This window comes from Canis lupus, chromosome 6 (genome assembly GCF_011100685.1).
Source record: "Canis lupus familiaris isolate Mischka breed German Shepherd chromosome 6, alternate assembly UU_Cfam_GSD_1.0, whole genome shotgun sequence".
In the NCBI taxonomy this organism is placed as follows: domain Eukaryota; kingdom Metazoa; phylum Chordata; class Mammalia; order Carnivora; family Canidae; genus Canis; species Canis lupus.
The window spans coordinates 4,774,418-4,918,596 of record NC_049227.1 but is presented as its reverse complement, the minus strand read 5'-3'; the positions used below and the strand labels follow the sequence as shown (position 1 = coordinate 4,918,596).

The 144,179-nt window shown below is 42.0% G+C and overlaps 3 long non-coding RNA genes across 8 annotated transcripts in view; 1 reads left to right on the top strand and 2 right to left on the bottom strand.

The window, feature by feature from the left end:
* The window catches only part of LOC111096483, a 2,104-nt gene extending 1,194 nt beyond the window's left edge, over positions 1 to 910 (bottom strand). Inside the window, exons 1-2 of the long non-coding RNA XR_005360318.1 lie at positions 789 to 910; positions 1 to 105 (exon numbers count right to left, since the gene is read on the bottom strand). This is a non-coding gene — a long non-coding RNA (uncharacterized LOC111096483). The remainder of the gene's footprint in view (positions 106 to 788) is intronic.
* Positions 911 to 44,879: 43,969 nt separating this feature from the next.
* Positions 44,880 to 99,152, top strand: LOC111096189. 5 transcript variants are annotated; one of them, XR_005360523.1, is made up of 8 exons: positions 46,078 to 46,665; positions 47,519 to 47,672; positions 48,122 to 48,176; positions 64,766 to 64,847; positions 77,398 to 77,576; positions 78,772 to 78,873; positions 97,399 to 97,598; positions 98,888 to 99,152. It is a non-coding gene; the product is annotated as an uncharacterized LOC111096189 (long non-coding RNA). The 5 variants fall into 5 exon arrangements; XR_005360525.1 differs by lacking the exons at positions 46,078 to 46,665; positions 64,766 to 64,847 and adding an exon at positions 44,880 to 45,300; XR_005360526.1 differs by lacking the exon at positions 48,122 to 48,176 and having other exon boundaries at positions 46,077 to 46,665.
* On the bottom strand, positions 79,830 to 139,335 carry LOC111096190. 2 transcript variants are annotated; one of them, XR_005360528.1, is made up of 4 exons: positions 139,136 to 139,335; positions 129,070 to 129,248; positions 84,115 to 84,335; positions 79,830 to 81,818 (listed from the first exon to the last, which is right to left on the bottom strand). It is a non-coding gene; the product is annotated as an uncharacterized LOC111096190 (long non-coding RNA). The 2 variants fall into 2 exon arrangements; XR_005360527.1 differs by lacking the exon at positions 129,070 to 129,248.
* Positions 139,336 to 144,179: the final 4,844 nt, after the last annotated feature.

Genomic DNA, 144,179 nt, shown 5'->3' with positions numbered 1-144,179 from the left:
CAACTGGTGGCTGGTGACGGCTGTGGGCTGAACACCTACATGTGGCCTCTGCATATGGCCCAAGCTTCCTCAAAACATGGTGGCTGGGTTTCAAGGATAAATATCCTGAAAGAAAGCAAGAAAGACAGGTGGAAACTATATCGGTTTTTTGAATCTAGCCTGGCAACTTCTTAGTGTCAATTGCATTTTCGATGCTGCACATATATACAGCCTGGATTCAGGGGGAGGGAAATCAGGAGACCATCAAAGCCTGCAGACTTATTTTTAAAACCACCACAAGCATCATCCATAGGAACTTGGTCAACATTTCTTCCTCTGATCTGAATCAGGGTAAAGATGTCACACCATCTGTTCCCATGCTTCCAAATGGCACCAGGTGATCTGAATGATTCCACAGAGAGTACAAGCTGGGCTGGTCGTGGTCTTTATTAGGTGACCCTGATGTGCTAAGGAGGCTCCAAATATTAAGGGAGGGAGCCCTGGTAGCTGTATGCTTATCTCTTGAGGCTCCTTCTCTCCAAGCATGGGCCCAGAGGGGAATCCAGCTTCTCCGGCCTGCCTTCTTTTTGGGACCTAAAAACAGGCTCTTTTTGATTCCATGGTTTATTTTATTTTTTTATATTTTATTTAAATTCAATTTTCCAACATATATATACAACACTCAGTGCTCATCTCTTGATGGTTTTGCAGTCAATAACTATGAGAATCGGAGGAGACATAAATGATACGTAGGCTCTAGACTATCCATGCACCCAGGCTTCTCCAGGCCCAGTCTCTCTGAGTCTCACCAGTTGCCCTTTAGAAACTAGTCTGCATTCAAATATGCTTGCTTGGAGCCTGAGTCATTTATCTGGCTCTTTTCTTTCCATTCACTCCAGAGTTTTTAGTCTTTGTCTCCTGTCACTGCCAGGCATTCCGCTTCAGAATCTGACTCCCCCCGCCTTCGCAACTCTTTGTAGTGTCAAAGCCTTAGAACTCCATTGTCGGCCCACTTGCTAAATTGGTGCCCCTTGGATCCCTGTGTGAGCTGAATGGTATTTGAATTCATTTGGATCCCTCCGTTTACACATCTGTAAAATGGGGAAATGATATATCTGCCTTATCAAATTGTGATAGGGATGAAATGACTTCATTCATGGAAAGTAGTTAAGACAGAAACAGACCATTTAGTCAGTATTCAATATTTTTATTACAATTATTGCTTAGATTGCTCACTCTCTCCGGATTCCTGCCCGACACTGCCAGCTCTCTGGAACCCCAGCCTACAATCCAAACTGATTCCCTCTGTTTCCAGCTTTGCCCTGTCTTGAGCTCCTCTTCCTCTTTCCTGGGTTCCTATTATTGGCTGGGTGGCTGTAGGTCTCAAGGCCATGCAGGCTTGCATTTCAACTAAACACGGGTTCTGTGTCTCCATGCTGTCTCCTCCTATCTCCTCTCCCTGCCACGAAGCTGGGGATGCTCTTGGAAGGGCAGCCCCGAGCTCATGTGAGGATGACAGACGACGCGAGATGATGGAAGTGACATCGCTAATGACTGAAATCAACTCCTCCAGCCAGAGCCAGAATCTGAAGGAGGAATTCAACAGTGAGGACCCTGAATATATGGTCCTGCCCAAAGTCCTGCCAGAAATCAGTCTCCGCCAGAAAATTGAGCTGTGATTATTACAAAGAGTCAGAATGATGGCTCTAGGCATGACACTTCGGGAGCTCCATAAAGAGCAGCCCAAACAATTTCGACATTAATTGTTTGGAGAAGAAGGATGGTTTGTGAAGGAGGATCTTGTTATTCCCTGAAAAGCTCCTATGAAGACGTCAGGCGTATGGAAATAACAGATGGGAAGGGCGTGCCGGGATCATTACTCTGAACTCGGAGCGCCGTTATTGACAAGCACAACCCACGTCACCAGGCAGATAGATGTGCCAGGATTGTGAGGGAGATGCACAGAGAAGGGAAAGCAGAAACCAAATATTTCCAAACATCAGGAGGTGGAGAGAATTGCATTCAGAGTATGGCATTCTTCAAAGTAAAATAAAGAAAAAGCATAAAGGTTTGGGAAAGAATGTGAGCAAGGAAGATCCCATTGAAGGTTAATTCACTGACAAATTTGTTTTCATTTGCCTGGAATGTGGTAGTTCCCAATGTTGGGGGGATCACACTGAGATTCTGATGATAACGGTGGCCTCTCTTTCTCAAAAATTCCCTTATGATGCACAGTTGTGACAAACAACGTGAGAAGCATCGATGGGGTGGGAGATGTAAGAGGTTCCCAAAAGGTGATTCAAGCAGTAGTCTTTCCTTCCATGGAAAGAGATGTAGAGGTGACCAGAATTCAGGGCCTGGGCTTGCTGCCCGGCAGATTTCCAGGGAGGACATCAACACAGGGCCCTCTGCTGTGGCCACCATGCTACAACCCCACAGTCTTGATAAGGCGCTGTCATGGGGTCAGAGGCTTCCTTGCATCCATCCGGCTTGAGCACTTGACTAGAATCAGGCTAAGTGGCCTCTAGCTCTTGTCCTGTCTCTGTGAATCAATGGGGGTACTATTAGAATTTAGGGAGGCATATTTTCTTGGGGTGAGACTGTTGCACACATTGTGTGATGCTTTGCCTCTCACCTCTGAGTACTAACACTAATAGGCACCCTTTTATGGTCATGGTGACTACCTCTCACCCATTTTTATTTTAATTTTTTTAATTTTTATTTTCTTTCTTTTTTTAAATTTAAATTTAATTTGCCAACATATAGTATAACACCAAGTGCTCATCCCTTCACATGCTCTCCCTAGTGCCCGTCACACATTTACCCCATCCCTCCACCCACCTCCCCTTCTGCAACCCTTTGTTCGTTTCCCAGAGTTAGGAGTCTCTCATGGTTTGTCTCCCTCTCTAATTTTTCCCATTCAATTCCCCTCCTTTCCCTTATAATCCCTTTCACTATTTTTTATATTCCTCCTATGAATGAAACCATATGATGATTGTCTTTCTCCAATTGACTTATTTCAGTCAGCATAATACCCTCCAGTTCCATCCATGTCAAAGCAAATGGTAAGTATTCATCCTTTCTGATGGCTGAGTAATATTCCCTTGTATATATAGACCACATCTTCTTTCCACCCATTTTTAAAGGCAATTTTAGAGTCTGTAGAATATGTAGTTGGTATGAAACCTCTGTTCTACAATCTTCCCCTTCTACTTTGTTTGTCAGGAGTTGACCATTGTAGCGGTGAGAATGGTCATGGGAAGAAGGGCCAAAGGACAAGCATTTGAGCCTGAAGGTGAAAATAGCAGGTCAACACCTTCTCCCTCACTCTCATGTCCTTGGCCTTTGCCCCACAGCCTGGTGCAGGCCCTGCTGGGCCTTCCAAGCTGGGAACCACCCCAGTGGCTCCAACAAAAGGCCACCTCTGGCTTTTGAATAATAGGAGCAAGAGAGTTTTAGGAGAAAGAAGCATGAAAAGGATACATAGTCCAAACAAGGCAGACCTCAGAGGAAACTCCTGTCATGGCCCCAAGACTTTCCAACTTCTCTGTTTCTCCTTCCAGAGTCTGTATTTCCTGATGCCAGCGCTCAGTTGAGGGTTACAAGCTTATGTCCATATTGCCTTTCTCAAGTAGGAGATGAGATAGGGAATCTCAAGTTCTAACCTGCCAAACACAACCCCCACTTTACCCTGTAGAGATGGGTGTCAGCACCTCAGTAAGTCCCAGGGGGACACACAAAACTGGAGCATGCTTGTTTGAACAAGATCATGCAGATTTCTTTGCTGAAGGCCTTCTTGAAGCTGATAATCATTCAGGGCCAGGTGCCTTGTTGAGAACTTCACGTCAGTGAGCATATTTGCCTGTCCATCCTGCTCTAGCAGGCACTGACTATAAATACCAGGAGTTTTCAGATGAGAAGACTAAAGTTTGGATATGTAACTGCCCAACGATGAACAGCTAGTTGGGGTCAGTGTCCAAGTTCAAAGCTAGCTCCACCTGTTGCTGGAGCTCACATGCTTTGTCAGCAACACATCCTTCTACTAAGCTATGTTAGGGAGATGCATCAGACAGTATATACCACATTTATTTGACCACATGTAACAGATAAAGCTCTTCTAGAAGCAGCCTCTGATGCTCTCAGATGTGTGTACATAAAATTCATTAGGGTTAAGGCTCTCTGGATCAATGCCTGTTGAGCAAAATAAGACTGGTTGCTGAAATTGAATTTGGCCAATCCTACAGGGAGCTCTGGAGGTGGAAATGCCCTTCAGATCTGTCTCAGAATAGGACAAGGCAACTGGGCCTTTATTAACACCACTTTCACCCACCAGAGCCACCCCATATTGCATATTAGTAGATACAGGATGCTTTCAATGGGAAGCATAGCCATGAGTGCGGCTTCTGTTGTCAGCTGAGGGCAAGTTCTGCAGAGGGTAAAGATGAGGGAGAAGCACTTCAGTTCATGAGTGGGGCATGTGGGCAGCTCATGAGAGCATCCACTACACCCCAGAGTCCTGCTTTGACATGTGGGACATCCTCTCAGGCAGCTCACGACACCCCAGAACTTTGCTTGGGAGGACCTGCCTGCAAACCTAGTGCCCCAGGGAACAAATGCACTTAGGGAAAGCTGTCCCAGAGACTGGAGCTGTAGAGATGAGCAATCACTGTTTGGAAGCCACAAGATCTTAGCACATTTCTTCACTCAGAGCTTTGAATAGGAACCCATGACTCTACATGAGTCTACTCAGTCTAGACACTTTCAGGCATGTTGAGGAGCAGGTGGGCATGGTCTCTGCAAGATCAGTAAGAAAATCTATGCATAGGATCTAAAGTAAATGATGTTGAGTGTATTACTACTGACATAAGCTAGTTGGTGGCAGAACTGAGACTAGTAGAGGCCTCCCTGCTCATAGTTAAGTATTCTTGCACTCATACCTGCCAGTCCTTGGTTCTAAGAGCAGAGAGGTAAAGAAATTACATTCCAAAATCCCTTGGCCAAATGGGCAGAGAACCTTATTATCTGAAAGTTTTATTTGGAGACCAATTAAAAGAGAGAAATTTCAGTTCATTGCTCATTTGTCATTCACCGGGACTGGGATGTCCCTGGACGATGCTAAGGTAACATTCAGCAGCATCTCCAAGATGACACACAAACCACTGAAAGGTAGCCTTTGACGGCATTAGAAGAGGGTAAGAGCCTCCCAGGAGTGATAAAAACAGAAACAAATGTGAACTGAAGATCAAACATCAGCCAGCTACACAAGACAAGACCGAGACGGGACACAGGGCAGCCTCAGAGGGGATGAGACAGTGCGCGGAATCAGTGCTCTGAAGCGGGAACATGAGTGATCTCCCAAATAAACAGATGGACAGATCACAGCCTCATTTAGATGCTACTTTGAGATGACTGCCCCTGGGGTTTTGGTTTCTCTGCTATAAGCGGTTCATCGGTTTGCCAGAATATAAATAGACTACATTGAAACTTACAGTTTGAAGGGGCCTAAAAGACTCTATTGCCCAATTTCATTTCTTTCTTTAGCAGAACACCAAAACCCAGAGAAGTCCATTGATTTGCCTGAGGTGACACAGGTAGTTAGTCACAGAATAGATGGGACGTCAGATTTTTTTTTCACTCTTCATTTATTTTCTAGACATGGAAAACTATGTGCGCACTGTCCTTGGGCTTGAACCCAATGGTATAGAGTTGAGTGGGGACACATTGCTTGTTTTCAAGAGGTTCTCAGTCAACCGGGCAGAGAGGCCCATGAACAATTAATGAGGGAACACAATAGTAAGATCATTATGGAAGCATTTCCACAATGCTAAATGACATGTACAAAATGCTGAGAGCCCCTCGCTACTTCTGGGGTGTTGAAGAACAGGTGGACACATGTCCTGTATGCCTGTATGCTGGTCCCACTCTGTACCAGACCATCCTTGAAGGAGAGGCAGTATCTTTAATTTTCAGCCTCAACCCTGTCCAGGTCCAGAGCCAGTCCTCATCGGGGCAGTGGGTGTATTAACTATTTTAGATCCAAAGCAATTAAAGTTTGGAATTGCTTATGTCAACATGGGTCCTATGTTCTGTGTACTTGAGTACCCACCTTTGGCACAATTTTAAATGACCCAAGTGCAAAGGAATATATTAGAAGAAGAGAAGGGAATCTCTCAGCACTCTCTGCAGGAAGTATTCCCAGATTTTGTCCTATGCCTCTGCTTTCTCCTTGTGTGCATTTCAGGCTATGATATGGGCTTGTCTTGGTGTATCTACTTCATTCTTCTGCTTTCTTTGGCTCCCTTCTTCTTCTTCTTCTTCTTCTTCTTCTTCTTCTTCTTCTTCTTCTTCTTCTTCTTCTTCTTCTTCTTCTTCTTCTTTCTTCTTCTTTTTTCTTTTTAGCTTATTTGTCATCATACATATGTTCTAGTTAAATCAGCATCTCTTCCTGAGACTATATGACCATAGAGCTTTAGTGCGTACTGCTGTTTGGTTTGCCTATAGGTTCTGTGCTCAAGAGAGAGTAAATCCAATGGGCTCAACTTGGACCAGCTGCCTACCACTCTTCCAGTCATCTGTGGTCAAGAGAATGTGTTCAATTCTAGTAGCCAAGACCCTTAGGCTTTATCCATCATTAACAGTTGTAGATCATCAATTAGCACTGAAGTGGCATGCTCTGGGTAGGCACTCCAAACATGTCTACTCGTCATTAACAGTACATCGTGGCCTTCTAGTGACACCTTCCAGATTGAGAAAACTTCTGCCTCAGATTTTTGTTTTCACTCAAGTGCTCCAATTGACTTCAGCTCCATTGATCATTCAATGTGATAGTCTGCTCGAGCTGCCATGACAGTACCACTTGGTGGATCAAACAACATTAATTTACATTATCATACTTCTGAAGGCTAAAAGTCTAAGATCAAGGTGCCAATAGGCTTGGTATCTGGCGAGAGCTCTCTTCTTGACTTAGAGATGTCTGTCTTATCATGTGCCCATGCATGGCGTTTCCTCCATACATGTTCACCAGGTGTCTTCCTCTTCTTATAAGAATTCTAGTCCTTTTGGATTAGGTATCCAACTCCCCCATGACCTCCTGTAGCCTTAGCTAGTCTGAAGGCTCTACCTTCAATTCTAAATACAGTCACCGTGGGGGTTAAGGCTTCAACATATGAATTAGGGAGTGGAGTGGAGGGTGGGACAGGATATGATTCCATCCATATCACCCAGCAGTCCCCTTCTAACTGGGATTCCTTCCTGTAGCTGGGTTTCCCTTTCCTGGAGTCTCAATTCATGTCCTATCTCACTTGCTCTTAATAGGTCACAAAAGTCATGTGAAAATCAACCAATCCTAAAACAGGCAAAAATTAATCCAAGCTGTAGGGATGGTGGTTATCTTTGGGAATTAGAGACCAGAAGAAGCAATGAAAAGGCATTTTGAGATGGTGTTTCTTGATCTGGGTCCTGGCTACATGGCTGTGTTCAGACTGAAAATTCATCAGCCTGTGTACTTTGGCATTGTATTTTTTCTCTGTTTTTGTTATAGGTATCTAGTGTTTTGTAACAAACCACCCCAAAATGTGGAGGTTTAAAGCAATTAGCAGCATTATTTTTTTGTCACTTATCTGTAATTTAGCCGAGTTTGATAAGCATAATGTAACTTTGCCAAAGTTGGTGTCAGCTAGGGCAGATCCAAGGCTGGGCATTAGCATCACCTGAAGCCTCACTCACTCCCATGTCTTACAATTCATTCTAGTTGTTGGGTGAAACCTTTACGGGGACTTGGCTGGAACATCCACATGGGGCCTCCCTAGGTCACAATATGGCGATCATGTTCCAAGGGTGAGCAGAGGCAAGTGGAAGCCACATTACCTTTCATAACCTGGTAATGTCAGTCACTCTGTGTTTTGATAATCAAAGCAGCCACAAAGGTTCAACCAGTTAAGGCATGGAGAAATAGACTCTATCTCTGGATGGGGAATGGCAATGTTCTGAAAGAGTATTCAGACCAGTTATTATGGCAAATTTTGAAGGAAAAAAATGCATCCCACTACAATGTTATTATACTTTAACAAAAAGTTAAAAGAAAAACTTTAAGTACAATTAAAATTAGGAAAAAATAAATCGTTTGGGAGAAACAGGTGGAGCAGGCTGTCACCATCAGGAAGTCTAAAGTCAAAAAAACAAAACAAAACAAAAAAAAACAAAAGGAGAAGTCTAAAGTTATGTCCCACATCTCAGCCCACTTTTGATCTTCCAAGAGCCTCTGTCGTTACAAAAACCTTTCACATATAACCATTGTACATGAAGAAAAGGAATAAACAACAACAAAAAAAAATCAGTGGCAACCCACATTGTAGAGGTAGGCAGGTTATTACACAGGGTTGGTTGAGGCTTGTGTATTTTTTTCCCAGTCATTTGTAATCATAATGGAAAAAAACATTATCTACAAAATAGGAGGTTGCAGTGTGCAGGAAATGGAGCATGAAAGAGATTTGTGCTGTGATGTAGAGATTAGAAAGAACAACCCGTGTGAATTAATAAATGGGATGCAAATATAGCACATTCAAGTGTAACTTCAGTGCAACTTCAAAGGTTTTTGTTATGTGAAGAAATACAAATTCTCTGAAGCAATATTAAGTACGGATCCCCTTCCCCGCCCCCAAGAATGGAGCACGATTGCATTGGGATGATTTCAAAAGCTTTTCAATTCCAAGGTGATGTCAGAGTTCATGCCCATTGAAACTCTCTGATGTTCTTTCTTCAACCATTACTTCCTCTTTGCTCTATCATGGGCCATACCCAAACATACATCTGTCCTTCCTTACCGCGTGGTATCACCCCAAACCAATCCATCTACCTATGTGTTTTAGCTTAAAACCTCTGGCCACTCCATCCCTATTCTCAGAAATTTTCTCAGACCCTCCCTGTTCCATTTCCAGCATACTTATGCTCCAGACATACATCACCTTATCTCCCGACGTTCATCCCATTGCTCATGTTCTGCTTCATCCATGCCCTTGAACTGGAGGGCAGGTTTCCTTTCCTCCATTTTGTCTGTCTGAGAAATGGGTCTTTTTTGCCCTTGGCTTCTGATCCCTGGGTATTTTAAATAATGCTTCCATGTATTCTAGGACTGGTATTTGGATCCCATCCTGACATTAGGCTGAGAAGGTCAGCAACACGAATATAGGAGATCAGGCACCATTTGGGATTACAGCTGCCAAGACTGATCATGGTGGGGGTGCGGGGCCTGGCTCAAACAGCATGGAAGCCACTCAAGATAAAAGCACCATGGGTACCTACAAAGGCGCTGCAGGACACTATTTAAGATAGAAAATTTGAAATTGAATTGTAATGATTTTAATAAAAGAGGGGGGTGCAGATTCCCAAGGGCATTGCATGATCCTTCAAGCTTCTTACCTAGTTGCTCTCTCAAGAGATAAAACTTCTTCTAACTCAACATAAGTGTTAAGTCAGATCTACCTTACTCAACATCCCAAGGCACAGTGTCTGGATTCTCAATTAACACTTACTAAGTTAATGAAAAATTGTCTATTTATCCCATTTATCATGAACTTACTCAGGCCGCAAAATTGGATACTCTCAGAAAAGTGTCCAAACAAATTTGTAGATTGAGTGTATTTCCTTTCTAGCGACGGCTCAAGACACCATTTGGCATTGTCAGCATGAATGAAAGTAGGGCAGGGCTTCTAATGGGCAGAATGATAAGGCACAGGAGCACGTTGTCCAGGATTATTCCATCTGGGTCTTTCACCCTCACCCCCTCCATAGCACCTCCTATTCTTAACCTCCTGCAAAAGGAGGCAGAAATAATTGTGGTTGAGGGAATGAAAGATATTTTCTCTTTTTGAAGCCAGCTGGTTCCTTAAGATTCAGAGACTGGTGAATTCTCATTGTGTCCTCATCCCAAGGCAAGTGCACTCAAGCTCAGGTCTGTTTTTTGTTTTTTGTTTTTTTCCTAGAGAAAAGCAAGCATTTGCCGCTTGACTTTCTCCTTTCTTCTCTTGGAGGAGGTCAAAATTGTCCATCAGTTGCTACCTGGCCAGCATTTCTCATTACTGTGTTGACCTCTCTTTAACAGTTTTTCCACTCCAAAAAACAGAGATATATTTGAGAAGGTTATGAGAGGTCCTTCAATGGATAGATAATAAAGCATCGTTAATAAATGTCAGCAGAAAATCCATCACTAAACATTTTTTTATCTTTGAGTCCTTGGGGGAACTTTGAGGAGCCTATCTGTCCAAAACCTTTGGAAATGATACAGTTTAATTAATTCCTCAGATATTTATTGAAATCATGGGAAAAGTAAGACACTTGGGGTCTTGATCCCATCTCACTCAGTTGCAAAAGGTGCATAATGACCACTACCTCATCAGGGTGAAGTCTAAACAGATGGAAGGAGACAGGACCAGGGACAGGATAGGTGCTTAGTAATAGCCCAGGTTTTCCTCTCCTGGAGGTTCAAGAAGATTCTAATCTAGCAAGGAGACTAAAAATCAACCTGTGGCATAAGATAAACATGGAAACTTCTGTAATAGGGGGCTAAATACTGCATTATGGGAGGTCAAAGATAAGGGGGAGCTCTCTGGGCATCAGAGACCCCTTCGTGGCTGTGGTAGTACTTGATCTGAGAGTTGAAGAAAGGACAGAGTTTCCATACTTGGGCAGGTACTTGGATCATATATGCAGGTTTCCAGACTGCACCCATGAAGCAGGGCTTTCCCCAGGAGCCCACTGATACCCCAAATGGCCTGGGCATGCCAGGACGTTGGAATCCAATGGACTTTAGGGACTGAGGAGTTCCTGGGTGATCTTTTATCCCATGAGTGGGAGGGTGGGGCATAGCAAGCCCTAACCACCCAAGTGGAGCAATGATGGGGTCACAATGTATGGTAAGAAAAATGAATCCGCAGCACCTGAAAGACGTATGGTGGAGGATGTAGATTGAGGGTTGTGAAGGCAATATAGAAGCAACTGAGGAAGTCCAGGTGAGGGGTAATGAGGACTTCAATTAGGGCTGTAGTTGAGGGACACAGAGGGAGAACATGAGTGGCTGCAGAAGTTTCAGATAGGAGGCATCTGGGTCTGGTAGTCAGCTCAAAGGGAAGGTCTAGGAGACTTAGCTGGAAATAAGTTTACATAGGTAGCTCAGAACTCTACCTCAGATAGTATCTTGTCTATTTCTAGCAGCTGGGTGAGTGTTGGGGACGCTGATGGAGAGTGAGGGGGGCATAAAGCATCCCGAAGTACACTTTAGCACTTTCACTAAAAGAGAGGATGGCTGTGTTTGAAACCAAAATTGTTATCACCTACAATCTGTCCTAAGTAGGTCTTAGGCTTCTCTTTCTTCCTCTTTAAATGACAATAATTGACCGGATGTTACCTAGGGTCACTTTCAACATTGTGATTCTATCAATCTTATGTTCCTTTGAAGAATCTTGCCAAGTTTTATGGTCTGTGTGGTTACTGCCAAAAGCTCCATATGGCACCTTTAAAGAAGAAGAAGAAGAAGAAGAAGAAGAAGAAGAAGAAGAAGAAGAAGAAGAAGAAGAAGAAGAAGAAGAAGAAGAAGACGACGGAGGAGGAGGAGAAACAGCTGCTGTTTCAGGAAGCCAAACGATGACTGTAGCTGTGGTCTTGAGATGGACTTTCCTGAGCATGCTTCACTGGCTGCAGTGCCATAACCTCTGCTCACTCAGAATTTCTCATATTTCCCTAAAATTTCTTCTATCTTCATGATACACACAATCTGTCAGGTATTCCAAGTTGAATTAGTGTTGTTTTGTCTTGGAATACCCATGGCCCATTGCAATTGTATTTAGCCCCTAATTTCCCCCTAATTAATAATGTACAAAAGACAAAGGAGGCATGTACTTTATGCTGACCCTCTAAAAATACCAGTGACAAATTCTCCATACCGGTTCCTATTGCTTTAGACATCTGCTTCTTTCCTCACCTGTCAAATTGTACCCTATTTGCCAAGGCAAGCAGCCTTTAAGCATCAGATGGAAGTTAAGAGGGGCTGTTGTAAGATTTCTTAATTCTTATTAGGAACCTGTTCAAGGCAAGTGCCAAGTTTTAGTCTTCTGTATGTCTAGTGGAGGTAGGGGAAAATGCCGAAATTTACTAATTTCCCCCAATATTTTATTATGAAAACACTCAAACATGTGGCCAACTGAAATCATTGTATAGTGAATACTCATATGCCTACCAGCTAGTCTGCTGTTAACCTTTTACTATATTTGCTTTATCATATCTCTATCCATTTGTCCATCATTCTATAAGGTTTTTCGATATAATATATAGTAAGCCACAGATATCCATAAACTGACCCTTAAATACTTCAAACTTTCTTGTTTAAATAATTTAATAATAACAATTAGCAGCATTTATTGAACATTTCCTGTATATCAGGCACTCAAGTAAACATGTAATCATTTCCTGTTCACAATGATCCATGAAGGTAGGATCATCTTCACTTACCTACTATCTGCACTTAACAGATAAGGCTTGAACTCAGATGTGTATGACTCAAAAGCACTTCAAGAAACAAACAAAAAAAATCATGCCAAAATATTGGACAGCATCACATGGCATAGTTAGATCATGAAACCCCAAATCAGGTATAAGATTATGCTTGATTCCAGGCTGGTAATAGGCTGATCACTAAGGTCTGGGATGGATACAGCCAAGACCTCAGTTGGAAATGAGATAATGAAGAAAGGGAGTGAAGACAGAGTAAGAGCCAGAGTCCCAGGGAAACTGAGGCTGTGGTAAGCAGACACTGAGGCAATTACATTGTATGTCTGAAGTATAGGTGAGGGACAGGCTCTTCCTGCTCTCTCCTCCACTCATCTCCAAGTTGCAATGATCTATGCCATAATTCTAAAACTGACATTCTTAAGTGGGACAAGTGACACCATCATTATGATCAATAGACATGTACCAAGTTCAAAATGCCAGATTAGAGAGGCATAGGCAAGCTATCTGCCCTTTGACACTGAATCTTCTATGGAAAGATAATTTCACATGGTCAGGAACTGTAACACAGTTATTTGCATAACCATAAGCTGCCACCAGAACCCCCTACATTTTCCTATTCTCCCTGTATTTTGGTGAATTTGTGCAGAACTGGTTTTGGGAAAATGGGCCATGAGTGGAAGTGATGTTGTCATTTGCAGGCTAAAGTGTTTAAGAGTTAGCACAAGACTAGCCATCAGACTCTACCCAGCCACATCTCTCATAGAAGTCCTGAGATGGCAGGCCATGGAAGGGAAAGAGCCAGAATCTCTGAGTCACTGTTTAAAACTGACTACCTAAATAATAATATAAAAAAAGAAATGAACCCTTACCTTAAAGCACTGTGATTTGGAAGGTTTGCTTGTTACTGCATCAAAGATGAGCTCATCCTAACTAATGCACTCTAACAGAACAACACACCTTGAAAGCCAAGAGGTGAGAGAGAGCTCTGGAGTAGAGAGGGAAACTTTATAATCAGCTAGAGCATTGAAAGGTAAGAAGGGTTTAGATAAATAGGTGGAAAGGAGAACATTTTGGCTAGGAGGGTGGCGGGAGAAAAGGCCCAGGGGCTATAACATTACTTGGTGTTTGCTGTGGGCCACCAAGCTGAAACTATAGTTGAGTATCGTGAGTAGTTATCTACTTGATAATAGTGCTTCTTTACAATGAAAAATCCAGAGAGTAACCCTGAGATCTGCCTAGGTACTGATCGGCTTGTCTTCAAACTTCAGCATCCAGAATTCTTACTTTAAATTCAATCCGTCTTGTTGCAACATAAGGTCGTCTTGTTCTTGGAATAAAAAACACAGTTGCTCGCTATCACCCATAAAATATTGCTTCATTAACTTGAAGACTGTAATTAACTACATATCAGCCTTCTGGCTCCAGGCAAATATCCATAATTCCTTTAGTCTTCCCTCACAGTCTGCTTCTAACCTGTTAATCATTTTCCCTGCCCTTTTGCCATCATCAGTAGAAGGGAAAAAAGCCCTTTAAACAGAAGCTAATCACCCACAGCACTCTGTTAGGCACTTTACAGATGCCCTCACATTAAACTACGCCAGAAAAAAAAAATAAAATAAACTACGCCAGATATGCACACAAACACATACACACTCTGTGTGTGTGTGTATGTGTGTGCACTTGGGTATATGAACAGATTATTTTTAAAAAATAGATTAATGGTCTAGAAGAGCAGGAAGAAGAGAAGATTATTTCACAAAAGATTTAACATGTGATCATTTTAAATAACAAACTCCCCTAGGTGCCTTTAAAAATGAGAGTTCATTTTTCCCCCTCTAAAAATGCTTACAGTTGTTTATTTTACCAAGGCGCTGGCTGCAAATGCAAGTCCATTTGTACATAGAGTTCTCTGCCTTCTCAAAGCACTTTTATGGAATATAATTATAGCCAAATGAACAAATACCAACACTGGAGAAGGTAAAAAGGAAGCCTAGGCTTCATTTTGCTCTGTGATGAGATTTGTCTAAGGACAGGAGGTGAAAGCCACCGCCAGAGAAAGGGTGGTGACCTGATGACTGCAGGGTGGAGGTTTACTCCTCTTAAGGAGAGGGGGATGAAGAAATAACTGAGATGGAGGCAGGTGGAGGGGAGAAAAGCACTCTATACTAGCATATGGCCATCACTATATATTGCCTGGTAGAGTGTGTTAGTCAGTACAAGCTAGTCAATGCTGCACTAACAAGCTCCTAGCAGAGAAGAGTCTACGTGCTGGATCCAGGGACTCTCAAATCTTAAAAATCAACTGGTTGACCCTCCGATAAGCAAGAATTAGAACCAACAATGGGACTGGGCTCATGGCTGCAGTATTTTTCCTGAGGATGAATGAAGGGCCTTCGTATCACTGGGAGCAATTGTACCTAGGAGGGCCATGGTGGTTCTAGCAGTGACAGTAATAAAGGAATGAAGTTTTAGGAGGCAGATGGAAGTAAAGCTTCCTGGAAATGGTACCCATATGGGGCAATGGCTCCCTTACAGATTATAAATTTCAGAGAAGTGAAAGATGAGACAGGCTTGGGTCACGATGATTTCTTAATATCTATCACACAGTAGTTGCTCAATAAACATTGCTGAACTTCAATTCAAAGTAGAAAATGACTTAGAGACCCGGAGGCTTGAGGCAAATGTGAGAACATAGGGGAAATGGTAGAAGGAATTTGCATGGGATTGATGTTCCAACCATTTTGTGAGTAGAACAAGCTGTTCTTTTGTTTTGTCTTTGCTTCTGTTAGTAAGCCTAGAATGGCCAAGAGAAACATTATTTCAAAAGGGCAAGATGGACCAGGTCATGTGCTGACTTCAGGGGAAAAGTTGAGAAGGTATGTTTTGCCATATTGCTTGAATGAATAATTCATCTGGCATAGACTTGATGTAAGTACCTTAACTCTCCTGGGTCCCAATCAACCCTGGGCTCTAAGGAAACTCACTCTCCAGGTAATCAGCAATTTGGCTCTACACTGGCCTTTTCTAATGGTTACTTGCACCAAAGAACTTGGCTGCCCATACCCCAAATGCTTGATGAGGAAGTGGGTAAATTGTAGTCCCCTATTGGCCAATACATAATTCCATTAGATTGGAACCAAAGAAACTCCAGAGCATGACTGTTTAACCCAAACATTCCACTTGTGGTTTTTTTATTTTATTTTATTTATTTATTTAAGATAGAGAATGAAAAAGAGAGCACAAGCTGCAGGGAGCAGCAAAGGGAGAAGCAGGCTCCCTGCTTAGCAGGGAGCCCCACATGGGGCTTGAGCCTAGGCCCTGAAATCATGACCTGAGCCCAAGGCAGATGTTAGCCAACTGAGCCAACTAGGTGCCCCTAAACATTCCACTTGTTATCTGGTGCATTGCTCTATGTACATGCAAGCCTGAGTATGTAGTGCTGAGCTTCTGTGACTGTCTTTGTTGGGACAATTTTTGCTTTTACGGCCCTGACATTTGTGAAAGTGGAGGTCATCCATTTTGCTGAATACATAATGTGTAGAAAATAGTAAGGTTGAATGCAAAAAGGCAAGGCCATCCACTCTTAAACCACACATAAATCTCAGCCTTAGGCTCACATGATTACTTATTCCTCTCATTTGAGCTTGTTAAGTAATTACTACGTAAATTATTAGGATAATGTAATATGCATGACTTTAAGGAATGACAAATTGTAGCTAACTTTCTTAATTTGTTGCCATAGCTACATTTCTAGAAATTCTAAATTGTTCCTCTTCTCATGTATAAATTACTGCCACCCCGCTATTTGTTTAGCTTTGACTAGCTAGACCACAAGTCCGTGCCAGTAAAATGACCCCATGTCCAGTCTTGAAAGCCTTGCCTTGGGTCCGAGTGGCCTCCTTCAGAGGGTGAGGACACCTTGAAATACGGTCCAGGATTGATATATGTGCTGCTGAAGCAAGCATATGACCCAGGATTGGGCAGCCCAACACTACCTTCTTCCTTTTTGACCTCTCAGTCGACATTTACTAACCAGAAGCGAGAGGCTAAAGTGGAAACTAATCATTATTTGTGCTCATAATAACTAAGGAAAGGCACATTCTGGCACACTGGCTTAGGTCTTAAGAAAAAGTGTTAACTATCCTTTCTCATTTTCAATAAAATATTAAAAGACACATTAGTCACATTTGTGCCTAGAAGGTAAAGGGGATGTTCTAGAATGGGGGTTTTCTGACTCTCCCACTGTGTGGCAAGACTAATTTTTGTCACCACACCTCTTTTAAAGGATGAGCAAAGGCACATTGGGTGGTATGGGTCAAATGCCAAGTAAATAAAAACAAAAGTGAGGAAAGTAATTGGAGATAGCAGAACTCAAAGAAAAAAGGCCCTGGAAACTGTAGCATTTAAGACAAAATACATTAAATAATGCAAATATTAAATTAAATAATATAAACAATAAAAATACACTAATAATATAAACCATTTTATTTTGGTAATAGGTATATTATAAAGTTTATTTTGGTAATAGGTATATTATAAAGTTTCACGAAAATGTATAAAATGTATACAAAAATGTAGAAAAAAGACAACTATTAGAAATAGAAAAGAATGAACCACAGAAAACAATTTGTGTGAAAGAAAACACAATTCCTTAAGCATCTGTGTGTTTTAATGGTTAAGCATCTGAATAGGAAAATAATTAAGATTGGATTCATGAATATCTATTCATCTATCTACTTCTATCACATCTCTGTGTATCTATAAAGCTCTTCAATCTACAGAGAATCTACCTCCTTATTAAACATTTATGAAAGAATTGGCCATATACCAGGTCTTGAGGAAAACTTAATAAATTTCAAAAAGCAGAAATTACAGGGTTTATATTTTCTGATCACAAAGCAAATAATAATAATGATAATTATAAATGCTTAAAATACCCACTTACTTGGAAACTAAAACAAAAACTATAATAAGTTGTTGAGTCGAAGAGGAAATCACAACCATAATTACAGCCCATTTAAAAAATAATGACAACAGAATAATGCCTATCAACTTTGACGGAAGGCAGTTAAAGTAGAAGTGAGAGATAAATGGGCACTTGCACATACTTCCATTTTTATACCAGGAAGGATGTACATAAACAAACTCATGTTTCAACTCAAGAAACGTTCAAATGTTCGAATCAAGAAATCAGAAACACCCCTCTAGGCAAAGAGGCTCGCAGGGGGTTTAGGGTGGGGAGAAACAAGGAAAGAGGTGGAGTGCTGAGCTATAATTCACCTGCTTCCCGTCATTAGCCTGCAGTGGCCACAAAGATGGGGGGTCAGGGGTAGAGTGGGGAATCACAAATCATTTATATAAACGATTTGTCTTTTATGTTTGCCCAACAGAACCATTGCTTTTCCTCTCTTCTTTGTTCATCTGGAACTTTCTACCTTTTTGCCTCCCTTCCTGCACACATTTGCACGTGACATGCCTGTCTAAGGTATGGTTATTCAGATGGAGCTCCCAAACTGACTTGCCGACCGGTGGGTGTGCACTTGCATTCTATAACAACCTATAAGTACGTTTTATAGCAGACACCAGTTCGAAGCACAATTAATTCAAACGAAGAGGCGCATCTAGCCGATGAGGCTTTATTAGGATGACAAATGGATTTAAATGAAATAATGCTTGTAGAGTGCACTGCCTAGCTGGCACATTCCAAATGCTCAATAAATATTAACTATTAGACCATTTTATTTCACTGTCTATATTTGTGTATATAGAAAAACTGTAAAGCTATTACTCTACTAATAATAGAGTTCAGAAAAGCTACTAAATAAAAGGCAAATAAAAATAAATATATTTACTATATTCTATCAACATGCTTAAAAACATACAGAGAAAATCCTTTTTTTTTTTTTAAGACTTTATTTATTTTATTCATGAGAGACACGGGCGGGGCGGGGGCGGGCAGTGGCAGGCAGAGACACAGGCAGAGGGAGAAGCAAGCTCCATGCAGGGAGCCTGACCTAGGACTCGATCCAGGGTCTCCAGGATCATGCCCTGGGCTGAAGGCGGCGCTAAACCGCTGAACCACCAGAGCTGCCCAGAGAAAGTCTTATCTGGGAAAGTTGCAAAATGAAAACAGAACAGATCGAACAAAGCAAAAGAAGGAAAATATACAATTTCACTGAGAAAAAATATTAATGAATAATGGAGAGAGATACCATATCCCTTGATTGGAAGACTGCATATTTTTAAAATGTAAGTTATTCTCAATTTAAGGTACATTTAAACATAATCCAAGAAAAATATTAATGGAATTGGAGGGGGGGAACTTTTCGCTCATGATTTTAAAGTTCATCTGGAAAAATGAAAAGGGTATTCAATGTTAGGAAGTGCAAATTAAAATCACAATGAATGATCTCTATACACCTATTAGAATAGCTAAAATAAAACGTAATCACAGTTAACTGCAGAGGTACTGGATGTCTCATACTTTGCTGGTGGTTATGCAAAGTGGAATAGCCACAGTGGGAAATTGTTTGGCAATTTTTAAATAAAACTTAATGTACACTTATCATATGACCTAGAAATTACACTCTGGGGCTTTATCCCAGATAAATAAAAGCTTCTGTTCACACAAAAGCCCGAACACAAATGTTTATAGCAGCTTTATTTGAAACAACCCTAAACTGGAAATAATCCAAATGTCCTTCAATGGGTGAATGGTTAAACCAGCCTGGCACAATGAAATACTACTCAGCAATAAAAAAAAGAATGAATTGTTGATATACACAAAATCCTGGATAGATCGTAAGGGCTTCGCGCTTAGTGAAAAAAATGCCAGCCTTAAAAGGTTATATACTGTATGCTTCCATTTATATAAAATTCTTCAAATGTCAAAACTATAGAGATGGAGAAAAGATTGGTGGTTGCTAAGGACAAGGATGCAGTTATAAAGAATGGGAAGATGTGAAGTAAGGGGGGGTACCATGTAGGAGCCCCCTGTTGGTGATGGAGCAGCCCCGTGTCTTGACTGCACTGCTGTTGGCACGAATCTATGCATGGGATAAAATTAGAGCTGTGTGTTGTGTTGTATGTAAAAATGTTTTTTTTTTTTTTACATCCATGATGCAAAAAATGTTGATAGTCTAGTTAACAGTACAAATGGTACAAATGTCAACTTACTGGTTTCAACATTGTACTATAGTTATGTAAAATGTCGCTGGTATGGAAACATGGGTGAAGGGTTCTTAGAACTCTATGTACTATATTTTGTGATTTTCTGGAAGTCTACAATTATTTCAAATAAAATGCTTTAAAACAATCGGGAAGAGGGGCACTTGGGTGGCTCTGTTGGTTAAGCGTCCGACTCTTGATTTTGGCTCCAGTCATGATCTCAGGGTGGTGGGACCTAGCCCCCTGTCCCACTCTGTGCTGAACGTGGAGACTGCTTGAGATTTTTCTCTCTCCCTTTCTCTCTTCTCTCTCTTAAAAAAAGAAAAGAAAAGAAAAGAAACACAAGAAGAAAACAGGTTAATAAATAATAAGAACTATGGAATTCATAAAAACTACAAAATTTTAAGTAAGAAGACTAGTGTGATGTGATTGCCCTGGCACATGCAGAACATACCATGAACCCTATATAATGAAAATGTGTTAGGACTCATGAGTCAACAGATCCATGAAACAGAAAACATAGCACTGAATCAGGAGCTGAAACGTGATAAAGAAAGAGCTGTGGTCAAAGTCAAGGGCTCACGACTCAACAACTCATGTTAAAAATTGAATGTAATTCCTTTGAAACAAAATTGTGTTAACGCCTCATCTTATATTACACTCCAAAATAAATTCCAGATGTATTAAAAAGCATCAAGAAGAAAATAAGTTAATTGTTTAATATATAGGGAAAAAACTTTCTAGTCATAAAAACCTATGGGTCAAATAAATCATAAATATCTCAAGCTTCTAGTCATCCAAAACATCATAAACCATGACAACAAGCAAAGAAATGTAAGGGGAAATGATCGTTATCATTACTTTACTGAAAAAGATCATTTGAACGTATAAAAACAGAGCATCTCAACGGAGAAATGTAAAAAGGACAGTAATAGACATTAACAAATACAAAAATATTAAAACTTTTTCAACCTAATGAATAATCAAAGGTAAGAAAAATTAAAGCCATAGTACAATTAGACAGTTTCTTAAAAAACTACACACTCAAATGCCATATGATCTGGCAATTGTACTCCTGAGAATTTATCTCAGAGAAATGAAAACTTCTGTTCACAGAAAAACCTGTACACAAATGTTTGTAGCAGCTCTATCCAAAGAGCTGAAACTGGAAACAACCCATATATCCTTCAATGGGTGGACAGTTTCACAAACTGGTATATCCATACCACAGACTACTACTCAGCAGTAAAAGGGAGAAAACTATTGATACAAACAATTTGAATAAATGTCTAGAGAATTAGGCTGAATGGAAAAGCCAAACCCCAAAAGGTTACATACTCTAGGCTTCCACTTACATAAAACATTTGAAATGACAAAATTAATGAAATAGAGAACATGTTAGTAGTTTCCAGGAATTGAGGACACAGAGGTGGAAGGGGTAGGCAGTGAATGTGGTAATACAAGGCCACATTAGGGATCTTTGTGGTGATGAAAACGTTGTGTGCCTTGACTATATCAATAGCAATGGTGATATTGAATTATAGCTTTATAAGATGTTACCACTGGCTAGCATGGTGGGGAGGGGTACAAGGGATCTCTATACTGTGTCTTTCAACTGCATGTAGAATCTACAGTGATTTTAAAATTAAAAAGTTAATGAAAAAAGAAAACAATAAAGCAACACAAAAGATCGTTCTCTTTGCCTATCAACGAATGAGGAAATAAATTATAGGTAAAAATGCTGGGCTGTATATGGTAAGATCAGGATTCTCCAAACAGCTGATGGGAATATAAATTGATAGTGATTCTGAAAAAAACTTTCTGACAATACATATGATGATCTTTTAAATTGTTTATGTCCGTGACACAGTGATTTAATATGGAGGGATCAGTCTTGAGAAAATAATCAGAGAGGTGGACAAAGATGTATGAGTAAGACTATTCACATTTCTGTATTATTCATAAACTAGTAGAGAAAATTCAAGGGAAACTAAATGTTCAACTGTAGAATAGTTGGTTAAATGGAGGCATGTTCGTATGCTAAAAATGAGATTTTTAAATGACTATTGGATGACATGGGAAGATGTAGACATTAACATATGTTAATGAAAATGCATGACAGAAATAAGATAAAATAGCAAATGTAGATACATACAGACATATGAACCCACACACAGTTATACATGCATACCTGTGCATCATTAAACACACACACACACACACACACACACACACACAAAGCTTGGAAAGGAAGACACCAGAATATTTATTTATTTATTTATTTATTTATTTATTTATTTATTTTTTAATTTATTTTTTATTGGTGTTCAATTTACTAACATACAGAATAACCCCCAGTGCCCGTCACCCATTCACTCCCACTCCCCGCCCTCCTCCCCTTCTACCACCCCTAGTTCGTTTCCCAGAGTTAGCAGTCTTTACGTTCTGTCTCCCTTTCTGATATTTCCCACACATTTCTTCCCCCTTCCCTTATATTCCCTTTCACTATTATTTATATTCCCCAAATGAATGAGAACATATAATGTTTGTCCTTCTCCGACTGACTTACTTCACTCAGCATAATACCCTCCAGTTCCATCCACGTTGAAGCAAATGGTGGGTATTTGTCATTTCTAATAGCTGAGTAATATTCCATTGTATACATAAACCACATCTTCTTATCCATTCATCTTTCGTTGGACACCGAGGCTCCTTCCACAGTTTGGCTATCGTGGCCATTGCTGCTATAAACATCGGGGTGCAGGTGTCCCGGCGTTTCATTGCATTTGTATCTTTGGGGTAAATCCCCAACAGTGCAATTGCTGGGTCGTAGGGCAGGTATATTTTTAACTGTTTGAGGAACCTCCACACAGTTTTCCAGAGTGGCTGCACCAGTTCACATTCCCACCAACAGTGTAAGAGGGTTCCCTTTTCTCCGCATCCTCTCCAACATTTGTTGTTTCCTGCCTTGTTAATTTTCCCCATTCTCACTGGTGTGAGGTGGTATCTCATTGTGGTTTGGATTTGTATTTCCCTGATGGCAAGTGATGCAGAGCATTTTCTCAGGTGCATGTTGGCCATGTCTATGTCTTCCTCTGTGAGATTTCTCTTCATGTCTTTTGCCCATTTCATGATTGGATTGTTTGTTTCTTTGCTGTTGAGTTTAATAAGTTCTTTATAGATCTTGGAAACTAGCCCTTTATCTGATATGTCATTTGCAAATATCTTCTCCCATTCTGTAGGTTGTCTTTGAGTTTTGTTGACTGTATCCTTTGCTGTGCAAAAGCTTCTTATCTTGATGAAGTCCCAATAGTTCATTTTTGCTTTTGTTTCTTTTGCCTTCATGGATGTATCTTGCAAGAAGTTACTATGGCCGAGTTCAAAAAGGGTGTTGCCTGTGTTCTTCTCTAGGATTTTGATGGAATCTTGTCTCACATTTAGATCTTTCATCCATTTTGAGTTTATCTTTGTGTATGGTGAAAGGGAGTGGTCTAGTTTCATTCTTCTGCATGTGGATGTCCAATTTTCCCAGCACCATTTATTGAAGAGACTGTCTTTCTTCCAATGGATAGTCTTTCCTCCTTTATCGAATATTAGTTGCCCATAAAGTTCAGGGTCCACTTCTGGATTCTCTATTCTGTTCCACTGATCTATGTGTCTGTTTTTGTGCCAGTACCACACTGTCTTGATGACCACAGCTTTGTAGTACAACCTGAAATCTGGCATTGTGATGCCCCCAGCTATGGTTTTCTTTTTTAAAATTCCCCTGGCTATTCGGGGTCTTTTCTGATTCCACACAAATCTTAAAATAATTTGTTCTAACTCTCTGAAGAAAGTCCATGGTATTTTGATAGGGATTGGATTAAACGTGTATATTGCCCTGGGTAACATTGACATTTTCACAATATTAATTCTGCCAATCCATGAGCATGGAATATTTTTCCATCTCTTTGTGTCTTCCTCAATTTCTTTCAGAAGTGTTCTATAGTTTTCAGGGTATAGATCCTTTACATCTTTGGTTAGGTTTATTCCTAGGTATCTTATGCTTTTGGGTGCAATTGTAAATGGGATTGACTCCTTAATTTCTCTTTCTTCAGTCTCACTGTTAGTGTATAGAAATGCCACTGACTTCTGGGCATTGATTTTGTATCCTGCCATGCTACCGAATTGCTGTATGAGTTCTAGCAATCTTGGGGTGGAGACTTTTGGGTTTTCTATGTAGAGTATCATGTCATCGGCGAAGAGGGAGAGTTTGACTTCCTCTTTGCCAATTTGAATCCCTTAATGTCTTTTTGTTGTCTGATTGCTGAGGCTAGGACTTAGAGTACTATGTTGAACAGCAGTGGTGAGAGTGGACATCCCTGTCTTGTTCCTGATCTTAGGGGAAAGGCTCCCAGTGCTTTCCCATTGAGAATGATATTTGCTGTGGGCTTTTCATAGATGGCTTTTAAGATGTCGAGGAATGTTCCCTCTATCCCTACACTCTGAAGAGTTTTGATCAGGAATGGATGCTGTATTTTGTCAAATGCTTTCTCTGCATCCAAAGAGAGGATCATATGGTTCTTGGTTTTTCTCTTGCTGATATGATGAATCACATTGATTGTTTTATGGGTGTTGAACCAGCCTTGTGTCCCAGGGATAAATCCTACTTGGTCATGGTGAATAATTTTCTTAATGTACTGTTGGATCCTATTGGCCAGTATCTTGTTGAGAATTTTTGCATCCATGTTCATCAGGGATATTGGTCTGTAATTCTCCTTTTTGGCGGGGTCTTTGTCTGGCTTTGGAATTAAGGTGATGCTGGCTTCATAGAACGAATTTGGAAGTACTCCATCTCTTTCTATCTTTCCAAACAGCTTTAGGAGAATAGGTATGATTTCTTCTTTAAACGTTTGAAAAAATTCCCCTGGGAAGCCATCTGGCCCTGGACTCTTGTGTCTTGGGAGGTTTTTGATGACTGCTTCAATTTCCTCCCTGGTTATTGGCCTGTTCAGGTTTTCTATTTCTTCCTGTTCCAGTTTTGGTAGTTTGTGGCTTTCCAGGAATGCGTCCATTTCTTCTAGATTGCCTAATTTATTGGCGTATAGCTGTTCATAATATGTTTTTAAAATCGTTTGTATTTCCTTGGTGTTGGTAGTGATCTCTCCTTTCTCATTCATGATTTTATTAATTTGAGTCTTCTCTCTCTTCTTTTTAATAAGGCTGGCTAATGGTTTATCTATCTTGTTAATTCTTTCAAAGAACCAACTCCCGGTTTTGTTGATCTGTTCCACAGTTCTTCTGGTCTCGATTTCGTTGAGTTCTGCTCAAATCTTTATTAACTCCCTTCTTCTCTTGGGTGTAGGATCTATTTGCTGTATTTTCTCTAGCTCCTTTATGTGTAAGGTTAGCTTTTGTATTTGAGTTCTTTCCAGTTTTTGAATGGATGCTTGTATTGCGATGTATTTCCCCCTTAGGACTGCTTTTGCTGCATCCCAAAGATTTTGAACGGTTGTATCTTCATTCTCATTAGTTTCCATGAATCTTTTTAATTCTTCCTTAATTTCCTGGTTGACCCTTTCATCTTTTAGCAGGATGGTCCTTACCTCCACGTGTTTGAGGTCCTTCCAAACTTCTTGTTGTGATTTAGTTCTAATTTCAAGGCATTATGGTCTGAGAATATGCAGGGGACAATCCCAATCTTTTGGTATCGGTTCAGACCCGATTTGTGACCCAATATGTGGTCTATTCTGGAGAAAGTTCCATGTGCACTTGAGAAGAATGTGTATTCAGTTGAGTTTGGATGTAAAGTTCTGTAGATATCTGTGAAATCCATCTGGTCCAGTGTATCATTTAAAGCTCTCGTTTCTTTGGAGATGTTGTGCTTAGAAGACCTATCGAGTATAGAAAGAGCTAGATTGAAGTCACCAAGTATAAGTGTATTATTATCTAAGTATTTCTTCCCTTTGGTTAATAATTGATTGATATATTTGGCAGCTCCCACATTCGGGGCATATATATTGAGGATTGTTAAGTCCTCTTGTTGAATAGATCCTTTAAGTATGATATAGTGTCCCTCTTCATCTCTCACTACAGTCTTTGGGGTAAATTTTAGTTTATCTGATATAAGGATGGCTACCCCTGCTTTCTTTTGAGGACCATTCGAATGGTAAATGGTTCTCCAGCCTTTTATTTTCAGGCTGTAGGTGTCCTTCTGTCTAAAATGAGTCTCTTGTAGACAGCAAATAGATGGGTCCTGCTTTTTTATCCAGTCTGAAACCCTGCGCCTTTTGATGGGGTCATTAAGCCCATTCACATTCAGAGTTACTATTGAGAGATATGAGTTTAGTGTCATCATGATATCTATTCAGTCCTTGTTTTTGTGGACTGTTCCACTGAACTTCTTCTTAAAGGGGAATTTTAAGAGTCCCCCTTAAAATTTCTTGCAGAGCTGGTTTGGAGGTCACATATTCTTTTAGTTGCTGCCTGTCTTGGAAGCTCTTTATCTCTCCTTCCATTTTGAATGAGAGCCTTGCTGGATAAAGTATTCTTGGTTGCATGTTCTTCTCATTTAGGACCCTGAATATATCCTGCCAGCCCTTTCTGGCCTGCCAGGTCTCTGTGGAGAGGTCTGCTGTTACCCTAATACTCCTCCCCATAAAAGTCAGGGATTTCTTGTCTCTTGCTGCTTTACGGATCTTCTCTTTATCTTTGGAATTTGTAAGCTTAACTATTAAATGTCGAGGTGTTGAACGGTTTTTATTGATTTTAGGGGCGGATCTCTCTATTTTCTGGATCTGAATGCCTGTTTCCCTTCCCAGATTAGGAAAGTTTTCAGCTAGAATTTGTTCAAATACATATTCTGGCCCTCTGTCCCTTTCGGCGCCCTCGGGAACCCCAATTAAACGTAGGTTTTTCTTTCTCAGGCTGTTGTTTATTTCCCTTAATCTATCCTCATGGTCTTTTAATTGTTTGTCTCTTTTTTCCTCAGTTTCCCTCTTTGCTATCAAGTTGTCTTCTATGTCACTCACTCGTTCTTCCACCTCGTTAACCCTCGTCGTTAGGACTTCTAGTTTGGATTGCATCTCATTCAATTGATTTTTAATTTCGGCCTGATTAGCTCTAAATTCTGCAGTCATGAAGTCTCTTGAGTCCTTTATACTTTTTTCTAGAGCCACCAGTAGCTGTATAATAGTGCTTCTGAATTGGCTTTCTGACATTGAATTGTAATCCAGATTTTGTAACTCTGTGGGAGAGAGGACTGTTTCTGATTCTTTCTTTTGAGGTGAGGTTTTCCTTCTAGTCATTTTGCTCAGTGCAGAGTGGCCAAAAGCAAGTTGTATTGGGAAAAAGAGAAAAAGAGAGGAGAGAAAGAAGGAAAGAAAAGAGAAAGAGAAAAAAAAAGGGAAGAAAAAAACGAAAAAAAAAAAAAGAAGAAAAAGAGAAAGAAAAAGAAAGGAGAAAAAAAGGGGGGTGGGGGAAGGAAACAAATCAAAGAGCAAAACAAAACAAAACAAAACAAAACAAAAAGGACCACGGGGGAGTATCTTCTGATTCTGTGTACTTTAAGTCTCTTGGCTTCTCCTGGAAGTTGTCAGTCAGTCTAGCTGGTCTTCTGGGGGAGGGGCCTGCTGTGCTGATTTTCAGGTGTTAGCAGTTGGGGGAGCTGCTGTGCCCCTGCCTGGTGCAGGGCTCAGTGGGGGTTGTTTACCCCGTGAGGCCGCAGGAGCAACAGCCCCAGGGGCGGGGCCGCTCTGGAAACCTGGATTCAGCCCCCGCAGGAACTCCATCTGCAGGGCCTGGAGGCTCCGGGCGGGGCCGCTGATCTGCTCAGCTGGGGCAGGAGCGTCCTTGCTGTCCTGGGCCCTCCCGGCCTCTGCCTGTCCCGGGGGAGGCGGGATCCTGGGCTGTGTCCCGGCGCCCTGTGCTCCGGAGCCTGCGCTGGTGGATTCGCGCTCCCGGGCCGCGCAACCCCCTCCGCGGAGCTGCCGCCCGAGCCCCTCCTGGAACCGCGCAGCCCCCTCCGCACGGAGCCTCTTCCTCTGCCCGAGCCCCTCCGACCTGCTCCCGGGGCCGCGCAGCCCCCTCCGCGGAGCCGCCCCCGAGCCCCCCAGCTGCTCCGGGTCCCTCCGGGTCCCCCGTGCGCGCTGCAGCCCTTAGGGAGCTCGGCGCACTCTCCTGGGGCGCAGGTGTCTGTTAGTGTCCCCGGGAGCCCAGGGCATCCCCGCCCTCCTGGGTCCTGCTCCAACTCCCCGCGAGCCCCTTTCCGCCCGGGAAGGTCGGTGCAGCTCCTGCTCCTCCGGGACGAGGCTCTCCTGTCCTGGGGACACTCGCCCCGGCCTCAGCCCGGCTCCTCGCGGGGCCCCTCCCCCTCGGAGGCCTTTGTGTCTTTACTTCTTTTTCCCTGTCTTCCTACCTTGATAGAAGCGCGAACTCTTCTCACTGTTGCATTCCAGGTGTTCTCTCTTTAATTCTCAGGCCGAATTGATAGATTTTCAGGATAATTTGAAGGTTTTCTAGGTAATTTGGTGGAGACAGGTGATTTGGGGACCCTACTCTCCCGCCATCTTGCCCCTCCCCGACACCAGAATATTTAGAGTGGGTGATGGCTCTGTGGCAGTGATTTTCCATTTCTTCTTTGCACTTTTAGTACTTTGCTAGTATCATATGCTTGAGAAGTGGCCAAGCGGATTGCAAGACTGAGAGGTCAGATTTAGCATAAAATTAATTAAAAATAGATTCAAACTGCATTTATTGATCACTTCCTGCATGTCAGCCTCTTAGCTAGGGATTCTTTTCTAAAGTGTCCATTTAACATTCTGGCCTCAAGGAGGGCATTTTCCCCATTTTAGGTCAGATAAGAACAGTTCAGAGAGGTTGAGTGGAGAGCTCAGAGACACCCAGTACACAGGCAGCAAAGCAGGAACCCCACCCTTCCATTCTGTTGCTCCTCCTGTTCTGGCAACACTCTTGACTTGGGTGTTTGTTCAGGTAGGTATGGTCAGGTTACAGTGCTTGTGACTCGGCTCAGAGGACAGGAGTGAAATTATTAGCTCAATTAAAAAGAAAAGATGGTTTGATGGAAACTTTATTACTAGAGATAAACAAAGTGTTCGGAGCCCAGTCTCACAGGCATACATGAACTTGGAGCTACCAGTGGCATCGATCCACTGCTGATTTGTGAAGGCAGCATCAGCTTCAGCCTCTACTGGACAGCTGCTTCGACCTGTGAAAACAAAGCCAAAGTTCTGAGCACGGCTTCCCAGGAGCCTGGAAGTGCGGTAGAGTCAGGCATAGCTACCAGACCCTGCCTTCCTCATCCTTTGGCAACTGGGAAACGCTGGTGCAGAGAGAGGAAAGAATGGAGGAGGGAAAGAGAGCATTTGCCATTTCTTCTTGTGCCCCATCAATCATCATTCTCTCCTGTTTTCTACCTCTACCCCAAACCCCAATGCCTTCCAGCTGCATTTCTTCCTCGTTCCACTCTGTCCTAAACCTGTCTCTTCTTGGCCTCCTAGGAGAGAGAGATGCACCCTAGTAAGAGCTTGGCTAATAGAATAACAAAGGTGCAACAAAGCATCAACAGGAACTTCTCCCAGGCATTAACACTTGGAGGGGATAACCCAGCAGAAAATCTTGATTTGTGGGATCAAAAGCTCTGGTGTGGTGATTTGAAAACACATTTGCGAATTCTGTGATATGCTCCCAATCAGGAGGGGGAGTTTGAATGCCCACCCCTTGAAACTAGGCCGGCTTTTGTGATTCTCTCTGGATAGAACATGGCAGAAAAGTTGTACTTGATTTAAAAGGCTGAGTTAGAGAAGGTCAAGATGGGGCAGCTTCTGCCCTGTTCTCCTATGATACTTGCTTTGAAAGCCTGAGCTGCTATGCAAGGGCTGGGCTACTCAGAAGCTTCCATGGTGGAGACACCATGCAAAATGACATGAGAAAAAGAGAGAGAGAGACAGAGAGAGAGAGAGAGAGAGAGAGAGAGAAACTCTGTCTTTTCCCAGCTCTGCATCTTTCCAAGCTTGTGCACCAGACATGTGAATGGGGCAGCCTTCAGCCCGGTCACAGTCTGATTGCAACCTTGGGAGAGACCCTGAGTGAGGACCACTTGGTTGAGACCGGCCAATCCCCAGAACAGGAGAGACAATAATAAACTAATTACCATTGTTTTATTTGGCTAAGGTTTGGGGCCACTTGTTAGGCAGCAAGAGATAATGGAAAACATCTGCATTTTGCCACCAACAGACACCAGGATGCCTGAGTCAGGCGGCCTCTTTGCCAGCTCATTTTCTTCATCTGCAAGATGCACATTGTGATGTTAGTTCTCACCAAACATTTTTCGGGGCTCGCATAGGAGATAACGTGCGTAAAATGTTCGGTACACTGTCAGAACATCTGCTAATGTTGACAGTTATCAGAGGCCACATCTGCACTTGTGGAAACAGACCCCCAGTGATGGAGTCCCATTGCCTCCCAAGGAACATAAACATTTGTGGACATTATTTGACATAGCAAACACTAAATGTATTCCAAGACTTTATAGAACAATAAAGTTTGTTCTTCTTTGCTTAGGACAGTGCTTGACCTAATATGGTTGCTCAAGTAAATATGTTGAACCCCTAGGGGACAGGAATTGGAGGTCAGACACGCTGGTTCTATCACCTACTAGCTGTGTGATCCTCAGCAAATTACTTAACCCCTTTGTGCTTCAGTTGTCTTATAAGTGAAAGGTGGGAAATAATAAATACATTAAAAGGTGTCATGAAAGTTAAAAGGATTCATATACATAAATGATGAAAGAAGTACAAACCCTACACATAAGGTAGTCCATTCAGTGGCTTCACCATGTCCTTGTCCACTTCCCCCGTAGGCTCTAGGTGTCCTTCCAGAGCTGACCTGACTGTCTTCCCTGCTCTTTCCTGAAAATCTCAGTTGTCAGAACAAACCCATTATGACTCACGGGGATTGATGTCTTAATCCCCAGCACCTCAGAACGTGACCTTACTTGGACACATGGCCATTGCTGCTGTACTGAGTTAAGATGACGCTGCAATAATCGGGCCCTTGATCCAATGACCGGCGTCCTTACAGGAGACAGGCGACAATGTTGTTGTAGACACACCAGGACAAGGCCATGTCACGTGAAGGTGAGTGCAGAGACGAGTGATGCCTTCAGGATCTGAGGATCATCTGGAGAAGGGGAGCCTCTGGAGGGAGCCCGGCCCCACTGACACTTGATTTTGGACTTTCAGCCTCTCGAACTGCGACAGGAATGAATTCTTGTTGTTCAAAAACAGGTGGTTCACGGTGCTTTTGTTAACAGCAGCCCCAGGAAATGAATCCACCCAGTCTGGTCGTCCCAACCATTATTTTCAGGGTGCTCTGAAACCCATCGGTGGGTGGAGGGTGTCTCCCAGCCAAGATGAGGGGATGGGAAAGGGCTGCAGAATGTGACCACGTGGCCATCCCAGCCTGGACCATTGGCCTGATTAGACAGTCCCACAGAAGAATGTCCGAGGGCATGGCTCTGTGTTTCCTGGGTTCTGGGAAAATCACAAGGGCATGAGTGTGGCCTCAAGGACATGTGCTTTCTCAGCCCTGCCGGGTTCAGTGTCGCAGTGTGGCCACCGGAGGTCATCCCTTATTTCCTCCTGCAGCCCGTGAGCCTTAGGAAGGGGAATCACAGCCGCTTCTTGGCCCCAGCAGGTGCTGTGAGGTCAGGGCTACAGGAACCGCTCTAACACCCGGCTCATTAGCGGGCTTAGAAGTCAGATCCAGCCTACTCGGAAGGCTGCTCCGTGGTCCACTTCTCACAGCGTGTTAGAAGCCAGAAATCAATAAATACCTTTCTATGGGGGGCAGACTGGCCGTGAAAATGATCTCCAAAGAGGTGGCTATGAAAGAGCTTGCTGCTTGGTCTGATGCTCTGTGAATAAGTGATCTTTGAACCTTCCAGCTCCTGCACCAATCAAAGGCAGGCTCATCCAGGGAGGAGGTGGGGGAGAAGGCACAGCCTGCTGGGCAGGGGGACGACCGAAGATCCCAGCCTTGGAATCGCTTGGGAGTTTGAAAGGAACTTGCTCGTTTCAAAGTAGCTGGGCTGGAGCTCCATGGTGCAGTTCATCCAGACAGCAAACCCAGCAAGTGCTGCTCCTCCTTCCTGCAGTACAAATATGCACCCTCCATCAGAGTATCTTGGGGGCAGGGGGTTCCTGGCCTCTCTATGTTTAGTAATCATGGCAAGTGATAGTTCTGAGGCCACGCCAGCATAACTCTGCAGTTATTTTAAAAAATGTGTCTGATAGGGTGTTTTCCTAAAAATGATCTGTTCTGAGAACATAAGGGAGGCATATGCACTGCATGGTATTCTTTAGAGGTGGGTTTTCTGGGCGCAGGTTAGGTCTGTGAGGAAGTGATGATGAGGAGATTTGGGGAAGGGGGAGAGGGAGAGGGGTGCTGGGGCAGAGATGGTGTAAGTGCAAAGAAACTGAGCTGAGGACGGGATTGAGTGACAGGTCATGGTCCAGTCACTGGAATCGCTTCAGCTCTGCTACTGGCACACTGGGTCCCCTTGAGCATATCCCCAAGCCACCTATGGCTGGCACACATACAGGGAGGCACTTCTGGATTGTTCTAGCATTGCCAGCTGAGCTCTGCCAGCAGGGCCGTGCTGGGTAGCATCCTTCTGGGTGGGCTCTGCTTCAGACTGCAATGTCCATGTTTAATTCATCCTTTTTAACTGTTTTACTTTTCTAATTCACAAAGCCGCTCCCAACCAAGTCTTCTGTGGGGTTAGTAGGTTTGCTGAATATTTGCACTCAGAAGGAAGGATCTCATCCTATACACATGGGCTCTTGATGTCTTCCTGGCTCTATGCAGCAAGAGCAAGGGGAAATCTCTCCTGGTCTTACCTAGAACAGTTTTGCCTCTTTTCCTGAAATCTGGGAGCTGGGTTGCATCCTCATCCTCCTGGGGATCCTAACTTTTACCCAAAGTGGGCATGTGTTCTGAGATACAACTTCCAGAACCTGGCATGAAGGACGTGGGAAGGAGACCAGCAGAGGCATGGTGCATCATAGGAGGATGGTCAGGGATAAAGATGGGAAGAGAATTGGGAGCAATTCCAGCTGGAGATTGTCATTTTTATGGGGGAACACAGGGCTAACTGAGGACAAGGCACAAGCCTGGGCAGCACATTGACAACACCTTGAAATAGGAAGAGGGACATTCCTCTACAGACTTAACTGCCTCAATGTCAATACTTTGCTAAAGGTAAAGGCAATCTTAGCCCGATCCCCAGGATCCTATAAGTCTACTTTAACACATAAAAACTCCTTTAGAAATTTCCGTTATCTCTAAACCCCCACGATACGTTTGGCAATCATCCTCCAAGTATATGGCCCATTGATATACATCGGAAGGGTCTCACGACTAAGGGTTTATTAGACGATAATAAGTGACCTTTTCTCAACAATAGCTAGTCCCCTCAAGGTCTTGGAAGCCTTGCTTCCAAACTTCCTTAGAGTAGGCTATCCTCAAACCCCTCCCAACTTCCAGGTATATAATCAGTCACCCCTCATAGGACTGGGGCAGGAGCTCATCTTGCCCATGGGTCCTGTCCCTGTGCTTTAATAAAACTATCATTTTGCACCAAAGACATCTCAAGAATTCTTTCATGGTCGTCGGCTCCAGACCTCACCTATATTTCAAAACTTCATCAATTTGACTTTATTTTTTTATTTTTTATTCTTTAAAAGATTTTATTTGTTCAGGAGAGACACATAGAGAGACACAGAGACACCGGCAGAGGGAGAAGCAGGCTCCATGCATGGAGCCGGATATAGGACTCCAGACTCTACCCAGGATCCTGGGATCACAACCTGAGCCAAAGGCCAATGCTCAACCACTGAGCCACTCAGGTGCCCCTTGTCATTTGGCTTTATTATTACTACTAATATTATTATTTTTAGCACTCTTCTGTTTAAAGAAGGACCACTCTTCTGTTTAAAGACGCCCAATTGTACCATCGCCAGAGATGAAACACAGAGATTAGGACCAGAGTGTTACAGCTGTGTTGAAAAAGAAACAAGCTCCAAAAGGAGTCATTTGCCTGCCATGATTTATTTCAGGAATGTGACCTTTTAAAAGTCAGTCTGAAATTTTCTGATCAGCACCAGTGAGGTCATTCACATGATAAAAAATCAAAACAAACTCTGCTGCTCCCTCCCTCCTGCCACCCCAAAGATATCCTGGCCAGAAAGGATTCTTTCTTTTGCTGGTGACCTTCTTGCCTCCTCCTCCTGCCTGTAATTTCCCTGTTGTGCACTCTTGGGAGCACCTCTCTACTTGTTAGATGGGGTGCTGTCTGATTGGGGAACCATTTAATAAAAAATTAAGTCTTTCTGTTGAATTTTGTAGTTTTTTTTTTTTTTTTTTTTTTTTAACAGCTGTTAGGAAGAGATGTCTGAAGTCCAAGGCTAAAGTATTTGCTTCCCTGTCCCTATTAGTTTTCTATGACTGCTGTAGCGGGATTGCCATCTTACTGAATTACAGCAACACAAATGTATTCTCTGACATTTCTGGAGGTCAGAAGTCGGCAGTAGGTCTCACTAAATACCAAGGTATGGGAAGGGCTGTGGTCCTTGTGAAGACTCTGCAGAGTATTCTGTTTTCTTAGGCTTTCCAGCTTCTAGAGACCACCCACATTCCTGGGCTAGTCATCCCTGCCCCCATCTTCAGAGCCAGCCATGGATGGTTGAGTCTTCCCACACTTGGGCACTCTGACACCGACCCTTCTGCCTCTCTCTTCCACATCCACTTGGATACTTCAGGATACTCTTAATTAGAAGCTATAACTCTATCTGCTTCCTTAATTTCCCTTTGCCATCTAATATACCATATTCACAGGTTCCAGGGATCAGGATGTGGGTATCTTTGGAAGGGGGGACATTATCCTGCCTCCCATGTGCCCTGTGCAGTAAGCTTCCTTCCGTTCCTCTAGAGTGCCTGGTCCAATATGGTGGCCACTAGTTACATGAAGTGTTGAATCCTAGAAATGGGGCTGGTCCAAATTGAGATGTCTCATCAATGCAAAATACACTGGATTTTAAAAGTTTAAGATGAACATGGAATGCATGTATCTCATTAATCATTTTTTAATAGTTGGTTACATGTTGCAATGATAGTGTCACTAGCTGGACCCCAAGACCTGACGTTCATTGACCCACCTACTTGGACTCACCAACCTTCGACCTTCATCCCACATTTTTCCTTAAACTCTTCTTCCCAATTTGTCTCTTAACTCAGGCAAATGGAAGCAAAACTATCCCTCAGGTGTTGGTGACTGCCCTGACAAGACTTGCAGCTGGCCCAGAGCACCCAGACCAGATTGAGATTAACCCTTGACTTGTACCTGCACAGATGGACCATGAGGTGACCTTTGGAATGACCTACAATCATCCTTTATCTCATTACAATACTAAAATCTATACCCAGGGAGGAGCCTTGGCCTCATTTACATGACGTACCATCTATATATCTATATCTATATCTATATCTATATCTATATCTATATCTATATCTATATCTATCTATATGTTTCCTTAAGGCACATGTCCCACCTTACCACTTGCCTTACGTAAGATGACAAGATAGGATTCCCTACCTAAATATTCATCCTAACCCTAACAAAAGGAACCCATGCACCCTCACACTGGGAGTCATGGCTTTGAAGCCATTCCCCATGATCTTTTTATTTGATGCAAAGAAAAGTTTTCTTGACCCAACAACTCAACCTGATGCAGTTTCTGGCTCCCCAACAAGCAACTCAGGCTGGTTTGGTTACAGAACCATCCCAGAGGTCACCTCTGAGTCTTCAGATCTGTCTCACCTTGACTGCTGCCCAGGCAAGCCTGGAATCCCACAGCCTGTCTCTTTTGACTCTAGTCAAATGCTGGTTTTGGCAAACACTTCCTGTGATCCTGAAGCCTTGGGCCAGGCCTATCAGGTTTTCCTTCAAGCCTATGACCAGGCCTTTGTCCAAGAACCTGCTTCTAACTTTCAGGGTCAATCCTCACCTGCCTTAGCTGTATGGACACTCTAGTGACTGGGTTCCTGCTCTGCTCCATTCCACATCTCAATGGATCCTGACATGTCCACGGGAGACTCTGGGGGGCCAATGTGGCTTGACTTAAACTTAGGCCTTGGCAAACTCTTAGCTTTGAAAGGTGAGACCCCAACCCATGGTTGTGGTGACAGGCCCAAGACTTTACAACCAACCTCTTTATCTTTACAAATCAGTGTGATATAAGGGCCTTATCACTCTGCATGGCTCCCCCATCCAGGCCCTGTCCTAAAAACCTGGCTGGCTTCAGATCAACTGGCTAATTACTTGTGCTGTAATGATCAACCTGCCTAATTTATCACTTCTTTGAACATTTAATTAGCCAGCAGTGCAAGACAATTAGGTTCTGAATTAGGATAAATTAAACTGCTAGCTTAGCAGCTCTAAGGACATGGAAACTATAACCAATTACATCTACAAAAAAGATTTGACAGGACCATCAAAGAGCACGAGCCTGTCATGGACTAACAGCCCAATGTGCCAAACATTCTGGAGAATCTAGGGGGGCCAGTTTTAGCTTGGAAAACAGAGCAGGGAGGTGTACACCTTTGAGAGAGCGAAACATTTGCCTGGCACAGGGTTTGGAGTCTTTACCCCCAGCTAGAAAGTGCTGATAGCATCTGTGACAATGGACCGTAGGATTATTTTAAAGATTTCATTTTTAAGTAATCTCTATACCCCCCCCATGGGGCTCAAACTCACAACCCCAAGATTAAGAGTCATATGCTCTATCGATTGAGCCAACCAGGTGCCCCTGTTTTAAAAGGTAAAGTAGAATTAGAAATTTGCATAGTTAGCAAGCTCAATGGTCATGCTTAGGATCATTGTTTTGCTAGTCCAAAAATTATGGATGGTACTCCAGTATAGCATATACAGTATAGATTCTTTACAGAAAGAAAGTCATCTCTTATCTATTTAAGCCTAGTTACTCTTGAATATTCACACTGTGATGCTGTTTGCACTCCCCAGGCAGATACTGAGCTTCATTATAGATGCCCTTCAAGCCTGAGGTTCATTCAACTTCTGCTTTCACTCTGAGGAAAAGTGATTGACATATACGGGGCTTCCCCTCCAGACAGGGTGATGAGAACCAAAGAGAAGGGTGTAGAAGAAGGCAGGAGGGCAGGAACCTTCTTGATCTTATTCTCTTTCTGGGATTTTCCAAGAATGCAGGAGGACCTCTCAGGCTTAGGGAGCAAATCATTTCACAAGGCAGGCTTTTAGGTTCATGTGATTCCATTCTATTCCTTCTTTTAAAAAAAATTATTTATTTATTCACCAGAGACACACAGAGAGAATGAGGCAGAGACACAGGCAGAGGGAGAAGCAGGCTCCATGCAGGGAACCCGACATGGGACTTGATCCCGGGTCTCCAGGATCACACCTTGTGCTAAAGGTGGCACTAAACCACTGAGCCACCCGGGCTGCTCCTATTCCTTCTTTGTGACTTAACACTTCCCGTGAAGCCTTGTATGCATGGTTTGAGTCTGGTTCACAGCTGTGCTATGGATTATTACTTACAGGGACTTTGTGCATGGGGTTGGATTTTGTATTCCAGGAGATGCCTGCATCCTCACTTTCCAAGCATGGTGCCACCAGTGATAACATGCAAGAGATCCACAGGGAAAAAGCGAACTTTAGCATAAAAAGAATCACCAAGTTCCATGGCTTGACTTGCAACCTCCCGCTCTTACCACCTTTCTTATCTAGAACTCGTGTCTACAGCCCAGTTATGAGTGTGACCACAGCAGACACCCAAGCCACACAGGCACACTGTGGCCAGCAGAAGGGGGAAAATGTACTGCATGGATGTGTGCATGATCGAAGGCAGCTTCCAGAGCCATGAGCCAAGTCATGGGCTGCAGGAAGGCATTGCCATGCTTCCAAACACCTAAGAAGAGGAGCGAGGCAGACACCAGAGGCATGATCAAAGGGCAGCTTGATCACTTCAGGAAGAGAAGTGGTTGGCACGCTGTGGATGTTTGGAGGTATGTAGTAAGTGCAAATACAGGAAAGCACCCAGTGGGGAAGAACTTCCTTTTAATCGAGAAACCTCTGAGCAGAGGCAGCTGACAACCAAGTCAGGATTGAGTGGCCCAGCCGACCAGTTCCCCAGGCCAGCTCTCCATATTTTTCCAGCTCTTAAGGTTTTGTTCGTTTGGCTTAATTAACAACAAGGAAATCAGCAAGGCTCCTTCGGGAACAGACTTCGGCATCTCAGTTTCTAGACTAAGGGTGTTTACTTCTCCTACATCTCTCAAATCCCATCTCAGACATTAAGCTAACTGCAGTCAAGCAACTTCCTAGATCCTTATTGTAAAAGAGGATCATAGTCATTTGAAATGTCTGGGAAATTAGGAGCAAATAGCAGATTTAGCCTTAGAAATTTTGCAGGGAGCATAGGTTCATACTAAAGCTCTGAAGCAAATGTCACAAACCCTCCACATCATCTTAGAGAATGTTTGCAGGTATGCATTTCATTGACATATTTAGAGCAAATTAGTCTATTTTGCATTGTTTCTCCAAATTGCATCATATCATCGCTTCATTAAAAATGCTCCAATTAAGGGAAAGAATGAAGTTCCTGTAGGGTAGCTCTCTGTACATATTAGTCTGAAGCTTTCAAATTAGAGACGAAATCACAGGTCTCTGTTACCATGAGAACCACAGCATTTCTCTGGCTGTTAAAATTATTAACTCAAAGAACATGCATCTTCTTAAACTCTGCCTGTTATTTATCTACTGTTCCATGGGCTTGTCTGTGCCTAGAGTGAACTCTATTAATCATCAGTGCAAGAGAGAACAGCCGCGACTTTCTTCCTGTCGGGAGTGGCAAGCAGTGGCAATTCATTTCCCCATGTCGCTCCATCCCTCTTGGAGGGTAGAGAAGAGGAAGGATGGAAGCACTCTGGAGTGAAGGCAGTCTTAAGGAGCCTGAAATGATGCACAGGGATGAGACAGACTGGCTGTCAATGGCTTTCAAACCCTCTGAGGGTGACCAGAAGACTAGAGGCTTCCTGGACCAACTGCCCATTTCTTTTCTTTTTTTTTTTTTTTAATTTATTTTTTATTGGTGTTCAATTTACTAACATACAGAATAACACCCAGTGCCCGTCACCCATTCACTCCCACTCCCCGCCCTCCTCCCCTTCTACCACCCCTAGTTCGTTTCCCAGAGTTAGCAGTCTTTACGTTCTGTCTCCCTTTCTGATATTTCCCACACATTTCTTCTCCCTTCCCTTATATTCCCTTTCACTATTATTTATATTCCCCAAATGAATGAGAACATATAATGTTTGTCCTTCTCCGACTGACTTACTTCACTCAGCATAATACCCTCCAGTTCCATCCACGTTGAAGCAAATGGTGGGTCCAACTGCCCATTTAAAAGCAAAGACTAGTAATTGTGCAGTACAGTACAGTACATACATCACTTTCTGCCGTACAGAATGTTTTCCAAGCCATTCACTCTTTTCATCTCTATTTTACAGAGAAAGAAACAGCCGCTAAGAGAAATTCCAAAACTTGCTCAAAACTTAGGAACCCTGGGTGGCGCAGCAGTTTAGCGCCTGCCTTTGGCCCAGGGCGCGATCCTGGAGACCCGGGATCGAATCCCACGTTGGACTCCCGGTGCATGGAGCCTGCTTCTCCCTCTGCCTGCGTCTCTGCCTCTCTCTCTCTCTCTCTCTCTGTGACTATCATAAATAAATAAAAAATTAAAAAAACAAAACAAAAAACAAAGTCAGTGAGATACTCCATTTTTAAATCCCACATCTGCCACACAAAAAATCTGCACAAGGGTGTTTACAGCAGCTGTATTTGTAATTGCTCAAACTTGGAAACAACCAAGATGTTCTGCAGCAGGTGAATGGATAAGCAAAACTGTGGCACATCCAGATAATGGAATATTATTCAGCGCTAAAAACAAATGAGCTGTTAAGGCACAAAGAGATATAGAGGAAGCTTAAATCCTTATTACTAAGCGAAAGTAGCCAATCTGAAAAGGCTACCTACTGTATGATTGCTACTATATGACATTCTAGAAAAGTCAAAACAGTGGAGATAGTAAGAAGATCAGTGGTTCCCAGGAATTCACAGGGAGGGAGGGATAACCACGCAGGACACTGAGGATTTTTAGGGCAGTGAATATACTCTGTATGACACGATTATGGTGGATACATGTCATTACACATTTATCCAAATCCATAGAATGCACAACTCCAAGAATGAAGTGTAATGTGAACTGTGGACTCTGGGTGATGACAGCGTGTCAGTGTAGGCTCATTGAGTGTACAAATGTATCACTCTGGCGGGGGAGGTTCATACTGGGGAAGGCTCCACATGCGTAACGACCACAGATACACAGGAGATCTCTACGCCTTCCTCTCAATTTTGCTGTGAACCTAAAACTGCTCTAAAAAAGAGAGGCTAAAAAAATTTCATGCCTTTTCCTTGTTATTCAGCAGGCAGGAGAAGGGAACTCTTGGCCATTTAAGAGATCAATAGAAGATGGACACTGTGATTGGACACTGATCGGACACTGTGATGAGAAAATGGGTCAGGAGAAATGAGTGTTGGCAATCGATGGGGCTCTACAGGAACCTGGGCCCAAAGCTGTAGGGGCACAGAGCCTCTTCAGCAAAGCCTTCTGGCTGAATTGCCACCCCCCTACCCAATGTGGTGACAATCATTCATTTCTCAAGTGCCACAGTGCCTAGTCACACACTCTGCCTGTGGCTGACTTGCTCTCTTAAGGACTGTAGAGAGATGAGCATGTGCAGTGTGATGTGATCTCACAAAGAAAACACACCAAGCTCCCCAATCAGAAAATCTTAATCCACATCCTCCAGGCTCTGTTGTATCTTTTCTTGGTCACTACTTTTACTCTCACTACTTTTATTCTCATTTCTCTTTATTTTTTGAATATTTTATTTATTTATTTGACAGACACAAAGAGACAGAGAGAGAATGAGAGAGAGAGAGCACGAGCAGGGGGAGCTGAAGGCAGAGCGAGAAACAGGCTTCCTGCCAAGTGGAGAGCCCAACACGGGGATCCATCCCAGGACCCTGGGATCATGACCTGAGCCAAATGCAGGCGCAAAACCGACAGAGCCACCCAGACATCCCTACTCTAATTTCTTTTTTTTTTTTTAAGATTTTAAAATTTATATTTCATGAGAGAGAGAGAGAGAGACAGGCAGAGACACAGGCAGAGGGAGAAGCAGGCTCCATGCAGAGAGCCCGACGCAGGACTCAATCCCAGGACTCCAAGATCATGCCCTGGGCCAAAGGCAGGCACTAAACTGCTGAGCCACTCAGGGATCCCCTTTCTTTATTTTTAAAAAAGATTTTGTCTTTTCTAAAAAAAAATCTTCTAAATTCAAATTCAAATCTTCTAAAAAAGATTTGAGAGAGAGAGAACAGAGTGAGAGAGAGAAAGCATGAGCAATGGGGAAAGGGCAGAGCTTGATCCCAGGATACTGGGATAGTGACCTGAGCCAAAGTCAGATGTTTAACAGACTGAGCCACCCAGGCATCTCCCCACATTCTCTGATTTCTAATACTATATATGAGTATTCCCTGTTCTGGGGCTTTATATAGATGAAATCCAATCATATATCCTTCTTTTGTTAAGCATTATGCTTGTTAGCTTCATCCATCTTGCATGTGGGTAATAGTTTGTCCATTTTCTCTGCTATATTGTACTCCTGTGGATTAATCAACCACGATGCACTTTTTTCTTCTGCTTTTGTTTATCTGAGTAGTTTCCAGTTTGGAACTATCATGAACTGTGTAGGTACATGCATTCTTCTGTGTGTTTTGGGGGAATATGTGCGTATTTCTTTGGAGTATATCCCAGGAGGGGAATTGCAGGATCATGGAAATGTATATGTTTAGTTTTAGTAGTTTATTGTTGAGTACTTGGGGCTGTGCCTTATATTTGTGTAAATTAGTAGACATTTGTAAATACTGGGCAGCCTGGGTGGCTCAGCGGTTTAGCGCCACCTCGGCCCAGGGCCTGATCCTGGAGTCACAGGATTGAGTCCCACGTCGGGCTCCCTGCATGGAGCCTGCTTCTCCCTCTGCCTGTGTCTCTGCCTCTCTCTCTCTCTCTCTCTCTCTGTCTCTCTTGAATAAATAAATAAAATCTTTAAAAAATTTGTAAATATTTCTGTGCTTTTGTAAATTATTCTGCGGTTTTATGTGTCACTGAGTATTAAAATGGGACTGTTTCAATTTTAGATGAAGGCCCAAAGATAGAAAGCATAACTATAGATGGCCAGCACTTTACATTCTCAAATGAGCATTTATACCATTTGGGAAAGGCTTAGAATTCCAAAGGTGGCAGACAACAGGCCCTGTGCCTCTTAGTGCAATGAAAGTGGGAGAGTTCAGGACAGAGTTGGTGTGTGTCTTGCTCCCAGTTTTAAAGGGCTTCAAAGGGGGGACCCAGGATGCTTCTATGGGTCTCCTGGAATGCAGTTTCTCAGATGGCTGAGTGTGGAGAGCAGTGAGCATGCTGGAAGCTGGCATACTGCTCTGATTGTGGGCAAGAATGCACATTTCCCTGGAATAGTGGGAGCACCATAGGAAGCAGAACTTCCTAAGGAAAGGGGGAATTTCAGAAGAAAGAAGCCAGAGTTGGGCTGGCTGTAATAGCCTGCCAAAAGGGGCCTTGCCTTGCTAAGGGAACAGAGTGAGGTGGCTTGCCAGTGGGGAGCTCCAAAGGACCCACAAAACAAGAGGCGGCAGTAAATTCCTGCTTATGGGCAAAGGAGACCACCAGGCCACCCAGGGGTTTCGGAGCAGTCCTGCCCCTTCCTCCTCCTGGTGTCTGACTCCTTTCCCCAAGAAGGAGGAGCCAAAGGCAGCCTTCACAAGGCAGATAGAGGATAGCAGCACTTGTCAGGGAAGTGGAGAATTCACCAGATGGTGCTTTGGTCCAGCCTTACTGCCTTTCCATCCTGCAGCAAGTACAGCTGACCTGGGAATGGTTTAACTTCATATGCAATTTGGAGTTTGGAGTTGATGTCCTTCAATCGTATTAGCTATTGAGATGAAATTACTCTGGGACTATCCTATCCTAGCTACAGGATCTTTAGTTTACAAGAGTGAGCTGAGCAGTTTGGGGCATCTTGCTCGGTGGGGCCGCTGAGATTGCACTTGGAGCTAGGGATGAGCTAGGGATAGGCCTGTAGAGGCAGATATGTCATGATGCAGGCAATGTCAGAGGCTTTGGATGGAAAGGAGTCATCAGTGGCCACAGACAGCCCTCACCCTCAAGTCAGGTGTAAAGTCTGGTTCATTCCAACGCTCTCATTCTCAACTTGGGAGGGAAGTATCTTTCCACACTGTGCAGGGCAAGCATGCCCTCACCAGTGGGGTTCTCAATACATCAGGACCCCTCGATTTAAACATTCTAGGGCTTTAGGGGAGAAAGTATAAATGACCCAGGAAGATCTGTTGTAGGCAAGAAGAAACTGACTCCCTGGCAATGAGGCATACTCAGGAAGCCCACTGTGGCTGAGTTCCTCAGGCTGTACCCAAAAGGGACACTAACTTATGAATCCTGAACTTCACAAAGATGATCAAGAGTAATGATTCCCAACCCGTGGTCCACAAACCCCTGGGATAGGGGACAGAGCTGGGGTAGGGCCGTGCTTAGAATTAGAGCAAGAAGTTCAACTATTTCTTACCATCTTGAGACCATGCACTGCTGGTAAACCAACGTAGTAAAATATGGTATCATGGATGGTATTCAACAAGTGTGTAATAAGGCACATATTCTTTAAATGCACTACTGGATTTTTCATGACACTGGGCCATTTGCAATTCTTCATCACAAATGTTATCATGGGAGGACCTGCCGCTTTCTTATTTTTTGTTCCCTTAAAGAGATGTCCTTACACCAGATGAGAGGAAAGAGATACACAGGACCGTGATGCCATTGCATTAACACTAAAATGCCATTTAGCCAGCATGCGGGCTGCCAGATAACACTGTGAGGTACTAGAGGGATGAATTGAAAATTGTCATTCCGTCAAACTTAGTGACAACATTATCTGCAGATCTTAGAAAAATCAGCTCAGAAAAATCCCTGGTTGGTAGTGATCCTCTCAGATAGATTGAAATCTTTCTAGGCTATTCCTCAGGGCTCATCAATCAAAGGTAGTTGTCATGGTGAACAGTTGAATGGATGGTTTCCATTTAATTATCTTCAGCCCTCTGGATATTGAAAACACTTGGGGACAGCAGGCTCTGCCGGCCCCTGTCTCATCAGCTCAAATAACTGTTGCTCTTTCCTCACCCACCTCACCTGGAGGCATTCATTCATTCATTTGTTCAATAATATGTACCAAGTGCCTACTATGTGTTAGGCAAGTGCTCCTGCCAAGGATTCCTCTGTGAAAATATCAGGTGCCATCTATGACTTTGCAAACTTCAAGCTGGATCCAGACAATCATGACAGTTGGGAATCAGAGGAAGGCACCGATGCCTGGGAAGGTACTACTAGGTATTGGCCAAATGGCCAGGAGCTAGGAGTTGGGTTCCAAAGAATCAATAGCGCAGATGAGAGTATTGACTGAGAGAGGAGATCCAGGTACAATTCTTTCCAGAGTGGGAGATAAAAGGGGGTAACAACAACATAGGGGAACTAAACAAAGCAAGAGGGAACCCAATGCCACCAAGAGGAAACTGATGATGAGGAATCAAAGGGTAAAAGGTGGGAACCAGAGAAGAATTAATAAGAAATTAAGAAGGGTCCTGGGCATTTCCTTGAAAAGCGTCATGATTTCTGTGTCTCCCATTCATTAGATGTGAAGTTTATGATATCAGAGACAAGGCTTATATTAAGGAAGCAAAGTTAAGTGAGATCACTCAGACAATCAACATGGCCATATATCCATCGATCCACCTATCCCCCACACATCCATCCATCCATCCATCCATCCACCCACCCATCCATCCATTTGCTCATCTGGCAAATGTTTTCTGAACGTCTACCATGCACCTGTCTTCTGGGAGTGAAAAACATAAAACAGATTATTACACATGTGTTTATTTAGTCACAAGTGTAAGTCATGCTGTGAAGTCCACAATCAGAGAGATGATCAGGGAGAGAACTGCAGGGTGAGGAGGAACTAGTGAGAAGAGGCCAGATATGGGGTAAATTTTCCAGGCAGGGGGAAAGCACAGTTGGGGACTTTACAGACATACAAGCACACAGTAAACAAATGTGGATGCTGGCCATGTCACAGAGGGCCACTGAGACTTGGCCCTATAAGCAACAGCATTTAAAGAGGTGGAGAGATATGAATGGGGCTGCCTTTTTCAAGACCCACTCTGTGCTGTGGGAAGAAGGTGTAGATGAGGGCGAAAGTGGAGGGATGTAAAGCTGTAAGGAAATGGATATGGCAGTCCGGGCAAGAGATGTCAGAGGCTGGGCCTTGAGTGGCATCAATGGAAATAGAGAGCAGTGGTCATCCTCACTCTGGTGTCAAGGTTTATAGCTCATCTATACATACCTCCTGCACTTGACGGTATGTACCTTCACTGGACATGCACACTTAGCAGAGGATCTGGCTCCAAACCACAGTAGACTCCCTTGGAAATCTTCACACCCACCCATAATGCTAATCAGTTCCATTAGGGAACACAGTTTGGCCTTAAATGAATGGAGTCTCTCTGAATTGGTGGCCTGACAATCACCTCAAATCCAGGACTAGGCTAGGGGGCTCAGGCTCCATGCTGTATCAGAAGGAAATAGTACTGACACCGAAAAAGAAATGTTTGAGTTATCTCAACATTTGGGGAACCAGCCCAGTGGTAGGGGTCTGAGCAACATCTGCTGCTGACCGGCTTTGTACCATATCAATGCTGCTTTCTTGGTTGATGAGAAAGAAAAAAACAAAATAAGCCTTTAAACATTCTTCCCTCCAAAGTGGTGGGGAAGTTCTGTCTGGCTTGTCATTACAGGGGAACAGGGAAGAGAGGAAGGAAAGAGAAGGGAGAGATTCGACTTTGTTCATTTTTGAAGGAAGATTTTTTTAAAGATTTTTATTTATTTTTTTGAAAGAGAGAGAAAGCAGAGCAGGGGAAGCGGTGGAGGGAGGAGCAGGGTCCCCGCTGAGCAGGGAGCTTGACATAGGGCTCCATCCCAGGACCCTGGGATATGACCTGAGCCGAAGGCAGATGCTTAATGAACTGAGCCATCTAGGTTCCCCAAATTTTGTTCATTTTTGAAGTTTATCTTTAATTTTTTCCCTTCTAGCAACAGGGCCAGTTTTCTATAATCTGTACAGGTGTGGAGACGGTTGGTAGAAACATATCAGGTGCTATATTGGCACCCAAGAGATGTAATGTTGGTGCGAATGGATGGCAGTGTAAGCAGCGCATCAAGTAGGGTGTTGACATTGACAGTGATGTGTCAATGTCAAAAGTAGGGTCTTTGGAAAACATATAATGAAGTTCCCAATTTTTACATTTAATGTGTTATCACCCAACTGAACTGACATTTGGAGATCAAGTGATGACTACTTCATCCTGGATTGCTCTTTTAGTTGAAAGTGGACATCTCCTCCTGTCCCTCACAGGCTTGGTTTCAGGACTCTCAGGAGCTGTGTTATGTGTATGTCTTGAGAAGCAGGATCTTGGGTCCCTTGTGTGGTTGGCATTTTACTCCTTGCTTGCTCTTGCTCGGAGCTTGCATGCTGCAAGGCAGGTTCATTCTTGTCAGTGCAACATGAAGGCTGCTATGTCACCAATGCCCAGTGTCGATGGCACACTGTTGTCCCAACTAGTTACCAGCACATCACCACCAATGTCAACACCTCCCACACACACTGCTGTGCCTCCATGATTGGCACCAACACTACATCTTTTGACGACCAGATGGCAGCTACGAGGTATTTTATCCCCTTGGGAAGTCACACACTATCAGTTCTGTGGACCCCTGGCTGTAAGATCAGCCTGTTGATGGGAGGAGTCTGCACGGGGTGGGAAGACCCTGTATTTCTTGAGGGCTCAATGGGGCTACCTTGGAGCCTAGCTACCACACCTCACAAGCAATGATGATCTGTTAGAGGAGCCCTTGGAGGGAAGAAATAGCCTGGTTCTAGAACACTTGCTGGGCTCAGCCATAGGATGGGAGAAGCAGGGAGCAAAATGTGACTTTCATGTGAATGCTGTGGAGACCCCATGGAGGATTCATGAAAGATGGGGAAGGGGGAGCTTCTGGGGGCTGACTGCTCACTACACTTCTCATGGTAAGTTTCCTCCAAGGGAGATCTGAGCTGTACACCCCCCACGGGTGCCCCATCCCCATTCCTTTATGAAACAGATCCTGAGAGCATCCATTTATCAGCCTCCTTGTTCCAGGATTTTCTGAGTTCAAGGTGTTCAATACACCTTCAGGTTGAGCTGGGAACACTGTCCCCTCCCCCCCCCCCCATTAAGAAAAGGAAGCATAGAGAAAGAGATACAATAACCCGAGGTCTTCCCCAAGATGACAGAAGCAAGACTCTAATGAAGGAGTCTCAATTCCAAGCCCAGTGCTCTTTGCTTGGTGCCATGAAAGGCCCATAAATTCTGCCCTATGTGAGGGATGGGCTTACAAGGACACTCCTGGCTGCTGAAGATGCCATTAGCTCTGAGGCACATTCCTATTTTTACTCTTCGTGCTGCTACGGCAACAGATTTGACTCCCTAATTATGTTTTGCTTGGGCTAATGTAAAAATTAATTTTTGTTCCCTGAACAGCCATCAACCGCTGGTAAGAAGAGATAACTGAGAAGATTATAAATTCACTCGACACCAGCACGATCCACCAGCAGGGGAAGGAGCTGTCACTTGTTACACGTGCGTTCTGTGCTCTACTCTATACAAGATGCCTCCTTTCTCCCGAACCTGTCAGGTAATTTTAATATTCCCATTTTAAAGTTGAAAAAATAGAGGGTAAGCATGTTGTTCAGAATTATATGCAGAATGAGTGGCAAGATGGAATTTAAGGAGTATCTGTCAGAGTCCAAATTTAGTTCTCTTTCGCCTAGGTGGGACTGCTTCCAGTTTTAATATTCACTTAGATGCCTAGTGGCAAGTAGGAGATGGGAACAAGAAGGGAAAGGCACACAACTGTTCAGAAGGGTCTGGGCAATGGTAGCATTTGTTGGGGTTACTGCTGTTCAGAGTATAGTTTTGAGTTTTGGTTCTGAGGCCTAATTATTTCAGGTCACAGGAGGATTTGTGAATCTTGGGGGGAATATATTCCTATTGATTAAATTCACAAGAGACTGATGTATAAATCTGAATGAAAATCCATTTCCTTGGAAGGGAATGACCAGAATTTCCATGTCCATCCTCCAGGACTTCCTCTTCCCAGAAGCTTCATAGGTTGGCTTACTGAGCATAAGGCTACTTGGTAAGTATAGAATCAGAACCACACTAACTGGGAGGTAGCTTTGAAGACCTCTATGGACATCTTGTGGATGACTCCTTCTTAGCCTCCTCTCTTATATGATGGGAATATTCTGGTGTCTCTCTCCTGTAAACACTCCTAAGGAAGTACCGTCATGTCTTGCTCATCACTTTTGTTTTACTAGACTTTCCTAACTTCCCTTTGAAGGAAAAAAAAAAAATATATATATATAGGAATATATATTCAATATATAGGAAATATATATTCAAATATTTTATTATAATTATAATGAATTATACTACAATTATCTTTGCTATGCAGCCATGTTTAATTTCAGGGCCTCTTCCTACTATTTTGGCTTGGAGATTCTCTGTCCTTTGCTAGATGGCTTCACAAATGTTTAACATTATACATTTTATCTTATTTTCCTTAAGATGGTACAAGATATGTCAATCTAGTGCCTAAGGGCCTGACCATCCTCCAGAGTTATAGCCTCAGCTTGAAACCCACTCTCAGCTAAAGGGATGTGCACTGTTTTAAATCAGAGCTGATGGAGCCAGGTGTGGGGCCCTTACCTGAAAGAGGCCCATCTGTAGACTCATCAGATATGAAAGAAAGACCTATACCAAATAGATCATTTCCCTAAAAAGTCTTAAGGGAGAAATAGAATTTTTAAAAAGGTTGTTAGCAGAGAGAGCTTGCCAGTGAGAGGTCATGAAGCAGAAGGATGCCTCTTGCGTCGCCTCCGAGGGCTGCCGAGTAAAGTACCACACCCTGGGCCACTTAAATGATAGGGATTTATGGCCTCACAGCTCTGGAGGCAGAAATCTGAAGTCAAGGTGCCATTAGGGTTGGTTCATCTGAGGACTGTGAGGGACGATCTGTCCAGGCTTCGCTCCCAGCATCTGGTAGCTCTAAGGTGTTTCCCGGCTTGTAGATGGCATCCTCTGTGTGTCTTTGCATCATCTCTTTCTGCCCGTGGCTTTTTCTCTTTCCAAATCATCCTTCTTTGTATTGGATTACAACACACCTACTGCCCTCATTTTAACTTGCTTACCTTTGCAGAGACCCTTTTTCCAAATATGGTTACATTCTTTTGGTATGAGGGTTAGGATATCAATGTATCTTTTTTTTTTTTAAAAGATTTTATTTGTTTATTCATGAGAGACACAGAGAGAGAGAGAGGCAGAGACATAGGCAGAGGGAGAAGTAGGCTCCTTGCAGGGAGCCTGATATGGGACTTGATCCCAGGACCCTGGGATCATGACGTGAGCCAAAGACAGACGCTCAATTGCTAAGCCGCCCTGGCAGCCCCTAAGTACCTTTTTTAGGGGAATACAATACAACCCGTAGAGCCATGCCCAGAAACAAGGCCAGGATGGAGCCAAGTGAAGTTCTTGTTAGAGCCATGTGCTTCAGTGAGGAGGTGTAAGTCTTGGGCTCAGGACTGGGCCGCAGCCGATGCCATGGGAGGTGCCTCAGCAGAGCCAACAGAAAGGACAGCAAGGCACAGCAGGGAGAGAGGACCTCTGGGGTCACCACAATGACCTCTAATGGTTTCCAAACACACTGTCCAGGCATCGAGGCGAGGAATATACATTCTGGGCAGGGAATCAGATTTCTGTCCCAGTGTACCCACAGCTGCACACTGGCTGTGGGACTCTGGGCTTTCATCCTCTTGTCACACCAAGGCTCTTCCTAGCTATAAAATTCTATGATTTTTATCATGATCAATCTATTAAACCCAAAGAGTCCTTCCAACAGAAAGCCTTAAAGATGCATTTTAGAAAATGCCCCGCATAGGTAAATCACAGGTCCGTAAGTGAGAGTTTATCACCCAACTTTCTGGGAAGCAAACCAGAATTTCTTCCCAAATGTGAGCTCTCGTTGAAGCTTAAGTTATTTTTAAAAGATAGGCAAAACCTATGATATCATCCCTCTGTTAATTTGTGGATGTGGAAGATTTCTACTTGTTCTGAGTCTTAGATAAATACACAAGAATAATAACAACCCTTGCAAAAAGGTATTGAACATCAGACAGTTACAGAAGGCGAATATCATTTGTTCCAAGGAACCCGTGCAATTGGGGCTTTTGATTCTGTGTGTAAGCTGCCAGGAGAGGCAATTACTGTTCTTTTTCTATTTTGGGTCTTGAAATACCTTAGAATTCTTTCCATTGTGGTCCAGCCGTCAGGAGGAGCAACTCGGCACCGTTGTAGGAAAGGCTTCATATCAGACTTCTTCAAAGAAATAAAAACTCGAGGTCTGTGTAAGGCGGCCCCTGGGAAGCAGAAGGAAACTGTGCATGCTTGCACCCTGCAGACCGTTAGCAGGTGCCTACTGTGCTGGGGGGCCTGGGATCCACCGCCCCTCCCCTCCAAGCCTTCACAGACTGAAGTCGGGACCCCCAGGTAGTCAAATATTCTGGTGCGGTTTATGGTTTCTGTGAAGTGCCCGTCGAACAACAGAGGAATGCCTGAGTCCATTACAGCACGACGGTAGAAGTGAGTGTTATGCAGCCATAGAACATTGCATTTAGGAAGAGTATTTAAAAGGGCTTGCTTTTTTATTCACCACTGAATAGGAAGTGGAAAGGGCAAGATACAAAGTTTTATAGGGTATGAACCCACTTCATTTTTTTGTTTTGTTTTGTTTTTCTCACTTCATTTTCTTAAAGATTTATTTATTTATTTGAGAGAGAGAGAGAGAGTGCGTGTGTGCACATAAGCAGGGGAAGGGTAGAGGAAGAGGGAGAGAATCTCAAGCAGACTCCCTGCTGAGCCTGGAGCCCAACTTGGGGCTCAATCCCATATTCCTGAGATCAGGACCTGAGCTGAAATCAGGAGTCAGAGCACATAACCGACTGTGCCACCCAGGCACCCCTGAATCCATTTTATATAAATGATACGGCTTGTATGATACGCTTTATTTGTGTTATATGCTATATATTACATACATATTGAAATATATATGTAGTATACACTTATACATAGTTTGTATATGTGCTATATATTACACATGTCATATATCATACATAAAGCCATAAAAAGAAATTAAACTTACCGAGAAGTGGTTGTTGAATTATTACTATGCAACTTAATACATTCTAGGTCCTGTGCTAAATTCGCCGTTTATCATGTCACTTAGATCTTAGATTTGTTGTTGTTGTTTTTTTTTTTTTTTTTTTTAAGACTTATTTATTTGAGAGAGAGAGAGTGGGGGTGGATTCAGGAGAGGGAGAGAAAGAGGGAATCTCAAGCAGACTCCCCACTGAGCATGGAGCTGGCAGTGGGACTTGATCCTGAGATTCTGAAATCAAGAGTTGGATGCTTAGCTGACCGTGCCATCCAAGTGCCCCAGCTCTTAAATTTGCTTTATGTGAAATAGATAACATATAAAAGAGTAGCTATATCATGTGCACAGTGTTAGCAATAAAAATGAACCTAATTTCTGTGAGCCCACCTCCCAGCTTATGCTGTAACACAGTGGGGATCTTTATGTTTTCCTCGATGGCAGGTCCTGCCCTACTCCTCAGAAGTAACTACTATCCTGACATTAGTATTAATAATTCTCTTGCTTATCTTTATTATTATTTTTATGTTAGTTTAAAAAAACACAAAACCGGAGCTCTATCCTCTTAAAAAAAATTTTAAATGTATAAGACAGTACTGTTAACTAAAAGGACAAAGTTGTATAGCAAATCTCTAGGTTAACAATTTTTATATATATTTTAATAATTATTTGATATGTATTTATATTGTTTATTTTAAAAACATAAATAACAATATTCCTTAGTTATTCAGTACTTATTTATATTACATATATAATATAAATAAGAATTTATACAATATGTATAATACATATAAAGATATATAATAATTATCAATATAATTTTGCTTCCACATCTTGGCTTTTGTGAATAATGTGATGAACATGGTATACAAGTAACTCTTTGAGATGCTGATTTCAATTCTTTAGAATAATTACTCAGAAGTGGGATCGCTGGGTGATATACTCATTTTATTTTGATTTTTGGAGGCACTTTCATACTCTTTTCCATAGCAGCTACACCATTTTACACTCCCATTACCAGTACACAGCTTTCAATTTGTATTTCTCCTACTCCATGTGATGTTGAATATCTTTTCATACACTTGTTGGCCATTTGAATATTTTTGGAGAAATTATTTAACTATATTTCCCATTTTTAGAAAAGATTTGTTTATTTTATTTTAGAGAGGGAGAGAGAGAGAGACAGAGCATGCAAGCTGAGCTGGGGAGTCTCAGCAAGAATCCTTAAGCAGAGCCCCCACTGAATGGGGTGCCCTACATGGTGCTCAATCCCAGGACTCTGAGATCATGACCTGAGCCGAAATCTAGAGTTGGCTACTTAACTGACTGAATCACCCAAGTGCCTCAATACTTTGCCCATTTTTATTTTTTTTTTAATTTTTTAAAAATTTTTATTTATTTATGATAGTCACAGAGAGAGAAAGAGAGAGAGGCAGAGACATAGGCAGAGGGAGAAGCAGGCTCCATGCACTAGAAGCCCAATGTGGGATTCGATCCCGGGTCTCCAGGATCACGCCCTGGGCCAAAGGCAGGCGCCAAACCGCTGTGCCACCCAGGGATCCCACTTTGCCCATTTTTAAATTCAGTTATTTGGAAGTTTTGTTTTTGTTTTGTTTTTGTTTTTGTTTTTTGTGGGTTTTTGGCTATTGAGTTGTAAAAGTTCCTTATATGTTTTGCATATTAAGCACTTATCAGATATGTGCTTTGCAAATATTTTTTTTCCCATTCCATAAGTTGCTTTTCACTCTGTTGATTGCTTCCTTTGCTGTGCAGAAGCTTTTTAGTTTGATGTCATCCCATCTGTCTATTTTTGCTTTTGTTGCCTGGGCTTTTGGTATCATACACAAGAAATCATTGCCCAGAACAATGTTTTGAAGCTTTGCCCCAATATTTTCTTCTAGGAGTTTTACAGTTTCTGGTATGTGTTTAAATCTTTAACTTTATCTTTATTCTTTCTCAGGGAGGGTGTGTATCCCTAAATAATGCATGCTAGGGTCTGAATGTTTATGTCTCCCCCAAAATTCCCACATTGGAATCCTAACTTCTAAAGATGATGGTATTAGGAAGGTAGGACCTTTGAGATGTGCTTAATTCATGAGGGTGAGGCCCTCATGAATGGGACTGGTGCCTAACAAATGAAGCTCCAGGGAGATCCCGTGTCCCTTCTACCATGTGAGGACACAGAGGCCTCCTGCTATGAGGCAGGGAGAGAGACTTTACCAAAATACGACCATGCTGATACCCCGATCTTGGACTTCCCAGTCTAGGACTGTGAGCATTACATTTCTTTTGCTTATAAGCCACTGAACCTGTGCTATGTGGTTATAGTAGCCTGACCAGACTGAGACAATGCATTTCTTCTACTTTTTTTGTCTGTTTATGAACTTCTCATAAATGCCATCACATTGTGTATGTTCTATGATTCACTCTGTCTTGTTCATTATTATATTTCTGATATTCATCCATGTTGATTGTGTGTAGCTGCGGTTGATTTATTATTTTGGCGCTGAAATATTCATTTGCACTCTTAGCCCACAATTTACATGCCTGTCCTACTCTGACTGTTCCTCATTAAGAACTGTTTGACATTTATGTTCTGCTAGTATGGATATTACTGTACATGACTGTACTGTACCTGACTTCTGGGACACTCAAGCAAGAGTTTCTCTGGGAGAAATAGTTACAAGTGGACATACTTGCTCTTAGGATAGGCACATGCTTACTCTTTTCTGATTACATTAGTTATGTTTATCTAAAGTAAGAACTAGAAACAAAAGTACCTATGAACTCATCTCCTTAATCATAGAATACCTTAACTGCATTCTGGATCAGTGGAAGGTTATCCTCTAGAATGTAATTCAGAGACCAAGACCTCTTCCATCTCTTGGCGGCCATCCCTTTCATCTTGAGCAGTGGAGAAAGAAAGGGAATGTGCAAGAAGCTCAGCCACTTTTTAAAAGCCTGGAAATGACCCACAGCTCCTGTTCACACCCTGTTGTCAACGGTCAGGCAGTACCTGCCTGTAAAGAGGCAAAGAAATATGATCCTGACTCCACAATCCCATGTTCATCAGGCTCTTCTCAGAAACAATCCAACAATACTTAACAAAAGGGTGAATGAATGAAGTAAGTCAGTCAGAGAAGGACAAACATTATATGTTCTCATTCATGTGGGGAATATAAATAATAGTGAAAGGGAATATAAGGGAAGGGAGAAGAAATGTGTGGGAAATATCAGAAAGGGAGACAGAACGTAAAGACTCCTAACTCTGGGAAACGAACTAGGGGTGGTAGAAGGGGAGGAGGGCAGAGGGTGGGAGTGAATGGGTGACGGGCACTGGGGGTTATTCTGTATGTTGGTAAATTGAACACCAATAAAAAATAAATAAAAAAAAACAAAACAAACAAAACAAACAAACAAAAAAGGGTGAATGAATTTTGGAGGACAGCCAGCTGGTGGTGTGCTAAAGAAGGTCAAGCCATGTCTCTTCCAAAGTAACCATGACCATTTAAATGGTCACAAGTAGTGCTTCAAAATGTCTACCACTATAGTCCCTTGCCAATGGGTGGTATTGCTCAACTTCAAATGTCTTGACAATGTGACATGTGTTTGATTATTATTTGGAATCATTTCATGGTGTCATGAGCTCTTTATGCTTCTTTTCCTGTGAAATGACGGTGTACGTTTTTTGCCTTTTTTCTTTTAACTACTTTTTTCTTCTTTTGATTTTTAAAAGTTCTGTATTCACACTGAATATGAATTCTTTTTTAGTTATATGGGTAGCAGGTAACATCTCCAAGTCTGTGTTTTTGCTTTACATTCTCTTTATGTTGTGTTTGGGTGAAGAACTTAGGTATAAGACTGTCCACTTTGGCAATTTTTTACCTTATTACTTGTGCATTTGTGTCTTGAAAAATGATTTCCTGTTCTGAGATCCTCCATACAGTCTCCTATATCTTCTCCTAAAAGTTTTAAGGTTTTGCCTTTTTGCATATGAATTTTTAATACATTATCTATCTATCTATCTATCTATCTATCTATCTATCTATCTATCATCTACCTATCCATCTATATACCTACCTTCCTATCTATCCATCCACCCATCCATCCATCCACCTGTCTGTCTATCTTTTTAAATGGTATATGGTAGGGATCCAAATCTATTTTTAATCTTCATTGATAAATAATTGTTTCTGCTTCACATAATGAGCAGTCTACTTTTTCTCACTGTTCTGTAATTCTAGCCCTGATATGTAAGTTTTTCTATATATGTATGGGTCCTTTTCTGGCCTTTCCATTATCTTCATGAATCTAAACATCTATCTCTGTGCTAGCGTGATTGTCTTGATTATTATATAGCCTTAAAATAAATATTGATTTTGGTAAAGCAAGTCACTCCTCTTTTGCATCTTTTTTTTTTTTCCAGGAGTCTCCTATATTCTTTCTGCCTCTACTTACTTTTTGGAAACTGCTTATTAAGTCACAGTATTGGCATTGCATTGTATATATGGATCAACTTTGTGGAGAATTAAAATCTTTACAATATCCTGTCCTCCCCTCCCTGACGTGGTGATGCTTCCTTACTTATGCCTCTTTAAATGCTTTTAAGTCTTGCCATTTTTTTTGTTAGATTTATTCTTAGATACTGCATAAGCTGTATCGTTATTGTAAGTGATATCTTTTTTCGACTTTATTTTCTAATTGTTTCTTGCTAGTATTTAGAAATTCAGGGGACCTCTGTATGTTTACATACGCAAACAGTGCTAAATTACCTACTTGAAACTAATAATTTGTTTGTGAATTCTTTAGCAGTTTCTGCATAGATGATTTTATACATTGAGACCATTGAATACTGTGTATCTTACTTTTCGATGTTTATATATTTTTCTTGTTTTGCTGCATTGCCTTGGATCCTTAATGTGATGTTGACTGAATTGGTGCCAGCAGACATCCTTGTTTTGTTCCTATTTTATAAAGAATACTTTGCATAGAATGAGTGAGATATTTACTGTGTGTTTGTGCATTTTCCACACAAAGAGGTGCTGTTCTTTTCCTAATTTGTTAAAAGATTCAGTTGTATTCTAACAAATAATTTAAAATTTTTAAAATACATTTTTTTCTTTCCTGGGTCTTGTTCTCCTATCACCTATTATCATTATACATTTCATTAATAGAATTTTTATTATTAACCACATTTATAAAGTAAACCTGACGTAGTCATGATGTACAGTCTTTTTACACATTGTTGGTATCACTTTGCTAATATTCTGATTAAAATTTTTGCATTTATGTTAACAAATTCTTTTCTCATTTAATTCCCGCATTGTTAAGGTTATGTTAGCTTCCAATGAATTGTAGCATGCTTATTTTTTCTTATTCTCTAAAATAATTTGCATAAGATTAGAATTCTTTCTTCCTTGCATATTTTGTAAAGCTCATCAATAAAAGTTTCTGAGGCTAGTGCTACCTTTGTGAAAGATTTTAAACTGTAATTTCAGTTTATTTGAATAATTATAGGATCATTTTGATTTTATATTTCTCTTTGAAAAAGATCTTTCAAAACTTTTAGATATTTGCTCATTTCACTCAAAAATCCTTTTTTTTTTTAATTTTTTTTTCCACAATGCTTTGTCTTCCTCTGGGACTCCATGGACACAAATGTTAGATCTTTTGTTACTGCTCCATGTGTTCTTGAGGCTCTGTAAGTTTTTTCCTCAATCATCTTTGTTTTTATTCTCTGTCGTCCAGATCAGGTGATCTCATAGCCTTTCCCCATGTTCACTGATATTTTTCTGTTTTTTTTTTCCATTCTGCCTCTGAGTTTCTCCAATGATTTTTTAAAATTGTGATTATTATATAAAATTGCAATTTGGTTCTTTTTAAAGATCTTTTATTCTCTGCTGAGGCTTTCCACATTATGCTCTGTTCAAAAAGTGTCTTTGTCTGATAATCTCAACATCTGTGTAATTTCATTGTTAGTATCCTTTGGTTGTCTTTTTTCATTGTGAGATGTTCAGATTTTCTTATTTCTTAATATGTAGAATTATTTTGAATTGTGTTCTAGACATCTTGGAATGAGTTATGTGACTCTGAGTCTTATTTAATTCTTATCACATTAGTTCTTTTAAAGCAGATAAATACCTAGTTAGATTCAGGCCACAAATTCCTACCCATCTTCTGAGTGCATTAATTCTTTCTAATGTCGGTTCAGTATACAAAGCCCTTGCAAATGTTATTCATATCTCTTCCACCCATACATTACTCAGGGATCCGTTTGGGATCTGGGTGGTATTCTAACACATAATTCAGTTCTCAAAGACTGTGTTATTTGTTTTAGCATCCAATCCATATATATACTTCATGTGTTTGAGTCCACAAGTTGTACATAATTTTATAGGATTGCTTCCTTGAACTCCCTCCTCCCCATGATCTCCCTGACACTTTCTGATTTTCTTGCTAGAAATATGGAGCTTTATTGTTCCCACTTTACTGCATATTTCCCATGATTGTGTCTGCCTCCAGATCCCAGTAGTAAGAGAATATTTGAGAAAAAGAAACTTGAAACTTAGAGATTCCCTTCTCCCACCTCAATATTGGTCAGAGGGAAGAATAGTCCTCTTTCAGAATTTTAATCTTCCTATCTACTTATTTCAATGCTGTCAATGACATTGGAGAATTGCCTGGATATTATAGTAGGAGAGAGAATAAACAAAACAAAAGGGATCAGAGATCTTGGAGAAATGGTTGACTCTGGGGATGGAGCAGGGAATATACAAGATAAGTCTAGAACATCTTGTAGTATCAGAAATGAAGGAAATGCTCACAAGGCAAATGATGGGGTGTATATGTCAAAGGGGTATAGAGATAACTGAAATATGGGGCAATTTGGGAAAAAGAAATAAATTTCATGTACTGGATTACAGTCCAAATGATAAAATAAATATCCATGAATAGTTACCAATATACATGATTGAATGCATAAATAAATATATCAGAAATAGAGGCCTTTGTCTTGGAGCCTTTTGTATTTGTATCTTGTGTACAGTTTTAAATTTGGAACTACCTTTGAGTCCAGACTGGTAGATAAAGAGGGGAAAAATGGAAAAATGAAAAAATCATGATTAATTTGATCATATTTCACATTTTAGTGCCATGATATAATGAAATTATGTATCATAATATTTATTTCATGAACTTTTTTCTAATTATAAAAATAGCAAATGCCTCTCTGTACATGTTTTTAATTTTTTTAAAAAGATTTTTATTTATCTGAGAGTGAGAGAATGAGAGAGAGAGAGCAGGAGCAGGGGGAGAGCAGGCAGGAGGAGAAGGAGAAGCAGGGTCACAACTGAGCAAGGAGCCTGATGTGGGGCTTGATTCCAGAACCCCACGATTATGACCTGAACGGAAGGCAGATGCTTAACTGACAGAGCACTCCAGGCACCCCTGTTCACATTTTAAAAATATAAATAAGCACTAAGAAAAAAAATTCTAGCACTGGAAAGTAGCAAAAATTAAATCATTATTAATATTTGGTGTACTTATTAGTATTACTTTAGTGGTTTTGAGAAAAATTAAAATTATTGGGATGACTAACTTGAAACCATTCAGGAGAATAAAAATGCTGAAGAATAGGTTTCAAACATTTCAAGTATACAGAGCTCAAATGCAAGTTGGAGGTGAGAAACAATAATGCACCATGGTTTGAAAAGAGTAATTAGTTTTTGAAGCTGGTTTCTTTCTTGATGACAAATGTTAATCCATGAAGTGTTTTAGTGAAACACCAAAATCTAGATCCCCAAAACAATGTATAGATGGGTCAGAAATGCTGTCATAGAGTTAGGGCTCTGTGATATAAGACACCCTCAGAGGAGGGTTCCCTGGGTGGTGCAGTGGTTTGGCGCCTGCCTTGGCCCAGGGCGCGATCCTGGAGACCTAGGATCAAATCCCACGTCAGGCTCCTGGTGCATGGAGTCTGCTTCTCCCTCTGCCTATGTCTCTGCTTCTCTCTCTCTCTCTCTCTCTCTCTCTGTGACTATCATAAAAAAAAAAAAAAACCACCCTCAGAGGATACAGTCAATACAATTCTTGCTCTAGAGAAGGAAGATCTTGAAAAAATTGCTGGTGTTTTTCCTAGCATCAGGTTGAATGACTGAAGAAAGAAAAGGTCTTTTGAGAATCCTAGTTAAAAATATATAACAGGGACGCCTGGGTGGCTCAGCCGTTAAGCGCCTGCCTTCAGCCCAGGGCATGATCATGGAGACCCAGGATCAAGTCCCATATCAGGCTCCCTGCATGGAGCCTGCTTCTCCCTCTGCCTGTGTCTCTGCCTCTCTCTCTCTCTCTCTCTGTGTCTCTCATGAATAAATAAATAAAATATTAAAAAATATATGTATATATATAACAAGAATTTGGGTCAGAATTCATTCCATGTACATGCCCTGGAAAAATCCAGCTTGAAATCTTAGATTAGGGCAGCCTGGGTGGCTCAGCGGTTTAGCTCCTGTCTTCAGCCCGGGGCATGATCCTGGAGACCCCGGATCGAGTCCCACGTTGGGCTCCCTGCATGGAGCCTGCTTCTCCCTCTGCCTGTGTCTCTGCCTCTCTCTCTCTCTCTCTTTGTCTCTCATGAACAAATAAATAAAATCTTAAAAAAAAAGAAAAAAGAAAGAAGAAATCTTACATTAGGGCAGACTCACATAGATGAACTTCTCTGGGACCTGAAATAGTGATCACAGTGTCTGGAGTAAACAAGTCACCACTGGAGTAAGAGTTGACAGAAAGAGCAAACTATAGGATCAGATCCACAAAGACAGCACAGTGCAATTACTGACAATGCTATGGAAAGGAAGTGAGTTTCATACATTTAAATGAATACAATGGATCAAAAATGATGAAGGAACAAAGGAATGCAGAACATTCAGGAAGATTTCAAAAAGATCTCAAAAAGCCATGAGGATTAGAGAATATTGAAGTTGGAAAAAAATGGACAAGTTGAACAGCATGTTGATGCAGATAATGAAAGAATTAGAGCACTGGAGGATAGATCTGAAAATGTTGCCATAAAATCGGCACAGAGAAAAGGGATGGAAAATATGAGAAGTGAAGCAGTATGGAGAAAAGAAAGAAAAGGTCCAATTTAGGTGGTCCAGAAAAAGAAAACAGAATGAATTGGTGAATTCACCAAATTTGGTGAATTTCAGTATCCAAAGAAGTGATAGTTGTGAATATTATAGATTGGTAAAATACATGAATATTTAACCTCGGAACACCCAGTGAATCCCAGGAACTACAAAATATCTAGGGATCACAGAGCTTCACTTGGATTTTTACTTATTTTCATATTCCCCAAAATAATTATTTGAAGCTCAAGAGGAAATACATATATGATCTTTGCCTATATTACTGCAATGCCCGGCACATACCAAGTGCTTGTCAAATGCTTATTGACACTGAGGATGGTTATCTCTGGTTTAGTAGACTGCCATATATTGAAATATTTTCTGCACCTGAATTTGAAATAAAAATATCTATTGTTTGACCCTAATGTAATCACCATTTGAACAACTAGATAGGGGACGCCTGGGTGGCTCAGCGGTTGAGCATCTGCCTCCAGCTCAGGGCATGATCCTGGGTCCAGGGATCGAGTCCTGCATCAGGGCTCCCTGCAAGGAACTTGTTTCTCCCTCTGTCTATGTCTCTACCTCTCTCTGTGTATCTTTCGTGAATAATAAATACAATTTTTAAAAAAAGAACAACTAGATGTTATTTCAATCCAGTTAACCAAGATGATAATCTCATTGCCATAATGTGAAGCTATTAATGGTACTCAAAAATATGCCTCATATGAGCTGAAGATTTTTTCAAACTTTGATTTAATGTTTATACACAAAATCCCATGAAGTTAGATTTAGTAAAGGTTATTTTGAGTACAAGTAACAAGAGTATGCTTCAAATTACATCGAATGCAAAATGTAACATAGGATTTATGGCCATTGACATATCAGAATATTATTCATGTATTTAACAGAATTCAAGTAAGAATTTTACAAAAGCTTCAAGAATCCCTTCCTTTTTAAAGAGCTCTTTCATCCCTTCCCTGCATTGCATAAAATTGCACTACACATGCTAAATCTACCTTAGAATGCTTATTTCTGATCCAAATTGAGGAAAGAGAACTAAATCCCAAGTAGCAAATGATACTTAAGAGATCTAAACACCCAAGGAACATGTCTCTTCTGCAATTTTTTATTTTTTTGAAAGCAAGATTTACTACTTCACAGTAGATGAAAAAAATTTAGACACAATAAAAGTATTTATGATAATGGGTGAGAAACCCATTAAGAATTTTATTAGGTAAGGATGACAAAATTAACTTTCCCTGTTTTCATTTTGGAATCACTGAACATTTGTGTTTCCATAATAAAAATAGCAATGAAAAGAAAATTGGACACAGAGCATTACCCCCTTTCCCTCTGCAGGGTGGAGGAGGATAATTCCTTCTCCGTTGAAAGAGGAGGGAGACCTACCATGGGTTTAATTAAAGAGGGCATTGCATGTAGAAAAAGAGGAAGGTTTAAGAGACTTCAACGTAAGGCTTAACAGCCTACAACGTAATTCCCTGTGTTTCCTAGTAGTTACATGCTCCGGCTCGGGTTCACAGCACTAGGTGATTTTCAATACTGTCTCTGCCAGTTGCTCGAGATACCGGGCAAGGAACTTTATATCTGCATCCTTCCTTTTTCCCTTCGGTGAAGTGGTTGATGGAGAGTGTCTCACCATCTAAGAGTATAAAATGAGCTCATTTATTCCGTAGAACAGTGTTTGGCACAGAGTGTGTGTGGGGTGTCACTGAATGCCAGCTGATAGTATCTGCCCTTAGTGCAAAATGGTATGAATCCAACCATGATGTGGGAGAGTGAGCCACATGTTTGAAAGGATTCTGTTTGTGAATTGATTTGTTGATTAGGTCTCTCACCCAAAATTCTGTGCCAGGCAGTCTGCATTTATCTCATCTTGTGACATGACAGAAAAGATCCAGACACCTGCCACGACCTCTGTAGTTGATGATTACTGGTTGCAGAAACTGTACCTGTGGGAGGATATGGGATAATGTGTTCGATGGAAAAACCAACAAAAGGATAGAGAGTAAGTTTAGAGGGGAGATGTAAAAAGAAAGAGAAGATGACCACTGAAAGAAAAGACAAAGTATAATTTTTTTTTTTTCCCTTACCAAAACTAGGACTAAGGATTTTGGTTTGTAGTGGGTCAAGCCCAGATGAACCTAAGTGGAGACTGGGTGCACGGGGCCCCTGATACTCTATATTTATTATTGCTGATCTGTAGGATGAACTGCTGGTTATTTGTTAATTCTGTTTGACTAAAGGCAAGGAGAAGGTTCTGTACCCAGTTTTCTGGGAGGTTGCTATTGGAAGTGGAGAACTGGAGGCTCTGCTTGCACCAGGTCCTTAGCCTGGCCCCAGAAACCAAGATGGACATGCTAGAGAGATGGAGAGTGCAGTCAGAATCCAAAGGACCATCAGATACAGGACCTTGTGGGACTTAAGGTGGAAGCAATGGTGCTGTAGGCACAAGGCTTCATGATATACAGGCCACAGAGAACTGCAGCCCCCAGCCAAGGAGGGTTCTGTGTCTTAGTGGGGCATGTGCAGGAGCTCGTGCACTTAGCAGAGCTTTTTACATTTCTGTTCTATTATTATTTTTAATAATAATGTTCTTAGAACTCTGCTCCATTATTATTATTTTTCAGTGACTCACAAAAAACACATTTATTCCAGGTCAGTATTGCCTTTTAGTCTATTTCTAGAACATTCTATCATGGTTGTTCCCAGAAAGAAGCAAAGAATTTTTACCTCCGAAACTAAAAAACATACTGCCATTCTACATTTTCTGTATAAGCAAGTCAAGAACATGAGGTAAGCCGCTCTCAAACTCGAGCAAGCTTACAAGGTAATGAAAAAGAAAAGAAAAGCTAAGGTCGATGATGGGTTCTTGGTTGCCAGTACCTTTGGAATGGTCTTCCAACCTCTAGACAACTCTTCTTTCTCATTTGAACCAGTTTCTTTCTTTCTTTCTTTCTTTCTTTCTTTCTTTCTTTCTTTCTTTCTTTCTTTCTTTCTTTCTTTCTTTTCTTTTCTTTTCTTTTCTTTCTTTCCAAATATTTTATTTATTTAATCATGAGAGACACACAGAGAGACATAGGCAGAGGAAGAAGCAGATTCTGTGGGGAGCCTGATGTGGGACTCAATCCCAGGACTCTGGAATCACAACCTGAGCCAAAGGCCAACACTTAATCACTGAGCCACCAAGGCACCCCTGGACCAGTTTCTTAAGATTCCTTCTTAGAAAATTCCAGTTGGGCTCCAATAATAACTCAAGTCTTTGAGCACTTATTATGAGCCAGGTGCTAGTCTCAGTGCTTTGTATGTAGTCACATATTTAGACCTATTGGTGAAGTATAGTTTCTAAGCACTGACAATTGGAGTGACTAAGTAGCTTGCCCAGAGTCTCAGTTACTAAGGAGTAGAACCAGGATTTGCATCAGGATGTTGAGTATGGCATCTTGTTTTGAACCACCCAAGAATTCTGACCAATGGGGATTCCCTGGGTGGCGCAGCGGTTTGGCGCCTGCCTTTGGCCCAGGGCGCGATCCTGGAGACCAGGAATCAAATCCCACGTCGGGCTCCCGGGGCATGGAGCCTGCTTCTCCCTCTGCCTGTGTCTCTGCCTCTCTCTCTCACTGTGTGTCTATCATAAATAAAAAAAAAAAAAAAAAAAAAAAAAAAAAAAACTCTAAGAATTCTGACCAATGGATGGTGTAACATGTGTGTGTTATGGCTCTCCCCTGCTCATACATATTCAGTTGCTTCCCATTACTTATGGTTGGTCCTTTCCAAAATCCTTAGCCAATTATTTTCCTCAGAGTTTAAAAGTAATCTCCTGGCACAATCAGCCTGGTTTCCTCTGCCTAAAATCACTTAGTAAATCCATGGCATGAAAATGTTAAGATGGGAGAAAATAATTAGAAACTCCCAGAAAGCAAAGGGTTATTTTTAGCTGAGATTTTCTGTGTGCAGACAATCCCTTGGAGTGAAGTAAATGTCCATGAATCCATACTGATGAATGAGTGAATGAATGAATGAATTCAGTCAAACAGATAAACAATAAGTGGAAATATATTCTTCTAGCAAAATTCCAATCAACAAATAAGTGGAGCTGAGCTAAGCTCTTTTAGAGCAGTTCCCGGCCATGGCAGGTATGTTATGAGATGGGGTCCCCCTTCTGTGACCAGTGCTTGCTCTGGGTTTCCACCTTGGCTTTGCGAAGACTTTATCAACAAAAATGGTTATTCCAATTGTCAGAATAGATTATTATCAATTATTTTGTTGCTAAAATTATCCCAGATTTGGTCATTAAAGTCTTCTTCAGGCTGACATGCTCATGTAATATCTTCTGGAATCATGAATCATATTGGGCTCATCTTGTTTTCCATGTCCCAGGCCTGGAATGGACCATTTCTCCAAAGATCTCTGGTTCCTTATTTTGGACAATTGTATACAGAAAACAAGATCTAAATACCAGGTATGGAAAAAGCATTTTGTAAAATGTCACAGAAAAATAGAGGCAAAACAAACAAAAAAAACCAAACAGATTAGGGTAGTGTGATCTCAAAGATTAACACAGTGCACTCACTGGACACCCAGTAAGTGTTGCTAATGTGACCAAATTTTTAAACGCAACATAATCAAGTGACAGATGCTTACTTCAGGTAGTACGAGTAGAATGGCAACTATGAAAGATATTTGAAAGGTTTCCCAGAGGTGGCTCTGTGGTGCAATGGATAGCGCATTGGACTTACAGAGGCTGAAAGGTTTCCCAGGACACTGGATTTTCAGTGAGAAACCAGGGAAAGCCCAGGGAAAATGGGATGAGTTGGTCGCTTGAATGTAGAATAGGGTTGGCTTGATATTGTTACTTCTTTATATCAGCTTGACTCGCCAAGGGGTGCCCAGACTAAACATTGTTAATCATTATGTCTGGGGGTGTCCTTGAGGGTGTATCAGGACAACATTAGCATCTGAATCCATGAACTCAGTAAATCAGATGGCCATCCCCAATGAGTGGGCCTCCTCCACTCTGCTGGGGATCTAAATAGAACAAAAGGCAGAGGAACAGAGGAATTCAACCACTTTTTATTCTGCCTCAGTATTGGGCTGGAACATTTCATCTCATCTCTTGCCCTTGGACTGGGATTTAAACCATTGGCTTCCCTGGTTCTCAGGCATTTGGATTTGGATTGAACTACACTAGATTTCCCTGAGACTCTAGCTTTCAGATGGCAGATTGTGGGGCTTCTCAACCTCTATAATCATGTGAGCCAATTCCTCATAATCAATCAATCAATCAATCAATCACTGTTTTGGTCAGGATTCTAACAGATAGATGATGGATGGATAAAAAGGTAGATAGGTAGATGATAGATAAATAGGGTCAGAGTTCATAGGTAGCCTACTGATTCTGTTTCTCTGGAAGTTCTCCAGAGAACACTAACCAGCACAGCTTGTTAGGGTTGGGGGTGATCACTGGTGGCTTCTGGGGGGAGGGGAGGAGGCAGATCTCTGAGGCTTTAAGAGATCCTAAAACCCCCTTGCCCCTCCTTATGCAGCTCAAACCCTGTCACTCCCTGTGAGTGGTTTTTGGCGCATGGGTCTCAATCATAGCTCCTGATTTCCTCCTCTCTCCTCAACTGAGCCGTAAATAATAGCTTTGGACTTTAAACACTGCTCAGATAAGCTGTGATTGGAAACACGGTCTGTGCCAATGGAGCATGTGTCTCTGCCAGTGACAGCCTGTTGGAGCAGGAGGTGGGACGTCCAGATGCACAATTACTATTGGGCTTCCAACAGCCTCCTATTCCAGGTTTACGGAAACACAGCGGCAACAACAGAGGTTCTGTTTCAGGCATCACTGACCACAGCTGCCAAGGTGTCTCAGCTTTTCCAGTGCAGTATTTTGTTCAAGGGCTGGGTGGGCAGAGGTTGCAGGTCAAGGCGTGAGACATTTGGATATAACGAAGTCCTAGGCTGGAGCAGCTCAGGCAAATACCCGATGTCAAGCTCCCTGTCTTTATGCAGGAACTCTTATTGTCCCCATAGTAAGGATTCAGAAACAGGCTTCAGAATGATGATCCGTCACATCAAGTTGCAACATTAATATGCACTGGAGCTGAGACGAAAGAACTTTCTGAAAGAGTGCTCATTTTGTCACAGCAATGTTTGCTCCATACTATGTATACCTTTTTTTTTTTTTAGATTTTATTTATTTATTCATGAGAGACACAGAGAGGCAGAGACACAGGCCGAGGGAGAAGCAGGCTCCCTGCAGAGAGCCTGATGCGGGACTCCATTCCATGACACCGGGATCACGCCCTGAGCCGCAGGTAGACACTCAACCACTGAGCCACCCAGGTCTCCCTATGTATGACTTTTTGAAGTCTGCAATGGGCATAATGAGATACTCTGTTAAAAAAATAATAATAATAAAGGTCCAGATTTCTCCACCTTATTTGAGCATTAAGTTCTCTCTTCACTGGATCCCTATTATGAGATGACGGAATGCAGAGTCCAGGAACCTTGTCACGGGTAGGAAATTTATAGCAAAAGAAAGGAAAGAATTGGTGGAAATCAGTGACACTGATGGAGGGACCCAAATCCTACAACGGCCAATGAGGAATTGCTTTCGTTGGGAAGTCGAAATGATTGATACCACTTAAGGACATTTTGGTTGGCTGAGTTACGGTTTGCTTGAGACAACAGAGTATCTCCGCCTCCAGTTCTGCCACTCTCGGCAAGATTTGCACGCAACCCTATTTATTGTTCAGTGGGGGTGTGAGGACTGCAGCCATAGCAGGTGTTCTTCATGAAGAGGATTTAGAGACTCTGGGCGCAGGCGCTGCTACTTTAGGGTGCAGGTGACAGCCTGTGAGGCAGTCAGGAGGAGAATCAATCTCCCTGCTTTGACTCAGAGTTCAGCACATGGCTGGCACTTGGAGGATTCATGGTCTGGGAAGCGTGAGGAGATGGCACCCCTGACCACACACACACTGACGTTCTCACGCAGGGACGTCCTGTGTATTGGTGATAAAAAGATGGAAAGCCCACTAGGACAGTGAGAAGAGCTGCAAGAAGGATGTTTATAGAAAGGGAAGGCACCAAAGTTTTAAGCATAAGATGAGAGCCCAGGCTAGGTGGCAGGTTAGGAATTGGACAAATGCCATTTCAAACAATGGGGGCTACTCCTTCATGCTTAGGCACTGGTGAAAATCAGAGCTGGGTGGCACCAACATGGGCAGGATGTGAAACAATGGTGAGGGGGCAGACACTCCTCGGGTGGGAGGGTGGACTGGTGCTGCCATTATGGAGAACCACATGGCACTACCCAAGCGATCTACACATGTGCACACGTGTGACTCAACAATTCTTTGGTGTGTATAGCAGGAAAATGATGTCGCCATCCATAATGGACAAGAAAGCCTGTTACACTATAGTTGAGGTCAAGGCAGTTTGGAGGCAAGCTGGTAATTCATCACTTGAAGAGGGGACAGGCAGGGGTGATACTCAGCTGCCATAGTACAGCCATGCTGGTTGTTGAAAACCAGTGTTCTGCTGATTGATAACTGGCCTGCTTCTCCTAACCCACTCAATGTCTCTTTATCTCCTTTTGAGACCTACCCAATCCTTATATATGCAGCAATTAAAGATTAAATTCCTGCATTTCAAGGACTTATAAGACCCAGTTATAGCACTGACGCAGCTTCCTGATTGGGCCATGCCTGTGTTCTACAAAAGTTAAATGTTTGGGACATTAACTCTGCGGACAGGTCAGATGAGATGGATTTATACCATGGAGTACTAGCGGTTGGAAGGAATGGATATAGGGGTGCCTGGGCGGCTCAGTCTGTTAAGAGTTCGACTCTTGATTTTGGCCCAGGTCAGGATCTTGGGGTGGTGAGAATGAGCCTTGTATCGGGCTCCGCTCTCAGTGTGGCGTCTGCTTGAGTTTCCCCCTCCTCTCTCTGCTCACCCCGCTTGCCAGGCACTGTTGAAAAGCACTTTGCCTATATGAACTCATTTTATCTGGATGATAACTCTAAGTCCAGCCAGGCCGTATTTTCCCTCTGGATCCAGTCCTGGCCACTTGCCTGTCTTTGCTGTATCCTAGCAATGCTGAAGTTGTTCCAGTGGCTTCCCGAGAAGCCAACATTGATGAGTTTGAGCAAGCCAGAGCAGTAGCAGAACAGCGCAGAACAAAGAACCGTCCTGCATATAGGTCCAAGGTGATTGGTAAGGTGTTTGAAGACACCCACTGGGGACCATCGTGGCTTCCTATCAGTGCAGTAACAGATACCACAGATTTAGTGGCTTAAAATGATTCATATTGATCATTTTAGGGTTCTGTGAGAGTCAGAAGTCTGACTCAACTCATTGGGCTAAAATCAAGGTGTCGAGTGGGTCATGTTCCTTTGTGAAGGCTCCAGGAGAGACTGTTTCCTTGCCTCTTCCAGCCTCTAGGGGCCACAGGCATGCTCTGGCTCATGGCTCTCTTCCTCCCTCCTCAGAGCCAGCAACATCTCACCTCTCTGACAACATTCTTCCATAGTCCTATCTCCTCTGTTTTCTTTCTTTCTTTCTTTCTTTCTTTCTTTCTTTCTTTCTTTCTTTCTTTCTTTCTTTCTTTCTTTCTTCTTTCTTTCTTTCTTTCTTTTTCTTTTTTTGAATATTTTATTTATTTATGTAAGAGAGAGAGGGAGAGAAGAAGGGAGGTAGAGACAGAGGGAGAAGTAGGTTCCCTGCAAAGCAGGGAGTCCGATGCAGGATTTGATCCTAGGACCCTGAGATCACAACCTGAGCCAAATGCAGCCACCTAAGTGACTGAGCCATCCAGGAGCCCCTCTTTTTTTTTCTTTTCTTTCTTTTTTCTTTTTCTTTTTAGATTTTATTTATTTATTTAGAGAGAGCATGAGTGAGGGGTGAGGGAAGGGGCAAAGGGAGAGGGAGTGAGAACCTCAAGCAGACACTGCGCTGAGAGTGGAGCCTGATGCAGGGCTCAATGTCAGAACCTTGAGGTCATCACCTGAGCTGAAATCAAGGGTAAGATGCTTAACTGGCTGAGCCACCCAGGCGCCCTTCCAGACCACCGTTTCTGACTCTGACTTCAGTTGGGACCGTTTCTTTAAAGGACTCAGGTGGTTAGGCTGAGCCACTTGGATATTGCAGAATAACTTCCTCATTTTAAGGTCCTTACCCTGAATGATAGCTGCAAAATCTCTTTTTCCACTTAAAATAACATATTCCCAGGTTCTGGGGATTAGGAAGGACTTGAGCATCTTCAGGGGGCCATGATTCCACCTAGCCAAGAGATTAAAAGAAATTCTTTGGGATGGAATAACAGCTGAAAAGGGAGACACAATCTTTTTTTTTTTTTTTAATTTATTTTTTTTTAAAGTTTTTTCTCTGTAAATTTTTTTTAAAAATTTATTTTAAGTTTACTCAGTTCACATGCCCTGCAATATTTTTTTCTGGAGTAGAATTCAGTGAATCATCAGGTACATACGACTGTGCTCATCACAAGAAGCCTGCACCCTTTGTGAAAATTCTAACGAGAAAGGAGAAGGCAGTGAGGACGGTGGCTGGGACCCTGCCAGCCCCGGAGCGGTATTTCCTGGAGGGTCTGTCTCCCATCAGGAGTCACAGATCACCGCGACCAAGGTCATTTCAGAAAGGGACAGGTCGCCTCCTGGTCTTGGCACATGCAAGGTTGCATGATGCAACCCAATGGGGACTTGGGGCGGCCTTCCCCTTATCTTGGTGTCTGCACTGTTTCCCGCAGGTCATGGTCATCCACAGCTGGAGCAGATGGACAGCGTGTGCTGGGGGCGTGCTGGGGGTGGCGGTACAGCCCCTGCTCTGAGGTCTGGTCGCGTCCCTGTGATTTGGTAACAGTTGAAGTAGAGCCTTCCTGGGAGCTCAGGAATGACCTTAAAGCTGAAAATCTCCTTTACTTTACCAGCATGGGGCCGGGGTTCCTGAGACCGTGTGTGCCTGTGTGTGAGCGCTGTGTGGGGCTGCGGCGTGGCCTCCCCCAGTTCTTAGACCCTGCCCTGGCTTCCTTCTGTTTAGACTAAATCCTCCGAGGCTGGAAGGAGCCCCCCGAACCACCTGATCCTGGGTGTTCTCCCCCAGTGGGAGGCCAGTAGCCCAGGTGTGACCCCCACAGGATGCAGGCGCCTTCACTCACTTCCATTCAGATCTGTGTGACATGAGCCAGGGATGGGGCCTGTCTCGGAGGGCCACTGGCACGCGTGCTGGGGAGACACAATCTTTGAGGGGCAAGTTGGGGGAGGAAGGACAATTTACTAATAATCCTGGTGCCCTGAGACCTCATTTACAATTCAATTGTTGATGAGGTCGGCCAACATTTGAGTTGCACTTAAACTGGAGCCCTTTGCAGCAGATCTAAAAAAGACCTGGAGAAAAGAATTAAATGGAAAGATTTGAGCAAAGCAGTTTGCAGACTCCCAGATGAACCTTATGGTGGTCTGGTGGCAGAGTGGCAGGGCCGGAGGGTGGGAGGGGTGCAGGGGAGGGCATTTGCAGGCTTTCAGATTTACTGTGCTGGAGCAGAGAGAAAAAGAAAAAAAGCCAAAAAGCACACATATCCTTGTCTTTCTTTCAAGGGAGTTGAACCCTAGCATTTTTAATTAGGTAGCTTAGTAACACAAAACATTGATATTAAGAATAATTGAAATATATATATATATGTGTGTGTGTGTGTGTGTGTGTATGTATAGATCACATCTTCTTTATCCATTTATCTATCGATGGACATCTGGTCTACTTCCAAAGGCTTGAATAAAAAAGAAAAAGAAAAAAAAAACTAAAGTAATTTCCAGTAGAATGAAAAAACTGCATGTTTTTCTTCCAAATCACTGACCAAGACGAAAACCAGCCTTCCCCATACATCAGAGGGTAACATTTAAAAAGGCTCACCCAGAGAACATAAAGAGAAAACATAAAATAGGACAGAGGTTGAGTAAAGTGAAGCTGTTTTAGCAAACATAAAACTAACAGTGTAAATTCCACTGCCAAACAGCCAATTCTCTGAGACTACTGGAATATCTTTGTTTAAAGAATTGCTGCAGGGACGCCTGGGTGGCTCAGTGGTTGAACATCTGCCTTTGGCTCAGAAGGTGATCTCAGGTCCTGGGATTGAGTCCTGCATCAGGCTCCCTGCTCAGCGGGGAGTCTGTTTCTCCCTCTGCCTGTGTCTCTGTGTCTCTCATGAATAAATAAATAAAATCTAAAAAAAAAAGAACTACTGCTTATAAAACATACAGCTCAAGAGAGCTGAATTCCAAAGTCTAAAAAACAAAATTGAGGATGGTAATCTTGATTAAAACATAACAGGTGACTGACAGTGGTGGGGATAGTAACAGCATTTAAGGCAGAACTTGTTGGCCATGGTAAATGGGAAAATCGGTTATATGAAAACTATAATCAATACTAAGGTCCTAAAGTTATCAAGGATTTATTCTTTGAATCAATATAATCAACAAAGTACAATCTCTTAGAAATACATAAAATTGTGGGTAACTGTAAAGGGAGGTTTTAATTATTAGAAATTAAATATGGGTATAAATGACATGATATAATGCAAATAAATTAGGTGGAATGGATAGGAGCAAATGTTTTGCTTTACCAAAGTGTGCTTTCTTTTCATATTCTCATGATTACTTATATAAATTGATTGTATGATGCACACCAAAGCTTATGAAAATTCAAGAAAGCTGTTCAGGAAATTAGAAAACTAATAGTATATTTATAGCCACTCGATTTTGAAAAACATTTCATGGAATAACAATCCTTTCAGAAGCTCAAGACTGAAGCAATAACAGGTTATTCAGAAGATAATGAAACTTCTTTTTTTAATTTTAATTATATTATTTAGGTATAATTGACATTATATTAGTTTCAGGTGACAGTATAATGATTTTATATTTATTTGTATATAATGCGAACATGGCCAGCTAAGTAAGCCTGGTTAACATCTGTCATCATACATAGTTACAAAGTATTCTTTTTTTTTTTTTTTAAATGTTTATTTATTTATGATAATCACAGAGAGAGAAAGAGAGAGAGGCAGAGATGCAGGCAGAGGGAGAAGCAGGCTCCATGCACCGGAAGCCTGACGTGGGATTCGATCCCGAGTCTCCAGGATCGCGCCTTGGGCCAAAGGCAGGCGCCAAACCCCTGCGTCACCCAGGGATCCCCAAAGTATTCTTCTCTTGTGTGGAGAACTTTTAAGATTTGCTCTCTTAGCAAGTTTCAAATATGTAGTATAATTAACAGTATTATTAGTTGCACTTGTCGTGTTGTACATTATATCCCACAGTTTATTTTATAACTGGAAGTTTGTACCTTTTGACTCCCTCCACCCATTTTATCTATTCTCCACCCATTTTACCCACCCTCCACTCTGATAACCATCAATGTGTTTTCTGTATCAATGAGCTTGTTTTTTGGCATTGTTTTGTTTGTTTGTTTTGTTTTTTTAGGTCTCACAAATAAGTGAGATCCTACAGTATTTGTTTTTTCTGTCTGACCTTTTCCACTTAGCAAAACCCCCTCAAGGTCCATCCATTTGGTAGCAAATGGCAAGATTCCATTCTTTTCTGGACTATATCAAACTAAAAGTCACTGCTAAGAGTATCATCAATAATATGAAAATCTAGTGAAATGAAAATGAAAATCTGGGAGAAAATATTTGCAAACCATACATCCTGTAAAGGATTGATGTCCAAAATATATAAAGAATATATAAACTCACCACAAGAAAAACAATTGGATTAAAAAACTGAGCAGAGCACCTACATAGAGATTTGTCCAAAGAAGACATACAAACGGCCAACAGGCACATGGAAGGATGCTCAACATTACTGATCATCAGGGAAATGCATCAAAACCACGAGATACCACCTTCAACCTGTTGGAATGGCTATTACCGAAAACACAAGAAACTTCTTTGTAATTTAATACATTATGGAAACATATAAAACAAAGTGGGACTCCAAAATTAAATCCTTCACTTGAAGTATTTTATAATAAAATAAAAAGGTAAAAATAAAACCAGTTGAGCTAAACAGTAAAAGACAGAGAAATCTAGCAAAGAAATAAATGAATTTGAAAAGCATGAAGAGGATCCAGAAGTCTAAGATTTGGTCTTTTGAATAAGCAAAACACTGGCAAGTCTCCCAAACTGAGAAAAAAAACACAAATACGATGAGAAGAGGGGATTTGGCAATAGACAAAAGAGAGTATATACTTGTAAATGAATATGCGTTTATAAGTACATAACCCATTCCTATTAGTAATAGAAGATCTTGCTGAAATAATTTTTTACAGAAATATACAATTGCAAATTGACCAAAAGAGCAAATAAGAAGGTGAAGTTATACCAAGTAACAAAAATAAGGAGAACCATCTAGAAGGCTCCATGCCCAACGTTCTCTACTGACTGAGCCAGTCAGGTGCCCCAACACTGAGAAACATTTAGTGTGGGTGTTCTCTGCTTGCCTCTCCTGCCCTCTACTCTTCCCCACACTACTTTGAGTCCCAGGAATCTGACACACATGGACAACGTCAGTGGATGTTTTTGACCTCTTTCCAGTTGGGTTTGGCCGATGTCAGTTGGGTTTGGGGGTGTCATTTATAAGTCAGAAGGCAGAAGGGGCGGGGGGTGGGGTGGTGATGCATCAGTCAGCCCTCTCCTTGCAGGGTCGCTTGGGACTGTTGGTGTTCAGAGGCCACAACTCCTGTCACACAGCCTGTCCACACTGCACTGGTGTTGCAGAGCACCTGTGATCGCTTCCTCCTCTCACTTCTTCATGCTCAAGGTGGTGATGCCTTCTCTTATCCGTCTGCACACACCTTGGTAGATAAACCTTTTATTAAACACTCTACTTACCCAGTTGAATGTGCTAATGCCCATGTGAACAACCACTATTTGCTTGAGCATCTGCCGCTTGCTCCTCAAACAGCCCCTTTGAAAAACACGTAGCCCAGGAGTCTGAGGTCTGAGACATACAGGTGGCCAGAGGTTGAGTAAAGGGGGGCAGAGGCAGGCAAAAAGACGCAACACCCAGGACAAGCTTGTACGTTTTGATTTTTATCACATTTTATAAAATAATTTTATAATGTCTCCTCCTTTTAAGTATTTGTCCAACATGTATTTAATGAGGGTAGAATTGGGGTGCCATCTTCTGTGGCGAGGGCAAACCATCAAAGCAGAAGCCCAAAGCGGGGATTGCATTTCTGATAATCGGACAGGTTGGCACACCTCCGGGCCCTGTCTGTTCGTCTTGTTTTGAGACAGGTTTTCAGCCTGAAATCGAAACGTGCTGGTTCCTTAGGCAGAGTTCTGTGCCAGGCACTCAGACCTCGTGGGCCTCAGGCAAGAGCACTTTGCTTGGGTACCAATGTCTGAAAATCAAAACCGAACACCACATTGCTCTTCCTCTCCCAGATCGTTCCAGCGACAGTTCGTACCCACCTGCTTTGTGCCAAGTAATGAGCGAGGGCCCAGGCAGCCTGGAGGATGAGCCCCTCTGAAACACACAATCGCTCTTGCCAGCTCCATCATTTCTGGCAATTCCAGCCAGGCGGGGCTGGCCTTGGTGGTCATGGGGACTGTCCTTTCTGACAGCTGGCACAGAGTTTTTCTGAAACCCTTTCCATTCTGGTTCTTGCCTCTGATCTCCTGCTGGAGAGTATCTGCCAAAGTCTTTCCTTTGGGCTCTGGCCTGGCTGCTTTAGTCTGATTTCAGCTTCAGTACCTTCCTACAGGAGACCGTTTCCTCTGCACAGCTCCTGGAAGCGATGGCCCTGGGCATTCTCTGCCCCCATTCTCCGGTCCCCTCTGCTACAATGCTGCCAGCACTCCACTGGAGACATTTCCTGAATGCACCACTTCATCTCACCAGCTGGGTCCACGCCTGGTTGAGGCCACCTATGGGTCTCAAGGTCAGCTCCCAGCAGCACTAGCATAATCTCTAGAAGAGGTGCTGGTGAACTTGGAAATAGTGCAACTCAGATATCTCCACTGTATTCATTGATACTTAATTAGTGGCAATAACTATTAGGTGTTATTTCTAAATATTTATTGAAGACTTTCTCCAGAAGCCCTGTGGCATGGACCAGGACCCTCCAGCTCACTGCCTCTACTTACCAGCTAGAGTCATCAAAGTGGTGCCTTAAACTTTCTAGGCTCTATTTGCTTCCCAGGTAAAATGAAAACCAAGACTCCCTGCCTGCCTGTACCCTCACATTTAGGCTCCCTCATGGGGTGTGCTTAGATGCTTCTAGTTCTCTTAGCTGCAATATTTTCTGCTCCAGCCAAACAGGACTTGCTGCTCATCAGCCCCATGCACAGCATGCATTTCCACTCTGCTGCACTGGAAATGCCTTTCCCACAGATCTATGCCCTCCTATATTCCATACATGCTTCAACATACTTTCAAAGTGACAAATGTCTCCTGGTGGGCTGTGGATCCGTGTGGGCTGAGGAGCTTGTTAAAAATTTAGGCAGTTTTCATATCTGCTTTGACTTGTGCTGCTGCTAGGGCCCCCTGAGTCTCAGTCACTCAGGATTGCATGGAGAGTTTACACACACACACACGTATGTGTCTATAAATGCATATATACATATATATATAAATACATATATATCACGTATCTATCTCTCCATCAGTTCTTTTTAAAAGATTTTATTTATTTATTTGAGAGAGAGAGAGAGAGAGAGAGAGAGATAGCACCAGCAGAGGAAGGGGCAGAGGGAGAGGGAGAAGCAGACTCCCAACCGAGCAGGGAGCCTGACACGGGCCTCGATCCTGGCACCTGGAGATCATGACCTGAGCTGAAGGCAGACGCTTAACCAACTGAACTATCCAGGTGCCCCTCTCCATCACTTATTCTTTAGAGGAAGTCTTTGTACCATTTTTCTCTTATTGCTCCCAGCAGCACTCCGAGGCATGAGAAATTATTACCCTTGCCTTCCAGAAGAGACTCTTGAGATCCAGAGAGCCTATACAGGTCGCTCGATTTTCCTTCTCAGAGTCTAACCTACTGGAACCCCAGGAGCACATCTCCTCTAAATATCTTCGCCTGTGCCTAGCACAATGCTTGCTTGATCAATGAATGGGCACCCATGTTAAATAAATAAGCAAGTGCCTATGGTGGCTACTTTCGATCTCTTAGGCCTATTGCCCAGTTTCTTTGGGGACCATGCATGCAATATCAGGGTTGCATTTAGGGCTACTGCCACATATTCCATTTGAGGAATAATTTAGAAGTATCACTGGAAGATAAGATATTAGTCTGACTCCAGGTTAACCAGTGTTCCTAATTAAGCCACAAGGTACAGTGCTTACAGCTAAAGACAGTGCGGCTTCAGTGATAACTCAGCTAATAGTCTGTGGCCTCTGCTATCCCCTTCCCTGGCATTTCCCTGATGAGTGCAGAAATCCCTATGGAATCATGGCCTCCATCTCTTTAATGAGGATTTAAAATACCCAGGGAAATTATATGGACAGATAAAGTTAGCTTATATTATACCTCCCAAAGGTTTCTCCTCCCTGAAGTGAGGTAATATCATTTGATAGACCTTGGAGTTGAGTTTCATGTGAGTTGACTGTGTCACATGGTTGAGTTAATTTCCCAAGTAACAAAGGAATATTAAAAGCAGATTCTTTTATTGGTGGTCTTCCCTGATCTGATGGGAAACAGAAATTCAAATATTCTTTTTTTTTTTCTAGTAAAGAATGGAGTGGAATGGGAGAGCTTGGCCTTCATAGTCATGGACCCGGGAACAATCCTCTCATGGTCAATGATTACTAAGCCTCTACTATGTTGGGGATAACAGCAATGACAAAGGAGCTTTGAGAAAATTCTACCACTATGTAGAAAGTGCTGAGGTGGATGAATGTGTAGGAGGATTTCCAACCCTGATGGGCCGGACACTTGCCTGTCAGTACTTGGCATCATTTCCAACACCTTCCATGCTCTGCTTGATATTGCAGATGCCAGAAGCATGGAAACTTGTGTCCTCCACTCTCTTGCCAATGGGATTCCGATGTACAGTCTGTTCTGAGAGCTCACATGCAAGATTTGGAAGAAGGAAGAGAAGTAGAAGCCATTTTCACAGCGGCAGGTGGAACCACGGATTTAGGTCGACATGCAAATTCACACAGAAACACCTGTAGGTGGTACCTCAGACAGTTTGGCAATAGCTGTGGGTCCTGACCTAAGAGATAGCTAGCGCTATCATTTTTCTTCGAAAGGGAATGGTGGGCCTTACAGGTCAAAGTGGTCTTTCAATGCTTTAGTTCCTTTAGTGCTAGACAGTGTTGCTTGGGGGAAGACTAAGGCTCTGAGTTTTGGAGATTCCAATAAATATCAGTAGATTGTGCTCCCTGCCTCCACTGCCCACTTAATTCTACTGAAAGCAGAAGTATTCCCCCACCTCCTGCGAGGAGGCTGCTCTCCCCCTTTCTTTTTTTACACATTTTTTAAAAATTCAATTTGCCAACATATAGTATAACACCCAGTGCTCATCCCAGCAAGTGCCCTCCACAGTGTCCATGACCCAGTTACCCCATCCCCCCACCCACCGCCCCTTCCACAACCCTTTGTTTGGTTCCCAGAGTTAGGAGTCTCTCGTGGTTTGTCTCCCTCTCTAATTTTTCCCATTCAGCTCCTCTCCTTGCTCTTAAAATCCCTTTCACTATTTCTTATATTCCCCTTGTTTAAAGACCTTGCAATGACTTTACCTGAGATGGTTACCTTGTAAAATACTATTCTCAAGAAGACCCTCAAGAGCCACGCTGTCTACTCCTCATTATCTCTAGACCCATAACTGGATGAGATCTCAGCATAGCCTAGAGAGATCTCTACAAAGGTCTCACCTGGGGGGAGCCCATTTACATACCAAAACAATGATTATATTTTGTTAGCATTGGTAGAAGCCCAAGGAATATGTGTGGAGATGGATTCTGAAAAGTGTAGATCAGGAAAGTTACCTATCTGAAACCTGACAATATTTTTCTTTTGGAGGAGACTTCTAGTAATTCCATTCTAAATGGTAGATGTGAACGGTGACAACAGTAAATACAGGCCGAATCATATGGCAGGAGGTAAAGTTTGTCACCCCATCAGAGAGAAACCATAGCTGCAAAGGGATCATAGAGTAGATGGTTGAAGAAGGAAGTTCTGGACACCAACTCTGGTCTCAGGGACTGTCACAAACAAGCAAAGAAACATGTGTAAAATACATGCACAAGTTTTTCCTTGCTTTGCTATTTAAATATTTGCTTATAATAATTGCTGTGTAATTTCTTTTTTCTTTACCATCTTATTAAGAAATATTGGTGGTAAACTAAATATTTATTCTCCAGGGTAAAAGATGTTGAAAAATGAATAGAAGAAGAACCAGCATCAGCCAGAGATGGATACAGTGTCTGATGGGACCAGAGCCTTCCCTTTTGAGCATAAAGTGGGTATGTCTTGGTTTGCACAATGTAGAGCCATATCATGTTATATTGTTAAGTATTAGAAACGTATATACAGATAAGGAGAAGTTGAAGGGGCTGACATCCAGATGACGCTCTACTGGAATTTTGCAACTTTCTGGCTCCTTTCTATGTTCTCCCTATAGAACAGATGAGGAAACCAGAAAGTGCATCTTCCAGAATCCCTGGTCAGCACCTGGTTTACACTCTAATAAGGACAGAAGTGAAGCAGAAGCCACTTTTGCTCCTCTGGCAGTAGTGAGAAGATGTTTGGGCTTTGGTAGGCATGACGTAAAGTTTTGTACCAGCATCTGGGCAGATTCTCATGATATATCTGTCCCTGTGCCACAGACAACTGTGAACAACAATTTTGGCATATTTATGTACCTGACTTGGGTGGTCAGATTCCCTAAAAACTAGTGGTAACCTTGAGATCTGATAGTGGACGTCCTGACTTTTCTCCTCTCATCTTCGTACAGCATCATAAGCCCTGCTTTATTACGTCTCTTTATTTTATAAATACCTTTTAATTCCTTAACATTGTTTGATACACCAGTTTAGGAGATCCAGCAAAGTGATGAGAAATTCAGGTGGAACATGGAATGATAGATTCTATAAAGCCTAAACATAAGAATATGGGGGAAGTAAGGTAGCAGTGGACACTATGATTTTCCAGGCATCCCATAAATAATTCTAACTCATCCCTATAGTAAGAGCTTGGGCTCTAGAGGATAGCTTTTAGCTTGGATTCTAGCTCTTATTCTTATTCTTAACCCTGTGGGATGATGGATAAGAAAAGTTTCTTTACAGAGGCCCCAGTATGCTAATAATGTGTGAGTAATAAATTCCTAGGCCATAGCTCTATTGAGAATACAAAAGACCATTTACATAAAGGCTCAATGCTGAGGACAAAGTAAATCGTGAGTGTAGATAGCTTCTGTTATTTCATTTTAACGTACCTCAGGAAATGGAGCCTCAGAAAGAGAAAATGTACCTGTAATTATAACAGTTAATATCTGATAGAGCCAGAACTCCAAAATCTGTGCTCATTCTTCTATATAAGGCAACCATCCACATAGCTAATATGTGATAATTAACAGGCTCAGAGACTGTATGTTTTGCTGAGATACCAAGCAACTCTGAAATCTCATGGCTTTTAAGGGTGAATATTTGTCAGGGATTTGTAGGTTGTCTGTGGCTCTGTTGACTGGGTGCCATGTTTTTGTTTTGTTTTGTTTTGTTCTGTTTTTGTTTTTTAAATCTGGCACATCCAGGCTAAAGGAGCAGTAGCTCTCTTTTGAATGCAGAATCTCAAGATTCCTGGAAGAAACAGGCAATGCTTCTTAAAACCTCTTCTTGGAACCCCTACTTCTGCCTATATTCCTTTGGTCAAAGCAAGACAAAGGCCCAAGCCCACATGGGTGGGATGGGAAAGTAAACTTCTTCCATAGAGCTGGAGAAAATTGGAGGATGAATATTTGGTGAGCAATAATTCAATCCACCACCATATTACAAACCAGAGTTTTGTAATGCTTCTTGCTTTCTCCTTACTTTTCTTTGGTTTCCTCATTGTGCTGGATTATCTGTTTTAATTTGATAAAATTAAAAACGTGGGGTGATCACCACATGCATGTTTTGCAGTCTTTTTTGCATTGCCAGAAAGAAACCTGGGGATATATCTCTTAGAATCTTTATCTCTATGTGGTTCCAGGTTAGAGTCTCCCAAAGACAGGGCCAACAAGTGAAATTTGGAAAGCAAAAAAGAGAATCCATTATTATTATTATTATTATTAATTATTATTATTTTTATTATTATTGGTGGCAGTTTCACATAGCTACATGAGCATATGGCCAATATGAAGTTATAGTACCTTCTGGGCAAGGTCCTAGAAGTCACCTGTCTTGATATCATAGACAGCTGATGTTGGCAGTGTTGACACCATTTAGCTTCCAAAGATTTGCTGTGGGTACCGGGTGAGCTCTCTTGTTAATTACCTTCTTCTCGAAGCTTCACTAACAATTATTCTTAAGCCCTTCCAATGATTATGTAGGCTTTTAATGCCCTCTGTTAAAGCACTTTCTACTTGGAATGCCTAGAGTGGCTTCTCTTTTCTCAATGGAATTCTGATTTACATATTTCATATTCTATAAAAAATTTGGATATCTTCCTTTGTAATAAAAATGACCAGCTTTTGCCACCTCTGGGTTCTGAAGATCAACGCAATAATCATCAGGTAGGGTCTGCTTGGTGCATTTTTAAACAGAAAAAACGTGAAGGAGATCCTAATTTGGGTCCCTAAGAAATCAATGGCAAAACAATGTTTTGAGAAATACTAAACTTGTACTTGGTACGTATATTTTTCTCTCAGTATTTACATGGAATGAACCACAAAGGAAGAACCACAGAGCTCCAGTTCATCCTCCATGAGAACGAATGGTGACCCAACTTGTATGGCTAGAGATCTAATTCTTGTTCAGAGCTCACTGGTTCTGAGAGATCTCATGGACCCAGCAGTTGACTCACCCAGTCTGTACATCAGCTCCAGACCCTGCTTTATGTATCTCAGAAGGTTCTAGCAAATGTGTATAGTGAGGTTGCAGTCTTTAACCACTGAAGTTTCTGCTTTGTTTTGTGATTGAAGGGAGCTCAGGTGCACAGAATGGATTAGTCATAATCCTTGATTCATGGCACATTCATCCTCAGTCCATACCCAGGGCCTCTTGTCATTTAAGTATTTATTTGTCAATTAGTACATCTTAATGCAATCAGCATCCATGAACCCATCACTCCTAGATCTTGTGGAGGCTTTCCATTCTTCAATGTGCTCTGCAAAATGCTGGCAGAATTTTAGCAAATATAGCTATGTGATTTTTCCAGGGTCTCTTTAACTTCATCGCCTGATTTATACCATGGGTTGCATTTTCTGTCTTGTCTGTGAAAATAAGGAATAGACATTTTAAACCCCTTTTGGCAGAAGAATAATATCCTTCTGGTAGTCCAAACTATAATGGACCTATCTTGGGCAAAAATACAAATGCCCTGACATTTCTGCTTGCCACTATTAAAGCATCCCCTTGGCAATACCAGATTAGGGCATTTCTACATGATCAGTGTGGTACAGATTAAAGCCTTGGGAACTCTGTTTTGGATTAATAGCAGAAGAAATATTTGCTTTTCAATAGTAGATACTCACCCAAGTAATAAATGAATTAAAAACTAAGTAGTATTTAAATATTCTTTAAATGAGAGTACATTTGTTAAACTTTAATCAAAAGAAATTTTATATCAGAGGGCTTAACAAAATACAAATTTAAAAGCCATGCAAACAAACAATTATCTCACTACTTAGGCAAAATTTCAACTTTTTTAAAGCATGAATTTGAACCAATCATTAAATATAGAAATCGACATTTAAATATGTCAATTTGCTTACAAGCAAATTTAACAAAAAGTATATCATGTAAACAACAGAATGAAACAAAACAAAATCTGAGAATTCTAAAGTAAGTGGAAAGAAAAGCAAATGAAAGAATGGGATCAATTGAAATCTGAATTAAAAAGTACATTTTCTGAAATGATTGCCATGTAACCAAGAGGTATTCTCTAAAATGAATGGGGACCAAAATGCTCATTCATTAAGATTTATTTAGTCATTTCTAAAAGAGTTGACTGTTTTATATTACAGAGGGTCAGTTAATGTGAGAAGTCTCATAATTTACTTTCACTTGAATTCAACATAAGATGGATAGATAGATAGATAGATAGATAGATAGATAGATAGATAGATGATAGATAAAGATAGATTCTCCACTGGGTCTTGAGCAGCTGGAAAGGAGTCTGAGAAATCTTGGAAAAATTTTCTACTCTGTGACTTTTCCTCCAGATTCAGGAGATCTGTCCCACCCTCCAGGAAGAAATAGCTAACCACCTTTTATCACGTCTATGGTAGAGCAGAAATTTCTCCTGTGGTGGACTGAACACAATGAGGACCTTGAAGAAAACCATGCATTTGCAACTAGTACCACAAACCAAACACATGAATGGTTCAGTGATCTTTGTTCTTACAGCCACACCTACACCTTCTCCAGCCACAGCTCATACTCAGAGATTTACACTTCTCTATATCCATGAGGTAACTTGGTCTTCACCTCATCTAACCTTCTAGGCAGCGAACAAAACCACCTTTACTAAACAAAGTATCAACCCTTTTCCTTTTATTTTCACTTGCATTCATGTCTTCAAAGGAAGTACTGTTGTTGTTTGACTTTTATAGATGTAAAACTGAGGATTGGAGATTGTGTGATGTATCTATAGCTAGCTTTGCAGTGACTAAAGGATGGAGCCAAGGAGGTAAATATGAATCTTTCTCTAAACCTCATATTTTGTGTGTGTGTGTGCTACACTTGAGCACCAATTACATTATCCTCCCAGATACTCAACTCTTCCATGGATGGACAGTGGTCAACCTCAGAAGGCAGCTTGACTCTTCTCCAGCCAAGTGAAATTATTAGAAGAATCTTTCTGTCATTTTCACCCATTGGTTTTGCCCTTTGGAAGTAAAAGAGAAAAAAATAGTGTACCTTTCCTTTACATGACAATCTTCAAGTATCTGAAGACCCCTATAGGGCATTCTAGGTCTGATGTCACCATAGACCCACAAGTGGCCATGGTTGCCACCACAAAAGATCTCCTATGACAGCTGAACATACACAGTCTCTAGGGTTGAATCAATCATAACTCTGTAGTGTGACTTCCAGAAACACTATGTTTTTTCTCTAGATGTTGGTCACTGATCAAAGAGGGTGAAATAAATCCATCTTCAAGTCTCTCTGTAGACTTGAATACTGCAGAGGCAATGGGGGGGGACTTTTCTTATTTTTAATAGTGAGTCTATAGAGATGATTGTTGCTTTGAAGACAAGCTACTGCCTAACCCATATCCTAGGAAAAGAAGCCCAAATCAGTGAAATAGGATCTCTGGATCAATCCTGGGCATTATTCTTTCACTTTTGTGTTTCTGTGCCAACATTTGCAGCACATTCAGTACATATTTATTAATCATCTACTATTTGATGACTGCTATTCCGGACACTGAACTCAACAAAATTCCTGTCCTGGTGGACCCTTCATCCTAAACAAAAAGAAAGAAGAAAAGAAAAGATTCCTAGGAAATGTAGGAAGCATGTAAAATTCAAAATGGGTGGTCAGAGAAGGTGTCATTGCAGTTACCTTTAAGCAGACCCACAGGTGACAAAGTAGTGAACTGTAGGTCCATGTAGGGAAGAAAGAAGACTCAGCTGAGGCACCAGGGATGGGGCTGTCTGTGAGGCTAAAGTTCAACCAGCAAGGAGGCATATGGTCCAGATGAGTTCACGGTGGTGTTGGGGGCCAGATGGTGTGGAGAAGTGGTTCCCAAAGTGTAGTCCACAGATTCGGGGCATCCTCAATCACTTTAAGAAGATCCAAGAAAGCAAAGCAAGTTTTATAATACTACTGAGATATTATTTGCTTCTTTTTTTTCCTATTCTTTTCTCACTAACATATGATAGAACTTTCCAGATACTACACAGTGGGCAACATTGCAACAGAGTGAATACAGAAGCACATAAGAGAATCCAGCCCTCTTCCACAAGCCAGGCATTAAAGCATTTTGCAATACTATAGTGTTACTTTTACTGCTGATTTTTTTTTGTTTGTTTGGTTTTGGAAAATGCAGCTATTTTCAGAAAGATGTTGTTTGTGGTAATAGGTAAAGGCTTATTATGGTTATTTTTCAATGAATCAATACATATGTTTTTTAAATTCTCAATTTTAATTTCTACTCTGGCATGGATTGATAGATGCAAAGCACAGAAATAAAAGTTTCTTGGTGCCCTCAATCACTTTTTAAGAGTTTAAATGGGTCTCAAGTCTACATGGTTAAGAACCACCGGTGGAGGGCTTGAGAGGCTGGGTTGGTGATTTTTGTCTTTTGGCACTGGGTGGTTTTGAGCAGGGGAGTGATAAGAAGGAGCCCACGCGACCAGTGTGACCGATGACTGGGAACAGTTTGAAGTGGGCAGCAGTGAGAGAGAAAGGAGAGAAGCAAGAAGGCTAGTCAGGAGGTCCCCATAGTGGTCTAGCAAGTGGTGTTGGTGCCTTGGACCAGCTAAAAAGCAAGGGTGGGGGGAATGAGGGTAATGAGGGTGTGGGGGGTGAGAAACAGTCTCATTTCTGGATTCATCTGAAATAGTGAGCCAACAAGCATCTTTGTTGAGAGGCTAAATGTGGAATGTGCAAGTGATATAGGAATCAAGGGATCTTCTACAATTTTTGTTTGTTGGTTTTTGAGGAAAGAATGGTCATTAACTGGGGTTCCCCATGGGATTACTTCCCAAGTAATCCAGGGTGCAGAGACTTTACTTGTAGTATCCCCACATCTTGCCTCGGAAAGAATGTAGAAGGTTCAGGAACAGGAAGAGTGGCTTTGCCTATAGAAAGAACGAGCTGGGGGCCTGGGAGTGGGGTTTCCTGTACAGTCATGCTAATTTGGTTTTGCCACCATGGAAGAAAAATCAGACAGTCCTGAAGACATGTTCAAGGTTTTCCCATGTGCTCAGACCCTGTCTGTACCTTGGCGGGGATGGGGAGGGGGAATGTTGCTGAGGCAGGGAGACATGTCACAGCTCTGGAGTATGCCCTGCAGGGCTGGGAGTGCTGTGTGCTGTCCTGGCCCTGGGGGACGGCCCTTGCACCCCATGGATCCCTTTCTTACAAGCATGGCACCAGACTTCTTCATCTCAGGATTGTGTGACTCTGAATGTCTCTGTGGCAGCATTGTGTCAGGGGGACAAGAAGCATGTGCAGCCTCAGTGAAATCACATGCACAGAGCTAACATGCCTGGGATGCCACCAGCCCAGGGCTCTGGCCCCTTTCTCACTTCCTGCTGGTCCATGAGCAAGCAGAGGTGACAGGGCTGGGGCCACGTGCTTCAGCAGAGATGGCCTTCTGGCCCATTTCCTCCACTGACTGAAGCTGCAACACCCGTGCCCTCTCTCCCTCCCTCTCTCTGTCTCTGTCTCTGCTGTGTTTCTGTCTCTATCTCTTTTGTGGCATGAGATAAATAATTGGCCAGTGTCCATAGTAAAAACAGAACAATAGTACATAAGCTTTATTTTCTGTTCCATCAGAAAACCAGGTTAAATTTTTATACCGCCTTAAGGTAATTCTTCCCCCTTCCCCTCCTACTCCAGTCTACTCTTCCCACCTCTCTCATTCTCCACTGCCACCAGCTCTCCCCCTCTCTCCTTCAACCTTATTCCTATTCATGTATTCTCACGGGAACAAGCAGAAATCTGGAAAAAAGAAACGGAAGTGCTGGCAGCAACGTACTTCTAAAAAAAGAAGACGGGATTCCCCTTCTCTTCTCACCTGCAACCCTAAGCTCTCTTATCATTCACCATCCTTTTCCTCCTCCCCCTCCTCCACCTCTTACTCCTTCTTCCTCCTTCTCCTTCTCTTCCCCCTCCCTCCTCCTTCTTCACCCCTTCCTCCTCCCCTGCTCCTTCTCCTTCTTTCTACTATTATCATTTTTTTCCCATTAAACTGGAACCTAAGGCAACCAAACACCTTTGCTCACTCATCACCATCATCTTGCCTGAGTTGGGTTTGAGACATGTGCCAGTCAGTCAGGCTTCTCCAAAGGAACAGAATACACAAACTTGACCCTTGAACAACATTGGAGTTTGAGATACTAGCCTCCTGCAGAGCTGAAAATTTGTGCATAACTTTTGATTCCCCCAAAACTTAGCAGAAGCCTTAATTATAGCATAAGCAGGCAGTGAACATGTATTTGGTATGTTACATGTATTATATGTCATGTTCTTACAAATAAGTAAGCTAGAGAAAAGGAAATGTCATTAAGAAAATAATGAGGAAGAGAAAACACATGTACAGTACCATACTGTATTTTGAAAACCATCTGCATACAAGTGGACCCACGTAGTTCTAACAATTGGGTACCATAGCCAGTTGGCATGGAGAATTAACCATCACGCAACAACAAAATGGCCTAGTTCTGGGGAAGAAGATCAGGTTTTACTTCCAACAAAGCAACAACAGGAGGTAGCTGGCAAAGAAGGCCTCTGACTTAAATGGGTTTGGGGGCAGAAATGGAAAGAGAGGCCATCCCCATAATATATTCCACTGGAAAGGTGATCTGCATTCTGAAGTAGACAAATGAGTTCATAGGACCAATTCCCTCCACAGGTGCAAAATCATTTCATAGATGAGCCACCATGCAATCTGGGTTCATTTCAATGTGTAGGCAGCCCACCAGGAAAACATCTTGCAAAGTTGCTAGATGGTACCAGTTGAGGTTGCACAAAGAAAGAGATAGAGTTCCAGCCACCCCATTCCCCATCCTATGGACCAAAGATATTTTACCAGCCAGTTACTAAGAAAGCGAGCTGAGCTTTCATAGGTTGGTTCCTAACAGACACTCTTACCCTGCCTCTAACGTGTCCCTAATCACCACTCCTGTTGCTTATTTCATGTTTAACATCCCTAGTCTTACTCAAACAGCTATACAAGCAACTGGGTCAGAGTCACAGTAGATGTCCTTCTCCCCTTCCTTCTCCTTCTATGGAATCAGGGTGTATCTTCACTGTATCCCCGGAAGCAACTTCCTAACTTCAACCCACAGCTTTGTATAATAATATCCCACCCACCCAAGCTCCCCACCTTACAGCTGAGTTTTGTGCTCTCAATGGTATATAGGACATGGACAATAGACACTTGATGTTATCATGACAGTTGTCCGGGTATTGGTATGATATGGGGCTGGAAATCAGACGAATCCAGGACTTAAGAAAATTTAGGATCCCAAATCACCAAATGAGAGGGAAGATTAGCTGATGACCCCAGAGGTCAGGCCAGGAAACCAAATCCTAAGTACCAGGAACCTAAAAACACAACCAAGTGAATGGAAAAGAAGATGATGTTCAGGCAGGCACAGGTTTTCAAAGAAATAATCCTGAGTGTGAACCACAGGTCAAGGACAAAGAAATCCTGGCAAGGTAGTGGAAGCAGAAAACAAAGTGACATGAAGACATCTGCTTTAGTCTGGATTGCTTCCTAGAGGCACTCCGTGTCACTTCTTATTTCTTGATGTCTTAAAAGGAACACCTGGTACCTGACAGGCAGAAATGATTCCTCAAAAGGGCACAAGATGGAGGAAGTTTATTGGACTTGTAATCAAGACAAAAGCTTACCTCAAAGGTTTCCCAGTGCCCCTTTCACAGACACTTCAATTACTGGAAAGTGAAGGGCAGGTTCCTTCCACAAAATAGCCCTTTCTGGCCACTTCAGAGTTCTGAAACACTACCTCCAAATCACGCACAAATTAACTGTGGCCACTGGCTATTAATTGTGATAATGGTGCCTCTCCCTCTAGGGACCTGTGAGTACTTCACGCTGAAGTGAGCAAATGGTCCTGTCTGGAACATTGTCATGGGCAACTGTGAGAAGAAGCTGCAGGAATTGAGAAGCCCTAAAGGTCAAGAAAGGGACATTCACTAGAAGTGGCTCTGGAGAATTCTCAGACATTCTGTGGGCATCTGGAAGGAGGTGGATTTCTCCCGAGTAAGGGGGGAGTTGAGTCAGAACAATATTTTTGTACCAATGTTGGGTTTTTTAGAATTTTATTTTAGAAGACTTTTATACTTCAAGAAACATCGAGAAGATAGTACAGTGTTCCCATATATCTCCTCTACGTATCCCCCTATTATTAACACTTTATGTTAGCGTAATGCGTTAGTTATAATAAGTGAACCAATATCAATACATTATTAACTAAAGTCTGTGCTTTGTTCAGAATTCCATAGTTTTTAACCTAATGTCCGTCTTCTATTTGGGATACCATCCAAGGTGCCACATTACATTCAGTTGTCATGTCTCCTTAGGCTCCTTATGGCTATGGTAGTTTCTCAAACCCTGCTTGTCTTTGATGACCTTGATGACTGAGGAATCTTGTAAAATATATTGCAGGATGGCCCTTTATTGGAATTTGTCTGATGGTCTTCTTATGATTACACTGGGGTTATGAGGTTTGGGGAGGAAAATCACAGAGATAAAGTGCCATTTCCTTCACATTAAATCAAGGGTGCATACTATCAACATGATTTATGACTGTTGATGATGACCACGATCACCTGACCAAAGTAGTGTTTGTCAGGTTTCTCTACTATAAAGTTACTTTTCTTTTTTATTCCTTTCCACACTGTACTCTATGGAAAGAAGTCACAATGCACAGCTCACACTTCAGGAATAGAGAATCACGCTCCACTTCCTTGAAGGTGGAATAGCTACATGTATTATTTGCAATATTTCTGCATGGAAAATTTGTCTCTTCCTCCTCATTTATCTGCTTATTCAATTACTTATGTTTGCTTGGGCTCATGGATATTTATTTTATACTCTGGGTTATACTGTTGGAAATAGTACTGGGGAATACTGTTTTATCTACTTTCTGGCTTCGATTATTCCAGTGTGAGCCATTGGGAGACTTTTCAGTTGATCTCTGTGGTTTTCTGAAATGTCCCCACCATTGAGCATTTTTGGTTTTGTTTGTTTGTTTTAGGGGGGTGGTATTTCCTTACTATCTCTCATTACAAGATGCTTGGGTTCATCTTCTGTATTTTCTGCCCTAGTCCTAGAATCAGCCACTTTTCCAAAGAGCTTCATTCTTTTTATCGGAGAATGGTATTAAAAACCAAGATTTGGATGATAGGTGTGCTCACTACTATTGGGGTGTGGTTGCTTCATAAACTTCTTCCTGACCTTTGTGCTGCCACAGCAAGGAAATATATGTGTGTATTCCAACTGATGAACATAGACATACTGTGACATATTTCTATGTATAACCATCTTTATATTCATGTAAACATGAATTTTTACTACTAACTCTAACACTAATTCATTACCACATTGATTATTCTAGCCTCCTCCCCTTGTTGATCTGTAAATTTCCACTCCAACAGTGAGAAACCTGACTCACACCAGCCTCTAACCATTTACTTGTTCATTTCAGACATCAGTGGACAGCAACATCAGAATTGGTAACTCATACCTCTGTGGTAGGCATTTGTGGATATACACTGATCATCTCTAGTATAGAGCTTAGGTATAGTTTCTTTTGGCTTTAATTTTACATACTTCACTGATTTCTAAAGTTATTTGGGCCAGCATATTTTCTCTTGACCCACTTCACTGAGGTTGTTTTATGCATTTATAATACATTTAGATTATTTGTTACATTCTACATTCTATCTGGGATCCTCTGTACTCTTAAATTATTTGTTTTGATGTATATAGTTTCAGGTTCATATTTTATGCAGTAAAGTTCTATGGGTTTTGAAAAATGCCTAGTGTCTTGCATTTGGTAATAACAGTAGCATACTGAATGGTTCACAACCCTAAAAAAATCCCCTATGTTTCAATTCCCTATGCTGAGTCAACCCTCCTCTCTTTCTTCTGGAACTCCTGTCTCTGGGAACCACTGTTCTGTTTCTAATCTCTATAGTTTTGTCTTTTCCAGAGCATCATGCAATTGCAATCACTCATTATGTAATTTTTAACAGATTAGCTTCCTTCACTTAGCAATACACAGTTAATATTTATCCATGGTTTCCTTGTGTCTTGATAGCTCATTTCGTTTTATCATGGAAAAATATAGCATTGTATGTATATACCAGTTTATTTATCCATTCATCTATTGAAGGACATGCACATGTAATTTGTATGTATCTTGTTAGATTTATACTTCTTGTACCTAAGTATTTCACTTTTGGGGGCGCTATTGTAAATAGTAATTTTATATCCAAATTCCTATTGTTCATGCTGGAAAATAGAAACACAGTTGACTTTTGTGTATTAACCTTGTATCCTGAAAGCTTGAAACACTCATTTGCTAGTTTCAGAGGTTTTTGTGGAATCTTTTGTACTTTCTACATAGACAATCACATCAGCTGTGAATAAAGGCAGTTTTGATTTCTTCCTAAGGCAGTTTTTATATCTGTCTTTCTGTATATATTATTTATATATATTATGTTATATGCAATAATATATAAGATATACATATCATACCCTGTTCTTGTTTTATTGCACTGGCTACAGCTTCCAGTACAATGTTGACTAGGAGTGGTGAGAAGGGACATTCTTGCTTTGTTCCCAATCTTAGGGAGGAAGCATTCAGTTTGTCACCATTAATTATGATGTCAGCCCTAAGTTCTTTGTAGATTTTATTTATCAAATTGAAATTATCTCTATTTCTATTTTGGTAAGACTTTTCTTTTAAAGATTTTATTTATTTATTCATGAGAGAGAGAGAGAGAGAGAGAGAGAGAGGTAGAGACACAGGCAGAGGGAGAAGCAGGCTCCATGCAGGAAGCCTGACGTGGGACTCGATCCCGGGTCTCCAGGATCAGGCCCTGGGCTGAAGGCAGGTGCTCAACTGCTGAGCCACCCAGGCTGCCCCTATTTTGCTAAGACTTTTTAACATAAATGCGTGTTATATTTTGTCAAAAACATCTAAAAGCTTTTCTGAATCAATTGATATGATCATATGACTTTTCTTCTCGAACTTGTTGATGTGGTATGTTATATTGATTGATATTCAAATATTTAGCCAGCCTTGCATGCCTGGAATAAATCCTACTTAGTCATGGGTATAATTCTTTTTATACATTATTGAATTTGCTACGATTTTGTGGGTTATTTTTACAATTGCATTCATTAGAGATACTAAGTCTGTGGTTCACCTTTCTTGTAATGTTATTATCTTGTGTTATTATTAGGGGAGTGCTGGTCTCATAGAATGAATTAGCAAGTATTTATTCTTCTATTTCTGCAAGAGATTGTGAAATATTGGCTTCATCCATTCTTTAAATATTTATGAGAAATTATTTGTGAAACCATCTGGACCTTGATTTCTTTTTTTCTTTTTTTGGAAGGTTTTTAATACTGACTCAATTTATTGAACAGATATTAGCCTATTGAGATTATCTACTTCTTCTTGTATGAGTTTTGGTAGCTTGCATCTTTGAAGGAATTGGTTTATCTATGTTATCAAATCTGTAGACATAGAATTATTCATAATATTCTTTTATTATCCTTTTAGCATCTACAGGACCAGCAATGATGACCCTTCTTCATTTCAGATGCTGCTAATTTGTGCCATCTCTCTTTTCTTTTTGGTCAGACTGACTAGAGGTTTGCCAGTTTTATTGACTTTTTCAAAGAATCACTTTATGATTTTATTGACTTTATTGCTTTCCTCTTTTCAATTTCATTAATCTTTGCTCTAATTTCTTTTCTTCTGCTTGCTGTAGGCTTACACTGCCTTCTCTATTTTACCAAGGTGGAAAGCTTACTTTCAGATCTTTCTTATTTTCTAATGTATACATGTAATGCTATAAATATCCCTTTAAAGTACTGCTTTTGATACAACTCAGAGAAGTTAATTATTTGTATTTTCATTTAGCTCAAAATATTTTTACGTTTGGTTTGTGAGTTCTTCTATGACCAATGTGCTATTCACAAGTGTGTTATTAAATTTTAAATATTTGGAGATTTCCCATCTCTTTTTCTCTTGTTGAATTCTAGTTTAATTTCATTGTGGTCTGAGAATATGTTTTGTACGGGTTTTATTTTTAAAAATGTGTTGATGTGTTTATGGCCCAGAATATGCCCTGTCTTGAGGAATGTTTCATGTTAGCTTCAAAGCAGTGTACATTTTCCTCTTTTTGGATGGAGTGTTCTATAAAAAAACTAGATTAATTGACTGACAATTCAGGGCAACTATATCCCTCTGACTTTTCTGCCTACTTGATCTATCAGTTCCTGAAGAGGTATGTTGAAGTTTACAACTATAATATTTCATTTTTCTATTTCTCCTTGAAGGTCTGTCAATTTTTGCCTTACCAATTTTGATGCTTGGTTGTTTGGTGCATATGCATTTAGAATTATGTCTTTTGGAGAATGAAGTGTCTTATTATTATATAGTGCCCCTTGTTACTCCTGATAATTTCTTTTGTTCTAGCGTCTGCTTTGTCTGAATTTAATATAGCTACTCTGGCTTTCTTTTGATTAGTATTAACATGATCTATTTTTCTTCACTACTTTACTTTTAATCCATTTGAGTCTTTGTGTTTTTTTTTTGTTTTTTTTTTTTGTTTTTTTTTTTTTTAGTCTTTGTGTTTTAAATGCATTTCTTACAGACAAACTATAGTTGGCTTTTTAAAAAAGGTTTTATTTATTTCCTCATGAGAGATGGCGAGAGAGAGGCAGAGACATAGGTAGAGGGAGATGCAGGCTCCCTGCAGGGAGCCCAATGTGGGATTCAGTCCCACGACCCTGGGATCACGCCAGAGCCAAAAGCAGACGGTTCAACCTCTGAGCCACCCAGGTCCCCTTCTTTTTTTATTGAGGGCTGTTTTGACCATACTTTTACCTCTACACTGGTACAATTCAATATAAATATGTTAACTCACAAAATTGTGTAAGATAATGTTATTATTCCCATCTTATACATAAGAAAATGGGGACTTCCAGCATTCCAACATGCCTAACAAGGATGGCACATAGCCCAGTGGGTAATAGTACTTGTCTTTGCCATTTGCTGTATGTGTGATCCTCTTCTCAATATCATTTTCCTCAGCCATAAAATGAGAATGATGGTAACAAGCCTATAGCTGATGATTAAATTATGTTAAATGCACTTAAAGTAGTAAAGCATCTAGAAGAGCATGTTGCACTGGGTATTAAAAGAAGAGAAAGAAAAATAAAGCCCTAAGCTTTTCCTGGATCAACATCTGCCTTTGATTCTGACTTTATCTGAGCCTGAAGAATATGAATAGAATAAACTTCTGAAATTTGTTGAGTAGATTAAATGAAATATTACCTTTGAAACACATGCTAAGGAGATGAGCATCAGGTGAGTGTTCAGCAAATATTGTCTATGGCTATAAAAATGTTTATCAATGTGCTTTCCCACATTTCACTCTTATGAATATTCCTGGAATGACCATCCTTTCACACACAAACATATCATTATGTGAGAATGGTTTGTTTGTAGACTAAAATTAGAGAAGTGCTATTGCTGGGTCAAAGGTAGGGATGTTTAAATTTTGAATAGAAATTTTACACAAGCCCGTTCACGTTCAGAGTTACTATTGAAAGATATGAGTTTAGTGTCATCATGATATCTATTCAGTCCTTGTTTTTGTGGATTGTTCCACTGGACTTCTTCTTAAAGGGGAATTTTAAGAGTCCCCCTTAAAATTTCTTGCAGAGCTGGTTTGGAGGTCACATATTCTTTCAGTTCCTGCCTGTTTTGGAAGCTCTTTATCTCTCCTTCCATTCTGAATGAGAGCCTTGCTGGATAAAGTATTCTTGGTTGCATGTTCTCATTGAGGACCCTGAATATATCCTGCCAGCCCTTTCTGGCCTCCCAGGTCTCTGTGGAGAGGTCTGCTGTTACCTTAATATTCCTCCCCATAAAAGTCAGGGATTTCTTGTCTCTTGCTGCTTTAAGGATCTTCTCTTTATCTTTGGAATTTGCAAGCTTCACTATTAAATGCCGAGGTGTTGAACGGTTTTTATTGATTTTAGGGGCGGATCTCTCTATTTCCTGGATCTGAATGCCTGTTTCCCTTCCCAGATTAGGAAAGTTTTCACCTATGATTTGTTCAAATACATATTCTGGCCCTCTGTCCCTTTCGGCGCCCTCGGGAACCCCAATTAAATGTAGTTTTTTCTTCCTCAAGCTATCATTTATTTCCCTTAATCTATCCTCATGGTCTTTTAATTATTTGTCTCTTTTTTCCTCAGTTTCCCTCTTTGCCATCAACTTGTCTTCTATGTCACTCACTCGTTCTTCCACCTAGTTAACCCTCGTCATTAGGACTTTAGCTTGGATTACATCTGATTCAATTGATTTTTAATTTCTGCCTGATTGGATCTAAATTCTGCAGTCATGAAGTCTCTTGAGTCCTTTATGCTTTTTTCTAGAGCCACCAGTAGCTTTAAAATAGTGCTTCTGAATTGGCTTTCTGACATTGAATTGTAATCCAAATTTTGTAACTCTGTGGGAGAGGACTGTTTCTGATTCTTTCTTTTGAGGTGAGGTTTTCCTTCTAGTCAATTTGCTCAGTGCAGAGTGGCCAAAAACAAGTTGTATTGGGAAAAGGAGAAAAAGAGAGGAAAGAAGGAAAGAAAAGAGAAAAACAAAAAAGAAAAAAGGAGGAAAAAAAGAAAAAAGAGAAGAAAAAGAGAAAGAAAAAAAGGGTGGGGGAAGCAAACAGAAATCAAAAAGCAAAACAAAACAAAACAAAACAAAACACGGGGGAGTATCTTCTGTTTCTGTATACTTTAAGTCCCTTGACTTCCCTGGAACTTGTCCATATAGCTGGTCTTCTGGGGGAGGGGCCTGTTGTGCTGATTTTCAGGTGTTAGCGCTTGGGGGAGCTGCTCTGCCCCCTGCCTGGTGCAGGGCTCAGTGGGGGTTGTTTACCCTGTGAAGCCCCAGGAGTAACAACCACAGTGGTGGCGGCCAGCTCTGGAGCCCTGGAGTCTGCTCCCGCAATAACTACAGAGCTCTCCGTCTGCAGGGCCTGGAGGCTCCGGGGCGGGACCGCTGATCTGCTCAGCTTCCTGGCAGGAGCGTCCTTGCGGTCCTGGGCCCTCCTGGCCTCTGCCTAGAAATGACAAATACCCACCATTTGCTTCAACGTGGATGGAACTGGAGGGTATTATGCTGAGTGAAATAAGTCAATCGGAGAAGGACAAACATTATATGGTCTCATTCATTTGGGGAATATAAATAATAGTGAAAAGGAATAGAAGGGAAGGGAGAAGAAATGGGTAGGAAATATCAGAAAGGGAGACAGAACATAAAGACTCCTAACTCTGGGAAACAAACTAGAGGTGGTGGAAGGGAAGGAGGGCAGGGGGTGGGGGTGAATGGGTGACCGGCACTGAGGGGGGCACTTGACGGGATGAGCACTGGGTGTTATTCTGTATGTTGGCAAATTGAACACCAATAAAAAATAAATGTATTAAAAAAAAGAAATTTTACACAAATGTCCCCCTAAGAATTTCACCATTTTAAACCCCTCACAGACAATGTTTGAGGATGCCTGTTTTCTGTACACCTTCACCAACACAGGGTGTTATTAACCCTTTGCATTTTTCTGTCAATATACAAGTTATATTTTATTTTAATTTGTGTGTCTTTATTTATTGGTGAGATTAATCATATTTATATGTCCTTCGCCTTATTCATGTTGTGTACCCATTTTTTCTTTAGATTTCTTTGAATACCTGTTATATGCTGGGCATGATCTCTGAGCAGCAGGAATATGCTGGTTATCAGAACAGATGAGATTTTTGCTCTTGCCAACTGAGGTTGTTTCCTGATTTTTGTTTGTATTGATTTTTAAAGGCTCCCTGTGTATTTAGGAAACATCTTTGTCTATGATGTGTTACAAATTTGGGGGAGAAATGACATTTTTAAGGCATAGGCTGATACAGGACATCTTTTCAAAGTATAATAAAGTATAAATTCTCAGGAGGAGCAGAAGCAGTTATTTCCAAATTGGAGGCAGCAGTTACAATTGACTGTTAATGATTTTCCTGATTCACCAGAAAGAATCAGATGTTAAGTTCCTTAATACATTCTTAATGAGAGCTGGTCAGGGACAAGAGAGGCGAGGTCATCCTAGAGTTTTGAATTAATGCCCTAGTTCATAGCAATTCTTTCTTTTCTTCTCTTTCTTCTTTTCTTTTTTCATTAATTAAACAACTTTTATTTTTTTTTATTTATTTTTATTTTTATATTTTTTTTAATTTATTTTTTATTGGTGTTCAATTTACTAACATACAGAATAACCCCCATCAGGGAAATACAAATCAAAACCACAATGAGATACCACCTCACACCAGTGAGAATGGGGAAAATTAACAAGGCAGGAAACCACAAATGTTGGAGAGGATGCGGAGAAAAGGGAACCCTCATACACTGTTGGTGGGAATGTGAACTGGTGCAGCCACTCTGGAAAACTGTGTGGAGGTTCCTCAAACAGTTAAAAATAGACCTGCCCTACGACCCAGCAATTGCACTGTTGGGGATTTACCCCAAAGATACAAATGCAATGAAACGCCGGGACACCTGCACCCCGATGTTTATAGCAGCAATGGCCACGATAGCCAAACTGTGGAAGGAGCCTCGGTGTCCAACGAAAGATGAATGGATAAAGAAGATGTGGTTTAAACAACTTTTAATGGTATGGCCTGGCAATAGACTTTCAGGCCCAAATCCAAAAGTCAAAATTGAAGGACATTACCTCATGTGCCCTAATGATAGAGTCTTTTGTGTAGTAGGTTAGTAATCAGTAGCTCTCATCGAAGTATGGAGCTCTTTTAAAATTCAGGACAATAATTTGTATCTAATCTGTGCCAATGAACCAAACATTTAGGGCATCAAGATGTTCTAATGTAGTCACTGCTACTAAGGTCAGAAGAGACAGAGTTGAGCACCCAGCCTTGGATGGCTCCTGGCAGTCTACCTGGGAAGTCACAGTTGAGCTGAAGTCTCTGGGGACACCAGCAAGTGCCTCTTGGGTCTTCTCTGTGAGATGTGATTTCAAGGGGCATCACTACTACTGTGAGACATCAGGTAAGGATCCAGAAAACCAGAGCACAGACCATGGTACTTGGCAGGAGAGGGTGTTAGGGAAGGCTCCCCCAACTATACTTCTGGCAAAAACTGGAGGATTAGAGAAAACAAAAGAAGAATAAAGCTTCAAGCTTCTACAGTCTCAACCCCCTAGAATCATCCACAAAGGGCATTTTGTTATATTCCTCTGAAGTCTTTACTTTTTAAAAGTTTTTTTTGTAATCTTATTTGTTTTTCTCTATGCCCAATGTGAGGCTTGAACTCACAACCTTGGATCAAGAGCCACGCACCCTTCAGACTGAGCTAGCCAGGCCCCTCTGTCCGCTTTTTATAATCCCACAATTTTTATTAATGCACATTTTTATATTGGTGGAATCTGTTTTTACTGGCTGCAAAATTTTCAATTTTCTGAACGCTCCAGATTTATTTCTCCATCTTTCTCATGATGTTCATTTCACTTTCTATTTATATTTGAATGCATTCTCTAGAATAAATTTCTTGAGATAGAATTAAAGGTGCAAGACAATCACGTGTTTTGTTTTGTTTTGTTTTTAGATTTTATTCATTTATCCATGAGAGACACAGACAGAGGGGCAGAGACATAGGCATAGGGAGAAGCAGACTCCCAGCAGGGAGCCTGATACAGGACTGGATCCCAGGACCCTGGGATCACGCATTGAGCCAAAGGCAGTCACTCAACCACTGAGCCACCCAGGAGTCCTGACAATCACGTTTTACCTTTTTCAAACATTGCAAAAGTGCTTTCTTAGCAGATGATTCATATTTGCCCATCTATCAGTAATGTATGTGATTGCTCATTTCAGCAAACTCCTATCATACTTTCACATTTTTCCAAAGTCATTCTAGCTACTTTGGAAGATATAATAGAGTATGATGTTAAAACTTAATGAGTTTGCATGTTTTTCACATGTTTAGTAGATGTTTAGAATCTAATACTAGTAGATATTTTTTTTGTTGCTGTTGGGGGAGGTAGTTGTCTTGAAAGACCTTTAACACCCTGAGGACTGATGTGGTTGAGAGATATGGAACCTCCTGTCTTGGTCCTGTTGACTTTGTATGTTTCTAGCTACCTTCGTAACCCCAAATGCCCTGGACTGATTTTAGATCTATATGTTTTAGTTAATTTTTTTTTTACCACTTTCTCTGATGGATCTTGTCCTACTGAATCCATTTAATCCTGGGGGAAGGAAAGGAGAAGCCCTCTTAAAGCTGTAGGTCTAAATCTCTTCTCTTCACCACTGTAAGCCAGTTTTTCTGCTTTCTTGTAGGACTCATAGAGGAAAAAAGATCCATTCCTAGGACTATGAAGATGAAAGCCAAGTGCCAAGCTCTACTAGCATTTCCTTAATGGAGGACCCAAGGGGTCCCACATCATTCTCCAGAGAAGGGGCAGCATGGAACAGTTAAATCCAGTTAAAGTTAAGTTTTGGAATCAGACCTTGATTTGAGACTGGACTCAATCACTCATAGCTGAAGTAATGTGGAGAAATGTTCAGAAGGATTTAACACAGAGGTGGCACATAATGTGTGTTCAATAAATGATAGCTATCATCATCATCAATAGTAGTAGTAGTGTAGATTAATAGCGGGGATGTATGGGAAAAAATAGTCAAGAGAAAAAAAAATGTTGAGAGAAAGAGGGCTAGGAGTGGTTCCTTAGGAGACTTAATATCCCAACTTTACAAGTTTGCTAGGAAGAATATTACTAAAGCTATCCTCCCTCCAATTTTAGTCATTTAGCTTCCTAACCACGTGCCCCTTCTGGTTATAGTTTTCAACTGAGTGACCTAACTTCCATCTGTCTATAAGTGGTGCAATTGACAGAAACCACAAATATCCTTTGGCTAATTGGACCACTCATCAAATGGACTATAGCTGATCTGTTCAATCAGAAGGCACAGTAGGAAAATGTCAGACTTGGAGTCATTTCCATAACTGGCAAAGACATTGCTAAAAGATCAGAACACTGAAAACATTGAGCCATCCTTCCTTGTAAGATTTTCATGAGAACTTCATTTTCTAAACTTGCCTCTCAGCCTCTTAAAGATTTATAAAGATGATTTAGTGCTTTGATGTGAAGATAAATATGCCTGTGGTTTCAGAAATGTCAAAGATATTGCTTGAAAATGAAAATTTCAGGCTGCCAACTTCATGGTCTACATGGGGCCATGGAACTTGTTAAGTTGCTTCTTATCCCATTATCTCCAGCAAACCGTTACTCCACTTTCCATATATAAACAAAATTAGCCTAGCCCTTCTTCACACACATATTTATTTATTCAGTGACCATCTTTGTTGACATTCCTGATCGGTTTAGTCATACAACTGATCAACATAGCGATAAAGCTTATTTTTCTCCAACTCTACATTTCAAATCTACTGCCTCTCTCCCATCCTCAAGACCCCTGTAGTTTTATATAATCTCGTGTAGGTTAGCATGTTATTTTTTCTTATTCCTCTCCAAGTTATCTTCCTGAAAAGCTATTTCTCTAAAGTGCAAATATTAACATAGCATACCCCCACTCAAATAATTTCATATGCTTCCAAATATCCATGACAGTGCTGAGCCATAATTAACAATGATGGAAGTGCTCTGTATCAGAGCTGTTCAAGATGGTGCCCACTAGCCACATGGAGCTGTTGAGCCCCTCAAGAGTGGTAAGAATGAGAAACTGAATTAACCTTTTAAAGTTTTAACTAAGTGAAGTTGAATTTGAAATAGCCATATATGGCTTGGGTTGTCTACCCTGATGCTGCGGATCTATGAGATGAGATCCAGGTTGCTTAGCATGGTACACAAGGACCTCCATCATTTGGTTCCTGACTACTTCTCCAGTCCCAGCTACCAGTGTTCCATGCCTTTAATGTTTATTAGTAAGGTTAAACACTTGTAGCTCATACTTTTCCAGACAATGCAATTATGTCTGTGCATAGCTATTCCCTTGGCCTTATATATATCTGTCTCTCCTCACCTTGTACAATTGCCATATTCTCTAGGATCCTTAAAACTGGAGTTTTATCCCTCCAATGACTCCTTCTTGCCTAACCCTGAAGCCCAATGACTTCTTTAGTTAGGTTGTTTTTACCTCCTGCATGTGGTTTTGTTATTGCACTGCTAACATTAAATTTTAATTACTTACCCAGCTGTCAGTTTCTTGAAAACAAATTTATAACTTAATCTGTTGGTTGGTTGGCTTCTCTAGCACCTACGACATTATCTGGGATAGACTGGTCACTTAATGGATGGTTATTTAATTATGTGTCATTGGATTATTTAATTGACATTATGTAAACAAAACCATTCATTATTTAACAATTATTTTTTTCTGGTTCAGGGGTTATCCTTTGGAATCAGGTGGTTTCTTTTTAAGATTGATTTATTTATTTATTTATTTATTTATTTATTTATTTATTTGAGAGAGAGAAAAAGCAAGTGTGGAGAGGAGGGGTAGAGGGAGAGGGAGAGTTCCAAGAAGACTCCATGCTGATCACAGAGTCCAAAGCGGGGTTTGATCTCACAGTCCTGAGATCATGACCTGAGCCTAAGCTAAGAGTTGGAGGCTCAACTGACTGAGCTGCCCAGGCGCCCCTGGAATCAGTTTTAAGTGAAACACTGAGACATTTCATTTCCTTAGCAATAGAAGAAGAGTTGGGATGGAGTGAGCTTGCTGAATTCTAAAAAAAGCAGCTACAAATGTCTGATATCCAGTTTTACCTGTTTGTTCAGCGCAGAGTCTGAGAATCGAAAGCCCTTAAAAGTACAGACTCTTTTCAAAAAAGACCCTATTCTGTTGTAAGATTGTTCCTTCTACAATCACTTGCCAAACATGAGCTGTATTTAAAATATATGCAGTGCCTGTGTTTTCATAAAACATATATAAATTAGATCTGTCCTTTGCATAGTTTAAAATATTATAGCAATTTCTCTATGTGGAGGGAAGTAACTTTCTAGCAAGTTCTTTTCTTTAACAGTTGTTCATATAATGGATAGACTTTGAGTGGGTTATCTCTGATTTTTGATCTGGAAAACACCATGAATCGCTCTGTTATTTTTTTTTCCTGGCTCTCTTAAGCCTTGTATTTGTATAGCACTTCAGAGTTTACAAAGCACATTTATCTCTATTATCCCACTTGATTGTTATGAGAATCTTGCCAAGCAGGCAGAGCAAAAACTGTTATTCTGTATTCATAAGAAAGGAAGAAAGGAGCCAATACTCTATTGCCCAGCCTCTGACTTGCCCAAGTTCTTTGGGGAGCAGGATGGGGCCAGAATTCTTCCTCAGTCTGACCACAACTCCAGAGCTATTCTCTCTGCTGGGATTATGCTCAGATTATGGGCGGGCCATACTCTGCTGGGACCAGGAGCTTGCAGCCAACAATAGAAGTCTTCCCAAAATTGCAGTCTTAAAGTGAAAGTGTGTTCTCACTATGTCATCTTGCTATTTCCTTTCTGGGAATGTTGCTTCTAGTAAATGAGGGGGAAGATTGCCAGTGACAGCTTGATAACTATCCCCAACCACAGTCGACAGGGGTTACCTTCAGCCACAAGTTGGCAAGTGTCTCCATGGTAACCCAGAAGCAAAGCTATTTCTCGGATGCATCTCAATAGCAAGAGCACGATTATAAACTTTGTCAAGAGGCTGGAGTTACACCTCTGGATAGGGGAGAAAGGGCTCCAAATACTTAAAATATATATTTGTAAGATTGCCTTCTGGTCATTGACATATGCCATATCGTATAACTTTTGAATCTCATTCAATGTGATAATATTTCCTGTATACTGTCTTCTGAATTCAGAATTTTGGCAATACCATATAGGTGAGAGCACATTATAATATGAATTTTCGAAAAATTCTGTAACCAAGCTTTCTTGTGTGGAATTCAAATTCAAATGGGATCTACTTCAGAATAAATACAGCATTGCACCAAATCTAATTCATTATGAGGTTTGTTGGTATTTCACATTGATAGGTTGGAGGGTCTACCAAATACTCCAATGGAGTAATGTGCTTTATTTCCAGGTGCCTTTCATAAACAAGAGAATTAAGATACTCTCTATTTTCTGCCAAGTCGCTGGAATGTTAAAAAATCTGGTGGTTTTTTCAGTCTGTCTCCAAATGCCACTAGCTTGCTCTACAAATGTGGACTTCCTACTGCATCTCTCGGGACCTTCTACTCCTTATGAGGAGCCTGCTTTCAACTGTTCCTTAGCTCTAAGACTTCCAAAGATTAGTATTTTGTTCCACACAGAGTAAGGAGCAGATAATGGGTTCAGTGTTCCCACTTCAATTCAGATATCCTGGCAGACAGAAATTCAGAATAAGAGAGCTAAGTAAGGGTAGAAAATGAAATACAGTTAACTCTTAGTCAACTTCTTAGTTGTAGAAATTATCTACAACCTGTGTGTTTAGTACCAAGCAGAAAACCTGTCTCCTTTCTACTTCTGGACTCCTCACCTAAACCAGTTGCTTTGAATCTGAGCAGATAATGTATTTTTAATTAGACATAATCAGTTATTAGTGTGTGCCAGTAATTTATTGCTGTGTAACAAAAGGGCTCCAACGTTTAACGGCCTAAGCCAACAATATTTTATTATTTCTCACAATTTGGTGGGTCAGTTGGATATTGCATCTGCCCCGTGCACTGTTGTTTGAAGTAATATATGCATTTGCATTAAGTTAACAAAACCGATTGGGGCTAGAATGTCCATAGTAACTTCACTTGCCTATCTGGGAGCTCATGTATGAAGGCTGGAATGTCTGGTGGTTGGTGGGCCCTCTCTCTCCATCAAGGTAGCTATTTTCATGGTGACTCAAGAGTGACAGGTGAAGATACTAAAACTCTAAAGGGTTAGAGTCAGAATCAGCACAGTGTTATTTCTACTGTATTCTGTTGGTCGAAGTAAGTCAAAGTCTAGCCGAACCCCAAGAGGCAGAATCAATCCACTTCTCAATGGGAAAAGTTACATCTCTGTACAAAAATCGAACATAAGAGGAGTTATTTTTGGCAATAGCTGGAGACAACTTCCCAGCCTGCCCTATAGCCACAGCAATTTATGAGCCTCCCACATGCAAATGTTATCCACCCACCTCAAAGATCTTTAGTCTCAAAGATCTTGGGCCCAAAGCCAGGATTTAAAGTCAGGTCTGCTGTGGCTAGATGTGGATGAAACTACTCGGGTAAAGTTCCTCTTGATCGGGGACTTTGGAAACCAAAGCAATAACACCACCACCAAAAGCAAGCCTAGTCAGTAGGCTTGCTCATACAAAGACACCCAACATAAATGGTGAGATAAGAACAGAATAATCACAATAGACACATCTGTTCAAGAAGTCAGACACAGGGATCCCTGAGTGGCGTAGTGGTTTAGCGCCTGCCTTTGGCCCAGGGCGTGATCCTGGAGACCTGGGATCGAATCCCATGTCCGGCTCCCGGTGCATGGAGCCTGCTTCTCCCTCTGCCTATGTCTCTGCCTCTCTCTCTCTCTCTCTCTCTCTGTGTGACTATCATAAATAAATAAAAAAAAATTTAAATAAAAATAAAAAAAACTTAAAAAAAAAAGAGGTCAGACACATACCATAGCTTTGCATCCATGGGGATGGGAAATGTTGCTTTGTTAGAGAATGTTGCTCTGCATTTGAGAATGGTTCCCTAAACCACAGCTTTCCTCTGCTCCAGACTCTACCCTCAGAGTCATTCTCTCTTTTGAATAAGAAAGGGCTAATGCTAATATCTGAGTAGCTTCCTCATCCTGTTTCTGACCAATATGGAAGGTTGGACACCCACAGGACTCTTGTTATTTGGCACTTTTATTTCTTCAGCCAAGTTGGGAGTATTTTGCTAGTACAATTATTTTAAAGCCTTTTGGATTTCCTATGAATCTTATAGTGGCCCAGAAGCCCCATCCAATATTCTCTCTGACACAGCTTCTCCCTGTTTTGTGCTTCTTGGGCTGATATGGGACAGCAAGATTGTTGGATAACCTTACAGTCTATCTGTGAAGATCTACTAACGCTACCTTAAATCTTGCAGGGGTCTTAGAAAGAGTTCTAGCAGCCTTTATTCAAGAAGAGAACATACTCACACTTTTATTGGGGGCAGCACTAGCTGGGCATGGATGGGTGCCACTATTGGTGGCTGTCTTTGGAAATAATTCAGCACAGACCTGAGAGGGGTCTCAGAGATCATCTGATCCTACTACCCATTTGGTACCAAAATCAACCCACCTTGAGATTAAGAAACTAAAACCAAAAGAGAAGGACTTGGCCACAACCATAAGCCAAATGGTTAACAAAGCAAGAAAGAAAAATTTCATCTCTTATATTCACATTCAGGAGTGCTTTCTGCTACATTTATCCCCTAAGTGAAGCTGGAAAGAAACATGGCTTTAAACTACAGGCTGAGGAATATCAAAGGTAAATTATCTTGGAAGCATCTTTTTTATTATTATTCATAGCATTGTTAGCTTCCTTTAGTATACACAGCAGAGTCAACTATATTAGAAAGATCTAAAGTCAGAGAACAACAATCAGTGTGAAATTGGAAACCGAGCTCCAGTTTCTGTGTTTCTAGAACATCTGGAGGAAAAATAAAATGCCATTTGTTTTGGTGTTTTAAGGATCTTTTACTTCCCATTAATTTTTCACCAAGTCATATAACAAATGCATTTTTTAAAAACAAATGCTTTTTATTTGATTTTTATTTTTTAAGGATTTTATTTATTTATTTGAGAAAGAGACAGAGACAGAGAGCGAGAAAGAGCAGGAAGGGGGAGAGGAGCATATGGAGAAGCAGGATCCCTGACTTGGGGCTCGATCCCAGGACCTGGAGATCATGACCTGAGCCAAAGTCAGATACTTAACCAACTGAGCCATCCAGGCTCCCCTAAAAGGTGCCTTTTAAACACCTTCTACATGTCAGATTCTATCCTCTGCATTGGAGGTCGGCCTTGGAGATGCTCACTAGGTAAGAGTTTAGACAGCTGATGGTGGGAAATGTAAGTGTGTAGTAGAGCAGAGAAGGCAGCTCCATTTGGAACAGCTAAACAGTACCTTGGATAAAGAAGAAAGAACAGAAACTCACCAGGACTTAATAACTGGAAGGAGCCCTGAAAGAGCAAAGAAAGTCCACAGTTGGATGATGTTAGGGTATAGTATGCATGATGAACAATGGTGGAAAGAGAAGTTCTGGGGAGGTCAAAGACTTGTGGAATCCTTTGACTTGGACAAGGAAGCTGCAGAAAGAAAGAATCAGAGGGTGTTCTGGGCCAACCTCAAATCAGAGGCCATTCACTCTGGATTAGAATGGGGGTTTCCAGGGGCACCTGAGTGGCTCAGTCAGTTAAGCATCTGACTTTTTAAAAAAGATTTTATTTATTTATTTATTTATTCATGAGAGACAGAGAGAGAAAGAGAGTCACAGACATAGGCAGAGTGAGATGCAGGCTCCATGCAGGACCCCAGGCTGACCTGAGCCAAAGGCAGACACTCAACTGCCGAGCCACCCAGGTGTCCCAGCATCTGACTCTTGATCTCAGCTCAGGACTTGATTTTAGGGTTGTGAGTTCAAGCCCCATGCTGGGCTCCACACTGGGCAAGGAGCCTACTTTAAAAAAATAAAAATAAAGTAAAAGAATTGGAGTTTCCAATCTATCAGTCAGGTTTCCTTTCACTTTTCTGTTGTCATAGTTGTTGCTCTGTATGGTAACAAACCCTGATGAGAGCATGGCTTTCTCAGGGAGGTAGCACATGGAAAAGACACATGGTCATAAAATCAGGAAATGTTCACAAAGACACATGAGTGCTGAGTAAGCCATACTGACCATACTGAATGCACCTACATTTTCTGTTTCGGGTCATGCCTTGTACTCTGAAAGGCATTGCAAATTTGCTTGCAGATCGTGTACCCCTGATTCAGGACCATTGCCATGAGGCAGTCAGAAGAGAAGTTATACAACATGTTTTAGGCAAAGTGAGTATACATTATTTGAAAACATCATTCATTTTTAGAGCCTGCAGCATTTCACCAAAATGAACATTAGAGATCATATAGTCGAAAATCTGCTACTAGTTTAAAAAGAGAGAGAGAGAGAGAAAGAGCTGGAGTGCCTAATTCTTCTGTGTCTGGATAAACCTGGGCAGGGTGGCTATTCAGACTTGTGTCCAACCTTCGAAGGCTGGCTACCTGTTAAACTTCAACCATGGCTCAAACACAAGGCCCAAGGCCAGACCAGTCATACTCTCAAAGAGACAATCAAGTCGCCGCCTAGCAAAGAAAACAGAGGCAGCAAGAAGGCGTGATGCCATGAAATAAATTAGAATGAACATCCCATTTTTATCTCCATGGCAGGCGGCCCGTTCCATTCTTTGTATGCTATTTTCATATGTTCCCAGCAGTTTGAGAGCTGAATAGGAAGAGAGGAGGAATGGTATAGAGGAATCAGAAGGGAAGTGAGAGAGAGAAAACCACTGGCTATTAATCCTGACCCAGTAAAACCCAGTTGTGTCTATTGTAACTAGACAGAACCAGACGTCCATTCAAGGACTTGGCATTGAAATGAGTGAGACATGGCCCTCACCCAGCCTGGGCCTCTCTGCCTCTCTCCCTAACCTTGTTTCCACTGCCTTCGTAAGCCTGGTTTGAAGAGAGTGACAATTCCCTGATTCTTCCCCAGTGGCTTGTCCAGCTGGGTCTATGGAACTTGAAGAGGGGCTTGGGAAGCTCCCTGATGGAGACAGGAGAGTCTTCTCCAAGTTCAGCAGTACTTCTGTGCACACATCCCTCCTGTCTCCCAAACTGGCCCAGCACTGAGGTAGGCATGATGCTGTATGATGGGCTGGGTGCCAAGCACTGAGATCGTGCTAGAAAATGGCCAGTTTCGATGGCAGATTTTATCCATTAAAACCTATTACTAGTTCCCTCCCAGAGCCCAGCTGGTTCCATTATAGAAAATTGGAGTGAAATGATGTCAGGTTTGTGCCATAAAAATGAATAGGAATCTTGCTTTCCATTATTTTAAATTGCAGATTGTTGCACTGATATGTATTTATTTTTGTCATTTCTCTCTGGCCCCAGTTGAGGGTCTGACCCTTGAATAATGAATAAACAGAAAGACACATGTTGGCACTTGAGCCTTGCCTGTGTCACCCTGGTTTTTCCTTCCATTTGTGACAAATTCAAAAAAAATGCAACACTCTTAAATGGGTTTATAATCTGTACTCTTTTAAGCTGTCACTCAATCTCTGTCTCAGAAAATAGGCTATTGAAACTCAGGAGGAAATATTTCATAGAGACCTCAACACTGCAAACTTGTTTCCAGTTTTAGAGGCAGCCCTTTGGTAGCTTTAGAATTAAAATAAGAATTTGGAGTAATTGTTGCTTATTGAGATAAAGGAGGTTCATTTGGAAATGCCAAGTACACTTTAGCAGCCTTAAAAATGATGGCTTCTTTTGTTTGGGCATAATCGAGTTTTCTAGATGTTTCTTTCAGACCCAGGATTTTTATAGGATGAATCTTGAGAGTGGGGAAAAAGGGCAAAGCAACAGTGAGTATAATGGTAATGACTATGTGTTCATTTTAAAGTATTTTATTGTTAAAGGAGGGTTTATATCTTGTTGCTCTAGTGCTTAAGTGGCTACCGGGGTATAAAGACCAAAAAATATAATAAGTCCTAAAGTTATTAGGGATATGAGAAGCAGTTGAAGTACCGTAGAGATAAGAGAATTTATATTTCTGGGCATCCTTGAGTTTTGGGAAAATGTACAACTCACAATGGCCATTAAGATCACAGGACCATACAAATAAAAAAGCCAGCAAACAGATAATAATTGCTTCCATTAAAAAAAATTCAAATGCAATTGCTTTCAGAGATGCAGAAAACATCCTAGCATGTATTTCTTTGCCATTTCATTAATTACAAAGTGTGACAAGTGGATTTCAGAGCAGATGGCGGCATGAGAGTCAAACACACAAATGGTCTCTACTAAGTTCTATTCTTCTAGCTAAGTCCAAGTCCTAGTCTACCCTCATTGAGAGTGGCCACAGTAAACATTGGATCTGGCCTCTCTGCAATGTTACCACCTTGACTTTCAGCCCTATGGACAGCTGTTAAGAGTCTGGGCTTCAAGGTGAGAGAGAACATGAGGGCCACGATTTTCCCACTGCCACTTTTGAATGTGAGAAATAGAGAAATGTCAATGCCTTCCTTCCTCTCCAAATCAATCTTATCCTGAGCTCTTGGCAGGCAAGATGCTGAGAAATTTGATCTCAGTCATCATCAGAACTCTAAATTCATGATTGCATAAGAGAAATTTGGGGTTTCACAAAGCCTAGAACGTTTGGAAGTTTCCAGAATATAGTTCTATGTTGGTCATCTATGATGCAGACCTCTCCTAAACACAGAGAGTCCCCTGCACAAGTGCATGTCCATCACTAGGGGTTATACCTGCAACAGGCTCCTTGATGAGTCTGGGAGCCCCCATGCCTGGGTCTCACGACCTACACATGACTCTGTGTTATTCATCTCTGACATCCTCCAACTTGCCAGGCAGGAGTATAGCAGTTCTCCTCCCAGTTTTAGAGAAGTTTTTCCTGCCTCAGTTTGTTCAACTGTGTCTTCCTTTACATGCTCTTCCCTCCAGCCTTTCTTTCCCTTCCAGGAAGGTCTCCTGCCTCCGGTCATTAGAAACATAATGTTGACTCCCCACCCCTACTCCTTATTGGAGGGAGAAGCTGAAAACTGACAGCTCTTGTGACTTACTAAAGCATGTGTTAGGGATGCTTGAATGGCTCAGTGGTTGAGCATCTGCCTTTGGCTCGGGAGTGATCCTGGGGTCCTGGGATCGAGTCCCACATCGGGCTCCCCACAGGGAGCCTGCTTCTCCCTCTGTCTATGTCTGTGTCTTTCTCTGTGTCTCTCATGAATAAATAAATAAAATCTTTTAATAAATAAATAAATAATCATGTCTTAAATCTAGATTCAAGTTCTGATTCTATCACTTTAGAAAAGCTAACTATGCTCTCTATGCCTTGGTTTTTGTACCAGTGGAATTGTGACCATGCCAATTTCATAAGGTTATTGTCGAGATTAAACAAGGGAAAAAAAGTACATTTATACCGAGCTCAATGCACATGAAAAACACGGATAAAATAATACTCGTTAAGATGGAATTGTGGCTTATCTTTTCATTAGATCTTGTGCCTCAGTTCTTAATAGGAGTAGTTCACTTGGACCAATGTCATTTCTGAAGCCAGTTGATCACCATTTGAAAGTGCCAATGCCAAGATGAAGGCTCCTGAGAAAGAAACAAGGGAAACCTCCTCTCTGTGCCTTGTTCTCCCACCAGAACTCAGGCAGGATAAGTAACATGGTTGATTCATGACCCATCTCGAAGCTCCAGACACAAGTATTTATCTTTAGGTTCAACGATACCGTGCTTAAGGGCTCAGCAACCTACACCTACACCCAGACTGCCCTCTGGCCTCAGCTCAACTAAAATTCCCCAACACAACTCAAGAATGATTGCTTCTCAAACAAAGCCAGTATGATAAAGGATCCAGATATTTCAGGGGAGAAATAGAGAAATAGTCAGAGCTGGGTAGTGGGTCTTGGTGGCGTGGTTCTTAATATGTCACATAGAACAATCATCAGCCATGAATATTAGCTATTGGGTCCCAATCCCTAGAACCTGCAAATGTTTCCTGGTTTGGAAAATGTTTTGTTTTGTTTTGTTTTGCCTCTGTGATTAAGTTAAAAGTTGTGAGATGAAGAGGCCCTGGATTACCTACCCTATGGGCTCTAAATGCCAACACAAGCATCCTTATAAGAAAGAGGCAGAGGGAGATTCAACACACAAAAGGAGAAGACCATGTGAAGACAGAGCAGAGAGGTTTGATGATGCTGGCCTTGAAAGCTAGAGGGATGTGACCATAGGCCAAGGAAGGCTGGCAGCCACCAGGAGCTGGAAGGGGCAAGGAAGGGGTCTTGCTGAGTCTCCACGAGAAGAGTGGCTCTGCCAACACCATGATTTCTGCCCAGTGATATTATTTTGGGATTTTTGGTCTCTAGAACTGTGAGAAAATAGATTTCCATCGTTTTAAGCCACCAGGCTTTTAATTTGTCCTGGTAGCCCCAGGAAGTTGATAGAGCAGGAGAAAGGAAAGTTGATGAGAAGAAAACAGGAAAATGTGAAGGCAGTAGAGGGACAATAACAACGCTTCACCCCTTGTAAAATTGATGCTTCACCTCCTTATGAAATTAAACAGGGTTCTGCATGCAGAATCTGTGTGGTTCTTAGAATATACAGGCATGTTATTGAAATGACCATGAAATAGGTATGGACATGGAGTAAATCACTCCATAAGCACAAGAAAGTCTGGCATAGCAGTTTATAAGCCAAAATAAAAGGACATCCATCACAGTAAACTGTCTCCAGTGTGGCATCAGTGAGCAAGGCCAAGGACACAGTGGCATGGAGAGTAGAATGGGGTCTTCCAGTTCCCTGTACAGCCATTGAAATAATGTCAAGTTTTGTGTGTTGCCTAAACAATAGGACTCTATGCCAGTAGTACTTGCAAGATCTGTTCATGGTATATTGACTGCCACCTGCTTTATTGTAATAGGAAAACACAGAGAAAACAAAGTTGAATATTCATAAAGTTTTTCAATTGGGTCCTTTGGGTCAACAATTAACAGTGGTAAATGATACAGCAACAAACTGAGATTATTATAAAAGTCTGCACACATGCAAAAAGACCATAGATCTCACATTTTCTCCCTCCAATCAGAACTTAATTCACACACGAGAACAAAATTCGATATTAGAGATTTTCTATTCCTTTAGAGAAAAAAGGATACACTATCTTCTTAAGCAGAGCCTGTGTATTCAAAAATAAAGAAATGAAGCAGATAAAAACCAAGTAAACAGTTTGCAGAATCAGCTGTCAGGCAGATTCTCAGATTTATATTTGAGAGTTACCTCCAGAATATAGAAGACAACTTTAAAAACTAATCAAAAAGAATGTGCAGAGATATCAAAATATTTTAAGAATTCAGTACTTTTATTATAATTGTATTCTTTTTTTACTTCAAAAAGAAAGATGATAGACATGGACATTAGAATAAAAAGATCCAATCTGTTAATAAGAAGATTCCCTTCCTCCCCAAAGGTAATCACTACTCCTCTAAAAATAAAGCAATTAATTCAAAATTTTATCTTCAGAACTAATATGGAAGAGAAAAATCACAAACTTATAAAAGATCCAAATATTAGAAATCAAGAAGACAAAATAAGTTCAATAAACAAGACAAACCCATTGTGAAGATTTTAAATTCAAAGGATAAAAAGATAACCGCATGAGCTTCAGGAAGGCAATAATTTGGTTTCAGAGGAGTTAAATACAAGTTAGTTTCAGATTTTCTTTCAGCATAGTCAATATCTAAACATCTAGTTGTTTAGCATATCTTAAATCTGAGGCCCAGAGAGTCATTCTGAGGTCTTCAGAGTCTCAGATATATGTTGCCCCAAATGTCTTTTGGAAATAAATAATAAATAAAACTGAAAATATTTTGAACAATGCAGAGATTGTAATTTTTAAAGAACAAGAGATTGTCATTGAAATATAGTTCCTATATGGAAAGGGGAGTTAAGAAAATATGGTATTTATGGTAGCATCAAAAAATGTCCTTAGGAATACACTTAACAAAGGAGGTAAAAAGTCCACAGTGATAACTACAAAACATTGCTGAAGAAAATTAAACAAGACATGAATTAATGGGAGGTTGTCCTGTGTTCATGGGTTGGAAAACTTAATAGTCTTAAAATGTCTGTACTACCCAAAGCATTATACAGATTTAATGCAATCCCTATCAAAATCTGATGACATTTTTTCAAAAGTTGAAAAAAAATGCTAAAATGCATATGGAATCTCAAAGGATCCTGAATGGCCAAAATAATCTTGATAAAGAAAAAGAAAGCTGGATGACTCACACTTTTTGATATTATGCAATATATATTATTTTATATTGCAAAATGACAGTAACCAAAACAGTATGGCACTGGCATACTGACACACATGTGGACTGATGGGACAGAATGGAAAGCCAGAAATAAATTGTTGTGTGAATGGTCAAATGATCTTCAGCAAGGATAACAAGGCTGCACAATGGGGAAATAACTGTCTGCTCAACAAATGATGCTAGGAAAACTGTATATCCACCTGCAAAAGAATGAGTTTAGACCCTTATCTTACACCACACACAAAAATCAACTCAAGACAGATCAAAGGCCTAAATGTAATACCTGAAACTATAAAACCCTTAGAATAAAACATAGGGTAAAATCTTCGGGACATGAGATTTGGCCATGATTTCTTGTAAGTGACAACAAAGTCATATGCAACAAAGCAACACAAGACATATGGAGGTATATCAAATTTTAAAACTTTTGTGCAGTGGAGCAATCCATCAATAAAGTGAAATTGCACCCCAAGTAATGGGAAAAATATCTGTAAGCCACTCATTTGATAAGGAGATAATATCCAGAAGATAAAAAGGACTTGCACAACTCATCACTAAAAAACAAAGAACCCAATGAAAAACCAGACAAATGAGTTGAGTAGCTATTTCAACAAAGAAGATACACCAACTGCCAATAAATATTACGAAAATATTATGAAAAGATGCCCAAGTGTCACTGGTCATCAGAGAAGTGCAAGTCACAATCAGAATGGGACATCACCTCATGCTTGCTAGGAAGGCCACTATCAAACAAACAAACAAAATGAAATCATAAATGTTTGCAATGATGTAGAAAGATTGGAACACTTGGGCATGTAACATGGTAAAATGACTATGAAAAACAGAACAGATATTCCTCAAAAGACTAAAAATAAAATTACCATATGATCCAGCAATCCCACTTTGGGATATGAATCCCAAATAATTGAAAACAAGATCTTGAAAAGATATTTGCACACTCATGTTCATTGCGGCATTGCTCAGGGTAGCCAAGACATGAAAGCAACTTCAATATCTATGAATAGACGGGGAAAGAAAATGTGGTGTATGCGTATAATGAAATAGTATTCAGCATTAAAAAGGAAGGAAATCCTACAAAATGTGACAACATGGATGGACCCGGAGGACACACAATAAGTGAAATAAGCCAGTCACAAAAGGACAGATACTGCATATTCTACTTCATGAAGCATGTAAAGTAGTCAAACTCTTAGAAAGTAAAAGAGTCTTTACCAGGGGCTAGCGGGGAGGAAAGAAAGGGGGAATTGTTCCCTTGGCATAGGATTTCAGTTTTGCAAGAGGAAAAAAAATCTAGAGATCTGTTACACAACAATGTATATATAGTTAACACTACTGTATGCTGAGAAATGGTTAAAAGAAAATTTTATGTTTTTTACAGTAATAAAAAATGGTCTTGACTTGTCTGATATGATTATGATTAAGTAAAAATATCAACTGTGAGAACATGTCATGTTGAGAAATGATTGCCGTAGAATTGTAAATCATTTAATTTTCACATCTTCGTAACATTTTACGGCAAATAGTCATGTATATAGTAAGTGCTCACTAAATGCCTCTTGAATAAATGAATAACATGGTTCATTCAACACAGGACAAAATAGATGTAATAAAGGAACACAGAATATGATTAAAGATTCCATAGCAAGAACAAAAGTTATAATCAAGAAGTGAAAAGTACAGAGCAGGACATGTAGTCAATAATATTAACACTGTCATACGGTGACAGGTGCAACTACACTTACCGTGCTGCGCACCAAATAATGTATAGAATTGTCAAGTCCCTAAGTAGTACACCTGAAATAACATAATATCATGTGTAAACTATACTTCAATAAAAAACAAAAATTAAAAACTGTAAACAACATAAATTCCCATTTTAAAAGGGGGCTAAGTCTCCGATTGAGGTGTTTTTTGTTTGTTTCCCCTTTGCGTATTTGCTACTTTTGAGAGAAACACTAAAACAAAATGAGAGGAGAAAACCGAAATTGCAATGTTTGGTCTATTACATAAATGAAAATGAGAAGATCAGGGCTAGCAGTATTAAAATCAAACCAGAGATTAAATTTAATATGTTCTATCAAATTTAAACACAGTATTCAAGATAAAGTGTAACAAAAGATCTAATAAAGCGAAAAATGTTGGAAATTAAAAAAAGTGCAAGAAGCACAACGTGGGACATGCTCTCAGCTTGTTCTCATCAGCTCGTGACTAATTAAGTGAGCAGCGGTGGGTGAAGGTTAATGACCGACATCATGGGAAAGAGCCTGTAAGTATAGTCATAACTTAAACTCCCTATGAACTAAACATTTCTTTTTTTAAAAAAAATATTTATTTATTTTAGAGAGAGAGTGCAAGGAGCTGGAGGAGCATAGGGTGAGGGATAAGCACACTAGGCTCTGAGCGTGGAGCCCACCATGGTGCTCGATCTCATGACCCTGAGATCATGACCTGAGCCGAAATCACCAGCTGGTCGCTCAACGGACTGAGCCACCCAGGCGCCCCACAGACTAATAAATATTTCTGATGACTTTTGTTCACAGTTGTACTTTTTTTTTTCCCTCATGACAAAAAGTAAAAAATGCTGAAGAAATTTTCAGAAAATATGGGGGAAAGATCAGGTATTTATTGGCAGGGAGGAAACCCAAAACCATAATTATTTTTTCTTTAAAGATTTTATTTATTCATGAGCGACACAGAGAGAGAAGCAGAGACACAGGCTGAGGGAGAAGCAGGCTCCCTGCAGGGAGCTTGATGGGGGACTCTGGAATCATGGCCTGAGTCGAAGGCAGACACTCAACCACTGAGCCACCCAGGCACCCTCAAAACCATAATTAATGAAAAAGTAAGTTGCAGAAGAATTATTACAGTATACCACCATTTATGTGAAGAAATGGGAGACAATGATACATGTATTATATATTATATATACTATATATTTAAATACATTACTGTATTTTATATACTAATTATAATATATAACATCAATACTTATATTATTAGTTACTATATTATAATGTTATTGTATTTTATTGTTACAAATACTTCCTCTATGTAATTACATATAAATTTTACTATATAAATAAATAAATACACATATACACACACACACACACACTATAAGGAAAAGCACGGGTGTGAGGAATACTTCATTCAGGATGTCATTAAGTATAATAGTGTCATGATAGGGTCATGATAAGAAAGAGAAGAGATGGAACTGCTCATTCCCCACATGGTAGCCAATTTCCCTTAGAGGATACGTAGCCATATAACCCACTTGATCTGACTCCTGCCACCTTTATGGTCTCACTTCCTGCCATCTGCTCCCATGCTCAGCTATAGTTGATTTCAGTTATTGGATGGTGCCATGATTTCTTCTGCTTCTGAGGCTTTGATATGCCCTGTGCCCTTACCCGATCCAGATCTCGTTTGTCAGGGGTTAGTTAATTTTTTTAAAGGTTTTATTTATTCATGAGACACACACAGAGATAGAGGCAGAGACACAAGGCAGAGAGAGAAGCAGGCTCCCTGTGGGGAGCCCAATGTGGGACTCAATCCCAGGACCCTGGGATCACGACCTGAGCCAAAGGCAGACGCTCAACCACTTGAGCCACCCAGGTCTCCCAGGTGTCTTCTAAATGTCAATCCCCCTACCTTTCCCTCCTGAAGCTGGGATAGACACCCTTACTCTCTACGCACAGCTCCCTGTTCTTTCCATCCTTCACTTTATTCTAACTGTTTATAGAATTGTCTAATCTCCCATTTACACTATACATTTTGGAAGATCTTGTCTCTCTTATCTGCCCTGTATCCTGGGGAATAGCGAGGAGGGATACAATAAGTGTTTGTGGGATGAATGGATGAATGCACATGACGAGCTCCATGCCTAACCCTCAGGGCAGGCAATCTCCACTGATGACTGGTACCTCCACATTTCTGTCTCCTCTTCCTGCAGGAATGCCCATTTCACTGCAATTAGAGTTTTGCCCTGGTACTGCCTACAGCCCACTGCATCCACTGCAATGTGGATCGATATGCTACTGAACTGAACAGCAGCCTAAGCTAATCAGCTGATAATCCTAATAGCGGCCAAGGCGGAGTATAAAATATAAGCCCGGTGAAAGGAGGCACCCCAGGGAAGTATTGTGTTATCCATGTGAGAACTGAAGGGCTTAAAGATGCATTGACTTTCCAAGGAAACATTGGGTTTTTAACACAAGAGTTCTGACTCCCGTGTATATCCCATGTGGCCCCAGGAGAAAGGAAATTGTCAATTTCCTACCTCTATGCCTGTGTCTATTTCTATCATCTCTGTATTAAGATATTATTAAATTCAAACTTCCTGGTAAAGAGAAGAACCACAATCTCAGACTATTGAGCAGGATCAACAGATCCCGAGGGACAGACAAGAACGATGATAAGTTAAGGTCAACACACACAGTTTAACACTCTTGATGGAGTAATGGGTTGGTTTAATTATATTAGCTTCTTTTAACCTGTAGAAAGATGATGCGCTATACTGGAGAAAGCTCTGGATGAGGGGCAGGACACCCTGGTTCTCTCCCCACACGCCCTTTTTACAAGCTGGTTTACTTTAGACAAGTAACCTAATCCTCCAGACCGCAGTTTAAATGATCTGTGAATACCCTTGGTCATTGGTATCCAAACATCATTTCATGTAGCAGTGGATGTACTGGGCTCTATCCCCAAAAGATTCCACTTGACCACTCCAGTAGGCTAATGTGAAAATATGACAACTTATACATCTCTTCTGTTACTAATGGGTAGAATTTGTTTCCAAATATTTGCTATTATGAGCAGTGCTGCTATGAGCATTCCTTCCTGTGTGCATGGGACGCTATAGGGTAAATCCCTAACAGAGAAATCACTGGATTATAGGGTGTGTGCATCTTCACATTTTCTATTACCAAATTGTTCCCCCAAAGTGGTCACATCCACCTACATTTCCACTCGCAGTTCTTGCTCTGTATCCATGCTTACACTTGAAGTTGTCTGACATTTTTGTTTTAAATTTTGAGTAAATGCTCTGAATAAAATTCTTCAAGGGTGAACATTGCCTAAGGATGTTCCTAGTGTCTGGTGTTCCTCTGCCGATGCCCTTCCTATGTGCTTAGTCTGCCTGTCGGGTAAGTTTATAGAGAAACTACCTGCCTTACTATTTTGTGTGCTCTCTACACATAAGATTTAAGATGAGGGGTGCCTGGGGGACTAAGTCGGCAAAGTCTCTGACTCGATTTTAGCTCAGGTCATGATCCCAGGGTGGTGGGATCAAGCCCCATGTCAGGCTCCACAATCAGCATGAAGTCTGCTTGAGATTCTCTCTCTCTCCCCCTCCCTCCTGCTCACGTGTGTGTGCTCTCGCTCTCTCTCTCAAATAAATAAATAAAATCTTTTTTATTTATTTAAAGATTTAAGCTGAATTTGAGAAGGAGGACTCCTATTCTGGTGTTTCTTGCTCAGATTCATTTGTGTAAAGGTGTCAGGTCTGCAGTTGTCTGCGTTGATGTGTATTACAGCTTACCATGAAACTAATTGAAATTGATAACAGTTATATTAGTGAGGTTTAGATCAATTTTAATTGCATAGGGAAGTGTCATAGTGATTTAGAAAGTGACTTTCTGTTACTATATCAATGAAAAAGGCATCTCCTCTAAATGGATGAATGGAATGTGCATGGAGAAGTTACCAGAGAACATGAATGGCCAAAGAATTCTTCATACTAGGACATATGTCTCTGTAGTTCCCTAATGCAACCCTTCAATGAAAAATTCCTTGAAAATTATTTCCTTCAGTTTTGGAGACCTTGATATGTCTTAGGTAAAATCAGGTGAGAAATAGAAAATGACAGGCAGTGACACTTTGGCCATGTGAAGTTAGACTTACAGAGCTTCTAGAATGAGAAGTGGTCCTGAAATGAATAGCTAAATGTCATTAAAATGGGAAAAGGTGCATCTCATGGAGCTATAAGATTCTTTTCTGTTCTCCTCAATCATAGAATATTGAAGGAATTATAGATTTTGAGAATGTGTTGTGACACCACCCCCATGACAAATCAAAAGGACCCTGGTTCTCAGTATGGGATGCCAGTCTGCCTCTCATGTTAGAAGTGGAATTATCTGGTAATCTGCCTCTCTGGGAGCCATGAGACATAACAGTTGAGTTCAGAGGAGATAGTTCTGATGGCCTAGAAGCTAAGTTGTGTTGTCTTTCCCTTCTCACTGCAGCTTGCCGGGCTCTGAGCAGCAGTGGTAATGTAGGAGGGTGCCCCCCTCCAAGTCTCCAGAGTTGGCTCCACCTTGCAGTGGAGGGACGTTCAGTGGAAATGTCAAGTGGCAATGTGGCTGAGGGTACTGACAAGAACTTTAGTTGGACTGAATTCTGGGAGAGCCTCTGATTTTTATAGCCACATTGGACTGCAGAAATCATTGGACTGGACTCAAATTTAAGTAGGAAAGAGATGGAAAATGTGATGTTTGTTCTAGTGGTTGTTTCAGAACAAAACGTGCTGCTGTGAGGATAAAGCTAGCTCTGGGTTTAGCTATGGCTGAGATGAGATTCTTTGCACAGGCTGATGATTATTATGGTTTTCTTATCATAAAAGCAGCACATATTTCTTGCAGGAAATACACTTTATCATTACACTCGATTTTTCTATATTCTCGGTTGTTAGCTTCAGTCCATCTGGGGAGTTATCTAGAGAAGGTAGGGTCTAGGTCACCAAAGATAAGATGACTTTCACTTCTAGATAGAACTTTCATGCACCATTAACATTCCTTGACTTTTGGTGATTAAGAAAATCCAGGAAGGTTTTTGTTTTTGTTTTTTTGAGGGTTTTTTTGTTTTGTTTTGTTTTTTGTTTTTTTTAGGAGATTCATTAGGGCGAAATATCCATGTGGAAAAGTAGAGAAGGAACGGGCAGTCACAGTCTATGATGGAAAGGCAAAGCTACATTCCTTTATAATTTCCTTTAGATACATGCCCCCATGGAGTCCTTCTGAATTCCTGTGGGGAGAAGACATAGTAAGTTTTTTTTGCCCAAATTCATGTATTTTGAGCTTTATAGCTAGTGATGATGAAGACTGTTTAGGAATGTTTGAACTAATTCCTCCAACTCATCTCAGTCACATAAGTGGATCACATCACCTAAGAAATAATAGTTCAGAAGCCCCACCAGTCTCTGAAAGATTGCTGATAATATATTGGAGCCCCAAGGTATTAAATTGCCCCATAGGCATTCAGTGGTGTTTTAAGCCGATATTACACTCAAGGAAAATACATTGACCTTCTTGTGATGACCCTATTGGTCTCATTCTATAGATGAGTGTATCAAGGCTTCAAGATATTTTATATCTTCCTTAAAGTCAACAAACAAGCGAGTAGCAAATCCAGCCCAAAATCCTTGCTCTTAAGTTTTTCAATATTTGGTTGTGCTATATGGTTTTGCTGCCAGACCATATTTTAATCCAGAAGCACAATTATACTCTCCAGAGATACAAAGCGTTATAAATGAAGACTTAACAAATCCAGTCTCAAGAGGAGAGGTTCCTATTGCAAACTTTGGTGTAAAGCACAGAAAAGATAGTTTCCTTTTTTGCCATGTATCTAGCTATTAGTGATGCAGGAATGTTAACGGATGTATTGGCTTAAGATAGCCCACTGAAGTACCTAGCTTTTTGTGTCTAGCTTCTTCAATTTACATAAAGCTTAAGAGATCTACCCATATGACTGTGTGTTTCAGTCAGTCTGTTTCTATTTGTCACATGTGCCAGATGGATAGACCACAATTTGTTTACCCATTTATCAGGTCATGGACATTTGGGTTAACTCCAGTGTTCTGCTCTTACAAATAACTCATCTATGAACTAGTGTATGTACCAGTCTTTATATGAACTTATGTTTTCATTTTTCTTAGATAATATGTAAAACGAAATTTCTGGGTCATAACAGAAGTGTAAATTTAACTTGGTAAGAAACTCCTAAATTGGTTTTCAAAATGGCTACAGCATTTCAAATTTCCCACAGCAATGTGTGAGAGCTTCAGTTGTTCCACAATCTCACCAGCATTTGATACAGTCAGCCTTTTTAAATTTAGGCCCTTGTAATAGGTATGTGGTGGCATCTCACTGAGGCTTTAATCCAGATTTCTCGAATAACTAATGATGCTGGGAAATGCTCATGTCCTTATTGGCTATTTGTATCTCTTCTTTGGTGAAGTGTCTGTTCAACTATTTTGTACATTGTTTTTGGAAAAAAAGATTGTCTTTTGGGGCACTTGGGTAGCACAGCCAGTGAAGTGTCTGACTATTGATTTCAGTTTGGGTCGTGATCTCAGGGCTGTGGGATTACGCCTGTGTCAGGGCTCCACGTTCAGCACAGGGTCTCCCTCAGTTTCTCTCTCCCTCTCTCTGTGCCCCTACTCTCTCTCTCTCTCTCAAATTAATAAATCTTTATTTTTTAAAAAGATTTTATTTATTCATGAGAGAGAGAGAAAGAGAGAGAGAGAGAGAGAGAGAGAGAGAGGCAGAGGGAGAAGCAGGCTCCATGCAGGGAGCCAGACATGCGACTGGATCCGGGTCTCCAGGACCACGCCCTGGGCTGAAGGCGGCGCTAAATCGCTGAGCCACCCGGGCTGTCCAATAAATAAATCTTTAAAAAGATCTTTTTACTATAGAATTGTAAATGTTCTTTATATATTCTGGATATGTCTTTTGTAAGATACATATTTTTAAAAACATTTGTTCTAGTTTATGATTCACCTTTAATTTTTGCCAACTATTCTTAACTTTCCATTTTGAAACAGTTTGACTTACACAAAAGTTAGAAAAATTGTACGGAAAGTGTTGTATACCCTTCACTGCACTTCCTTTAAGGCTAAACTTTCATATACCCATAGAGGAGTATTTTTTTGAAAAACAAAAGCTTAATCTTGATTACATCCACTTTATCATATTTTCTCTTCAATAGTTCATCCATTTTGTCTCCTCTAAAGAAGTTTTCACCTAATTCAAGTCATTAAGATTTTCCACATGCTTTCTTTTATATAGGTCTATAGTTGATTTTGAGTTCATTTCTCTAGGTGTGAGGTAGTGGTTGAAATTTAATTTTTTTTAGTGCATATTTACATAATGATTTCAGAAACATGAGTCAAATTGTCCTGACACCTTTGTAAAAATAAATGGTCATACACGTGGGCACTGTATTCTGGCCCATTAATCTATATGTCTTTACGCCAATAACAGCCTTAATTACTCTGGCTTTACAACAAGTGTCAAAATCCAGTATGACATTCTTCAATGTTGTTCTTCTATTGCAAAAGTTTTGGGGCCATGCTAGGTCCTTTGCCTTTACATATACATTTTAGGATCAGTTTCTAACATCCTACTGGGAATTTGATTGATGTCAAATCCATAGATCATTCAAGGAGCACTGACATCTTAACAATATCGGGCTGCCCAGTCCATGAATAAGATCTACCTCTACATTTATTTAGGTTTTCTTTCGTTTATTTTATTAGTGTTTTATTGTTTTCAGAAACCATGCATGTTTGGTTAGAGGTAGACCTGACACATCTTTCTTTTTGTTGCTGCTATTGTAAATTGTACTCCTTTAAAATGGCATTTCCAATTGTTCATTGCTAGTTATAGAAGTGTAATTTATTTTTTATTTTATTTCCTACAAATCTGCTAAACTTAGTCCTAGAACTTTTTTTCATATCCCCTGGGATCTTGTACTTAGAGAATCATATAATTTGTAAATAGAAACAGTTTTGGTGCTTCCTTTCCAAACTGTTTTTTTTGCATTGTCTTCCCTTGATGGGTTAGGACTTGTTGATCTATGTTGTATGAGCAGGACCTTTTGCCATCCATGTTCCCAGCCTCAGGGTGAAAGCATTTGGTTTTTAGAAGCCCTTTATCAGGTTGAGAAAGTTCCCTGCTAAAAGTTTTTAATAACATTAATGAATGTTGAATGATCAAATATTTTTATAATTTACATTATCATATAGTTTTTTGTTTTTCTATTTTTCTGTTGCTATGTTGGGCTACACTTACTGGCATTTGAATATTGAACGAGACTGCATTCCCAGAGCTTTTCCTTAAACATTTTGTGCTTTGGTCTGGGACAAAATTAAGTTACTTGTACTCATATATAACTTTTAAGGAATACACCATCTAAGACAAGTCCTAGAATGACCTTTAGTCTAGGATACTTTTGCCCCATGTCTTAGTCTATTTGGGCGGCTGTAATAAAAATACCATACACTGGGGAGCCTAAATAACAACTATTTATTTCCTACTATTATGGAGGCTGGGAAATCTCAGACCAAGGTGCTAGCAGATTCAGTGTCTGTTGAGAATCTACTTGGTTCTTAAAAGGCCATGTTCTCATTGTTGAGATTCAATGTATCTTCACATGGTGGAAGGGTAAGGAACTCTCTGGGCCTCTTTTATAGGAGCACTAATTCTACTCATTAGGTCACCTTTGTGACCTAATCACCTCCCAAAGGCTCCACCTCCAAATACCATCGTATTAGGGATCAGATTTCAACTTATGACTTCTGGGGAGACATGTATATTGCATCTAGCACAGTATTCGTGAGTTATCATAATCCTGAGGACTACACTCTATGCTTGCTGTGTTAAGAGATCTTTTCGCTCTGCATGGTGGGGCTATGAATTCTATCCAGCCCTGGTGATTGGAGGAGTTATTCTTCCTACTTTCCAGGGGTTCTTTTCCAGTCTGACCTGCTTCCTCACGTACACACACAGATCAGTATTTAGCCAAAGACACAAGAACAGCCTTCTGTCGATCACTAGATCTCCCTGTCTGCTTTTTCCTCTCCCCTACCCTTCTATGCTAATCCTGGTTTCCTGGTTCCAGCCCAGACTCCATGAACCTATGTCCTCAGCTCTGTGAGGCCACCTGGCTTTGCGCTGCTAACCCCTCCACATGCTTAGCCAGTAAGTCCTGTTGTGCCCAAGATTGCGAATCTGAGAAACCACCAAGGAGCCGACACTGATGCAAACACACGAGGATTTATTACAAGCTCGAGCTTGGGTCCAAGTATACCCGACACAGTGGAGCAGGGACTTGGACCCGGAGGCTAAGAGGCGTAGCAGCTTTATAGGGGCCAGTGGCCAATGGGATTGTAACACACGCAGAAAGTTGCACAGTCATGTCGGTTCACACGCAGGTGGCCAATTAAATTACATTTTACCCTAAAGTATCCATTTGACTGGCCTATCACTCTGGTCGGAATTGGCGTGCAGTTTTGGCGGGCACAAGGCGGGGTTATATTTTTATGAGCCGATTCGGGTAAGGGTGTGCCCAGTGGCTTGACTAGGGTGGGGCAGCGCCTTAAACAATAAGCAGGTCAGGTGGGGTGATAAAGGAGGTGGTGGGTGCAGCATAAAATGGAGTTAGTCCTGCTCTGCTTGTTCAGGGGTAGGGGATTTTTGTTAAATTTCCTGGGTCCCACAGTCCTTCTGCAGACAGCAAGTTGGGGTACCCTAGGGCTCACCTTGTTTGTTTCCCTTCTTGGTAGAGGTCACTGTCCTGTGCTGTCTAGTGTTCAATTTCTGAAAATTCCTGGGTCATTTTATCCAATGTGCTAGAATAGATCAGAACTCTCATCCTTGTTATTTTCTCAGAGCTGGAAGTAGGAATCTCTTAAGATTTTATTTATTTATTCATGAGAGACACACAGAGAGAGGTAGAGACATAGGCAGAGGGAGAAGCAGGCTCCCTGCAGGGAGCCCAATGTGGGACTCAATCCCAGGACCCTGGAATTATGCCCTGAGCCGAAGATAGACATTCAACAACTGAGTCATCCAGGTAACCTGTTACAAAAACTTTAACAACAATTTTAACTTAAATTCTCATGCAAGAAATGGAGCTTGCCCTAGAAAAGCCCTGATACTTAAACAGATTAGAAGAAACCAAGTCGGTACTTTCATGAAATTAACATCTCTCTGCGATCAGTTCACTACATCTGCTAATTCTCCAGATTTTATCTTGTGTGTAACTGGCTTCTTCCCCACCTGGTTCCCACCCTTTCTTTTTGAGCCACAGCTCTACTTTAAGTAGGATGTGAAGCATAAACAAATAGTAATGGTCTTTCATCTCATCTTCATTTCTCTTTCCTCCCCCACTAGACTCTTCGTACGCATTAAGTATCATAACATTCACAGGATGGGCCTGTGAACCATCTGCCATTAGATAGAGAGAGCATTTGAGAAGAAATCATGTATGAATTAGAGGCTGCCTCCTTCTGCCTCTGAAACAAGCACATCTTGGAATCTTACTGTAGCATAAATGAGAGAGGTAAGCTAAATGGCCAGAATATTTAAGTTGCATGAAATTAGTATTGTGTGGTTGGACAAGTCCCCCGAAGGGATCATGAGGAGCACCTTTCCTTGGATAGCGTGGGGGGATCTGCTCTATGGAATGAGAAGAAGAGCAGATGATAGTAGTTAAGCCAGGCAGGAAGCTAGAGACAGGGATGTAAAATATTTGTGCAAAATTTACTTTATTTTTTTAAAGATTTACTCATTTATTTTAGAAAGAGAGGGAGAGCTTGTGTGAGCAGGGGAGAGAATAGGACAGAAGCAGACTTTGAGCTGAGCAAGGAGCTCAACTCAGGGCTTGATCTCAAGACCCTGAGATCATGACCTGAGTTGAAATTAAGTCAGAGGCTTAACTGACTGAGCCACCCAGGTGCCCCCCAAATCTATTTTAGGTGGCTATATCCCTGCCATGTGAAAAAGCCATTCATTCATTCATTCATTCATTCACTCATTCACTCACTCTTTTATTCAGCACACATGCATGGCATGTTCTGTGCAGATGGTGATGGGTGTGTGTGTGTGTGTGTGTGTATGCAAAGTAGTGGTTTCTACAGAACCCCACAGTTTAATGAAGAGGCAGACAAGTAAATAAATAGTGGAGCATGATAACTGTAACCATGACCTTTGTAACTGACACATCTCAATTAGAATCCCAGCCTAGGAAACAAACTAACTATGTGAGCGTGGGCTTACAGTTTCAGAGGCTTAAAGCCATTATTTGTAATATATGGATAACAACATCCATCACTAAGGAGTTTCTCAGGGTTCAACACATAATAGAAACCTCAGGTCTGTATTTAATAGGCATTTAATAGATAATTTAAAATAAATGTATGTCCAAAATACAATGGTAATTTGGAAGAAGATATTTAACAAGAAGGGTCATCCCAAAGGGCAAAGAGAATATTTGAACTGCATTTTGAAGGAAATGTCAGAGTTCACCAAGTGGCTAAGGCAGACTGATTTCAGGCAGATAGATAAGCATGCACAAAGTCTGAAAATCATGAAACTATAACCAATTTGGGTTGATGTTTGGAAGAAGGTATGTGGTAAAGGTGGAAGGTCACCAGGGAAGTGTGACAGATTAGGTGTCATGAGGCTTCACATGGAGTCATGGTCTGTAAAAGGAGCCTTTAGCCCGAGCAAGCCAAGAAACTTGATATATGTCAGTGCACTGAGAGGGATTCAGTGTTCAGAGGGACTCACATTAGCTCAACTCTTGATAGGCTGATATTTAACCCGAACGCCTGTGTTACTTCCCATTGACAAATCTAACGAATAGTAAGGCTGGAGTGTTTCCATCAGCATATCAGCACTTTGTGCCTCTATACAGATTCACAGAAGGTGGATTCTCAGCTAAGGTAGCTTGAGGTACAGTATTCTCTAACAAGAAGAGGCAAAGGGGTTCTAGTGGTCAGTCTCTCCTGGACAGGGGTATCGCCAAGGCCAAATATGCCTCCCTGAATCTCTGCCATACTGACAAACAACTGCACCTTCTGGTTGAAAACAGAATTTCAATTTTTGGAGGTTGCTAACCCATTCATTTAGATTATGGTTGTATCTTGCTTCCACTGGGGAGCCCGTCAGTGCCCTGAAGATCAACCTCTATCATCTGAGCCTTCAGCTATCTTGTTCACCACTGTACCTACACTTCTTAAAACAGTGCCTATCCATTATCGACACACAGCAAAGATCCTTTAGAGAGCAAATGAGGTATTGAGTTCGTTATATTCTGATTTTATATCCAAAGTTTCAGAATGCTATTTTTGAACCAGTTGAGGTGACCTCACCTTTGGTCTCTTTCTTCCATGAACCTCCTACAACATGGTGGGCCTAGAATTCAGAGAGGATGGGGCGGGAGTGCTGATGGGAGACCTGGCGGTAGAAAGTTTGGGTATGCAGACTCTCATATTTGAAGCCAAGGAATAAAAATTAGAGGCTTGAACTTACTGTACCTTCCTCTTCTTCATGGAAACAACTACCTTTTAGTTTGTGTTAAGTGATTCTAGCTTCTATAACAGATAAACCCTGACTCTCAGAGTTTCACACTATGAGGCTGGTTTCTAATTCATGATCCAGGGTGGGTTCTTGGTGGGTATTCTCCATGTGGTGATTTGGACATCCACGCTCCTTCTATCTAGCGCTCTATCCTCTTCAATCCTGACAGCAGTAGTGCTTGACATGTGGTCCCCAGCCTGGCAGCACCAACAGCAGCATCACCCTAGAACCAGTAAGAAATGCAGGTTCCTGGGCCCCACCACAGACCTACAGACTCAGCTACTCCAAAGGTGGACCCTTCAGGTGATTCTGAAAGACACAAATGATGCAGAACCACATTTCTACGAGGGAGGTGTAATTTTGGTGACTTCAGTCAGAATTCATAAAAAAAAAAAATGTTATTGTAATTAGATGCAGTAGGAATGGTGATTGAATCATTATTCAATACATATTTGTTGAAATCCTTCTATGTGCCAGACTTCAAGATAGATAGGCCCTGTGTATATTGATGACAAAGAGGGTGACCCATGACTACTCTATTGCCAATATTTTAGGTTATATAGGCTCTTGTTGGCTTACCTGGGTACTTAGACTGATACCCAAGTAATGGATATTTAGGCCATTAATAAGTGTTTACTAAAAGAAAATGTAGGGCAGCACCAGGGTAACTCAGTTGGTTGTGTCTGACTCTTGATTTCGGCTCAGGTCATGATCTCAGGGTCATGAGATCAAGCCCTATGTCAGCCTCTATGCTGGGTGTGGAGTGAGCTTGGGATTCTCTTTCTCCCTCCCCCCTCTGTCCCTACCCCCACCCACATGTTTTTTTTTCTCTCTCTCTCTAAAATAAAGAAAATGAAAAAGAAAAGAAAAAGGATGAGTGAATCATTATTTTCCTGAGACTCAGATTGCTAACCTTCAGAAAGACAGAACTGAATTTCTAAAGTGGGCCCCCTTCAGATTCATTCTAGCAAAATACACCTCTAATATGGGGATAAACCTCCCTTGGTGGGTGACCATGCAAAACCCCATCCACAGAAGAAGATTCTCTCGGTTGGGCTACTAACAATGAGGATGATCATGGAAATGCCTTTCAAAGTTAACAATGCCTGACTAAAGCAGGCATTTTCCATGTCTTATTTTACACGACCCTCACAACCTCTGATATAGCTACTATTGTGTATTTCCCATTTTAGAGATGAAGGCAGAAAGACGGAAGAGCTCAAAAAGGTTGCACGTGAAGTAAGCGGCCAAACTGGGATTCAACTCACACTCTGTGTGGCTCTACATCTCTGGGCTAGTTTATAGGTTATATAGGTTGTGGAACCAACTTCAGGCTTATAAAAATAGAAGCAGGGGATCCCTGGGTGGCGCAGCGGTTTGGCGCCTGCCTTTGGCCCAGGGCGCGATCCTGGAGACCCGGGATCGAATCCCACATCAGGCTCCCGTTGCATGGAGCCTGCTTCTCCCTCTGCCTATGTCTCTGTGCCTCTCTCTCTCTCTCTCTCTCTGTGACTATCATAAATAAATAAAAATTTAAAAAAAAAATAGAAGCAAACCATAAAATTTGGTAGGAAGGAACTGGATTGGAAGGGCAAGAGCACCCTTTAGGAAAGCTTCTGCAGGATCCTGACAGCAGGTGCATGGGGCTGGTGAGAGAGGCCCTCTGGAAAGATTCCCAAGACAAAGGCAATGTCTCTACATATAGCAAGGCCTGGGAGCTTGGGTGCCCGGGTCCTGGTAGAGGCCCTACCTTCAGCCTATAAGGCCTTGGACAAATCAGTGAAACTTTATGAGCCTTACAAGCATATGGCCTGTAAAACGAGGATAATGCCTTTAATGATTGTCTTGCATGGCCATTATAAAGATCCAATAAGCAAAATTATAGTGTACATAAAAATGGTACCCACAGAAGCTGTCCTTAGAAAGTAGAGTGGCGTTCTATGCCTTAAGACAAAGGCATCAACATCGTCAAGGTGGATCGGGAAAGGATATCCTTGAGCTGGGGTTGAGAATGTGTACACATTTCCCACGGACGGATGACAGGACACTCACCGCAGAAACAGATCAGTCTGTGCAGAGCCAGGGAGGAAGATGTATCTGGGAAATAGTAAGTGACTTTCTTGAGTGTGAGTATGAGTGGCAAAGAGGAGAGGAGCAGATGAGAAGAGAGAGACAAAGTATGGTGGCCCTTCCCAAATCTTCCACGATAATGAAAAATCAGCATACCAATCCTAAAATGAAAACAAAAGTATCGCTAGAGCAGAAACTAAAGGGACTGGCTCAGTTGGTTACACGTCTAACTCTTGATTTTGGCTCAGATCGTGATCTCAGTGTCCTGAGATCGAGACCACATTGGGCTCTCAGCGGGGAGTCTGCTTGATTCTGTCTCTCCTTCTCCCTCTGCCCCCTCCTCGCTCATGCTTATTGTCTCTCTCCAAAAAAATAAATAATTAAAAATTTTAAAAAATAGGGCAGAAAGGAGGAAATATTTCATGGGAGCCCTCTGCAAGCTCCAGAGCACCAATTCAAACATTAGGTTGTTGCCTTGGCTACTGGCATGGGCAAGTAACAGCAAGCCAGGCATGGCCATCCTTAAAAGACAGCATGTAATTTTAAATAGTCACAGAAAATGTCAAAAAAAAAAAAGAGAAATAAACAAAACTCCAAGCAACAACCACCACCACACACGCACACACATATACACACACACACACCCAACCAATGGAAGGAAAGTCCATCCAAATTGTCGCTGATTTATTACCGTGCATAATCAATAGTAGTAGGTCCACATCAATTTTATATCTAATTTAAAAATTTGAGGTCTCAATGTGCTCATTAAAGAATATAATGGATTTACATATTTTAATTATGTTTTATGGATTGTGAACATAATGTAATTAAGAGACTTTTCAGGAGGCATGATGAATGAACAGGGTGGCCCAACATATGGCAGGAGACACCACAGCGAGTGGCCGGGGCAGAGCGGCCCAGCCCCACGGCTGCCAGCCCACGCTGGAGTGTCAGGGCCATGGTCACGGTTGTGGCAGCCTTGTGACGCCACCAGGCAGGGAGGCGCAGGCCCAGTGGCCACGCGAGAGGGGGTGGGAGTGCTGTATCTGCAGGAGAGGGCAGCCCGCCTGCTGCCCAGCCAGGCCTTGTCTTGTCCCGCTCTCCATCTTCCTCTCTGTTGCAGCCTTGGTGGAAAAGCAATCCTGTCAGCTTTTTCTATTTTAACTATGGTGAGAAAAATAGCACGTGTGCACACACACACGCACACACAACCATGTAACAGAAACACATGCACACTACAGAATTGGCCACATTAACCATTTTTTAAATTAATTAATTCATTTATTTTTAAAGATTTTATTTATTTATATAGGAGAGACACAGAGAGGCAGAGACACAGGCAGAGGGAGGAGAAGTAGGCTCCCTGAAGGGAGCCCAGTGCAGGACTTGATCCTAGGACCCCGGGATCATGACCTGAGCCAAAGGCAGACGTTCAACCGCTGAGCCACCCAAGCACCCCTGATCACCCCTATTTTTAAATATGAACTGGGACCTTGATATTCCCTCCTGCAACATGAGGAGAATAACGCCTGGACTTCAGGTTTACTGTGGGCATTAAAAGCAGCAAGCGTTTAAATTAGGATTTAGGAGTCAAAAGCATACTGCACACAAGGGCAGGAAGCAGACACTCGGAAGAGGGTAGTTTCTTTTCTCCTTTCCTCCAGTGTGTCCTGAGATTGAAATCCGCAATTCCCAGCTCTAGAGGGTTGCTTTGCTAGATACCTGCATGACACAATGAATTGTTAACAGGCCTCCTGGGCTGATGCCCCTGGGAGCACTCCCATCACTTCTCAAGTGTCCTTGTACATCTCATCTTTCCTCCTCTCAGGGAATGATGTAATAATTGGCCTGCATATTGGCCTGCAGAGTCTCACCGCTTTTCCTTCCTCACAACTACTACTGGCCTCTAGGGGGAGCTCAAGACTTCATCATCCTTGGCTTGGGTCAGAGGCAGGGTATCATCCCAGACTTAGTCAACCAATAGATAAATAGATAAATAACTTTTGCTGAATGAAGGGACACAAGCAAAGAAGGATGGATGTCAGGGATAAGGTGAAGCTTGACTTTAGAAGGCTTTTTCTCATTTAAAGCTTTACATTTGGATGCCCTCTTCTTTGCTCCCTGTTGGGCTCTAGGGACCTCAAGATACCTTCCACTGAGTGGAAGCAAGTCTACTCTTCAACCCACCACCATCTCTCTTTAAGAAACTAGGTACCAACTCAGTTGCAAAGAAGAAAGGCAAAGCACAGCCTGATGTGGGTGCCTAGGCCAGCCACTCCAGGCCCTGTGCTGAACCCAACCTGGAAGCATTTCCTTCATTTGTCTTTGCTTCAGCTCATGCTTAGCATGTGAGGCTTTGAGAGCCAGAATTGGAGTTCTAGAAGCAGGAAAATATATTGGTCATTGAGCCTTGGGTCTTTGTTTTGAGCAAAAATATCCTGTGACATAGAAAGTGATCTAGTTTGGTGGCTTTGCTGGTGTTTGAGACTTCATTGTTGGTCAAGTGTTTCAATGACTGATTCTCAGTACTGATAAGTGTTCACTTCTGGAAGTGAACGGAAGAATGGTTCCATGGATGAAAGATTAACTCATTGTCAGGAGGGCAACCAAGGAAACTTTCTCAGAGGTGGTAAAGTCAGAATTGCGTTTTGCGCATGAGTGAAGGAGGAGTATGCCAAGTGCATTGTATGGGAAATACATCCCACCATGTGGGAGGAGCATGTGTAAGAGTAGAGAGTTGTGATAAGGACCAGGACATGATGTGTGGATGTCAGAGATGGCTGAGCCCTGGGTGGGGTCTAAGGAGATGAAGCGAGAATTAGATGGGTTTCACAAAATGGCAGGACTGGTATTCTTTCTTTCAACAAGTATTTTTTGAGCATCAACCATATATACTGCTCTGGGGACTAGGAGGCTGTGAATAGCAGACTTATTCCTTGCCCTCAGGGAGTGTAAATTCTACTACACAATCCAGGGGTGATTGCATTCATCCAAGGTTACTAAGGAATCATCAGGGAAAAGAGTAAGCAAAATGGCCCATATGATCAGAGCTGTGTTTCTGAAGCATTACTGATGTTGGCATGGACGGTGCACCAAGGATTGGAGACAACAGAGGTGGGAAGCCCTGCAGGAAGAGATTACTGAGGGTAGATTGGGAGGGATAAAAGCAAGGGAAAGATTTGGAAGTTATTTTAGAGGTCAGTTTCAGAAGCATATTTGGAAGAACTTGGTGCTATTTTATAATTCATTGAATGTTGGGCATGAGGATTAACAAGGAAGAGTCAAGGAGACAGAAGTCCTAAGTTGTAAGGAACAGGAATATGATACAATACACTGGGTACAACATACCAAGGTATATGGTACCATACACCAGAGTAGGCAAGGGAGCTGGGAAATTGGCTTTCTGGGAGAAGGAGGGCTTTGGACTCCGTGGGTTTGCTGTGTGTGAGTACTTACAGAGATTTATCTGGTAGACAGCTGGTTGTTGCCAAATACTCAAGGACCTCTCCCAGGTGGGAGTTAGAGACTCAGATTTGGGAGTCATGACAGACTTGCTCCAGTAGTTGTGAGGGGGAGGAACAAGAAAAGGCACTGTGGGAAATGACACGGAGAGAGAAAGGAAAGGACAGAGAGTCTATGGTAGGGAAAAATGAGTGATTAAAGATCACATGTTCCCATGTGATCCCATGGGAAGATCCAAAGGTAGAAAGGACACTGGTGGCTGAGGACAGATACACCATTGTTCTGGAGGGGGTGAACACCATATTGGCACAGCCTGAGAAATAAGGAATTGGAGAGGAAAACAGGAACTTAAGAGAACCATATCTTCAGACCGTTGAGTGATGAGGGATGGAAGTTTGGGATAGTGACTTAAGTGACAGCAAGGGTTAGAGTAGGGATTTTTTTTTTTTTTAATGGATAGTAGCTTGCCTTCCTGTTGAAGCCTTTCTGGTGCTACCAGGTGAGAACGTAGCCCAAAACATTTGTTTCCTTGAGTATGTTTGCTCCAAGGCTGCCAACAATAGGTGGGGTAAGATTCTCAATGGGCATCTTCCCCTTCTGTCTGTCCCAAGTGTTATGTTATGTGGCAGGAATATCTGTGAGCACTGAAATAGCTGCAGTGCTGAGAACCTTCTGGAAAAAAATTAATTTTGCCGAGGGATGGCCTTTCTCCCTTGTGGAAATCAGCACAGATGGAAACCCTGCTTTTTGACTTTTGTGGGCATCTAAGACTGCCACTTACTAGCTATGTGACAGTGGGCCAGCTACTTACTCCCTCTGCGTCTCAGTTTCCTTATTTATAAAACGGGGACAATATGTCATTACAGGAATGTTTTTGGAGACTTAAATTCTGCACCATTAATTTCCTGGAGCCTGGCAGAGTTAGGCTCTCAGTAAATGTTTGCCCTCTCTTCCCCACATCTTACCAGCATTTGATTGCCATGCATTTGATTACTTTGGCCTGAGCCAACTCCCTTAACAAATGTTTCCACCTTAGATTAAAATTAATTCAAAGACAGGGACCAGCAACACATCCTGTAAGGGACTAAGAAAATGGCATTAATTTTGTAAATTAATAAATATGCAAATGGAAGCTTTGTATGGAATAGGCTATATAAGCAGGAAGTAAATTGTGTTGTAAATTATGCATTGCCATATGGAGCAGATACCCTTGACTTAGCATGCAAGGCAGGGAAAGCTGGAGCAGACTCTGCCGTAATGGCTTCTGAGAATGAGTGGCATGCTCGTCCAACAGCAACCCCGGGTGCTGAGTCATGTGGCTGGTCCTGGAGTGGCAGTGGAAGCCCCATGGTGAGCAGGCTGTTACCCAGCCATTGATGGGAATAATCTAGGGAAGACCATCCTATGGCTGCCAAGAGAATGGGCAAGCATGAGCTCAGATGGGACAGTCTGTGCGCACTGAGCACCATGCCCAGGGTCTGGAGGGGGCTTGGTGGGGGTTGTTGACTGGATGGGGAGAGCTGTCCTGGGCTTTCAGAGCCTTGCCAGCCAGTACTACAATCCCAACTCCAAGGCAGGTGTGACTGGCCTGGGGAAATGTGCATTACTGCTGGATTGATCCATCAATCATTAGAAAACAAATAGTGTAAGAACAGGCCAGGTGTTCCACATTGTGCTAAATAGATGCTGGAGGGCAGTGGTTCCCCCTTATGACTATTCAGCAGAATCATCCAGGGAACTTTTTAAAAATAGATTCCTGGCTCCTACCTCTGGGATTCTGGTGCAGCAGGTCTGGGCTGAGAATGAGAGTCTGTTTCCAAACTCCCAGCTAATTCCTCTGATCAGCTAGATTTAGGGGTCATGGTGGCAGAAAAAGTTTCTCCTTGGTCCTGAGCTTTGAGGGTCTCAAAATATAATTGGGAAGGCTAAGGTTAGGCTCCCAGACCCAATCCTAGTGTGTGTTCTTATTGCCTACGAGCTTAGTGACGGGGCAGACAGTGAGTCCAAGGGAGAAATTTCTCATTGAGAGGCAGATCAGAGAAGGCTTTCGGGGAGGCACGAGCCGTGGCTGCATCTGAGAAGCAAGGAGAAGGTGGGGAAACATTTGAAGATGAAGCTAGCTGCCATGGGAGACAGGGTTTGAGCGTTATCCTCTGGTGTGGGGAAAAGCAGCTTCGAGCTGGCCCCTGACTGGTCTGGAATGCCAGGTGAAGATGAGCTTTGTGCCTTTCGGGGTTCTTCTTGGTGCCTTGCCTCTGGGTATGCTGAGCAGTGGTACCTATCCAAGTGTGGCTCAAGGCCTCAGCACCTGGGACCCCAGGTACAAAGTTGTGTCAGGGTGCTACGGCAACCATCCACATTGTTTAGACTCAGATAGTTCACATAACCAAGAATGTAGAAGAAACCCATGTCTCTTCCAGGATGATGAAAGACTGGGGAGACCTATGGTTCTAGCACAATGCTTTTCTCCCTCTCTCTTCAGCCTTCTTGAAATTATACCTTGATCACATTTCCACTTCCCCACCTCTTACAGCCTAACATTCTCCTGCTTTCTCCAGGATGAGAGTCAAAGGCTGGTCTGACAAGGATGAGGAAGATGTGAGACTGGCCAAGCCAATGTCCTTTTCAAAGAGCAGGGGACCCTTGGAACTCAATCACAGCCAGCCTGTCCCGCGAAATGGAAACTACCACCAGCTTTGCCCACTCAGCCTTGGCAGACTCTAGGCATTGCCCTGCGGCTGTGGTCCTCAGTGAGGCGCTGGTCAGCTCCTACGGCTGCTCTCTGGATCTACAGAATGTGGGGCTCCAGAGCAGGCCCGGAGGATCTGCATTCTTGACCACTGGTGCTTTTGATGTGGTATACCCCCTTACACCTCTGCAACATTCCCATACTGGGCTGGTCTGGCCCAGCTTACCACATCCTGTTTGTGACACTATGGGGAAAGTCTCAGCTATGTTGGCTCGGTGTGAGAGATCAGCGTGACATCACTGTAAAATGATTCCCATCATTGTGGGCTTTGCAGTTGTGGGCATGGGCCAACACCTCCTGTTTGCTTCACGTTCAAAGCAATGTGATCTTGAACATAAGCCCCTAAGACTCCGTTTCGTCGTCTGTGAAATGGGAATGGTAAGAAAACTGATCTTGCAGGACGGCAATGCATTCAAAGGCCAGCAAGGGGGTTTGCAGAGGTAATTAGGTGTTAGCAAGTGCTGCCCTGAGCCAAATCTGCCTCCATAAGACTTGGCTGACCAGGTACTGGTTCTGTCCTCGAGCCTGCCTCTTCCTCTGGCAGATCTTCAGATCCTCTCTGGAGCCTGGGACCCTGCCCCTCCACATCTCCTCTCCAAGCGAAACATCCCCATGGACCCACAAGAGCTGGCTGTGTTTGCCATCCCCGGAGGTATCTCATTTTACAGCTGGGCAAACCCCAGCATGCCAAGTTCCCGTCCTTGCAAAGTCATGCAGTTACAGAAATGTCTGGGCAGCAGGTGGCAAAATGGTGTTGTTATCGGAACCACACAGATAATCATGCTTTGCTTCTAATCATCTTCCATCTAGTCTGTGTTTTGTCATTTACAAGGGGCTTGCACAACCCTTACCTCATTTGGTCCTCCATCGCCCCGTGCAGGGGGATTTAGATGGTAATAGTGATGCTGTGCTCTCAGGTAGCACGCTGCCCTTTCTGAAACATTTCTACATCTCTTATTGCACTGGTTCTCTGTCACACCCTCGAGAAATAAAAGAGCAGGAATTATCAGATGAAGAAATGACAAAACAGAGAAGGCATGTGCTGGTCCAGATCCCACAAAGCCATTGACACATTCAGGTGTTGGACAGGCCTTGGACTGGGACTCAAAGTCCCTTCAACACTTGCGCTGGTCCTTGGCCTTTCTGCTCCTTTTCTGAACAGGTGAGCTTCTCCCCTGCCTCCTGGGGTGTTAGTATAAAAGTAGCAAATAATGTCTGAAAATTGTGTTCTAGTCAATAAGAATTACATATACATCCAGAGCTTCTGCTGCTTCTTCTGAGCTGAGTCATTACATCCTTTGCTCAAGGGCAAGGTCTAGTTACCACCACCACACTTGTATGCACCTGCCAGCTAGCAGAAAGCCCTGGAACATGCACTTCCAGGGCTTTCAGGGCAGACAGGATGGTGACCATGGCCCAAGCTCAAGTCCAGGCTGAGCACTCCTCCACCAAGTGGGAGTCCAGAGACTTGGCCATCTGTGGGCTTTCTTCCTTTTGCCTTCTGTTCACTGGCAGACCCTAGGGTTGGAGCTGCGGCTTGAGCCTGCCAGTCTCCCCAGTGACTCCTGCTCCGGCCTTGGCTGGCCTGCAATTGCCCGAGGGAAAGAAGAGACACAAAATCCACCCAGCCTCACGGAGGGGATTGCTTAAGTTGGGGACATGGTCAGCCTTCTTGGATATGGTCTGTTGGCTCAGGAGATGAGACAGAGGGATGGGAAGCCAGGCTGCCCACAGAAGCTCTGCACAGGAGGATCAGCAGGGGGGCATCCTACCTCCACTCCCCGGTGGGAAGAAGGGGAGGTGGAAGCTTTTGAGACGGAATCACAGCATGGATGGGAGACCAAATGTGGTCAAGGGTTGGGCAGATTCAGAGTGTATCTGTGGGGATTGCTTCAAGGAAGTGAAGCAGGGAAGGAAAAGGAGCAGGAGGGCTCTGCCTCTGGCTCTTTGCTTTCTCTTCCCCATCCCTATTTCAGGCTTCCATCTTTTGGTTATTGTGGGTACCATTCTCTCCCTATTGTATTTTTCGTAAGCCACTGTCTTCACTAAAGTTTACCTCCTGAATTCTGTGTATGAGGTGATGGATCAAGAGGTGAATTCAGGAATCCTAAGGGACTCTAGGAAGGCAAGTTCAGGTTGAAGCCAAGGCAGGGGAGGAAATCATACCTCGTGGCCCCCAGGATCCAACGGGGAATAGGAACAGGCAGGGGGCAGGCATGAGGAAGGACCGGTATACCCATGCCCCTGCCCCTGGTGCTTTCATGTTTTCATGAAGCTTGTAAGCCGAGATTGACTTTTCATTTTTCCCCTTACTCTCAACGAGGCTTCCCTACCCTTAATACATTGTTCTCTCCAAGATACATCCTTCAAGGGCTAGAGTCTTGAGTGAGCATGTAATGAGAGCTGGCAGATTGGCTTCCCAAGATCAAAAATGCTTTGGAAGATGTTCAATCTTGGGCAACATTGCAGGAAGGAAGCTATCTGGATTTAGCAGAGCTGGATTCAAGTCTTGGTCCTACTTCGTCTTAAAAATTAACATCCTTTATTTTTTACAGTAGTTTCAGGTTCACAGCAAAAGTGGGCAGAAGGGACAGAGATCACCCGTGTACTCTGTGCATGAACAGCTTCCTCCACTGTGGACATCCCCCACCAGCGTGGTGCACTTGTTGTGACTGGTGAACCTACATCAACACGGCATTATCACTCAAGTCCATAAAAGACTGAAGAATTCACTGTTGTTGTTGCACATTGTTCAGGTTTGGACAAATGGATAACGTCTTGTATCCATCACTGACGGAGCATAAACGGTAATTTCACTGCCCTAAAAATCCTCTACAGTCCACCTGTTCATCCCTAAGTCTTCTCCAACCTCTGGCAAGTACTGACCTTACTGTTGCCTCCATACTCTTTGCCTTTTCCAGAATGTCCTATGTTCGAATGGCCTTACGTTTTTATGATCAGGCCGAACCATGTGCAATCGGCATTTAATATAAGTCAATGCTGGCAATTTCGTGCGGCTTCATGTAGTGGTTGGGGGGATGCTGGATGTGTCACTGGGCATGTCCGGTGCCCTCCTGCCTGTGTCCGTGGGTCCCGCTGTGGAATCAAGCCCCTCTTGCCACCCCAGCACCCCTACTCAGTCCCCAGGTCCGGTGGTGTTTACCTCTGAAATCTCTGGAGCCGTGTTTGCTTTCTCTGTCTTCCTCATGTTGTCTCTGTCCAGACCCTCATCCTGTTCTGGATGAGCTCATGCAAACACCCCTGAGTGGCTTCCATGCCTCCTGCCACAAGCCGCGGTAACGTTTAAGACCTAGCTCCAGATCGAGGTAGATCCCCGACGGATTATTCTGTGCTTGACAACTTCATCGCCTTGCCGCCTTGCCCCTGCCCGTGACTCAAGGTGACTCAAGGCTTCTGGCCGCGTGGGGCCACCAGCAGAGTCTTTTGATCAGGACCGTCCTTACACCTCCTGCTCTGCCCCCTGGTGTCCGTCTGCAGATCTGGGCACTCAGACCTCACACCCTCCCCGCCTCCCCCATGCTCAGCGCCCTTAGGCACATTCTGCTGTCCCTGTCCTAAGGCCCTGCCATTTCTTCCCTTCAGCCTGAAAACAACCCTATTCATCACCCAGGACCCAGCTCATCCCTCCTTGCCCTCCGCGGCCGGGGCTCTCAGCATTTCTGCTGTCTGGGGGACTCCACCCTGTTCTTGGCCCTGAGCCAGGAGGGGGCTACTGCCTCGTTCCCCTCCGCGCTCCCCCCCAGGGCCAACACTCGGCAAACACCGGTGATGCCTCCACGAGCAAGGCCCCACGTGGACACGGGAGCGCGCGGGTACCTGAGCACGGAGGCAGGGGCCGCTTCCTCCTGAAGCAGAATTACAAAGCCTGGACATCTTCTCTTCTCAAAGCCCCACAGTCGCAGACAATAGTCTTGGGGTTGGATTTCAGGCGCGATTCTGAGAGTGTCACGTTAGATCAGGTCCGGTCAGCGAGCCGAACGCCGCAGGGCCCCACGCGCCATCGCTCCCAGCGGCGGAAGTGCGTGCCCGTGCGTGCCGGCGTGCGCGTGCGTGTGCGTGCCGTGCGTACCCGCGTGCGTGTGCGTGCCCGTGCCCGTGCGCGCGCATGCGCGTGTGGGGGGCGTGGCTGACGGGTAAGCAGAGCTCCCGCTGGGCGGGTCCGCAGAGGCCCGGCGCTGATACCGTGGTCGGTGTTGCGTCCGCGCCATTCGGTGCTGCCTCCGATCCACTGTGGCCCGCGGGCCCTCAGACCCAAAGCTGGCGGAGGAGTGAAAATGAGAAAGACATCAGAGGTCTGATTCGTCTGGTGACGGTGGAGTGGAGCGGAGATCTCGAATGTCTCCTAGGACATGTGGGGGCTGTCTCTAGCAACTACCCACCTCTGCGCCTCCGTCCTATGTCCCCGGTCGTCGGGGCGTTAAGGACTACGGGTCACCACACGGGCCAAAAGAGCCTCTCTCTGCTTTTGCTCGGAGGGGAGTGCGGCGGACACGCGGGCCGGCCTAAGCGCATGCGTGGTCGGCGTCTCCCGCAGCAGCGGGACAGCGCCCCGTCCCGTGGGTTCACAGCGACCGTAGATTCCGCGGGGGCTGTGGCCCTCGTGCACCTGCACCTCGTGCACCTGCACCTTGTGCACCTCGTGCACCTCGTGCACCGTGAGCTGGTGGAGGCCCGGCTGGGATCTGGTCGGCAAGGCTCCCCAGGCACGTGGGCTGGGGGGCATCTGAGTTAGACGGGATCTAGACTCTGCCAGCGAGCGGGGCTGTGCCCAGCACGCCGGGCGCAGAGTCCTCAGCGGCCGCGACCCTGCGACGGGATTCCAATTTGTCGTTAACCTGGTTTGGTCCTTTGTTTAGAAGTCGTGGGGCCTTGGTATATTTTTGTTAAGCGGTTTGAGAATTCATTATCTTGGTCCAGGGCTGGTAATATTGCACCACTTTCTTCTCCCTCACAAAAACGGTTCTCGATAATGTTCAAAGCAGTCAGGGCAACCTGAGGATTCTCGTGAAGTTGCAAAGCCTCAATTTTATCAATGCCACCAACTTCTTCTATCAGAAGACACAGATTTTCCTTCTCTGAAAGCTTCTCTGCTGCCTGGAGGATAAAAGGGATAACATCAAGGATGATGACAGCAATTTTGGTGTCTTGGACGGATTCACCAGTGGCTCCTGGACTCCAGGGTGGACAAGGTGGATCAACTGGTCTATGGTGCCTCCAGTTATGAAGTTAGCCACGGTCCAAACAGCCTCTTTCTGGACTTTAAATTCTCCATTTTTTAGCACAGCCACCAAGGGAGGCAGCACGCCGCAAGCGATCAGCCGCTGGACGTGTTGTCAGGCAGAGGGAGAAGCAGACTCCATGCAGGGAGCCCGACGGGACTCGATCCCAGGACCCCGGATCACGCCCTGGACCGAAGGCAGATGCTCAACCACTGAGCCGCCCAGGTGCCCCAGATTATTACTTTTTAAAATTTTGTCTTCACGTGTTTGTAGGCTGTGTACAAGCTTATTTTTGGAGTCTTCACCCTATAATAAGTAAAAACGTACCTATCTCCCACAGTAAAACACAACGCCCAGCACATCCTCACTCTTTCCTTCCCAACACGCAAATGAAAAGTTTTGTTTTAGAGAAATCCATTTCTGATGTTGGATTTCATGTACATTTTTGTTAGAGCAATCTAAGTTGTTTCAAGGCAACCTAGCTGAGGTAGGTTGAGTCTTGCAAGGCATGTATAGCTAACAGTGGAGAAGAAAAGCACAAAAGTGGATGTTAGGGACTGAATTGCGTCCCCATGACCTTTAGGTGTTGAAGCTCTAGCCCCCAGTATGACTATCTCTGGGGATGGGGCTTTTCAGGAGAAAATTTGAGTTAAATGAGATGGTGAGGGTGAAGCCCTAATCCAACAGGACTGTGTCCTTCTAAGAAGAGGAAGAGACACCGGTGTGCTTTCTCTTTATGCACAGGCAAAGGAAAGGCTGTGTGAGAAGATGGCCACCTGCTCGCCAGGGAGAGAGGCCTCAGGAGAAACCAAACCTGTTAGCACCTTGATCTTGGCCTTCCAGCCAAAAGACCCTACAATGTAAGCCCTCCTGTATGCAATGTTTTGTGACAATAGCCCTGGCAGCCTGATACAGTTGAGTATTTTATGATCTTCTCTTGCTCTCTGTTGCTGGAAAGTGCTCTATGAACATTTTCTTATCTGATCCTGGGAGAAGTTCATTGAAATGGCAAAACTTTTTAAAGGGACCAAATGGAGAGACCTATTTCCAAGGATGCTTAAGACTTGCTGACTCAGCCAAACCTAGCAGACATGTCAGCTTGGAAGCAGCCTCCTCTGCTGTGAGCTCTTGCCTCCCGGGGAGCAGCCACTTGGAGTTTTCTAGGCTGGAGGGTTCCCAGGTGTGCCTGATTTACCTGTGTGCCAATGTATCTGTGCGCCGATGTACCTGCGGAGTGTTACTTTGTGCTGGTGGACCGGCCACATATGTCTCTTCTGCTCTGATGGAGTGATTGCGGAGCTTCCCCAGCTACTTAATTCCTGCCTGTCATTGGTTTGACATTTGAAAGTGAAATCACAGACCTGGATGCTGGCCAGGCTTTGGAGCTTGCTCTCCCCATGTCTACCTTTCAGTTTATGTACCTGTTTGCTTACTCGTAAGCTGAAGTGCACCCTGCTGCATTTCACAAATAATCCAGCAAATCCTTGAGATTTATTTTAAGGATTGATTAGAAAAGTCAATGTTGTACACGAAGGATTAAAACAAGAAATATTTGCAATCTGCTTATGTATCTGTTATCTCAAAGCCAAGTCTTGATTCCTCCAAAAATATACCGTCACAAGCAAAAAGACTATACACATTGTATAGTCTATATCATGGGAAGAACGCGGGGCTGGCCCTCAGAAGACCTAGATCCTGATCTGAATCTTGCTGCTCACCGATGGTGTCACCTCGAGTTAGAGAACCTTCTCAGGCCTTGGGTTGTGCTTGCTTGCTTGCTTGCTTGCTTTTTTTTTTTTTTTTTTTTTTTTTAGTAACTTTTGGTGAAAACCATATAAAATGAATGTACCATCTTAACCATTTTAAAGTGTTTAAGGTAGTAGTATCACCTAGATGTATATTGTTGTGCAACAAATCTCTAGACCTTCCATCTTGCAAAACTGAAGCTCTGTTCCTATTGAACACAAATCTCTACCCCCACTTCCCACCAGCCTCTGACAGACACTGTTCTACTTTTTTTTTTTTTTTTTTTTTTTTTTTTAAAGAGAGCTGGGTGGCAGGAGTAGAGAGATGGGGGAGATAGAGAATATCAAGCAGGCTCCACACCCAGTGCAGAGCCTAATGTGGGGCTCCATCTCTTGACTCTGGTATCATGACCTGAGCTGAAACCAAGAGTTGGATGCTTAACTGACTGAGCCCCCCAGGCACCCCTCTACTTTTTCTGTTTCTAAGATTTTGACTGTTTGATGTTTTTTGAGTTTTGTTTCTGTTCGTTTTCACACTCTTAACAATACCCATCCACAAAAAAGAAAACCTCATTTTAACCTTTTCAGCTTCCAATCTATGAGGCTATGTTGTGTCAAGCCCTGAGAAACTGCTTTGGAAACTGGATAGCGCTTGGAATGCCAGGTATTATAGCAAATCAATAATCTTGATGTAAATCTGGCATTTGGCTTAATAAGTCTAACCATCTGGTTATTTTCAAATGTCCAGAATTTTGATGGTGTGCATACCGTAACAATTATGAAGAGAGCTACAAAAACTCATTGAAAAGCTATATTGTTCAGAAACCTTTTGGGTTTAAATACAGATGAGTTAATGCTGAGTGGGTAGTTATTACCTGGGTTAGTTCCTTGTCTCAGAGTATCCACGTTCTACCCTCAGGACGGTGTGGTTGAATCCTGCCATCCCTTCCCACATCCAACTGGTTCCCAAGGACAAATGAGGATGTGCCTGTGTGGATACAGGGAGAAAATGGGACAACTTTGAGAAATGGGACAACTTCCAGGTCTTTTTATAGTTCATTCTTTAAAATTCTGTTTTTTGTGTTTTGTAAAATACACAGTATATTGATACTTGGGTCCATGTAAGTAATTTATAAACAAATAAATACACATGCATTGAAGTGTTCTTTTTGTTTGCTTGGTTAGTTTGCTTTAAATTAAGGGCACGCAGGTATAAAATGTATCAATCAGTAACTTACCTCTAATGTCAATCATTCAGGATTCTCTAGAAACAATAGAAGAGATACTCATTTATATATTTATAATTATTATATATTTATATAATTATATAAATAGTATATACATACATACACATATATAGGAAGAGATTTACTTTTTATTTTAAGAAATTGGCTTATGCAATTGTGAGGGCTGCCAAGTTTGAAATCTGTAGGGCAGGTTGAAAATTCAGGCAGGATTTCTTTCTTTTTTTTCAGAGATAGAGGGGGAGAGTGCCCAAGTGAGGGGGGAGGGGCAGAAAGAGAGGGAGAGAGAAAGAATCGTAAGCAGGCTCCCCACTTAGTGTGGAGCTCCACGTGGGGCTCCATCTCTCTGCCCTGAGCCCAAGTCAAGAATCGGACACTAACCAACTGAACTACCCAGACACTCCAACAGGCAGGATTTCTATGTTAACAGTCCTGAAGCAGAATTTCTTCTCCAGGAAACCTCAGTTTTGCCCCAAGGGCCCACCCACGATATCCAAGGTAATCCCCCTTACTTTAAGTCACCTTAATGTAGATGCTAACCACGTGGACATGCTACCCTTACAGCAAAACCTAGGTTAGTGTCTGATTATAGAACTGGATACTGCAGCCTAGCCCAGCTGACCCATCACACTATCCTAATGCCAGGTTTCTT